The sequence below is a fragment of the Anarhichas minor genome, unplaced genomic scaffold (genome assembly GCF_050575085.1).
Source record: "Anarhichas minor isolate MPS153535 unplaced genomic scaffold, ASM5057508v1 ptg000062l, whole genome shotgun sequence".
NCBI lineage: Eukaryota > Metazoa > Chordata > Actinopteri > Perciformes > Anarhichadidae > Anarhichas > Anarhichas minor.
The window spans coordinates 6,989,282-7,131,874 of record NW_027466508.1 but is presented as its reverse complement, the minus strand read 5'-3'; the positions used below and the strand labels follow the sequence as shown (position 1 = coordinate 7,131,874).

General features: G+C 41.9%; 8 protein-coding genes across 14 annotated transcripts in view; 4 read left to right on the top strand and 4 right to left on the bottom strand.

Moving 5' to 3' along the window:
- Nucleotides 1-17,227, bottom strand: part of scml2 (Scm polycomb group protein like 2) — a 23,965-nt gene extending 6,738 nt beyond the window's left edge. The window contains exons 1-7 of the mRNA XM_076077994.1: nt 17,191-17,227; nt 16,862-16,927; nt 15,124-15,194; nt 14,249-14,483; nt 13,187-13,275; nt 12,264-12,507; nt 1-7 (exon numbers count right to left, since the gene is read on the bottom strand). The exon at nt 1-7 is cut by the window's left edge and continues 313 nt beyond it. Coding sequence (XP_075934109.1) covers nt 1-7; nt 12,264-12,507; nt 13,187-13,275; nt 14,249-14,483; nt 15,124-15,194; nt 16,862-16,927; nt 17,191-17,212 — 734 coding nt within the window. The 5' untranslated portion in view covers nt 17,213-17,227. The remainder of the gene's footprint in view (nt 8-12,263; nt 12,508-13,186; nt 13,276-14,248; nt 14,484-15,123; nt 15,195-16,861; nt 16,928-17,190) is intronic.
- A 9,615-nt stretch (nt 17,228-26,842) lies between these two features.
- cdkl5 (cyclin dependent kinase like 5) lies at nt 26,843-52,815 on the top strand. The gene is made up of 20 exons (XM_076077862.1): nt 26,843-26,885; nt 29,254-29,288; nt 35,887-35,932; nt 36,016-36,152; nt 36,582-36,702; nt 36,813-36,872; nt 37,740-37,830; nt 39,918-40,020; nt 40,935-41,021; nt 41,559-41,639; nt 41,779-41,948; nt 42,945-43,828; nt 44,589-44,929; nt 46,260-46,361; nt 46,691-46,796; nt 47,797-47,932; nt 48,878-48,983; nt 50,170-50,331; nt 51,417-51,677; nt 52,229-52,815. The coding sequence occupies exons 1-20, from the start codon at nt 26,849-26,851 to the stop codon at nt 52,631-52,633; spliced, it is 3,471 nt and encodes a 1,156-aa protein (XP_075933977.1). The 5' UTR covers nt 26,843-26,848; the 3' UTR covers nt 52,634-52,815.
- Nucleotides 52,816-56,815: 4,000 nt separating this feature from the next.
- rs1a (retinoschisin 1a) lies at nt 56,816-62,834 on the bottom strand. Its single transcript, XM_076077995.1, has 6 exons — nt 62,502-62,834; nt 62,075-62,100; nt 61,527-61,653; nt 59,294-59,435; nt 57,553-57,748; nt 56,816-56,968 (listed from the first exon to the last, which is right to left on the bottom strand). The coding sequence occupies exons 1-6, from the start codon at nt 62,551-62,553 to the stop codon at nt 56,816-56,818; spliced, it is 696 nt and encodes a 231-aa protein (XP_075934110.1). The 5' UTR covers nt 62,554-62,834.
- Nucleotides 62,835-65,715: 2,881 nt separating this feature from the next.
- Nucleotides 65,716-80,543, top strand: ppef1 (protein phosphatase, EF-hand calcium binding domain 1). Its single transcript, XM_076077610.1, has 27 exons — nt 65,716-66,724; nt 67,772-67,804; nt 68,108-68,235; nt 68,344-68,404; nt 69,884-70,047; nt 70,135-70,249; nt 70,718-70,764; nt 70,967-71,133; nt 71,223-71,259; nt 71,411-71,560; nt 72,132-72,282; nt 72,356-72,561; nt 72,638-72,823; nt 72,913-73,064; nt 73,270-73,376; nt 73,477-73,640; nt 73,999-74,083; nt 74,170-74,385; nt 75,673-75,735; nt 75,834-76,007; nt 76,191-76,355; nt 77,214-77,366; nt 78,420-78,542; nt 78,635-78,763; nt 79,858-80,073; nt 80,157-80,273; nt 80,389-80,543. The coding sequence occupies exons 1-27, from the start codon at nt 66,595-66,597 to the stop codon at nt 80,541-80,543; spliced, it is 3,594 nt and encodes a 1,197-aa protein (XP_075933725.1). The 5' UTR covers nt 65,716-66,594.
- Nucleotides 80,544-81,964: 1,421 nt separating this feature from the next.
- Nucleotides 81,965-96,805, bottom strand: LOC142933564 (phosphorylase b kinase regulatory subunit alpha, liver isoform). Of its 3 annotated transcripts, XM_076077698.1 has the most exons (32): nt 96,494-96,802; nt 96,290-96,372; nt 94,944-95,102; nt 94,245-94,292; nt 93,271-93,439; nt 92,961-93,043; nt 92,675-92,755; nt 92,469-92,567; nt 92,225-92,371; nt 92,035-92,088; nt 91,769-91,891; nt 91,556-91,651; nt 91,154-91,261; nt 90,882-90,960; nt 90,510-90,644; nt 90,315-90,424; nt 90,053-90,197; nt 89,711-89,789; nt 89,466-89,626; nt 89,203-89,373; nt 88,531-88,652; nt 88,311-88,447; nt 88,025-88,187; nt 86,859-86,938; nt 86,678-86,756; nt 86,470-86,599; nt 86,277-86,378; nt 85,541-85,659; nt 84,840-84,893; nt 83,761-83,994; nt 83,484-83,684; nt 81,965-83,381 (listed from the first exon to the last, which is right to left on the bottom strand). In XM_076077698.1, exons 2-32 carry the CDS (start codon nt 96,365-96,367, stop codon nt 83,208-83,210), a joined length of 3,720 nt encoding a protein of 1,239 aa, XP_075933813.1. In that variant the 5' UTR covers nt 96,368-96,372; nt 96,494-96,802; the 3' UTR covers nt 81,965-83,207. The 3 variants fall into 3 exon arrangements, 2 of the variants coding, with proteins under 2 accessions (XP_075933813.1, XP_075933814.1); XM_076077699.1 differs by lacking the exon at nt 84,840-84,893 and having other exon boundaries at nt 96,494-96,803; XR_012947605.1 differs by lacking the exons at nt 81,965-83,381; nt 83,484-83,684 and having other exon boundaries at nt 83,900-83,994; nt 84,840-84,967; nt 96,494-96,805.
- Nucleotides 96,806-99,839: 3,034 nt separating this feature from the next.
- On the top strand, nt 99,840-101,039 carry ss18l2 (ss18, like 2). Its single transcript, XM_076077700.1, has 4 exons — nt 99,840-100,021; nt 100,342-100,418; nt 100,604-100,682; nt 100,784-101,039. The coding sequence occupies exons 1-4, from the start codon at nt 99,953-99,955 to the stop codon at nt 100,841-100,843; spliced, it is 285 nt and encodes a 94-aa protein (XP_075933815.1). The 5' UTR covers nt 99,840-99,952; the 3' UTR covers nt 100,844-101,039.
- A 498-nt stretch (nt 101,040-101,537) lies between these two features.
- Nucleotides 101,538-129,537, bottom strand: garre1 (granule associated Rac and RHOG effector 1). Of its 5 annotated transcripts, none has more exons than XM_076078054.1 (15): nt 129,474-129,511; nt 120,654-120,760; nt 118,714-120,122; nt 112,055-112,267; nt 111,194-111,334; nt 110,850-110,945; nt 110,487-110,648; nt 110,077-110,235; nt 108,184-108,281; nt 107,377-107,502; nt 106,043-107,136; nt 105,027-105,192; nt 104,187-104,324; nt 103,816-103,891; nt 101,538-103,562 (listed from the first exon to the last, which is right to left on the bottom strand). In XM_076078054.1, the coding sequence occupies exons 3-15, from the start codon at nt 119,215-119,217 to the stop codon at nt 103,239-103,241; spliced, it is 3,297 nt and encodes a 1,098-aa protein (XP_075934169.1). In that variant the 5' UTR covers nt 119,218-120,122; nt 120,654-120,760; nt 129,474-129,511; the 3' UTR covers nt 101,538-103,238. The 5 variants fall into 5 exon arrangements, with proteins under 5 accessions (XP_075934169.1, XP_075934170.1, XP_075934168.1 ...); XM_076078055.1 differs by lacking the exon at nt 129,474-129,511 and adding an exon at nt 125,194-125,292; XM_076078053.1 differs by lacking the exon at nt 120,654-120,760 and having other exon boundaries at nt 129,474-129,537.
- On the top strand, nt 129,280-137,637 carry gpib (glucose-6-phosphate isomerase b). The gene is made up of 18 exons (XM_076078059.1): nt 129,280-131,414; nt 131,740-131,830; nt 132,163-132,231; nt 132,501-132,620; nt 132,713-132,796; nt 132,981-133,127; nt 133,486-133,557; nt 133,647-133,691; nt 133,788-133,841; nt 134,228-134,288; nt 134,492-134,535; nt 134,641-134,793; nt 134,985-135,114; nt 135,296-135,372; nt 135,867-135,995; nt 136,290-136,365; nt 136,682-136,748; nt 137,103-137,637. Exons 1-18 carry the CDS (start codon nt 131,296-131,298, stop codon nt 137,224-137,226), a joined length of 1,662 nt encoding a protein of 553 aa, XP_075934174.1. The 5' UTR covers nt 129,280-131,295; the 3' UTR covers nt 137,227-137,637.
- The last annotated feature ends 4,956 nt before the right edge of the window (nt 137,638-142,593 follow it).

The following is a 142,593-nucleotide window of genomic DNA, read 5'->3' as shown; positions in this document are numbered from 1 at the left end:
AGGGTAACTGGATAAAATGGGATATGAGAGGGAGAAAGATATTGTTATTCTTTGTGTGATGCACATGTTAAATTGCATTGCACTAAAAATGACCTGCAGAGGAGATTTGTTTTGATTTTTCAGAGTCCTCTGAGATTGGCAGGTCCTTTGTATTTAGCCCCTCCTTACAATGAAATCAGAGTCAAAAGTCACAAACCCCCAGAGACCCGCCTGCGGGACGATTCCTCAAGCTGTCTGCTTCCAGCAACACAACAAAAATAGTGATTCGTTTTTAAATCTTTTTAATATAAGGCACTAGATATTAGAGGCCAGTCTATTGGGAGTTCAAAAATCTGATGACAATATATCAGCTAATGCTAGTTTTTTAACACAAACATATCACATTATATCTTCGTAAGAATGTTTTGAATTTGGTTATTAAAGAATTGTGAGCTAGATGATTGGGGGAGATGAGTATAACGGTATAATGCAGCCAATAAAACATACAAAAAACTATGGTAAACTATAGTGGGCTACAATAAACATGAAATGAAGAAGACTATGGTGCGAGTAAATCAGTGCTATGGAGTAGTTAAGCTACTGGTAATGTTGCACCCTTAAAATGAACCGTCCAACAACACGTCCATCTTCGTTTTGCAACTTTTATTTACAAACCCCCCGGTTAAGCACAAGCACATTGTGCCTTCAGCCTGCATACATCACGTTCTCTCAAAACTCTCTTAAAGCGACAGCGCTTTCTTCTAAAGGGTCAGTACACCAACTTTCTTCCCTTTACAGTTAGCAAGCATAACTACTGAAGTCAAACAAATATGAATGAACTTAAACACATATTTAAAGCAAATTATTTTACATAGACACACTGATAGTAAATTAGCAAGAAATATGAATTGACATATTTCAGTGTGCTACAGTAAGCTTTTTGTAATGCGAATCATGTCAACATTTTTCAAATGTTTTTCAAAACATGGCACTGTACTAACTGTACTAACATTTGTTATTACTCATCAGCTGATCTGCACACAGACACTGATACTGGCGTGTATATTAACAGATTTAGAGGGAAAATATTAGAAATGGATTATTAGAAATACCATACTGGCTTATTCATAAATTTAAACAACTAACATACAGTATGTAAGTGTTTTTAAATAGCTGCTTTGGTTGAACCAAACAAGGGTTTGTATATGTGAGCTTTAAAGTCCCTAGAAGTTCTTTGTGCTGACTGTGGCATATTTTTGCATGGAAACTGTCAAATTTTACAAGCTTCCAATGTTGGATAATTACTTTTCTGGGTACTGTATCAGCGATAACCTTCAATTGGCTGATAATATTAAGCCTGGCCGGTATATCAATCAGACTCCACTGCTGTTACAATCCAGCATCCTGGTGGTCTTGGGGTTTTGGTGCGCCAATCATGTCATCATAATGTCCCAGGTTCAAGTCTAGCTTTGCTGCATGCAATCCCTCCTCCTCCTACTGTCCACTATCCAAATAAATGAAAACAAAGCAACCTGCTTGAAGGCGCTTCATGAATCACAGAAACCCTCCAATTTCTCAAGAAAGAAATATTATTACAAAATGCCAATCAGCTTAGGTTTTGAAATAGAAAGAAAGTGACAATAAAGTCAGAAAAGGCAGACTATAGTTAGAAAAGGAAAAAAAGCAGTGGCACCACCACCCCGCGTGACTCTGTGATATGATCACATAATCATCATGTTTGAAAAAAGAAGAGCGCAAATGAGAGAGAGAGAGAGGGAGAAAGATAACCATCTCCTATTTCAATACCAACATATTGCTTGGTTAGAGCAGGGGCCTGAGAGTGCATGTGGAGGCTCTCATGGGGCCGAGGCTTTCATTAGAGCCTGCTTGACTGACGCGATATGGAGAGACTATAGAAGGTTTACAGTAGTCTCTGAGGGGCCGGCCGGGGCACCCTGAAAGCTGCTTAATTGGGAAATGAGAGAAAGTGGGCACAGAATAGAGTAGTGTTTTGTTTCAGAGGGTGAGGTCTCACTCGCTCACCAGGAGTGGTCACACAAAGCGTGCTCAAAGATGAACAGAAACACTAACCTGCAGTGCACGCAGCGGCACACTTATTCACACCGAGCTAGAAGCCATAAGCCCCACAAAGGCAGATCAAAATTTGTTTGCAGGGTACCAATCAGTATCAGCCGGTTTTAATTCACCATGGGAAATCTGAGTTGGGGGGGGGGGGGACTTCCTCTGATCTTTCCCTGTTGTAAAAAGGAAATAATCCATTCACATTATGTGACAGACACCAAAGCAACATGTGCCATTTCCACACTGCCGATTAATGTCACACTCTTCCGTTTAGTTTATTATCACTTTTTTTTGTAAAAGTCTAATCACCTCTGCATTTTTTACTGCAACTTTCAAAGAAAATCGGCTTATAAATGCACTTCATTCCACAGTGGCTGACAGAATCATATATATTCTGTATCCGCTTGTTCAAGCGCCTCAGCGAAGAGGGGAAGTGATATTTACACTGAGAGAAATACTCAAACCTAAGCCTCTGTGTTTTGCATGGCGGCACCATTTCATCAAATGGATATATTCTAAATGTTTTGCATCATTTTATACACTATTTCCCCAAAATACATTGTGACATATCTGTTATCTATGGAAACGTGTTTGGCTGCACAGACTAAATAACTGAGCCAAAACTGGAAGGCTGCTTGTATGAAAAGGGTTAAAGTACAGGTCGATTTAATGTCAGCTCCTTAACTCCTTATTTGACCCACTGTCAAAAAACTGAAATATTCCATTTGAAATTATATAAAACAGAGAAAAGTAGCAAATCTTCACATTTAAGAATGGGACCAGCAAATGTATGTTTTTGTAGAATTAGACAATTATGCAAATCTGTTTTCAATTGACTAATAAATTAATTAACAGCTCAGCTCTATATGCAGGCAACCATTGTTTTCCATTCATATCTGTACTAAATGAAAATCAACAGTTTCTGCCGATGTGGTAGAAAAGACGCATCTGAATTTGTAAAACACAGCAGTATGGTTTGCATAATGGTTAGATGTGATGTCAAATGTGATTTGTAGCATGGCTAAAATATGCAAAACCATTGATGTAAACAAGTGTATTATATTATACAAATCTAAATCTGCTTAAAAATGACAAAAAAGAAAAAAATTATTATTATTCGTCTGAAAAAAAAGTTGAAAAAACAATTTGAGCATGGCATCCCGAGCATGGAAACGGTGCAACAAAACAGACATATGGTACTGATCATGACTATATAATTCCAACTCGACCCGTTGACCCGTGTAAGCTACAGCTCGAGGAAACGTGCGTGTGTGTGAGTGTACGTGCACGCATGAGAACGGGGTCGTTGAGAAGTGTGTCCGCTGTCTGGGGGTGGGGGGAGGGGCTCCACAGAGTTCCCTCTCATCTAATTACAACCACCCCCTACACCCCCGACCAAACAGTCCAGTCAGCCACACACACACACACACACAGTGATTCTGACGCCGCATGAATTTCATGAAGTGCAGATTCAAGTGTGTGTGTGACTGTGTGCAGACTGCAGAGAGAGGGAACTAACTTAAATAGCTTCATGTCAAAAAGTTTTTAAAAAACAATGTTTTCCTGCACAAACTCTTCGGCGTGGCACACAAACAACAATAATATCACTCATGTTCTACCGAGACTTGTATGGATGATGACTTCTGAGCTGCTCGTTTAAGTTCACGTACTAAAAAATAAGAGTGCAAAGAGTTAGTGTACTGAAAACAGATATCCACTAATCCTTGCATGAGCCTTTTGCTAACTAATTCCTGATGCTTTACACACGCACACTACAAAACGTATGATCAAAAACACATGGAGCTCCAAACATAATTGGAGCCAAAAATACTGTTAGGTCTGCAGACTTTGAATCTCTCTGAATAGCAAAAGCCACTAGTCTCTTACAATAAATGTGAGCGAATGCAAGGCATTCTAAAAGGTCTCCGTGCCAAACAAAGAAAACAGTGTCAAACTGTAGCTTTTATCATTAACACCAGGGTAGGAAACTGCTACACATGTGAGATGACGTGCAACTTTTATCTGAACAGCAGATTTAAGCTTTCACTTCCCTTTTTTAATGTTTTACCAAGACACAAGCACAAAGGCAAGTATGAGTTATTTTAAGTAAATACTCTTTTCTATTAGCTATTCGAGGACAGAATTATCAAATCTTAACAAGAAATGATTTCCAACTACAACTTCCTGATTTGACTGAATGACTTTCAATGTGTGCAGTATTCATTGATATTCTAGGGAAGTTTAAGTGGAAATAAAATCATATAATGCATAAAAAGGAACAGAAATACTTCAACACAAAATATTGTCTCATAAAAAAACCATGTTATTGCTACTTAAATGTGCCTGCACATCACTTCAGTATACTGCAACTGGTAGATCTAATCCTAACACATCCTTTAAAACACAATCCAGGGAGAGATAAGTAACGGTAATGTAAACTGTAAGCCTCACAAGAAGTTTCGTTCTTTCATTTTAGTAAAAAAGTAGACAGAAACGAGTTGGTAGACATATCAAACTCACCAGGAAATCCCCTCCAACAATGTAGAACTTCACTGCTACAGTTGTGGCTTTTGTAGTCGCAGCAGCCGCAGTAGTAGTAGTAATAATAGCAGTGGAGGTAGCGGCAGTGATAGTAGTAGTAATGTCCGTAACAATACTACTCCCTCAGTACAGTCGCTTCCTTGTTCTCTCTTAGAAGAAACTCTCTCTCTTTGGCGTTTCCTCTCTCTGACAAATTTTTTCCTCTTCCTAACTTCCTCTAAAATACTCTCCTCATCTGCACTTCATTGTCTATTTTCTGTCTCTCTATCAGTCGCTTTCTCAGGTCTCTCCGTGAGTCTCTCCTCTCTTTTCTCCCGGCAGTAGTCCACAACAAAGCCCACGCTGCTGCTTCTGCTTCTGCTGGTTGAAGCCGCTGCAAAGCTTCCCTCCCAATGAATGAGCAGGAGGAGGGGGGGGGGGGGTATTTAATTTGCATAGGGGCTAGGGAGGGGTAGAGTGAGGGAAAGAAGAGTGGGTGGGTGTGGTGGGTAGCGTGGGAGGAGGAGGGGGGGGGGGGGGGGGAGTTGAGCCCTTTATTCATGTTATCTGTAGGCCATATCGACAGTCTACATCAGTCACCTGCTTCTCAGCAAGCCCCCGGGGGAGGCAGAGATGATGGGGGAGAGGGGTTCACGGTGGGGCTCCAAGAGCGGATGGGGGATGGGGGGTAAAAGGTTAGACTAGATCAAAAGAGTCCTGATTGAAACGGGTGAAAAGGGGCAAACTCCTGGAGTTGGTGCACACATCAGCAAGCTTTCCCTCAACATGCACACACACACACACACACACACACACACGGTCTCTCAGCCCAGAAGGAGTGTAACCCTAGACTATTCAGACATTCCCTGATGAAAGACGGCCAGGTCCAGCTCCAGGAAACAGTTGCCCAGTCGGATATCACCCAGGCTCTGGAACAATGTGGAGCAGAGCAGTCAGAGGAAGCCTGCATGGGAAAAGTCCCTTCAGTCGAAAAGTTCTTAATCTGACAAACTAGCTCTAACGTTTTCAAGAATGAAACTATTTTGCTATCTGTGAGTACAGCATGATGCTTCTTAATTAGATATGGCTTACAGATATATATTTATTTGACTTTGCTTGCATTCGAAATGTATCTTCAAGTCTACTCTTATCAGGACACCAACCGAGAATTGGCTTTGTTAAGTCTATGAGATCCAAATCACACTGATGGTTGATGATTTCAAAAATAAAAGAAGAGCTAGAAAGTTACACTAAAAGAATGCACTGATATTTTTTTTGTTTTTCTATTACTAATACCTGAGTAAATTGTGTAAAAAAAAATCCTCATTTCCCACTTTGTTTCTGTCTACATGAATCAAGTATTTAGTAAATTAAATTGCATGTCTACAAGTTCATTATTGCCCAAATATAGAATATAAAGATAACAAAATATTATTTTGCCTTAAATAGTAAAAACAACTATCATGTGTCTGTATCTGCTAAAATACAGAGATGCTTTGTTATTCTATGCATTATTCAGAAAGCACCATTCTGCATTCTGACCCAGTTTAATATCAACATAGACAAAGGCAAATCACACAAAATGTAAAAAAATGTATTAAAAAAAAACTATTTTTGCATGATGGCCTGAACATAAAAGGGAAAATAATTTACACATCCAATCCTCTGTTACTTCTTAGAAAAACGTGTCGCAGGGTCACATGAGGACAATTTTGATGAAAGCTAATTAGAAATTTATAAATGTAATAGTAATTACAGAGTCTCTCACATGTGCGGCTAATTATCAGCTCATTAACGCCTCAACTAAGCCCTACTTATTCACTTACTCCCATACAAACATAGCTGTCTGGTGATTAACATTATCCTGCTGGCAGTAGTGGGCCGTCAGGGCCAGCAAGGCCTTCTCTGCTGGCCTAGACAGAATCACATTTTCCCATTATCTTATTTTCTCATTGCACAACTGTCTTCCTCAGTTGCTCTGCTTCCAGGGCAGCTTGTTTTAAGTAGAGCTTTTATCCAATCAGATTTCACCTCTGTGTCTCTAGGTAAGAACAGAGACCCAAGCCTGCAGACTCACAAGTGCATCCCTTTGCAGTTTAAGTGAATGGGGACGATATTGTTGATTGTCATAGTCTTCAACCAATCAGATCTTTAGTTTGACATGTTGGGCGTATTATTTGACGTGTCAGAGCCTTCTAGCTGGCCTAGCCATACGTGATTGGTCAGTGGGCTAACGTGACATGTTGGGCGGTGACAATCCCAATATCTGCTGCCTCTGTCGAGCGGACATTTTCAGCCCTCAAACGCATTCAAACTTATTCAAGAAATACAACTGGGGAGGCTCGACTGTCTTCACTGGCATCCATGAATCGAGAAGGACTTCTGTTTATATATTATTATTTGTACAGCTTGTTTTTATGGATTTTTGTTTGATTTTATATGTGATAGGAACCATTGTTATGTCCAATGTTGCACTGGGGACACATTTAGTCGGTGCCAGTGTTGCCAACTTGGCGACTTTCTCGCTAAATCTGGCGACTTTCCGAACCCTCTTGGCAACTTTTTTTGTCAAAAGCTACTAGCGACAAATCTAGCGACTTTTTCTGGTGTTGTTTTGACTCTGACGTGAAAGCACGTATCGTTCTGCACTGTCGTGAACGAGCAGCGGGTGCTGCCGTGAGCCGCCCCAAAGCACTCACAGGCGGCTACTCTCACAGCAGCCTCGCGCAGCAGTCCCAGCTGCAGTCAGAGCAGAGAGGAGACGCACTCTCGGCGTATTCGTGTATCTGCACTCTGCAGTTAGTGTATTTATAGGTGTTGAGCTTCATTTTTACATGAAACAAATAATAACCGTAGCTGTGGCGTCATAATGAGGTGTTTCAGCTGCAGGACAGCAGTGAAGGCCCAGGTATAAAATGCACGGCCCGCCACTGCCTGCTGGGGTTTCTTTCTATTTACCTACAAACTCCACCTACACAAAGAGTAAATCTGTCTACTATAAGTAAGTCTCTCTGTAAGCAAAGAGCAGAGGCTGGCTTCACAAAGATAGACTTTGACTATGTGGCTCAAATCAAACTACTGGTAAAACATTAGATAGACGTATTAATTAATCTGCTGCACAAAGCTCTCTAGTTCTGGACTTAAATACAACTAATTTGCCAAAAATTCTGAGTAAGTCAAGACTTTTTTTTTAAACTAAAAAAACCTGAGAAACCGCATCAAACCGCTCGGCTTCGTTCTCTCCAGCAGAAAAATGTTGTCTTTTTGAAAAATTCAACAGTTACAAGAACTTTTTACTGGGAAAATTCAGCGGAGACTGTAACAGTACTAACACCTTCCAGTCATAGGAACTCTCAGTGCAGCGCAGACCTGCAGCAGAGCTGAGCTGCTGTGGCTTCTTAACGTGACAGGACGCAGCGCTTCTGTTTACTCATCGGTAAGATTCAGGTTAGTTTCTAAAAACAGCCTACTGAGCTCTCTAAATAGTCTTTCTTATAGCTCCCTGCATTTAGGTAGATTTAGTTAGAGATTTAGGTAACCAAGATAAGCTTAGGTTTAAAATAAGTCAGTATTTATTCTCATGAAATAGTCATCTAGACTAATCTGAGAGTAAAATTGAGCCTTGCCTAACACTACAGACTAATCTAAAATATCTTGGTGAAACTGGCCCCTGGTGAGCTCTAGAGGCGGATATGGGGACGTCACATCATGACAGCTCCCTTTACACACATGGATTAGTATTTTGTAGCCAGGCAGTCTTGTATGGACCGACATCGGAAGCAGACATCAATGTCTCTCTGGTGTATCGATACATAAACCTGACTGCCTCACTGCCCCGAGGACTGAGAACACGTAACTGCTGCCATCAATCAACAAAGTGGAGGAAACACAAACAAACACACACACACACACACACACACACAGGAACACACACTTCCCATTAATCAAGAATGGTTGTTGGTCTGGGTTATTCAAAGCCCCATGTTTCCTGACCAGAGGACACCAACAACAGGGTAAAGGGGAGGAAGTTGCTCGATGGGAGCTAATGTAACGTAACAGCAAACATGAGGATGGTTGATGTTGACTGAGACATTTCTCAAAGTGATTTTGATGGATATCAAACATCTAAATATATATATATATATATATATATATATATATATATATATATATATAAAGAGCCAAACTTTGAACATTAAGCCTAAGCATTAGTGCAAATCACATCTTGATATACTCCTGTAACCGCTGAGCGTAATTACCGTATAATTATACCCTGGTTGATAATTAATAGTTCAGTACGGCATTCACACTCATATTATCAACCAAAGCTGTAATTTGCCAGACACATAGAGGGAATGTTTTGCCTGGCGTCTATGGAAAAATTAGGAGCATATAAAAAAAGAAACAGAAGGATTATCTGAAGGGGACAAATGTGCACATTTGATAAATCTTGAAATGGTTATTTAGAGAAGCACTTTAAAATATTTTTAAACCAGATATTTTACAAGCATTTAAAAAGCTGATAGCATATATTTCTTGCAAAATGTCACAGTGAACTGAAACGGCGATAGCAGAGAAAAACACCTGCAAATGTGTTCTAAACAAATATTAATCAAGATAGTATACATGGGAATAAACGGAGAGGTTACAGCCTCACCAGGTCATTTAGGATGACGGCAGCTCCAGCTCGTCTTATGATTGTGTAGCTTTTGTTTTAAAGTGTTTTCATCACCTGTTTGCTAATTTTACTCCAAAATTTTGTATTTCTTCTGTCTATTTTATGTATTTTCAGTATTGTTATCTGTGTTTAGTATTGTTTTTATTATGTTCTCTGCAACCTTTTATCCTGCATCCTGGCCAGGTCTGCCTTGCAAAACAGGTTTCCAACCTAAATGAGCCTTTAAGATATTAAAAAAATATTGATTTTATTCTTTTAATATGATTTTTATAGAATCAGACAAGCATCTGAGCTTTCAAGCTGTTTTTCACTTATAACAATTACAGTTACAACCTGTCTATAAGTTGCAAAAAAGCAAAAAGATGCAACGCCTAAGATTAATAAGAGCTGACATGAAAACATAAATCTATGATTAGATACAATTTTTACATTTTTTTGTTCCTTATCTAGACAGACTGTTTTCCCGACAACCACATAGTTCTACAGAAGGTCACAAAACAGAGGCTGTTTTCAGTTCAATTAAATGACATGTGCAAACACAACTCTATTCAGAGCCTGAAATGTGTTGTTTCTGGACATACATGACTAAATCTGTGCCTCTGTGGGAAAATCAGTGATTGCCGGTTTGCTCCAAATGCCAAGCTGCCTTGCCACATCTTTCAAAATCTTTCAAAAAGGCAAAACGGAGCTAAAAACAGCCCAAACAATCACACGTTTAAAAACTGCCTGTGGTTATGTAAAGGAGTGGAGTAATATACGAGAGACAGGCCAGGAACTGGAATCTATTCCAGCAGACTCGCTGAATCTTCAGAGAACTCTGCAGCCTCAGTGTGGAGGTGGAGGTGAGAGCTGCGGGTCACAACCCCACCAACAAGGACAACCAACTCAAACCAAAACAGACAGAGGAAAACAAAACATACAGAGGAGATTCACAAATGAAAATCTGACCTCAACATTCTACAACTGACTTGGTTCTTCCTTTAAAAACTTGTTTCAGGGGAAACCAGTGCCTACAAGATGTCACACAATGGCAGCATCTTCAAGTATTTATCCTGTTACGATGATAAAGGAACTAACACTTTACTAGACAATTACACCGCCCATTATACACCGTTATTTCATGATACTATATAATTACTTTTAATAATTGCTATCAATTAACGCACCTAAAAATACATCCATGAAATCAACCAAAACATTTTCCTTCTTTGTAAGATTTCAGAAACATGTGACTTTATTGATTACAATGATCGATCTCAATCTCTTAAATCATTTTTAGCAACTTGATTTCACTATTTAATTTTATAGCAATAATTAGCTCCCTATTCTGCTCATCACATTGCCGTTGTCTGCCTAATAACTTTTATGTTTAGCAGACACATCAACTGAATCAGTAATTATAATTCAACAATATGTCGTACACTGAAATAGGTCACTTACTCATGCTTATACTTATTTATGTCAGTGACATTTTGATTGCAGGATTTTTACTTGTATTGAGTATTTTTACACAGGTATTGCTTCCTTGACTTCATTGAAAGATCTGAGTACTTCCTCCACCACTGGTCACAATTTGTCACATATTTAGTCAAATGCTAGCAGGGAAGCAAATTCTGATCGACTGTTTGAGACACATTGTGATGTCAAGTATTAAACTCAACCCATTTTAAGGACAACGACAGACTCAACAAGCTCTGAACAAGGCCTCCCTGTCTTGATATTGGCAGAGAAATATGACACCCAGTACCGGGGATGATGAAGTGAGAGCACCGAACAACTAACAGCTGAAGTCAACGCTACAGGTATGCTGAGCTGTCCGTTACAGCGGCGCTTCTCACATGGGGGTGCATTAACACCTAGGGGTACTTTTGGAGTGCCGCAGGGGGGGGTACGGTAGATTTCATTCTTTTCAAGACTCGATTACTGTAACTCCCTTCTCTCTGGCCAAAAAACAAACCAAAAGTCACTCTCTCGCCTCCAACTAGCTCAGAACACAGCAGCTTCTCACTGGTTTTAACAGACGACATCACATCACCCCAAAACTGGCTGCTTTTCACTGGCTCCCTGTTCGTTTTAGAATTGATTTTAAAATTTGACTGATCACTTTTAAAGCACGTATGGGTCTGGCCCAAAAACATATAGAGGAAGTGTTGACCCCTTATGAGCCAGCTCGCAGCCTTAGATCCTCAGGTGGATCCTCGCTTTACTGTTTTATTTGTTGAATTCACAAAATTATTTTACAAAATTATTTTATTTATTTCTTAGTTTATTTTTATTGTATTGACTGTTTTATTTCCGTTTCATCTATTGTACTGATTTATCCGGGTTCAACTCTTACCTTGGTTGTCATGCTTTGTCGTGCCTCAGTGTTGAGCTTTCTGTTGTTGTTATTATTGCTTATAGTTTCTGTCAAAGCACTTTGTAAACTTTGTTTTTAAAGGTGCTATATAAATAAAGTTAGTATTATTATTAGAATTATTTAAAAAAATGTTGATTAAACAGTTTTTAGTCATGCATAATTCCTGAAATTATAATAAGGATGCTATAATTAATACAATAACAATTTGAATTTAAGTGCGATTCAGTTTTACTTTCTTCAATGCAATCGTTAGCTGACGTAAACTGATAACTGCAGCAACAAACACAAAATGTTTTGCGCTGGTCAGAGGGTACTTCGCTGGTAAAATATTTCAAAGGGGGTACATTGTTGAAAACCACTGCATTAAAGAGTTGGCTCAACTATGTTCTCAGCATGTAATAAGGACGCAGACGCATCTGAATTTATGCTCTGCTGCCCTCTAGTGGTGAGAATTACATAATGTAATTTAAAGATCTCTGATAAAACACCTGTCCACCCTCAAAACAAGACCACCAAATAAGTCATTGTGATAAATTAGCTTACGATTGAGGCATTTGCAACAAAATATATGAAATTCACAATTTCCAGATGGCACATTGTACACACTACACGACAATAAAACATGACAATCAAAGCAGCACTTACAGAAATTTCCAGGCGGCTGCAAGCTGTGTTTTGTTAGGACACACCAGCCGACGGGGAAGATGTCTCTGGAGTCGAAGGGGCACCAATAATCAAAGGCGCCTCGCCAGCCGTCAAACATGACGAAAATCTCCTGACCTCTGACCTCTCCAACTGTGGCGGGACAAATCAGGTAAGGGTTCTTTCTGTCCACCGCTTCCAGCTTCATACCAGGCTGGAAGTAGTTTTTTGCTGGGCTGGCTGGTTCCTGAACATACACACACACACAAACACACACACACACACACACACACACACAAACGTACACATAATCAAGCAAATTAATACTGTACAATCACAGAATTGCTTGTATCTTGCAAGTCTTTGAAGATGCTTACTAATGAATATACACAACTTTAATCATATTTTGTTGAAACAAAACCCTGCTTTCTCCACATTGTGCAGTAATAAAAACTATACTGTATGTATTGACTGGCATGCTGCTGTGTCTGATCCAGTGTAAATGGCATATGAATGGCTCCCCCTTGTGTCTGTGCTGATTACTGCAATAGAAACAGTAGAAAAAGTAGAAAACTACCATTACATGTTGTTAAGTCAAGATTTATAGTTGTATCAATTATGATCCCAAGCGTATAGACAACAATCTGCTTTTATTAGTAGGTTTAAATATTTGAGATTATGTGGGGGGTTTTTTTTGCACTGTTTTAATCATTTAATAGCTGGAGTTCTCAACATTGACTGTGAGAGGATTAGGACACCTGGAAAAACAGGCCCCATTTAATACTGTCTCTGTCACTCTTTTTCTCATGAAACGAGGAGAAACCTGACAACAGATCTGTCAATTCATTCTGACAACTTCAAATGTTGATCAGCTACAGCAAAACGGAAAGTACTGTAATATTACTATTTCGTCCAGTCGTCGTTACCTTTTTAAAAGCAGAGGCAGGGGCCATCTCTGCTCCACTCAGCGTTCTTAGGAGGAACATAGGCCACGACGAAGCATTCATCCTGAAACCTAAACACAAGGCCAGATTTATTAAATTGCAGACAGAGGTTGGTGTTGTCAATGAGCAGGACTTTCCTATGTCAATACTGGATTTACATATGAGTTTTGCATCCGTGTGACTCGATTTGTTTGGTATTTGCTTTGCATTTGTTCTTACAAAGCTAAATGGTCAGCTGTTTCTCCAAACTGGGAAAACAATCAAAGATCTGGACAAGCTCCACTCAGAAATAAGGCCTCACCATCCTGAGAATGACATGATGCCCATTCACTAATTATATGATAACGGTTTAAGTTGTCCCAGCCATGACAGTGCGACAGTGAGCCAACAATACCAGGACGCTGAAATTGAAGCAGCTAAATGGAATTCAGCCATCATTTATTTTAGTTATTCACACCGGTGCTTTACCTACCGTGACATGTCAAAAAGGTCAGTCTCTACACACCCACACAGTCCTGAAAAGAGGTCTCATCAGTGAAAATTGAGTGAGTGGGTTTGAGTGTGTCGGGGGCTTTAAGGTTCAAATGATGTCATCACAATATTATATCTTTAATTCACTGTTGGCTTCCTCAAGTGTTAGTGTATTTGAGAGGAAATATATTTTAATGCAGAACTTGTGCACTTATCTACAAGAGGAGAATGTTCTGTGTCTTAACAGGAAGTTTAGCGCTTGTTTTATTGCACTTCAGTGAGTTTTACTTTTTCTTCTCATTCTGGTCTTTTCCCTGGAAGGCACAGAAAGCTTTTATACAAGAGAGACCTTGTGACTTCTTTGTCTTTCTACAATTGCAGGGAGGTTTGGGTATTACCATGTCTGATGTGTTGCAATAAAATGCTTAAAGACAGTCCCAGAAAGTGTGGTCCTTGTTAACCCACTACATATCTATCACATTATGAATAACAAATTAGTTTGAGACAATTATTTACATATTTCAACTCTCAAACAAATGTCATGTAAAAACAGACAAATATCTGTCAACTCACCCAGCGGTGGCTGCAGCATGTCTCCGTTCCTCTCGCAGGTTCCTATTGGTTGGATGTCTAATGAGTCGACCAGTCTCCAGAAGTCGTTGGTGTTGTCACTTCCATCCAGGCGCAGGCGGAGACGAGTACCCATCATGCCCATCACCGTTGCAATGCACACAGAGTTTGAGTTGCGAGGGTCCCACGCTTCAAGCTTCATACCTGCTTTAAAGTCATTAGAGGGGGGGACTCTGGACTGCAGAGGGAAACACAGGGACATTCAGTCACTATCATGCAATGTGAGGACACTTATGACTGGAAGACCCATAAAAAAATCTTTAAAATGGGTCATAAATATATACTGGCACTTAAAAAAAACGACCAAATCTTTTTTATAATAAAGCTGGGCGCTGACAGGAGCAAATCGACCGTTTGTTTGGGACTATTTTCCGCCGTGGCTTTACAGCACCAGCTTATTTGACGATATATATAAAAATAAGCTTCCATATGTTCATCTTAATGATGAAACATGTCACTCACAACAACGGAACGGCTCATTGATGTGTTTTTAGTCTTTGGACAACAATGTAGCTGTATGGCAGAGAGGAATATCAGGCTTTATCTCCACAGACATTAGTTGGAATGTATGTATTGTTGATTTTGGTTATTATTGACAATAAGAAAAAACTAGAATATCACCAGACTTATCCTTAAAACAACACCTTTGACTAAACAACCACTACTTACGAAACATTAGACATGCTTGTCCTGACTCTGGTTCATGGCAGACTGTATCTATCATTGACAATATTACAAAAATACAAACATTTGAAAAAGAAACAATTTAAAGGGAATGAATGACATGGGACCCTGAAAAGCACCTTAATAATCATTACCTGTTTGAATGAAGTAGGCGATGCTGCAGTGGAGGATGTTTGTCTCAGATAGTCTTCCCACCTGAATGGTTCTAACAACAAAAACAACCAACTGATTAATTAAATAGCGGTGTAAAAACATGTAACAGAAAACAACGTAAAACATTTTAGAGGGAATGTCATTGACCATTTTTGATAAAAGGTCTGATTTTCTATTTTATTAAACCAATAATAACTTTTTTGGCCACTTGAGGGCAGCGGAAACAAACTGAATACAACAGTGACCTGACTTTAAGCTAACGTTAGCTTTGACGTTTATATGGAGAACTTCCTAACATTATTTACGGAGCAGCATTAGCATTCATTTGGACTAAAGTTAAGTCGAATACTCAAGTTTTTAACTCTTTTATGCGTCTCTACTGTGGTCTACTGATGGGAATCCGCTAGACAGATAAACGCTCGATAAAGTTTGACGCTCGCTGCTTCTTCAGTTTCACCGGTGTTGACAGTTGGATCTGTTAGCTCATCTCCATTACCCTGTTTTTTTATAACATATAATTAATCATTAAAAAAACAAAAAAAAACGATGGCAATGTTTTTAATTTCAGTATATTGGGATTTAGTTACTCCATATCAATACCAGGATATATCAATCTACTAACCTGTACCAGCTTACTACACTGAACACCAGTGGTGGAAGAAGTAGCCTAGTAGCAATAGTGGTCTAAAGATGCTTCAGTAAATTACTAAATACTTTAGCAAAAGTCCTAAATTCAAAATGTTACTAAAGTACAAAAGTACTATCTTCAAACTATACTTAATGTATCAAAAATAAAATAACTCATGCGGCAGAATGTCTCCTTTCAAAGTGTTATATTATTATAGAATATTGTATTATTCGTTTTTTAACACTAACAAATACATTTGAAGTTTTAGATACTTTGTATATTACTAAATAAATAAGTGGATACTACTGTATTGTCATATAAGCATAATACATCTTATTTCATAGTAGAGAGTAACTAGAAGGGTCAAATAAATGTAGAGGAGTAAAAGTACAAGTATGTCAAACTTGTATTTAAGTACAGTACTTTAATAGATGTACTTAGTTACATTCAATCACTGCTCGACACATAGTGCACATATCTTAATATTGGATTTTAGTACGTCTTCTATTTTATAACATTGTTTTCATGATTTTTTCTTTTCAATAGCTTCCATGTAATGTGACCCTAACTATAAATCAATATCAAAAACAATTACTACACTGGACACATACAGCATGGAAGCTATTGAAAAATTGCTTAATCAAACAATAAAAACTTTTATTTCTTAACGAGCACATAAATGTATATAGGCCTTGGGCATTAACCAAACTACTGCTACTACTAAAACTACACACAGATGTATTAAAGTAAATCATAAACATAGCAGACCTAATTGTTGGGATGTTCAATGGATTGCAGCGAGAGAGAGAAATGCCCAGTGTATGCTTATTTATACCACAGCTGCTAAATCTGCACAGTTCAGGAAGTTGAGAAGAAATATGCAATTAATAAATGATAATGAGGTGAAGGTAATCTCTGGGGGAACTGCTCATCAAAAAGAGAAAATAGATTGCTGATCACTGTTAATACAAGTACTGACACAGATGTAGCTGGATTCTATTTTTAAAAGGTATTAACTAAAAAGGATTCTGACTCTCAATGAAAGGATCAACAATGAAGAGAGAAAAAAACCAGAGATCAGAGATGCCAACCATCAGATTTGTCGAGGGGAGATCCTGCTGTGATGCTGCTTTGTCTCTCTTTCTCCTCTTTTTGATCTGAAATCCACAGATGATTGAACTGCTCATCAGAATCTGGGAGCTACTGAAATACAGACTGTAATTAATGTGAGAATGAAGTCATAAAACATGTGATTGGAATAGCTCTGAGAAAAAGATGAACACCCAAAAATTCGAATTATGTTTTTTTTTTTTTTTTATCTTTCTGTGTTTGTTTTATGATCAAACCGGCGTTTAGGCCTATTAGTACATGTGAGAATCAGCCTTAAGTACGACAGTGGCAGTACACTGTGGAGGCCTACCTCTGTGTGGTGTTCGGCCCATGATGACCAAAGTGAAACGTGCAGCTGGAGTCAGACAGAACGTTACCTACACAGACACTGGAGAGGAGACAGAAACAGTCCGAAAACGTCAAAATGCACAGACCCACTGTAATGTATGCTGTGGGATGGCGGGTACTGTTGTTTCATGTGATATTTCACAGCATTGCCAGTAAAATGAAGGACAGGGACTTTAGATTCAGAACTCGAACACACATCTTTGACACACATCACCATTAAGATTATAAACCTACATGCAAAAGTATTTCTGTGTTTTCCCCTATAGCTTTGCATCAGCTTCTTGTGTGCCAAATACGTCTTTTTAAAATACTACTGTTGGTTTATAAAGCACTGAATGTTTTGGGGCTAAAATGAATGTATACAATCTGCAATTTCAATATCAGTCAAAGTATAGTCGCTTAATTTTTTATATTTTGGAAGATGTTTTTTTCAAAATTGTTCAGCCCTCGTCTCAACTAAACACAGATACGTTTTTATCCAACACATATGACAAAACTCCCAGAAATTCCAGATCTGCTCAAACTCTGTTCTTACAAATCAAAGCTAAAGACTTTTCAGTTTGCCACAGCATTTCGCTAAAGTAAATTTAGCACCATTTATTCATATCTTGTATTGCACTGTAACTATTGTGTAATTTATATTCTCCTGTTTAGTCGTATTCTAGTTTAGCTTATTCATATCTTCTATTTACTGTACTCTTTTGAAACCTATTCAATAATGTGTTTCTTATCTTGTCTAATCCCATTTTTAAGTCTTAAAGCACTTTGAATTGCCTTGTTGTTGAAAGGTGCTTTACAAATAAACAGGCCTTGCCTTTTTCTCTATGTAGTAATATTAAACAGTGGTAGTTTTGTTTTAAAAGGTCAAGTCTGGTGATATTTTTCTTGCTGTCAACAAATCCAATGAAAAGACCAAGACCAACAATGAATCCATGGCCAAAGCCATCGTTGTTGTTCACAAACGATTAAAGACACAATGAGCCACACTGCTGAATTTACGTGTTCTATCATTAGCATTAACACACACACACACACACACACACACACACACACACACACACACGCACACACTAAATATTCACTAGAGCACCAAATGTGTATCATTCTACAGCTGAAAATAGTCCCCAACAAATGCACCATTTCACAGTGTCCAGCTGTGAAAGTAACTTAAAGCCAATATTCCATCTAAATACATTACCGTCATCCTTCCTGTGATATCTAATCTGATACTCACAACTTGGATATAAACACATGATATTCTATAATTTACAAAAACTTTGCACATCAAAAATAGAACAGCCATGAAGGATGCATTAAATCTCAATAAGAACATCTTATCCTATTAATAAATCATATAGATAAATAATTACCCCATATACACATTTGAATGAAGAGGTTCAACGTCCACGAGTTTGCAGCTTTGCTACACAGCTAACATTTACTCCTGATGTGCTGTACAAATTATTAATCAAATAAAATTGTTACCACACTGTTTACGCTGAAGTTCTGGCCTGAACATTGAGGTTTACAAACCCTCCCAGCATGGTCCCACTCCCTGCCAAGTCCGCACATAGTGATAGCTCAAAACTGAAGCAGAAAAATAATCCACATTACCAGAGCATCAAAGAAAAAATGATGCACTCTAAAGTAAATCCAGAAATTCAAAGGTTAAAATCCATCCAGAAGCCAGACATTGTCTGCTTCGCCATGTGCTTGAAAATCTCAGCATCTGCAAAGCATTGTGGCTGACCCTCCCTCTGAAGACCCCTCTCTGTCTCTGCAGTGAATCCCATTGAGTGGGAAGAAGCCATAAAGATTCCAAGCTGCCATAAAAAGCCATTAAGACGTGTGGATGCGGGACGTCTGCTGGCCGACATGAAAAGGATTCTCTGCTCTCCGCTCGGCTGCAGATTGTTCAGTGTTTGCACTGGTCTGCCTGTCTCGCTCAAGAGGGTCAGACAAAAAAAAAAAAAAATGCCCAGCAGACCAGGAAGCACTTAATTTTTACAACCCCCATTTACCACTAAGGCACTCACTTATCTGGGATCAGTGTAATGTTAAAGGTAACGCTTTCTGTCAAAGTGTTACTGATAGTAGATTTTCTCTATCGTGGGAAAACATTTGGATGAAACTTTATACTTTACTCAAAGATGTTTTGTAATAGTGATGCTAAATTTGAATAACAATAAAGTATTCATACTGCATTATGAAGCATTTTACTTTTTTACAATGTTCATTTATTGTGTTACTTCACCAATTTATACATTTCACCTGAAGTTATGTGAAAGACATAATGTTAGAATGTTAGAATGAGGGCTGTAACTAATGAGTTATTCCATTAAGAAATAAATAACTAATAATGACTTTTACAATCAATTCATTAATTGATTAAGTCTAAATGTCAGAAATCTGTGAAAAACGCCCATCGCAAGTATAGAGCCCAAAGTGACAGATTCCAATTCCGTGTCTTGTACCATCAACAGCCCAAACATATATATATATATATAAATATAAAATTGTTTTTTTTAATAAATGTTCCTTTTTTAGATGTCTCCAAATACCTTGTTTTGTACGATCAACAAGTTCAAAACCTCAACATATTCACAAACAATCACATAAGACAAAGAAAAGCAGTAAATCTGGATCAATCAGATGATTAACTGATTAGTTGAAGGACAGAAAAAGTTAGTTAATTAATAATACCTAAATGGCATATATTTGCTGGTTCAAGCCTCGCACAGTTTTTTGCTGCATTTCTTTTCTTTTTGTGACTGTAAACTAAATATCTTTAGGTTTTGGGAAATTGTTAAGACATTTTATAGACAAAAATATGAATTGATTAATTGAGAAAATAATTGGAAGATTAACTAATAATCTTGGAAGTATGTAATATGACATTATTGCTTTAAAAATGTCTAAAGTAAAAATGTAACTATTACCAAATGTATAATGATATAAAGCAGAGGAAAGCAGCAAATGCTGACAAAGCAGCATTTTTTGCTTGATGATGAATTTAAATGATAATCGGTCGTCAAAATAGTTGCTGATTGATTAACCAGCCAGTTGTTTAAGCTCTACTTGATATTCTATTTACAATTAATTTAAATCATGAAGACTTAAGAGAGTTGACAAAGTGAGTCTATGTGCAGTTTACCCTGTAGCTCATCTTTGAGGTGAAATATATATTTTTTAACTAGACAACAATGAGATCAACCTTCAAAACCAGACTGAAACCCGTCCTCACTGCGTATCCTGGTGTTCTCTCTCTCAGGCGGGTCATTTGGAGACAGGAGGGTACAAGGATCACGTTACTGCCGGGAGGCTGAGGAGTGTGAGCCGCTGCAGGGCGTCACCTCCACGGTGCTAACTTAGATCAAGCCTATCTAAACAAACAAAAAACAAAAAAAACTTTCAATACAGAGTATTTTTCAATAAGACAGCTGTTGATGCAGACATTTAGGTTACACCACACCTCTGTGGCACCAGGTCGCACGTGTGTTTGTTTGATTGATAAATAATGTCTTTCTTTTTTAGCGTGCAGGATTTAGGCTCGGAGGGGGAACCACTGAATCAGCAAAAGATGAAATGAAATCTGAAAAGAAAAGTCCGTGACGCATTTTCATTTGCGTTATGGTCACACAGTCTGTGTGCGGGACAGTGGTCATCGTATAGGGGCTAAACAAACACCGCTAACGTTACATTAAATCAACGGGCGCGATAACACGCGGCTGCAGGATCATAAAGGAGTTGTTATAGCTGCAGTGTAACCCTCTGTAGGAATTCAGTAAACAAAAAGAGAGGAGGAGGGGGGGGAGGTCAATGTAGCTACTGTACGCACCAAGCTCTCCGCCTGCAGAATACTGTATAAACACGCTCTGCAAATCCACCACTGCAGGGACAAACAGCAGGAAGGAGCGCCGCTTTAGATCGCAAACTAGAGAGAAACCCGTCACCGGAAGCACACGAGACTAATAATGAGACACGAGCCGTATACCAACCGTTTGAACCGGGTATTTTGATGGGAGATTCCTCACTTTCTGATGCAAGCCGCCATATTCGCTGCAGCTCCGCGCATGTCCACCACGCAGTGCTGTAATTCATGTTTTTCCACTGGAGGTTGAACAAAAAATAAAATCAGACAGAGGAGTGGGGGATTATTAATTAGTCGTTTTATTGAGACGGATATTGTTTCATGTTGGGTTGTGCTAATAAACTGCATGTGGTGTGGGAACGAAAACAGAAACACTGACTGTGTTGTTTCCTGTTTTTGATGAGAACGACTCAGGAGAGACACAACTGCAGACATTGTCAGATTCATGCCAAGTGGCTGCTAATGAAGAAAACAAATGGTCACTAAATGAAAAAGACACACCATTTCCAAAACATATTGGATTGAGTCTTTGTAATAAGAGGCTACAACGAACCAGCCCAATTAAGGGAAATTAGTGCTGGATTTATTGATTATTAATGCTGAAAGAAGTAATCCTTTTTTATACACTTTTAAAAGTACTAACACCATTGTGTAAAATTACTGTTAGAAAAGTCCTGTATTTTTCCTGTATTGTCAGAAAATGTTACTTAAGTATCAAAAGTATTCAATAATGATTATATTACTTTATAGATTATACATATTGATACATTTACATAGCCTAAGCAGCTGGTGGAAGTTGAGTTACTTTTAACTACTTTATATGTGTATATTTACAATCTCACATTACTTTAAAGTACTTTTAGCCATTTCTTTCATCAGATAAAAACATTAATTTTATGCTAACTCTGGCTCATTTGTAGTTTTGTTTTTCAGTTGATCAGTGAGAACTGCATATCAAATGATACATGATAATAAATAAAATAAGGCTAATTTCCCTGGGACCAACAAAGTTGATCTGATCTATGTTAAACATGCTTGTTTTTAACGTCTTAATCTGTAACCTGTAGTGTGATACAAAAGTAAAGAATGCAGGTTTAAGATTAACAACCTCTTGCAGTATTTTTCATTCCTGAAACTGTCACTGACAAAATGAGAAATACTTTCTTTACAATCTCGAAAATATTCAAATAATTTTCTCTAAAATAAGAAATGTTTCAGGAAGGTTTTCTTCAGTGAGGACTGAGACCAAATGCTCCACATTGTGTGAGCTCATGTGGAGTTAAAAGCAAGATGTCACTTCTGCAATAACACATCACACATAATGATGAGTCACTATCCCATCATATAGGCCACTTGTGAAAACGTAACTGTATTTACTTATGCTACTTGTACCTATTGAATCATGAATGCTATCTATATGTAAGATGTCCTCTTATCTGACCTTTGCAACAAATGCTAATTAGTTTATGATGAATTCTAAAAGCTCTGTCTATAAAGTAAGCTCCATCTCAACCAGCATGAAAAAGCTAATGCCCCATTCATACAATCATTTCATAACAGCATTCAAAGGGTCATTATGTATAAAGAAAAGGCTTTTTGAAAAGAACATTTTCTCATAATTATGTACTTTTATTATAGTTGTTATATGACACATCAATACCTTATATAATGAGGTATTTATGGCTGTTGGGCAGGGGAAACCAATGATAAGGATGGTGCGGACGTCAAACACAGAACACATGGTCATTAGAAAGAAGAAGAAGTAGAAGAAGATAGTGTTTTTGCAGCATCTCGTGTGCAAAATATCCAGAACACCTGCTCATTCGGAAGCCGATAGAACCAGGGTTTGTGAATCCAGTGAAGTCACACTGATCCGCCAATTAGTGCAGTCATGAAGGGGAGGTGTAGGTGGCGGAGAGCGGAGACGAGCTGCAGGGAGATTTTGAATCAGTGACACAACATGCATTGATGCAGCAGCAATGTCAGGAGCCGGCAGTGTGAAATATGTGCTAACAGGGAGAACAACATCAGGCGTGTTTCAGATTTGACAAAATGATGAGCTGGATCGCATTTTTTTCACGCCAAAGTTTTATTTTATCACAGCTCGTGGATGTTAAACGACTGCTGGAACACGCATACGTCCGCGCTTCTATTGGCTGTACGCAGCGTCGCTCAGAGGAATGACGATTTTTTTTTTTTTTTTTTTTTGCTACTGCTATAACCAGCTGATGCTGAGGCTATGAACACGGAGCCTCTGAAGAACTGTTGACGGTACATAGAGACCCCCTCATCGGCGCTATGCCTGCGGATTCGGTCTCGTCTCCATCCAGGGATTGAGTGAGTAGGACATTTGATCGTGTCACGACGCACAGGCCCGGGCTCGTTTTTTTTTTCACCCTCTCTCTGTCGCTCCACATGATGTTTCTTCACCTTCCCACATCATCATTTTCATGGGCATGATGCTGTGTGCTGCACAGATCGCGCAGTCTCATCTCACACAGGCGACACGTCACACCTGCAGGTAAAAAGGGGTTTTATTGATGGACGGGCTGCCGTGGATAGTTTTGGGGTTTTTTATGCTAGTTTATCACGATGTCTAATTACGGGTTTATGGGTAAACGTCGTTTCGCTGGTCTTGTTGTGCAACACTGTCGTGAACATGGTCCGTGAACTACGTTGTGGTGTGTGCTCTGGCCGCTGTGTAGGCTGAGAAACGCGTGGACAGCGACGGAATGGTGGTGCGCTCCGCAACGCAGCGATGAGAGAGACGCAGTTTCGATGCAGAGAGAGCAGCATTACTATCCTCTCTCTCTCTCTCTTTTTCTCTCTCTCGCACCTCATATACACACGCACACACACATTATCGTGCACGGGGACGCATGCACCTGCCTATTAAAAATAATCTTCCAAACTCACACATTCCTGTGCGTTCGCTTTGCATGCGAGACACCAACAGGCGTGTGTTGTAGGAAGATTAATGCTCCAGTCCATTCTCTCAGGGTTCTCTGGACTTCCCTGACGTCTCCACCTTATGTCCGTGCACCAGCTGTCTGTCTGATGGCTGCAAGAAGGAGCAGCATCTTATCTATAAACCTTCTCTGTGCTGAACCCAGTTTTTAGGAACATTTTTCCTCGATGACAGGCAATAATGCATAGGCTGCTCCAGGTGCAGGGTCTATTCAGAGATGATACAATATGGATCTAATCACTCCCCAGTGGCAGCAACATTCCCTTATTAAATGACCATGGCATCAACATCCACCTTATCACTTCCCCTGGAAAGACTTCGCTGTGTGGAGTGCACACTGCATAGGAAAACGCCCACACAGGCACATGAGCCAAATCAACATTAAAGTGTTTTTGCACTGCTGAATAAATCAAGTGTTAAACAAACGAAGTTGGACTGATACTGTGAGAAGCTTTGATGGTTCCAGTCCAGCAGCATTCGCATTACAAAAGAGGCGTTTAATAATCGTGGTCAATTTTTGGATGTGTGACAGGAGGAGATGTAAGCCTTGGGATATAATTGTGTTTTTTTTTGTCTTCCTCAAACAAAATATTTTATCTTTAAGTCTTTATAAATGTAGAACATCCTCTTGGTAAATGGTGGAAATGAAAGTTTAAGGATACATTTTACCCCACAGGCGTTGTGAGAATGTTTAATCATCATCGCACATTTCAACCCATTCAGTTCAACATCTTGAATGTGGCAGCAACAGGGAGCTGTAGGTAATTATACAGTGGGTTGACAAAAACAAAGTGCTGCAACGGCTGATGGAATTGCCCTTAGTTTTGCAGGTATTTGGTCACAAACCACAGTGTTGGAAGAGATGTTGACCTGATGATGGCAACTAAAGGGGATCACCGAAGTGAAAGGAACATGAATTTGTGTAACAAAATTCATGGCAGTCCATCTAATAGTTGTTGCCATGTTAGCAGCTCTGTGAGGCTGTTGCTGCTTTGAGCCAAATGCTAACATCCGCATGCAAACATGCTCTCATGACCATGCTAACATGCGGATGCTGAGCAGATGTATTTTTACCATGTTAACCATTTTAGTTCTGTGTGTTAGCATGCTAACATTTGCTTCCTAAACCAGGAAATGATTTAGCATTTTTTTGCACTTCCTGTTCCCTCGTTTCGAAGTCAGTGGTTTTGGAAATGTATTTTCGGTTTGATGCCTGAAATAAGGTCTGTGGTTAACATGATAAAGAGATATTAAAGTTTTGCTCTATGATATAAAATATGTCAGTTACCCCTCTCGTGAATTTTGAAGTTTTTACGTGTTTTTAAAAAAGGCGGTTGCTAAGAAGTGACTAAATGAGACTACAACAAATCATAACGCAGACTAGTCTGCCTTCACAGCCTGGTGTATACCACCGCTCACGTGACTGTGGTGAAGTTAGTTTATAGCCTAACGTTTTTGTACTTTTGCAAAATGCAGTGACACTTCAACAATCATAAAAGTGGTGTTAATTTGTGAAGATTATCTTGTTTTAACATGTATCATAAAGTTGTGTTTGACACATAGCTTATGTTCTGCAGTAATCTAAAATCCAATGGAAAAAATCCCATTGGCTTTTTGTCGAGGGAACCATTTTCATGCTAACTTTCGGGGTTGGCCTGCAAAAATCTGTCATCCCTGCAGCACTCTGTTAGCACTGAACACAAAGTACAGTTGAGGCTGATGGGGGATTGACATTCATCGTGAGGGAAACATGATTGTCTGTACCAAATGTCATGGCAATCCATCCAGTAGTTGCTGAGACTTGTCTCTAATAACCTCAATCGACAACCTGCTGGTTGGGCAAGAGGACAAAGTAAAGAATCACCAAAACCAGTAGGATTCATCAGAAACAATGAATGTTTGTACCAAACATTTTTGCCAACCCATCTCGTAAATGTTGAGCTATTTTACTGGATAAGTGAAAACTTTGATCGGTTGACGGCACTAGAGGACACATTCGGAGATCACAAAAGTCCTGAGGATTCATCCTCTTGTCACCATGGATATCTGTACAAAATGAAAAATTGTCAAAAAGATGTTGCCGAGATATTTCAGTCTGGACCAAAGTGGTGGTGTAACTGACCGGCAACGAATGACTAAGTTAGACCTGAGCAAAGCATGGCTTAATAGTGCTGCATTATACATCCACCTCAGACTGTCAGCCTTGCAACCTCCTCCAGATTGAATGTGTGGAGTGTGTGGAAGTCATGCTTAAGTCATCCATGATTCAAATGTGTCCTCAAGGAAAAGCTGCCTTTCTGTACATGCACATGCCCTAGTTAGCCACCATCTGTGCCAGGAATACCACCAGCATGCCACTGCCTGTGCAAGGCATGATGGGAAGTTGGACCTTGGAGTGACCCTCTGACAGCCTGTTTGAAAACCTTGCTTCTCCTTTTTTTTTTTTCCTGCAGGTACGAGCGTGTGGAGGTTTGGATATAAGCGCGAGGCGGACCGCCTCAAGACATGGAATAAAGGGAGTTCGGAGACAACTGAACCTACTTGAGTCAGATCCATAAATAAAAGAAAACGGACATAAAAAGCACGTAGGGCTAGAAGAGAGCTGTAGAGTGAGGGAGAGAGAAGATGAAGAGGTTGTGAAGATGGAGTGTGGTCAGACGACATTTCTCCTGGACTCGACAGTTCACTCCGTCAGCCTCCGGTCGAAGCAGGAGTCTCCTCGCTAAAATCCCAGAGCAGCTCATTTCACCTGCTGGAGGAGCCCCCACCCTCGGTGATGTGATGAATAAGTTTGAAGTCCTTGGCATTGTGGGAGAAGGTGGGTGGTTTTTACACAGCGCGCAGGGCTTTACTGCATGTTCGTAGAACGTGAGGCCTACAACTCTGATCCTGTTGATCAGATGAGGTCAAATCTACTGTGTGTTTTTACAGCCTATGGGGCAGTTTGCATTGTGCAGCTGAAACCTGCACATCACAGTTGTCAGGTCTTGTTTCATTTTTGTACACAATACAGAGGGTATTTAAAGGGATTTGTGAGCCTGAGAGCTTGCAGTCGTTTCTCATAGAGAAGCATGTAATCCTTCGAGACTGTCCTCACGAAGAAAACGACAGCATTAGTCATTTGTTTACCATACTATAGTTTCCACGGCCTTTATTTACCCCGACTGCTGAGAGAAACAGACCTTTATCTGAAACAGGCTTATATTAGACAGGTCTTTTCTCCTATATTTCCCTGTTTTATATCTTAAATATCTCAGATTTTGTTAAGAAGCCTCCCTGTTTCCTGATTAATTTGCCGTTGATGCAAACTCCATTGTTACCTGTTGTCTTGGTAGTGTATGTTTCCACTAATTTCATCAGTGCAATAACAGTCACATCATGGTCACCCCTCTGCTGCTCGGAGTGTCTCTGCTCAGAAATACTGTTTTTTATTCCCTAATTATTTCCAGTTGTTTCCATTTTGGTGTTGTTGTATTTTTTTTCAAGCAAGGTTAAGTTACCATCAATGTAGTGTCTCATATCCACAGGGCTGTGTCGGCTCCACACATCAATCTGTTAAAGAGTGCTGAAGGAATATGTCCAAAAACCTGTAAATTAGCATTTTTGCGCTTCCGTGTCCCTCGTCTTGCAGTCAATGTTTTCTTGAATGTGTTTTTGGTTTAAAAACAAAAAGGTGGTCTCTAACAAGTGGCTAAATGAGACTACAAAACGCCATCACGCCAACTAGTCTGCCTTCACAGCCTCGTGCATACTCGCGCTCATGCGACCGTGGTGTAGTTCGTCAAAAATCACAAAGGTGGTGTTCATTTACGTACGTTTGCATTTAAGTATCATAAACGTTTGTTTGCCACAAAGCTTATTTTCTGCACAATCCAATGGAAAAATCGCAAAAAAATAAATAAAAGGTGCCCTCGCAAAATATCAGAAGGGAGTTTCACAGACTGTAACTAAATCACACTGTGAAAGAACAGCAGGGGAGAAACAACTTGAGTTAATTAGTGGATTAAGTGGATTAATAAAGAATAAAAAAACTCAAAGCAGCAGAGTTGCGTTTGACATGACCCTGGATGTACAACATTCGGAGATACACTTTATTTTTTGTTGGCTTATACCAATATTTGATCAGACTCTATGGGTATATTTAGAACACGTTTAAGCCATGGACAAGTTTAAAATATAATAAGGGATTGGATATTTTCTAACCAGAATTAAATTTTTCTCACAGGGAAACCTTTACTTTTTTTTCAGAAAAGATCTCAAATGCCGAGGTTGGTGATGAGCATCAGCCTCGATTGTATCCATCAGTGAGGGCTTCCGTGTGTGTTTACAGGAGAATCAACTCTTGCTCCAGTGACAGCATTGATGGCTGGTCATAAAATAAAATAAATGAGGATATTTTAAGTCTAGCTGCACACACACACACACACACACACACACACAGTCCTTCACACATCAAACCGAGCAGGAATGATTTCTTTCGTAGCTCATTTCAGTGAGCTGGACTGGCATGCATCCCTGACTTCACTCTAATGTGAGAAGACAAAGTAACCGAGTGTTTATTGTTCTGTTGATGATTCTCACTAACATGTGATCCACATTGGTGCTTGTCAGGATACATAAATCAAAGAGTTGTTGTTAATGGAAACCATTTTTCCCATTATTAATTCCCATTTGAATATTTCACTTGACATTGTCAATGTTTCTCAGCTCAACAGACAAAGACTGCAGTCTCCTGGATCATTTAACTCTGCTTCATATTTATGTTACTGCTAGTTTTAGTCATGTGGGGCAATTTGTTTGTTCTTGTGTCGTTCCCCGCTTGAATTAAACATTCAAACTGGACCTTATTAGGTCGATCGTGTGATTTGAATGGCAACCAAAGCAGTTTGTAAAATTAAATAATTAACATCTGAAATATGGATGATCAACAGAGAACATGGTGTGCTTAGCAATGGCTGAAAGCTAAAGGGACACTGTGTGTGTGTGTGTGTGTGTGTGTGTGTGTGTGTGTGTGAGAGAGAGTGTGTGGGAGAGTACGTAAGCCTCCGCCTCACCTATTAACGATTGTTTCTGGTGGTTCTCACCTACTGCACTGGTTTTTTTGAAGTGTATGGAACCAAAACAGTAATTAAGATGTTGAAACAGTATTGATCTTTTGTGTCTTTCTCTCTATTTTTTTTCTCCAGGAGCATATGGAGTGGTGCTTAAGTGCAGGCACAAGGTAAGACAGCATTTCTCCTTTCTGCTCACTTGTAAAAAAAATATATATATATTTATGGTTCGCATCATTATTCTATGATGTCTGTGTTTCAATAATAAAATCAGACGATGATGAAGAATCAAATGTAAACATCAATATCTAATATCTCAGTTATCTTCAGCAAACAGGCTCAGTCAGTTACACTTAGTTAATATTAGCCACAAAGCTGCTCTCTTTTTGACACATTTTGACACAGTCTCAGGCATGTTGTCAATCTTTGAGTGATGTTTAAAAGAGAGTAGGAACCGTTTGTTTGGAAAGCTACACAAAGTATGTGAGTGACTAAACTTAGAAACAATCTCAGAGGCTAAAAACATCTTTAAATCCATCAACAATGTTATGAATGAAACACCAAACTGATGATTTTTGCAGCTCTCTGTCTGAATGTAGAAAGAGAAGACTCATACATTCATTTAAGACTTGGAAATTGTAATTACAAATAATTCAGGTGCTCTTCCAACGGAGGAGTCTAAACAGCTATCAAATGCACTGCTGAAATAAAACCATGACTATCAGCATAACAGCCATTGTCATCTCATCGCATCAATTTCTTAAAACAGACATCAGCTTTTGAAGTTAGTAAGTTAATACTGTCACATTGAGTAACATTCACAATTGTTACAAAAGTTTATTTAGTTCTAAAAAATCAAAACAGAACAGATTTGTTCATGCAGGAAGGGTGTTTGGGCAACACTGCCTCATAAAAGTAAATCAATTTGTATCATACTTTAGTTGCTACCAAGGGCTTAGGTTCAGTTTCAACATTTAAATCAACCGAGCAGATAACAAATTAAAGTTAGTTATTGTGTTTTTTAGAGTAATGATAGTAAAAACAAAAACTAGGAGTGCTATGTATTGTATACTTGAAATAGTTTTAGTTTTCTTTATAGAGTGTCGTTGAATTTGCATCTTTACAAAAAGAAGCATGTAATTCAGTTCTGGTGTCTTTTTAGGATACTATTAACTTTATAGATACATTATTACAGTATTTATATTAAATGTAATTTTGCAGTACTTTTTGAGCCCTGAGTATTGCCTGCAGGCATTCCTCTCACGCTGCATACAGCCAACCTGCTTGAAGGCAGCCAGAGAGGCAAAACAATTATTGCTCTGAGCTCACAGTGATAATTGAAGGCCACTCAGAATGACAGAATCAACATTTTTAATCAACTCAGATGTCAGCCCGTGTGGATTGTGGTGGCTGAATAGTATGAGATCAATTTTCAGAGATACTCGAGTAAAAAATCAACCGGAAACTATCAAGGTGAACGGCTTCTTATTCTACAAATAGACCCGCACTTGACTTCTTTATACATTTTACCAATATACCTCAGACAGATTTCTCACGTGTGGAAATACTTTCACTCCTCTTCGCTGAATCAAACAGACGCACTGAGCTGCATGGATCAAAAACTTTCTGCAGTGAAGGTTCATACATTTATGGACACAATATATTTGTGAAAAACACCTCAGTCCACACGGAGAGAGCGAGAAAAGACTACTGTGGGAGGAGTGACAGTCGCAGCAGAGTCGACGAGAGAAGAGAAAGGCATCTTTCAAATGTTTAATGCCGCTGATATCCTAATGTGTTTCCCAGAGACTATTCAGCAGCAAAGAAAGAGCAAATGTGATTTCATTTTTGGTCATCGTTGTTGTTCCCCGCCCTCAGTTCTAAGTGAAAATGAAGAATCAAGTTCCGAAGACGTGCTTGATAGCAAACACTGCATTGTATGACGGATGAAGGGGAGATGAAACTAAACTGGGCTGATTCATTATGGAGTACTGGGAGTGCTTGGTGTTTGCCCCGTGGTCCCTTATGCCATTTGTGCATGTTTCTCTAATTTTAGGCCCTACACTTGACCAAGTTTTCTTCACGCTACGCCTCATGAAAATTTTAAATGAGCCATAAATTATAGACATTGAGTGAAACTCTAAATATGCAAACGCTTGTGTTCTGGGAACATGAACAAAATGACATGGTAAGCAGAACAAGTTAGAGTTGGAATTGAAACCTCAGCAGAAGCAGATACAAGATAAACTCTAAAAGGACCATCCGCATTATGGGGCGCAATAAAATGCAAGCGACTGTGAATTTATCTGAAATTTGTTGTCACATTCCACTCGTCTTCCGAAGATGTCTGTCTCAGTGTGTGTGCATGGATTAAGGAGTTTGTTTGAAGTAAAAAGCTGCATTTGCAAGACAAATGTTCTCTGCATCAGCACTAGATTAGAGAGGAATGTACTTGACTTGGCTTGCTAAATATTTGTATGCAACAGCTATCTTAGGTTGTTTTTGATGAGAGAGAGAGCGGGAGAGACAGAAGTTTCTAGTTATTGATTATGACTTCTATTCTGTGTCATGAAAGCGCCAGAATATGTGTCATATTGCTCAATGCCGCGTGAAAAATGAAAGCAAAGAGTCTGGGAGAAAGAACCAACAAGTAGGACAACTCAATCATTAAAGAGATGACAAGCCGTGTGAATAATGTGGCTGAACCTCAATATGTTGTCATGCTTGAGCCAAAGCCAATAACGGGAATTCATAATGTTTCCGTCTCAAACTCCTTTTCCTTTTATTGGACCGTGAATTTGGTTGCCGGCGAATCTCCATTTCATAAAAATTTGGATGCAAGCTGTCAAAGTGTGGTAAATCCTTTCTTTTGGCCTAACTTACGAAGAGGTGACATGTTTCCCACTTATATAACAGTTGTAGGGGATTCATTTTCACATGTAGAGACTCAGACCATGGCAATAAAAGCTTTTTAGCTTTGCTGCGAGAGAGCAGTTATTTTTACTTTTCTCAGCTGGAAGCAGGGCAAAAGAGAAAAGGGTGGCAGAGAGAGTGTGTGTGTGTGTGTGTGTGTGTGTGTGTGTGTGTGTGTGTGATGGAGAGGAAGGTATTGAATACGGAGACTATGCCGATGGTAAATGGGTCACCCTGTTAGGAGTCGACAGCAGACCCTTGAGAGGGAATCATAGGCACCGGGCTGAAACCCAACCAGGTGACTCAGAAGAGACTAACTGTACTACCAAGAAAAATAAATGCATTATGAACGTGTGTCCCTGTATAAATGATGTATACTTTACAGTACAGTATGCGTTTGATGGCACATTGAAGTAGCCGAGCCAGCGTGTGCTGGCGTTTGTGCAATGTTCTGCCACTTCATGGAGGTGTTGTATTAGCGTATGTGGGTGTGTGTGTGTGTGTATGTGGAGGCTTATGTGTTATCTTGAATTTGTGTGTTGAGAGTGACAATAGCTCAACCTACACGCTGGCCAGCATTTCCCGGTGCCTATACTTTATCTCTGTGCTGTATTGTAGTGCTGAAATTATGTTATTTAATTACTGGTGGTTGATCATCACTGACTCTTTGGTAATTGACTAATTGTTTGTCAGGTAAAAACATGGGCTTTTGCTTGATTTTCTTTCAAAGTTTTAAAGTTAACATATTTGTTAGCAGAATGCTTTTGGGGTTTTTGGCTGTTGGTGAAACATTTTAAGCAATTTGAGGACATCAACCATGGGCTCTAGTTAATTTTGATTGTCATATGTCATTTGAAAAAGATCTGAACATATTGATGGCATCAGTGATTTAAATGATTTTGCTTCTGTATTAAATTAGGTTTCGTCACAGTTTGAAGCAGTTTCATTTTGAATGCCGCTTTGATGAGCATAAGGTCAGCAGCGTGGTCATTATATATATCACAATATCAATCAGCTTTAAGATATTAATTAATTTATTATATATTATATTTGTTAATGGATAAAATAAGAGATGAAAATGTCTGTTTTCGTCAAATCCAGCGATTTTAATACTTACCATATCCAACAATGTCAAATGCATGTAGTCTCTGCATACATGACACCCATCGTTGACTAGTTGCCAGTATTGTGACTTCCTTGTGTTTACGTGAATTTAACCTAAAGTTGTGAAAGACCTTGTACTTGACAAGGTCTTTTACTGGTTAAAGGGAAACCTCGCTGTACCATGTTTGCAACAAAAAGGTTTCATGAAACGGCTGTACTTTGGATAAAAGTGTCTGCTAAATGACTGTAATGTAATGAATCACTTGTCTGATTGAAGGCCTACACAAAGACAACAGAAAACAAAATGGGTTTTGACGGAGAGAATGACACGAGTATAATACAGGACCACCAGTTAAAGAAAGGCCTTTTGTCCGTTAACGTAGAGGTGCACAAATATATAAGTGCAGTCTATTTAACAATCACAAAAAAAGAGTCAGTCCTATTGGCTCCCCAATGTGGTCCATTAAAGATTCCCACATTTCCCCTTTTAGCATAATAAGTATGAAGACCTCTCTCTATAGACAAGTATTGATATGAAACGATAAGTGCAGCACCGCTTCTAATGGCAGAGTTTTTAGCATTTATCAACCCATGGCATGCCGGAACACATCATGGCTGATGTGAAATGTTCAAGCTCTACTCTTTTGTGACAATCAGGGGGGCTGCTCATGTCATCAGCAGAAAATGAGCAAGCCTGAGGCTATTTATAGGTGTGCTGACTTAACAGTGGCTCAAAAAGGTAAATCAGTTGAGGGCAGAGATGTCACACATGAGCACAAGCATCATCAGCACATTACAAGGTGCTGCCACAGAGCTTGAAATGTCACCAGTTATGAGTTTTTATTTTTATTTTGCTTGGTAAACACAGTAAATCTCCCCATTTGCTATTCAGATGTGTACTTCCCTTCACTGGAAACTAATTTCGGGCTATAAATCCAGGTTTCATTTCATTCACCTCTTGTGTGAAAATCTGTGAATAGACAACTCTAATTAAAGAGTTGTCAGTTGAACAATTGGCTTGTGTGAGCCGGAGTGCTGGGCCGCGGCGTGCAGCTCCTCACCGCGTGACCTCTTTGACACTGAGGCCGACTCTGTTGTCTGACCCTCCGTAAACAAAAGGACAATAGAAGAACATGCAGAGGATGGAGAGAGAGGGTGTAATTATCTCTGGACCGCTGTTGTCACCCACGCCAGCCTCAGCATCCAACGTTAACATTAACCAGACAGGCTCTCCATTTAATCGATGCATGCAGATATTTCCCAGAATTTAGAAATGAACACATTTTGCTGGAAAATAAAATATTCAAACATAAGTACGTTTGCACATGACATCTGACAGCTGTAGTTCAAACACCAGTTTGAAATATTAGCTAGTAACATGTTACGGTTTTGAAGGGCAGGTAGCAAGAGAAGAACCCAAGTGCAGATGCAGATGAGGAGACAGCAGGAAGTAGCTTACAGGCATGGAGTCCAGAAGGCAGGAAGGAAACCGCAGCAAAACTCCAAACAAACGATGCAACAAAGGAAATGGCCCACTATATGTATACAGTAACTAACTAATGGGGGAAGTGGGAACAGGTGAGCAGAGGTCTGTTGTGTGCTGGGCTAAGGAGAGGACAGCTGAAACTAATCAAGGAGGCGGGAAACACCCAAGGGCGGGAAGTGAAACGGCAGGAGGAGTTAGTCTTTCAAAATAAAACAGGAAATACTACGCTAGGACACATAGCAGTAACAGGCTAAAGCAATGATAGGTCCACTCAATGACCCCACTCAGTTTTAGAGGCACGTACGAAATTGCTGCTGTTGTCAGCAAAATATGCCAGACATTAATCAGATGTATTGTGAAAAAAGGTCACACTGTTACATGCCTGCAGTGCAATGTGTGTGATGGATTCTCCATCCAAAGCTATTTGCCTAGGATTATTTATAGCCTCGCAAACTTTTTGCGCTATTCTTTTAGGCCTTCAAAAGCTGTCCATAATCTACATTTTTGTTAATAAGGAGCTCATGGGAAAGCATGATATCTATCTATATATTCTACTTAGAAAAAAGTGGTAAAAGCATGATTTCTTTCAGGTTGCGTTCACTGCATTTTGCCCAATTCCCCGACCCCCGCCACGGACGTAGGCAGCAGAAATCCTGATAAAGAGTATATGAAGACATGTGCTATCATTCTATGAGTATCCTGTTTGCAAACACACATTTGATGTTCTTGACCCGTGAAATGCTGCAACAAAACCTAAAAACCCTTTTATTGTTTTCCAGTTAAACCGTACACTATATACTTGATGTCTAAAGCTGCAGCACAGCCTTTGAAACAAAGCCATGGCAAATCTCTGGATCTGCATCCAAACCAGCTTGTAAAATTCAGCAAGGTCAACCAGAGCAACCTGCAAGAAGCTGAAGGAGATTTATGATGCATATTAACTATGCCAAGGGTTTGGGGTTTTTTTTTGTGTGTGAAAGCCCTGTGGTAAAATAATTAAAATGAGAGCACACAGCACGGCTCTTGTGTTGCCACTGCCGGAAACTTGGGCACACATCTTTTTTTTTTCATGTGGGCAGGAAATTAATTTCTCTCATTTGTCTTTTTCACCTTTCGTTCTACAAAGACTTTCTATCTATTCGGTCAGATTTTTTATGTTTGATGCGTCTTTCTATCATGGCCACCTATCTCGGAAAGTCGCCTTGTTGACCCAACAAATTGATTTATACCTTCTTAACACAACGTACGTCCTCTTATCTTCACAGGAAACCAATGAGCTGGTGGCCATTAAGAAGTTCAAAGACAGCGAAGGTGAGCGAGGGAGGGAGGGAGACGAGGAGGGAGAGAGAAAGAGGAGCTGCGGTATCATCTCTGGCTCTTTCATTTCCGCACAGAAAATGAGGAGGTCAAGGAGACGACGCTTCGGGAGCTGAAGATGCTTCGGACACTGAAGCAGGACAACATCGTGGAGCTGAAGGAGGCTTTTCGCAGGAGGGGGAAACTCTACCTCGTCTTTGAATACGTCGAGAGGGTCAGCTCGTCATCATTATTTCATGCTACATGCACACGTGAATTGTCATCGCCACTCTGCTTTATCCAGGCTCCGAGTTTCAGGATGCTGAGACTGCTCAGTTAAGCATTAAAAAAAGCATCACCATGGCAACATATGAACTGTTGGTGAATAATGGTATTCCCCACTGTGTTGTCAGGGTATCCACTTAAATGTTTACTTCCTGACAGGTTTATTGTCATACCGCACTCCAGTCACTTTAGCATGCTGTCTCCTCTCGCTCTCCTGGTCAGGGTTTAAAAAGGAAAGAAGGAAAGAGGAGAGAAATCCCCCCCACTGGGAGAATTATCTCGGGCAACATTCCTATTTTGAAGCACATTCTCCTGTAATCAACAGTATAAACAGTCAAACCTGCAGCCACGCGTCTTAGCTCTGTCTTGTGGTTTGCAGAACATGCTGGAGCTATTAGAGGAACTGCCCAACGGCGCACCACCTGATAAAGTCCGCAGCTACATCTACCAGCTCATCAAAGCCATCAACTGGTGTCACACGAATGAGATAGTACACAGAGGTGAAGAGTTTATCTTTACTTCTATATTTACGTATCTGCTGCAAAAATATCAGTGTCACTCAGTCGGGTGTTAAGTTTTAAAATGGGCCTTTTGTCTGTCTGTGTTTCAGACATCAAGCCGGAGAACCTCCTCATCAGCTCCGAGGACGTCCTTAAACTCTGTGACTTCGGTGAGTCTTTGGTCTCATCCTTCTGTTCTATACAGCAGCCATATTTGTCACGTTGAGTTGTTGAGATTTACATGTGCAGTGCGGTAAAAAAACAACACATTGCCCATGTCAAATAAAGGGAATTGGTTGTAAAAATCAAGGTATTTGTTTACCAGACTGAATCAGCTTTAACTGGTTTATTAGACAGACATGTGCACATTTGTCGTATTGCTGTCAAATTATCTGTGATTTTTGCAGTTATATCTGTGATTTCAGTTTTGCCAGCTCGGTTCTCTGTGAAACAAATCCCACCATTAATTCGTCACCATGTGAGTTGTGAGGATCAATTCTGCCACTGGGAAGCAGCCACTAAGCTCTATGAAAAGCACTTGCTCTGCCAAAGTTATATGTCAAGAAAGTCAAGTTAATGTTGGGCACCTGTGTCCCCTGTAAAATACTGACAGATTGTATTGATACAGCATTTTCTTTTATTATTATGTTAGTCTCCCAGGTATATTCTACATTTGTTTGCAAAATCCCAAGGTCAGTTAGCTTTGCATAATTCTTTCTAATACAATCCTACTCAGTCAGCTGGGGTGAGATTTGTTTGTTATTCAGTGTTGGAGCTGAAATTCTGTTTATTGTGATTTTCCGTGCTTAAAACGGACTCTCTGTGCACCAGTTATCTGAAGCACAGAGGCCCGCCTGCAGTGGCATAACTAATTAGAGTCTGGTCACATGGGATGATGGCCATGTTGTTACTGTAGCTGTCCAAACGATTTGACTGTTGATTGCACTTTCTTACTAATTAGCCATTTGTATTTATCACAGAGCACTGGATGTCTAAAAAAACAGTAATGTGTTCATTTCCATCTTGCTCTGGCTCAGGTTTTGCTCGTAACCTGTCTGAGGGAACAGATGCCAATTACACTGAGTATGTGGCTACAAGGTGGTACCGCTCGCCTGAGCTGCTGCTGGGGTGAGTCTGCGTGTGTGTGTCTGTGTGTGTGTGTGTGTGTGCGTGTGTAGGACACTACTTGAGAAGGAGAACGAGAAAATGACCTCATTCAGTTGGGCACCAGTTTTTGTACGAGATAGAAGAAGTCATTCGAATCGTTTATGTAAGGAAACATGAGGCCAAGGAGTGCTGTGGAACTAAAAGCTGTAGTCAACTGCCTGCCATGACTGAATGCTGTAACTGATAGAGAAGACACTGAGAATGATACCAAAGAAACGGTAACTAAAGCGCTTATCATCATCATCATCATTACAAACTGAGACCAAAAATCCCAAATGTGTCAGGCTGCAATTTTTGGGCAATTGTGTCTAAAATATGGCCGCAAAGGGCTGGAAAGTGTCCCTGGGGAAATTAAGCTCGGAATTTGGAATTATATCTAAAAATCATACTTTTTTATTGGTGAATTTGTTTTAGAGGTGAGAAAATAATACTAGGTCTTATGACATGTTTTGGTTAAAAGTAAACCCATTTAATTGAATATTAACCGTGCACTGCATTCAGCAGCACTCTCTCATCACACAAACAGATGATGTTCCAGCATGGCATTAAATAAGAATTCAGTCAGTTTCAACCCTCTGCATGCACAGTGCATTCTCCCATCACATGTGCAGCCCACACTACTGCCAACGCTACCGCACTGAGCCAAAGGACTACCTGCTTTCATCTAAGTTTTGGTTACATTACTGTAGTGGATATATTTGATATTTTTTAACGATATTACAGTTAATCAGCAGATATTAGCCTAAAGCGAATTACACACTTTAGAACTTGTTAACACGTTCTGCTAGTTTTTGCCAACTAACTGTTACCACGTGGCAAGTAGCTTGATTGTCCTGCAGCTGATTGAGGATTAAGTAATTAATCAATCGATTTCCATTCATTCCTCGTTGTAAAACATTTATAAATGAGCTGTTCACTTTAAACACAGCCCACATTGTCTGCTCAAATTATCAAAGTGCCTTTCATCATTAGTTAACTTGCTAGTTTGCTAAATCGCCACATGGCACATTTCACATTGTATGTATTTGACAAATGAATGGTTGTATTTGACAAATGAATGGCTTATGTCTGCTTATGATATGTAATATCAGCCAAATATTCCCATCATACCCTATTAATTAATTCCCATAACTTTCAATTCCACCTTTGATATTTGTGGAATTTTGCAGCTCTAGTCCAGAATGCTCTGGCTTTGCAGATTAGTGCATCTCCAGTATGAGACTGAATAAATTGTTGACACACTAAAATATGCTACACATAGATATTAGCAGGAACAACAAGTCACTTCTAACATATTGTCCCCGTCTAGTGAAATCTGGTGTCTCCAAATCAGCTTTCATGATGTTAAGAACAAACATCTCTGTTTTCAGCTCTCCATTTTTTTGATGATCCAGTGTTTAATTGTTTATTTATATTAAGAAAGTAGGGAATTTTTCACAAGGTTAAATTTACGGAAATGAAGTCAATGTAAAAAAAACAAAAAAGTTCTGGTAAGCTCTAAAGTATTGTATTTTAAAATGTTAGTTTTATTTATTATTATTATTATTATGTAAGAGCTATATTATTTTTGTATGTGTTTTTGTGCACAAGGTTCAGTCCCATAAATCATCAGATCACAGGGGATGATGTGACACAAATCACCGTGCACAATCCACACCGTACCCCGAGAGACAATTTCTGTTTCTTGTCTTGTTTTTGAGGCTTTTTGCTGCATTAAATGTCCATTCTAGCTTGGAGACAGCTGAACGTCATCTAGCCTCACTGCTGTAGCCTGATTTAGTAAATGCCCTGGAACATTTATTGAGACAGCATTTGAATGCCGCCCACTCAAATACTCTCTCCCTCCAACACCACCGCTCCTCTGCTTCTCTGCTGCCAGATCTCTCGCCATTTCTCACCAGACTCTTCAGCTCCGTTCCCTCAGAAATGACCATCTTCTTTATGAGCGTCTCCACCAGGAACACGGCGTCCATCCTTTAGTTTTGCCGCCCCACCACCACCAGTAACATCACTCACATCACCGTCTTCTCTGTCTCGCTCCATCTCAGGGCCCCCTATGGAAAGGCGGTGGACATGTGGTCGGTGGGGTGTATCCTCGGGGAGCTGAGTGACGGACAGCCCTTGTTTCCAGGAGAGAGTGAGATAGATCAGGTTGGTAAAGAAACGAGAGGTCCATTAGTCCGACAATGAATCAACGGAAAAGTATTTGTTGGTCCTCTCGTTCTTTTCTCTGCAACTGACGAAGAGCCAATTTGGGCTTGAAATACATATTTTTTCTAATGTAATAAAAAGAGCATTTTAAAGGGAGGGTTTCACAGTGTTGTGATACCGTGTGAGATGGAAATCACAGGTCTTTTGACCAAACACCTGGACAAGAATGACGTATGCATCAGACGAAATAAGCAATCGCAAGACGACTTTACTGTTTTGGTTTGCTTTTTGCAGCTGTTTTCAGCAAGAAGCTCTTAAAAGACAACATTAGCAACTTGTGAAAACAGTGGAGCATTTAGGGAGCATTGGGAAAGCATTTATTTATATTCATAAAGGGACAGTTATACTTCCTTTAGGAGTTGGTGGAGACCAAAGCAGAGCTAAAAGGACTGTGAATATTGGACTTGCATTTATCAATTCACAATCCAAGTGAATGCTACTGTTGCTCTGTAACTGCTGGATGTTTAATTAAGCTTTACTAACATGACAACAGCAATATCCGTATAGCTGACAGACAAACAAAATCACCTCAATGTCAATTCAGTAGATGTCTGATCGTTTCACATGATCTTCATCAACAGGTAGATTTTGCCTTGTTGCCATGGAAATGCACCATGTATTTTGAAATGTCCTTTGTTTGGCAACACTTTGAACACTTGTCCATACTGGCTTGAAAGTTGAGACTGAAAGTTCATTTTTGACCTTGGAAACACCTCTAAATGTGTGCACTAAATCAAGAAATTGTTTTGTCAGCAGTTGTTTCCAGCATTAATATACATACAGTTAAAAATTTTAAAAAAAACTACTGCCACACTATATTAACTGTGACGCTGCATCTTTTTATTTACCTCCAGCTCTTCACCATCCAGAAGGTTTTGGGGGCACTTCCTGCAGAGCAGATGAAACTCTTCTACAACAACCCTCGCTTTCATGGAATCAGGGTAGGAAAGGATCCTCCTCCTCCCTGTTGTTACCCCCTTTCCTTCTCACTCCAGCTCTCTCTCTCTCCCTCTCTCTCTTTCTCTCTTTCTCTCTCTCTCTCTCTCTTTCTCTCTCTCTCTCTCTCTCTCTCTCTCTCTCTCTCTCTCTCTCTCTCTCTCTCTCTCTCTCTCTCATGGCAGTGTTCCCAGCACCATGACTGAGTGGATTGCTATGACTCATGAGATAGGTGGTTGGTGTTCAGTTTAGCAACAAGAGAAAATGTCCCAGAAGGCCAAACAATACTTTGTGTGTGTGTGTGTGATTTGGTAGTTTGTTTAGTGTGATCCAGTGATAGATTTGTGTGTGATTTGAACTGAGAGATGGTTTTTACTGGCAGGAACATCTACTGTATGTTGAAAATCTTAATAGTAATTTCAAATGCTCTGAAAAGTTTAGTTTCAATACAAATTTGATGTGTGTGTGTGTGTGTGTGCGTGTGTGTGTGTGTGTGTGTGTGTGTGTGTGTGTGTGTGTGTGTGTGTGTGTGTGCTTGCCAGTTTCCCTCAGTCGCTCATCCTCAGACTTTGGAGAGAAGGTACCAAGGCATCTTGAGTGGTTTGATGTTGGATCTGATGAAGGTAAAAGATCTCAAACTCAAAATGTGTTAAATTGAATTTACATGGACCTGTTGTGTCGTCCATCATTAATCTATCCTCTTCTGCTCCTGTTAACCTTTGTCAATCATTAACATTGGTATCAATACACATTTCCCATCAGAACCTGTTGCTGCTAAACCCAACTGAGCGCTACCTGACGGAGCAGAGTTTGAACCATCCGGCCTTCCAGCCTCTGAGGCAGGCAGAGAGGCCTCCTCCTGCGTCTCCCAACCTGCCGCGCTCCTCCAAGAGGAAAACACACCATCATGGAGAGAACACAGTCCCCACGAGGTCCGACTCCTTTATTTTCATTCTCTGTCACAGCTTCGACATGGGAGTCTTCTTACAATCCTATTTTTTTAGTTACACTAAGTGAACTCAGGGACTAGGGCTGGATGATATTGAGGGTATAGCAAACTCTTTACCATGTACAGTACAGTATATTGTTTTTACAATACCTTATTAGTCAGTGGGGAAATTTGTTCTCTGCATTTGACCAATCCCTACCCGACCAGGGAGCAGTTAGGGGTTTAGTGTCTTGCTCGGGGACACTTCGGCACAGCACATGTAGTAACCTTGCAGTTACCGGTCTACCCTCTCTACCCCATGAGCCACGGTCGCCCATATGGTTGTATAGGTGTTGTCATGTGAGCTTTGCAACTGTGTTTCTTTCATAAACTATGAACAATGTGACTATATATACCGTCCATGCTTGCCCAAACATATTCTCCATCTGTTTCACAAGGACTCACGATACTGTAGTAAGCTCCCTTTTAAAGATATAATTCTGTACTACATTTACACAGAGTACAACCTTTCAAGCCCCAAGTTGGCTCTTCGTCATCGTCATCTTGAGGCCGTGCATAAACGCAGCGCATGCTTACTAATGTTCAAAAGATGTGCCATCAGGATGTTCTGTAAAAAAATAATTGATATGATGCTTGTGGCACTTGATTCAAAGCACTTTACAGTTTTTGTTCAGACTTTTCTTGAGAATTTTAAGTATAAAGCTGATATTTTTTTTTTCATTTAAAGTGAATAAATCACAGCAATTCGCTATAATGGTTGCAGTGCTTGCTTCTTGACACAAGCATTGTTTCCTGAGAGAAGATGTCACGTCCAAATATAGATTTATTCCAACTTAAGTAAGTTGTTTTTCCCAAGCAGAAGTAGGATTGTTGGAATAAGAGCTGAGGTGAGGCTGAGATGTGAAGTGCAACGTTCACAAAGACTAAGACGTTAAGATGAAGTCTTAAATGTTATCCATCCCCCTCTCTGCCCCTCCAGGAGTCACACTAAGAGCACGAGCCGTCGCTCCAACGCCAAAGAATGTTCCAGCCTCCCCCGCCATGGTGACCTCCATCACCTCGGCAACAAGAGTTTCCTCAACGGTAACAAACCGGCTCCGTCCAGCTTAAGTCCGACGCTCCACCCCAAGGCCCAGTACATGTCCCAGACCCTCAATCGTTCTGCCTCATCCAACAAAGACCTGGCTAACAACAACCTGCCACACCTCCTCAGCCCCAACGAAGCCAAAGGCAAGACAGAGTTTGATTTCAGCTTAGGACCCTCCACAAAGCTGCAAGACCAGGGACACGGGGCCAAGTACGGCCACAGCAAACCCAGCTCTTCTCGCTCGCAGCAGCACCAGCAGCAGCAGCAGCAACAGCAGCAGCAGCAGCAGCAGCAGCAGCAGCAGCAGCAGCAGCAGGTAGGCCGCCACACCTTCCTGGAGGGCAAAACTAACACTCTTCAGTCTGGAGCAGAGAAGCAACATGGCCGACACACCCACAGCATGGCCGACTCTGCCCACGGATCCATGTCCTCCTCTTCAAAGAGTTCAGCTTCTTACCTCAGCCTGTCCAAGAGCCACAGCGCGCTGAGTGATGCCAAATCCGTGGGGAACCTCAGCGACGGTCGACTCCACCCAGATGACCCCAACTCCAACACGACAGCAGGGATGGGCCCCGGGGCCCGCTTCTTCCCTGCCAGCTGTTTAGACCTCAACGCTCCCACAGTTCCCCAGGTGCCGCCCGGCAGCCCTTCTGCTCGGCACAGTGATCGATCGGGGCACAGCCCCGCCTCTCGTAGCAGCGGCAATGTCCGCATGGAGAGCAGCACGCTGGACTCCTCATCCAGACACAAATCCAGACATAAACCTCTAACACCAGGTAGGTGTGAGAGCCTAATTTCAGTCAACTTTATTGTCCTGAATTTAATTTGCCTTTGGCTTCAGGCTTCAACCAGCCTTTTTTATTCAATCTTGTTCAAGGTCTTTAAAAGTATTTATATCCATCAAACAGTAGATCTCGACTGTTTGGTTTGAAAGCTCATGTCTTCATGCAGATCTCTTAAAATGGTCACCATGTCTTGTTAAACTTTTCACCGGAGACAGTTCAGTAGTATAAAGGCAGGCGTGTGGGAAACGTATCACAAGATAAGAGTTTTCTAAAAAGCATCTTCAGGATACAACGAGTTCATGATACACAAGTAAATTTCGTTTTCACAAATAAAATCAAATGTTGTCAGCGTAATGACTGGTTCCCAGTATATTATCTGTATTTGGAACAGTAATTATAACGGCTGACATGGAATAAATGACAACTTTGACATGTGGTGCTGAAATTATTAACTGGTTAATCGACAGTTTTGCTAAATGATTAGTCATTTTAGCAAATTCATCAGACAAAATGTCAAACTGGTTCCAGCTTCTCAAATGTTTAATTTCTTTGTTCTGTTTTATGTCTCTGTAAATTAAATACTATACATTTTTGACTTTAGGTTGAACAAAAGAAGATATTTGAATTTTGCATTTCACACAGTTTATGACACCGTTTGAATGAGGGATCAAACCAAATAACAGAATATTCAATGCAGACAATAATCGTGACATGAAGCTCTAACGACGTTTATCTTTCCGCCCTGCTCCAGAGGAGGCCGGCGCTCCGGAGCTCTTAGACCCGGGAGGAGCAGGGATGCCCTCCACTCACACTCTGCCTTCCCCACATGAGTCTTATCATTATGGCCTGGGCTACACCTCCCCCTTCTCCTCTCAGCAACGGCCTCAACGCCACTCCATGTACGTGAGGAGGGAGCGCCACCGGCCCCACGGGATCGAGGGTGGGATGGCGGGCTTGCCTCCGCCAGGGCAGGCGATACCGACGCGCGCCAGCAGCCTGCAGCTCCTCTCCCCCCAACTGCAGCACCGAACCACCCTGACTGGACACTCAGTGAGCTCTTCCAGAGAAGACTGCACGGATGACATGACGAGGGTTAGTGGCAGACAGTCCTGTGAGTGTGGTGGGCGCTAAAGGAAACATTCACCCTAAAATAATACCGTAAGAAAAGTGATTATTTTCTCAACAAAAAGACAAATGTAGACAATAAATGTTCTACCAGAGCTACCAGCTTAAAGCAGACGGTCAGTATACATAGAGCGCAGGATCCTTTTTGACTTTTATTGATGTTTGAAGTCACATCTTAATGACATCAAGTGTCAGTTATGATGGATTTAGACTAATTACCTTTTTTGGGCATAAAATTGATAGATTTCCACCGGAATTACATATCGTTCATTGTAGAGAGGGTTTAAACAATATTTAGACCTAAATGTACAGGAGATCAATTCAAATTTAAAAATAGTGGTTGAAGCTTTATTGGTAAAAAAAAAGAAAATTCAGTCTATTTCTGCCAAATTATTTCAAAGTAAAAAGAACATTTCCTTGGACTGGTGGGGTATTTGGACTTCATCGTTGCCCATGGCTACAAATAGTTTTTTACTTCTTTCTTTTTTACCGTCTCCATGGTAACAGCAACATCTGTGTGATTGTTGTAATAAAAGACGACGTCTGAAGAGCACTTGATGCAATCTTGTAGCTAACATAAGTTAACCTTGTGCAGGTGAAACATTATAAGTAATAATTGTGTTTCTTATCTTCAAATTAAAATGATTATTTATCTTAAATATATAACTTCATTTTAGTTTAGTCGCACAATAAAAAAAACAGAGACACATGACATATGAAAGACAAACCACTACAATAAACATGCCAAGAGGACACAAAGGTAAAAAGGAAAACTACAGAAATAGAACTGATCAGTTAATGAATGAAGTTAATGAAACAAGATGAGCCAAGAGGCAATACATATGCAGATGGCAGTGTGGCCAACGGGAGGGTGGCGCCAATTATTACGTATTTTCACTGTAACCTCACATTTGAACTACATTTCTCCACAAGCAGCCTCAAGAGACCATAATGTAATGCTGCCACAAGAGGTTTTAGGAAGTATTGGAAAACCTGTTGCTGCTCCACCATCACTGAAGCACTCTACCTGAAGTTAAAGCCCTTTACTTGTTGAAAGTGAATCTGAGAAATGAATGAAACGGGAGGAAAAATTGGTATTTTCTGATGCATTAGTATCTAAGGGTGAATCTTTCCTTTAACACGTCTATTGAAAATGTGTGTATGTCACAAGTTGATGTGTGTGTGTGTGTGTGTGTGTGTGTGTGCAGGGACTGTCACTGTTTCACATTGTCATTGCCACTGCTTCATGCTGCTTTTCCAGTCTGCTTTGACCTGCGCCTGTCCGTCTTCTCAACAGAGTGAGCAGTCCCCTAAAGACATGAGCCACCCTTGTGCCCCCATCAAAGACTCTACGAGGGACAACACTGCTGCTTTTCATACACAGCGCTCTAAAAACGAGGTCCGACCCCCCGACTCCTCCCTTCCTCCAGCCAGTTCACCCAGCACAGACAGTAGCTCTTCTGACCGCTCGTTTCCATAGCTTTTTCTGTTTCTGCTCAGGTCAACAGCTTCACCGCACGTTGTCGCTGGTATAAATGTAACCTCGCTGAAAAAGCTCTAACATTGTCCCGATTGTCTTGTGAATGCGTTAGCTAGCGTTAAATGATCAAGTGAGAATAAATGAGATTATCAATCACAAATATGAAGATGCTGAGCAACTTTGTATGGTCCTGTGTCCATGTGTGTACTTGTGCGTTTGTGTGTCCGCATGACATGTGCGTCTCTTAGGTCGGCATGTATCATGACCCTCATGTGGAGGATGGAGGTTCCTCCAAAGAGAACCGGATGATCTTCACTGAGTCCATGCCTCGGAGAGTAGGCAGCTTCTACCGAGGTAAGGGACAGGACTCACTGAGAGGCAAGCTGTGTGTCTTGTGGCAACAGAAAAATGAAAAATTACTTATTTATTAGTTTAGTTTATTTTAGTTTAGTTGATATGGACATCAAATAGCTTTAGAACTGTAACATGCATCTTTGGACAAGATTAGAACCAGATGCACTTCGTATAGTGTTTGCAGCAAAACACTTATTTGCTACACCTGTACACAGGAGGCTATTTAAAAGGAGAAAGAAAATAATGATTAAATTAAATTAAAAAAGAAAAGAAATGCATCCAAAAATACGCCCACAAATACCACAAATCTATCCACAAAATATACGCAAGATAAAAACTACAGGTGTGTCTGCAGGGGTATTAGTGTAAGAACAATGCTGGTTTTCTTCAAGCCATCATTGTATACCTCTATTAAAAACATTGAAATTGTGTTGCACTTTCAGTTGATTTAGTGGACAGTTCAATTATTTTAGGGAAGGCTCTTAAAAGAATAGAATAAAATCTGGTGCAAAGGAACTTCCTCTACATGTTTGACTCTGGGGACAGTAAGCAAACACACGGAAAAAAAACGAACTTAAATGGACCAAAAGGAAATGTTTAAAGGAAAAGCCCAACTTTAACATACTTCACAGTGTTGACGCTTGCATTTCTGGGCTTATTAATTTTATTTCGTGGTGTTTTTTTTCTATATGAATGACTTGTCGAAAGACATTGAGTCACATTAAGGTTGATACAAAAGTTTGGGGTTTCTGACTGTTCAACACGTTTTAGAATCATAGAATAACAATTATTAAAAACAAATCATAATTAAAAGAGGCGGACATATAAATTTGGGCTAGACAGGGCAGACATGGTGGAGTTTGTCAAACGTAAGCCAGCAAAATAAAACATTGTGGAATAACTCCCAGAACACTTCAACCATAGTAGATTGCTAACATCAGAGACAGCAAGAATCTGCAGAGATACTCACATTTTAAAATCATTTGTCTCTCCTCCTCAGTCCCCTCCCCGAGACCTGACAACTCCTCCTCTTTCCATGACGGTGTCGGTCAGGGTCGAGGGCCGGTCGTACCCGGTCTACCCGGAGACCCTGCGGCCATGGTCAACCACTCCAAACGCCAGACGGCTTTTGACTGGTGAGGATTTATTGTTTTGAGCTGGCGTGGCATGTGACTGTGACTACAATAGAGTAGATGTACATTCAAGGTTGTGTCGAGGAAACTGTGTCGACATTCATTGTTGTGAAAAAGGAACTGAGCTTCTACAATACAGCGCTTTGACCTCAGAGGTAGACATCTAATGATAAATGAAAAAAAAATACCTAATTACCTAAAACCACCTCACATATTTTCCTCACTGTCACATATATTTAAAATATATTTAAAAAAAATAAAGAATAAAAAACAGGGACAACAAAAAACAAAAAGTAGAACAGATGTAAGCATAAACATTTAACGACTATGTACAATATAAATATATATCCAAAAGGGGTATATATATACAGTATATGAACATAACCCTATACAACAACAGTGTCCATGGAAATAGTGCAGAATGGAGGTAGTAGTGCAGTTTGACTGGTTAATTGTTCATGAGAGTGACGGCCAGTGGAAAGAAGCTGTTCCTGTGTCTGGTGGTCTGGTGGTTTTTACAAGGTTATTATCACAGTCTCCAAATGACTGAAATTAAATGAATAAAAACATGTTGTGAAATTGTCATTGAATTGGAAACAATATTTCCACTCTTGTGTTGACAGTTGAACCATAAATTAAGTGAACAAGAAACAAGATAATGTTTTTTTACACTGTCCACGATTTTTTTTAAATAGACAAAAAAAAAAACATTGTGCTTTTTTTAAATTTTCTGTTTGTTCATTTTTCTGTTCTAAGAGTAAATAGTTTCTGGTATTATTTTAGGACCAGTGTCTTTTCATACTGTATATTTATTTTATTACTTACATTATATATTCAGGTTGTGCTGTAGCATTTGAGACATACCTGATAAGAAGTCAACATTTAATCCTGAGCTTGTCATTATAAACATAATACAGCCTGAACAATTTCTCCACATTTGCCACGTAGGACCACCGCAGAAGCAATGGTCATGAATCCTCCAGAGCCCGCCAAAGAGAAGGAAAAACAAGGCTTCTTCAGAGCCATTAAAAAGAAAAAGAAGAAGACACAAATAGTAAGACCATCTAAGTCGTTTATTTTGGTTCAATGTGTTGTTTCCCTTATTTATGAAGTGCATTGTAGTGTGTAGTAAACGCTTATCAGTAGAAAATGATTACCTGTAGCATCAGTGTTTATTTGTGCTTAAAAACTAACTGACGGTGTGAAGGAACACTGATATTAACCACCAAGAGTGTGAAAGAGTTTATTATTTTCACAGTTTCTGCCATCATTCCTGTCGGTAATAATAACATTAGACTCACCGAGTTAACTGCTCAAATCTGGGAACACGGCGGCATCACTACAATGACACGAAGAGCGACGGGCCAAGGAGCACGAGAAGACAGATTGTAAAAAGCCCCAATTAGTCAAAGTTATCTGAGGGAGACAACAAACATGATGTGTAAACTTATTACCAAACTATAATCATTTATCACAGTTTACAGACCGGCCTGCTACCTCAACATTGACCTGCTGCACTCAACAAAGTTGTTCACCTACACAAGTATGCCACTCAAACACAAAACAGTGGAAATGTTGCAGGAATCTATAATCTATTAGTGAGGAAGGATGCAGGCCCCTCATTGGTCCACACAGATCTGATGTTTTTCGTCTCTCCAGTGGAGCAGTGTTCTATGTACCACATGACTGATCCGCTAAGTCGGTTTTTCCTCTGCGCTTCGTTGCGTTTCTTTTGAACGATATTTTTTTGAGATATTTTGCCTTATTTTTAATATTTTTTAGTGTTTCCGCGTTTTTTTTTTTTTTTATGTGCAAACTGAAAATTAGCTGTAAAGAAATTGATGAAAACACACTTTTGATTATTGTCAACATGTCGGGCACACTTTTAGTTTTAGCTCCAAACGTAGTGGTTTAGATAACCTGGCAGAATGTTTACAACCTGTCTGATCATGTCGATAACTTTGGGTAGCACAATGTTATTACAATGGATAGAAATGATGGCTAGCAAAAAAAACAATAAAACTGAATGATCCTTAAATGCTATTCTGACCTTCCACCCTTTATTTCCTTCCCTGTTTATCTTAATCAGATATTCATGCTTATTATTGATTATTCTCTTTGTATCTATTGCTCAGTGGTGTCTTTCTTTAGATGGGTCAGCATTAGGTGCTGCATTGTTTTTCTGTTTGCCACCAGAGATTTGTGTTGAGAGTTGTGGCTGTGCGTCTTCTGCTCCACAGACGGACATGGAGGACGGGAGGAACCCCAGCATCAAGAAAAGCCTTTTCCCGCTCTTTAGCTCTAAGAATAGCTTAAAGCACAACTCAGCTGTCAAAGTCCTACCCGTAGTCGGCTCGCCCATGGCACAACACCAGCCTACCACGCCCTACCCTGCCTCACCAGTAATCTAACCTCAACACTATGGCTGCATGTTAACGCGCACTGCCCTCATCAGAATCTGCTTTGAAATCTTCTCAAGAGCTTCACGATTGATTGACTGGGAAAAATTCCAATTTAAGAAAGGATTTCAAATACATTTTGAGTCTTAATGCCACACGGTGTCTGTGCATCCATCATGTCTTTGCTATAACGTTTATCGAATGCGGTCGCTTTGTATTCACGTTGCATTTGTGAGACAACACTCATCCTTTTCTAATATAACATCGTAAGAGGGTCATGGACATGTTCAACACTCCAGTATGTCCAGTATGCAAACTCATACTGGACACATTGATGGACTCTGCGCTGCGCTGCAGGAAGCAGTAGTTGGACATTTATTGGGATATGTGCTTTTTTCACTTCCTCTGCCGAGAGTTAGATGGGATGGTCAATATAATACTCTCATATCTGTTCATGAAACATGAAGCAACAGACAGCGGCAGGTTAGCTTAGCTTAGCAAAAAGACTGGAAACAGCAAGCCTGACTCTGTCCAAAAGCAACTAAATCTCTTCTTATCATCCAACAGATTGATAACTGAATAGTTGTTTAAGTCAAATATCAAGTCAATAAAATCCAAATATTAAAAAAAAAATTAAACAAATGTTATATATCATATAATAATTTATGAAAATTTGCATTTCTTTGCTGTTTTATATTATTGTAATTTAATCTTTTTTTTAAACTGTTGATCAGACAAAACAAGTACTTTGGTACTCTTTCTGATGTTTTATAGATTAAACAATGAATTTATTAATAAACAAAAATGATAATGAAATAAATCATTAGTTGCAGCCCAAATGTATATTATAGTTTGTGAAAACACACTTAGACACAAAACCTTCTGAGGACTGCATTTGTTTCTGTACGAAGTAATCACTTATCACCATCACATCCTGCTTGGGTTTCGTCTGGTGCTGCCAGAGGTGCATGAAGAACCTCACCGTGATTTGAGTGACACGTGTTGTGTGATGAAGATGATTGGGGTAACCTCGCCTTTAGAGAGAGTAGCATTTACACAAAGTTTTTTTCATGTTTCTGAAATGTCAGGTTCCTGGTAACGGGCAAGAACACCTGTCACTGCAGAGGAGCTCCAAGTCGTCCTCTCACCACGGCAGCCGGAGGAAAAACCGCGAGCGATCCCGAGACAGAGACCGGGAGCGGGAGCAGAGCCGGGACCGAGACAGAGAGAGAGAGAGAGAGCGGGAGAGAGAAAGAGAGAGAGAGAGGGAGAGAGAGAGGGACAGAGGGAGGGAGAGGGAGAGAGTGAATGACTGGCCACCAGACAAACCAGTGGACTCGCACTCTCAGGTGTGTAGCCTAACGTTACATACTGGAGACGCTAAAATGACCTCATTATAATACCAAAACAGACCCTTAGTGTCCGTCATCAATACATACATTATATGTAAATCATGTTATGTAAGTCACATAATTCTGTGCACATGATATATGAAATGTGAAAGACCTTTTTGTATTGGCTTTTGTGGTTTTGTATTGCATGGTAACAGATTTTGTTATTTAAAGAAAACACTTTTAACCGATCAGGTCTTCACCAGACTGATTCAACAGAGTCAAATGAGATAGAATAGCATAACAAGTAAATAGTAATAATAAAGAAGGAGGGTGGGATGTTTAGGCCTGTCTAAGTCCCTTACAGCTGCTCATAGTCCCCAACTGGAATTCAAAAGAGAGAATTGGCCTTGCAGAAACAGGCTTGTTCATTATGTACACTATTCCTGCAACAATTAAACCTACATTTACTTATAAGATTTAGGTCTTAACTAGGAAAGAACACAGACCGGGTGGATGGACTAACACACTAACTCATTTACTCACTTTATCTCTTTCTCTCCTAACAGAGTCAACCCCTCAAGTCCCTCCGCAGGCTCCTTCATCTCTCCCCCTCCTCCTCAAACCAAGGACAGCCTCCTCCTCCTCCTCCAGACCTACGCTTCCAAGCCCCCCTCCCCAACCCCCCTCAGCCCTCCTCCAAAGCGGGCTACTCCGAGGGTCGAGGGCACGCCGAGAGCAGGGGCCACCCGGGGGTGAGCAGCTCCGCCCAGGCCAAGAGCCGCAAGGCCAGCTACCCCCTCCCTGGACAGATCGAGTCCAGCTGGCACGTGTCGGCCTTACAGCGGGCGGAGGGCACTCAGTTCACCCCAGAGCAGCTGGGCATCAAACCGGGGCAGAACGGACCCACCTTTACCCGAGCCTCCCGCACCAGGATGCCGAACCTCAACGACCTGAAGGAGACCGCGCTTTAAGCCCCTCCCTCTCTCCCAAACCACGCCACCTCCAACATGTCTCCATCCTGGAAGCATCTGCCAGACGTCACGGTACTGTAGTAAAAGTTTACACGAAAGCCTGTTTCACTGGATCGAGTCCTCGTTCAGAAACGCAGTTGTGTGCTGATGCTCGTGTCTCTGACTACGACGGGCCAAAGACCAGTAACTCAAAGTGTCATTTAGGGAATCAAAGACAGGAAAGGGGCCCATTCCCTCCGGGGATGCCAGTACTGTATCAGTTGTATGTTATTCTCTCTCTACTTAACACGGTTAGAACATAAGAATAAGCTGGTCTTTCCTGTCAAGGAGACACTGCCCACGTGGCCTCTTTGCTGCCATCTTCTGCTCACAGGACACTACAGCAAAGCAAAACGTCAGACAGCCGCTGTCACACACAGGTGGCCAATGAACTCAAGTGTTTTTCAAGCTCTGATATTTGATAAGAACAATAAAATTGAAAAAAGATTTATATCAACATAATTTATGAAATATTTATTTGTATTAAATTCAAGGATATAAGCTATAAATGACACAGTATGTAGGCTATATGGGAATATTATAAGGTAATAGATTTAAATGTGTAATTGCAAGAGCTTTAGTTTCGACACAAAGAAATGCATAGATATTTATGTGTTGATAATACAATGTGTCAAAAGGAATATTTATTAATGGTGAATGTCCTTTTTTTTGTTCAATTTGATATGTTATTAACAGATTTTCACGTTATATCACGTTATTTTTCACCTTTCTTTCTGTTTGTTTCATCAAAATGTAAAGAAGTGTTGATGAATACTTGTTGCCCAAGGTGGGAAAAAAAAAAAAAATCTTGGACATTACTCACAATTCTGCGCATCGCTCTCATGACATTCGTGTTGAAGTTTTGTGGTGGGCTGATTGTCAGCAGGGTTCGGTAGCAGACCAGCCAGAGTGAGACTGTTAGGCTCTGTGCTCTACACACAGTAACTGTCGGTTCACTTTATGTCCCACTCTCAGTCTCCCCATTTCCCCAGTCCCCCCATTTCTAGTCTCTCAGTTCATTCATCAGCCACAACAGCTTTCCAGCTTCGTGTTGGTTTTGTCTACAGCCTTAACAGCAAGTTACGGACATTAACTTTAGCGGTGAAAAGTTGGCCTCTTAAACAGAGGTTTGGGTAACTCAAATACAACATCTAAGTGTGAAAGATACGAGGAGAGCATACAGCAAAAAAGGCATACCTCACCTGCAACCTTTAAGGTCTGAAATGTTGAGTCCGTGGAACAAGCGTAAACAAATCTCATGAAAAGACCAAAACCAACAATGAATGGTAGATTACTTGTAGTCTGTAACCGTTGTGACGATAAATTAATGAAATCATTACAGCAGTCACAACTTTCCAGTGTTTCAAAATCCCGTCTCAGAGTATTATAAACTATTGTGCAGTGTTTTAGCATCTAATACGCCTTTAAACGCATTAATCTCTTCGTCAAACTGCTTCGTTTTTCAAGTCTCACTGGGACCTGAAACAAAATGCCGCCACTATTGGGCCTCTTGCAATGTTTTGTTGTTGGTTTCGTTTTTTTCATTGGATTTTGTCGACAATAAGAAAGGTATGGAATAACACCAGATGTATCCTTTAGTGTGTGTGTTTACATTTTTCAGTGTGCATTTTAAAAGCTTGTGTTATCAAAGTTTTTGTAAATGCCTTTTGTACATCTGATATTGGTTTTCCTACTGTATTCGCATTACAACTTGTTTTTAATATTAATAGTCATGATCAGGGATGATTTTACTCCGCTAGGTTATTCATTAAAGCATTTACTTGTACTGACCTGTGGATGATGAAAGAATATACAGAACAAAACACTATTAGTGGCCTAGGCAAAAAAATATACTGCATTGTGTTCCTTTTATTCTTACCTTCATCCTTTGTTCCTTCCTCTTCCTCTGTGGTCTTAAAGTGAAGAAGAAAACCTTTTATATGTATCACAGAAGGAGGGAACAAAGGAAAGAAGATTTGTGCACAATTTCAAAACATCTGTGGACTAAAGAGAGAATTTTGGAGGATTTTAATGTTTTGTTTCTAAACGGTCGAATGGATGAAAATACACAAGCAAAAAAAAAAAAGGAATGAACCAATTGACTACATGGCTGATTGAAAGCAATAACATTCAGAAAGAGACTCAGACTGATGCAGATTGTACTGGCCAAATCAGTGGCTAGTTCAATTGGAGCCAAATATAGCGCAGAGAAGGATTTCCATTAGGAGACTGTGATTAGAGTGTCCACATGGAATATCACATACAAATCACTGCAATACATTTTTTTTTGTATTTCCAATTTGTCCTTGAACATGACTCAGGGCAGGAAAAACTGCCCGGTGTTGTGTATTATTGAGAATCTTGATCGCTAATGATTGTAAATGACTGCTGGCGTGGGTTTGTCTATTTCATTAACGGGACAGAGTGATGACAAAGCTTGCCTTGCCAGTGACCCGAAGCCTTATATTAGCTTACTGACTCAACACTTCAGATGGAAATAGAGGCTTCAACCCCCCCAAGTCACATACGCTGACAACCGAGATGAGAAGAATTTCTGTTCACTAATATGAATGTGTTTCCTAAAACATCAGTTCTTTTTTTTCTTTTTTTTTCATTACGCTGTTTCCCACTTCTTACAGGGTGTAAATAGAAATAATAGAGTGCATCTATACTGACCATTCTACTTTAAAAATGATAGGGTCTCATAATAAAAGCCAACTGTACATTTTTGAACTGCTCATAATGTTTGTTTTGTCGCACAGACAGACACATCATGAGAACAGAGTATTGATTAGTATTAATTTAATCAGGGAAATGGTTTGAAGATACACTAAAGAACACATCTTCAGAGTAAATAAGACGCTGCAGTGTATTCCCAACGTATCATGAGAAACCGAATTGAAATGTTACAGACAGAAATCAGGAGTTAACCACAATACAAAACCCACATCAGAACAGTAGTGAATGTTCCATCCCTCGACCTTTATATAGCACTGAAGAGTGATGTCTGTAAAAATGTGAGTTTTTACAAACAGGTAAGAGAAGAAAGGAAGTGAAATCACAGTCATATGTAAAGAAAAAGTCTGGCATTATTCCACATTTTTCTTATTGTCAACAAATCCCATTAATGGACCAAAATGAACGTGTTAGTCCTTTTCTCAAGACTTTCTTGCTTCTTTATTTGGTCGGTGGCACTCAGACGTGAGACCATTCGGTCAAACCAAAGATGGGGTCACAATCATAGATTTCCAAAAACAGCTGGGCACTGTATCGTTTTTAGAAAACTTTAGTCAAACAGGAGTGACCGGTGCATTTGCTGGGGACTATTTTCAGCTGTGGATTACTACACATGTAATACATATTGAACCATTGAGTGATTAGAGCAGCAGGACGGTGTATGTTATTGACTCAAAACAAACTACAGTGCCCATGTTCTTTGTTATGAAGGCACATGTCGCATATATGCAACAATGTGGCTCATCGATGTGTTTCTAATAGCTTTGGGGAATAATAAAAATAAATGTGAAAAATAATAGATATGGCTTTGGTTACACAACCAATACTTGTTGTTAGGATGAACTCATTGTTGGTTTTGGTCTTTTTGTGGGATTTGTTGACAGTAAGAAACATGTAGACTATCACAAGCCTCATCCTTCAGGGGAAAGAAGGAGGAGAGGTCCCTGTTTATTGTTAAATATCAGGAGAAGCAGACAACATTTCACAGGAGGACACAAATGTTTTGGAAGAGCTTGTCTCACACCGTTGGATACAACCTCCATGGCAACGGCGCCTCTCCCTCTCCATGCATAATTATTGCTTTGAATTTATGCCATTTCATTGCAAAATCCATTGGAACAATCTATTGAGAACTCACCAAATAAAAGCCCTCATGTATGAGACTAATTGAACACAGACAATGGAGAGAGGAGTGAATGAAAGCTCATTGAGCACATCGAACAAACATTTAAATTAGATCACATCAGTACAAAACAGTTTTGTGTGTATCTTCACTTTGTGGTTTTATACATGTAGCTGGAGGGGGACAAATCTGTGGATATAATAACAGACCACACAATCGGACGATGGGGCGATTTAGTAATAGATGAAGATTTTGGGGGGAAAGCCTTGGTGGGGAGGAGAGTTTCAGTTGCATTTGCTCATGCAGAGCAACAGCTCCATGCGCAGAGCGATGCGTGTGTGCCATCCGAGGGGGAGGATGCGGATGTAGCGCGTGACGATGGGCGGCCGCAGCAGGTTCTGCACGGACGAGGAGCGGTCAGAATTTCCATAAAACACCTGAGAGAGAGAGAGAGAGAGAGAGAGAGAGAGAGAGGAGAGAAAGGTCAGGATGGTTTCATTTAGACAGACACTAATACAGACTAAATACAGTGCTTTTTACATTAAAGTTACTACAGTTACTATTCATAATTTCAATAATGATTATAATGTAAGGCTGCAGCAAATATTTATTGATTCATCAATGACTTATTAAATCTATAACCCATCAGAAAATAATGAAGAAATCACATATTCAAATTGCTTGTTTTGTCAGAGCAACAGGCCAAAACCAAACGAGTTTTTATTCACAATAATGTAAATAAAAAAGAAGCTGGAACCAGCAAATGTTTGGCCTTTTATGCTTGATTAATGACTTTAACTATTTTTCTGATTGTTGTTCAGTAAAACATATTTAAAACATGTTCAACATTTGAAAAATCTATTATAATAGCAATATATTCATTTCGTAACTGTTCAAGCCATCATTAACGAGATGATAACAGATTTCCATTAGATTTCAGGTCAGTGGTGACCGACATGTCAAGCTTCACATTTTGTTTGTGCCACATATACTCCACAGTTTTTTGACGGGTTCAACTGACCCTGTTGTTTCCAGTTTGGTCTTTGTAATAGATCCAGTTGAGTTTTTCGTCGGTGCGGTACTGAACGCTGTACTTGGTGATCCACTCCTCAGCGTCACAGCGGCCCTGAGTGAGGATCCCCGACACCACCATCACCTCCCTCAGGTCAATCTGCACCCACTGATTGCTGTCCTGGAACTTAGACAGCCAGGCACAGCTGGAGGAGAAACACAAACACTGGACGTAATGCAGCGGTTTGGCTGCTTTACAACACATGCACACATGGTTCAGTTTGACTTGCTGATATTCTCTTAAAGCAGGTAACATAGATGTGTGTAAGGGTGCATAACTAGAGCTGGTTAGATTCCCTTTCTCCCAGCAGACATTTTGACTTGGCATAGAGAAAGCACAGGTGTTACTGATAACATTAACTACGGCTCCCATTCAGGTGTCCCAGTAAGTCATGACAGTGTGATGGAAGTATTGTCGTACATGTGCGTATGTATATATTTCTGATATTCACTCTTTTTATTTGTATTTTGTGGAGGCTTTCATTCTTACCATTATTATCTATTTATTCCCCCCTTTTGTACAAAAATATACAGAGTTAAAGTTTCTCTTCGTGCATTTCTTTTCTTAAAGAGCAACTTAACACCAGGCTAAAACAAACACCTGTGTTTTGCTGCCTTCTCTGGTTGAAAAGTACTCGGTTACACCTGTAACCACGCCCAATAGTGATGTCATGGGGTCTTGAAGTACACCTGTACACCGCTCCAGGCAGGTGAGAAGCCAAGCAGAAGAACCACTGGAGGAGGTCAGCAAACACTTGGTTTCCAGGGATTATTAAAATAGCTAATATGCGCTAACGTGTTCTTATCACTTGTTGCCATGGTAAATATTCACATATTCTGTAGCCTGATGGAGAGCAGTCAGACACCATTGTCGGTAAGTGGAGCCGGACTCTTAACATCAAAATCAGCCATTTATGTGTTTTTCCCACACTGACTGGCATCTAGTAAGTCTCTTGATCGCTGACGACACAGAGATACCTGGTGATAGGTCCTTATACGATTGGCTCACGAGCCTTGTTAGGAGCTGCCACCAAACCTCAGATATCTTTCACAGAGATAAACAAACATTTTGGACCCGTCAGTATTTCTAAAATGAATAATTTACAATCATAATACTTTTTTTTAGGAAAAGCGATAATCTTATTCGCCCACTTTCTAAAATCTGAGCATATATTATTTTTGATTAATGTGTCATATATATATATATATATATATATAAATGTTATCAATAGAACCTTAAATATTCAAGGGGAAAAACAGAAAGCCTTCAACACTTCGCATAACAGCTCCTCAGAGTCAGCAGTTTATTGAGCATATATATTCTTGCACTGCCCACCTTATTTGTATCTTAATGTTTTTAAGCGAGAGCATATTGGCATGTCAACCTTTGATTTTACATCATGAGAGACGGGTTTTAATCTCTCTCTCTTTGACTGCATTTTTTCTGACACTGTTCCTAACAGATGGCTAGTGCCCGACATTTGTTTATTAGGGTTAGAACAGTCGACCATCTCTGCCAAAAATATTTTTGTGAGTTCAAATTCAAACAAATATAGCTTTTGGCAATCTCAGCATTCACTGATGGAGATTAAAAATACATGCAGCTATATAACCGTGCACTTTTTGTTTACGATTTGAAAATAGGACATTTTTTTGTGGAAAGAAAGGTTTACACTTTGGCGTGTACCCACCCGAAGCCCTGAGTGTTGAGCCGGGCCTTGCTCGGGAGCCACGAGGAGAACCAGCCGGTGTACTGGTCTTGGTTGGAGCAGGTGATCTGGTCTGGACTCACCAATCCGGCCTCGAAGCCCAGAGGCTTGTGGTACGGACACTCTGCAGGAGGATCAGAGACAAAGTTATAAAACAGAGGTCTTACTTTAATCTCAAGTAACAGCTAAGCAGTAAAACACGGAGATGTGAGCAGCAAATGATCATCACTATAAGCCTCTCTAGGTGCTTATTTCTCCATCCCTCCATCCTCACCCCTGCCCACTCCCATCCTCACACCCTCCCGCTTCCAGAGCCCCCGTCGTTAGCAGACCCAGTGTGACCCATATCCCATCCTAAAAGCCTGCAATTTAATTCTCCACAGTGAAAGATCAGCGATGTCCATTAGGGCGGCAGGTGGACAGATGGTCATGTTCTACCCTCGACAGCTTTAGCGCCGTGTTGCTCCCATGTTTTGATCTGTCAATCTGCCGTATCACTTCCAAAAACACACCAGAGCAAGTCCTTTGTTGACTTAGTAAATACACATTATAAACGCATGAATGGGAGAGATGAGGGAGCTGCACATGAGTGAGTTTTTTTCTCCCTAAAGTTTCAGAAATAATATCAGCTGTGTGATACATGGAGCAGAAACCTGCTGCGCTTTTGTTTACTACTGGCTTAAGCCTATCTGGCACAGGGTCACATCCTATCTAATCCCCAGTATTACAACGCATACAGCAGCAGCAGCAGCAGCAGCAGCGCCTGTGTGAGTCAGGAGATAAGTGTTTACATAACAGTAATGCGGGTGACTCCATAGTCGGCCCTAATGTATTTCAAGAGTGGAATAAAACATATTCTGATGCCTGAATTAATGGGAAAACCGAGTGGTGCGGCACGATGGATTGAGTTGGAATAAAGTCGGAGGCCGTGCAGGAAAAGTCTGTCTCACTCATCATTTATCATCACCGGGTCCACGTCGTGGTAATTCTGTGATTGTGCGATCGGCAGAGTCTCCTATGAGCACCGTAATCTGATCATCACGATCTGAGATCTACCGTACTTCTTTCTCCTCTCCGTCCCCGGTTGCCATGTGAATTGTGGCTCAGTTGACACACATTGGCGAACTGAGGGAAACACGTTCACTGCACATCAGCTCTGCCTTTCTCTTCTCATCGAGCCTGACATGATTCAAGTCTGATCTTTATATCTCAGGCCTTATGAGGATGCCGTCGGGGCTTTCTGTTTGTGTTTGTTTTTTTGCTTCGCGGGAGATCTCAAAAACAAGTTTGCAGATTTCACAGAGATTTGGTGGAAAGTTAAACCTCAGATTTCCATCTGATGATAAATATGATGTGAACAGCTATATGGATCATTTTGTCAACGGCTGTTTCCAAGCTCAAGAACGAATGAAAAAAACAATCTGCCAAATATTGTGTGTATTTTGATGTAGACCACATTTTCATCATCTTCTCTAATGATGTCCAGCGGAGCATGCCCACCCCTGTGGTGTCAAATCTGGAGTCTAATGCACTCGTGCATGCACACATGCACATATGGAGATTCTCCTACTCTCTGTCTCTATCGCACACATTACATCTCTCCATCCATCTGCATTGTAGATGATTCATGGATTATTGATTACTTGATCTACAGGACTTTAACCAGCAGCTGCATTGATAGTCTATTATTTGCTTAATTTGAATATGTGCAGTTTAACTATTTATATCCTGGTAAATTTACTTTCTTTGGATTTCATAACCCAAACTAAAATATTCGTCGGATTCACAGAAATGAAAGAAAATCGTCAGTTGCAGACCTATTGTATTGTTCACTAGATTTCCAGCAGGATAAAAAGTCAGATGTACAGCGTATGATTCTCGTCCTCGTCCACTCTCTCCGTCGGCTTTGTGAGTTCATTATCTGAATCAAACACTGACATCACAATTAAGTCCTTGTTAGAAGTACTATTATTAGTTTAATGATTCAATTTCATCATCTAATCAACAAAAGTCACTTAATTAGTAGATCAAAGAGTGGCCTCATTAGAAATTAGAAAATTTGTGCTCGGTGTGCAGTAAAGTGCACATGTGATGTGAAATTCATCAGGAATGGTGAAAACAAAATGAACGGGTATATTTCTACGACAGTCACAGGCTACTGGCACAAAAAGAAACAGTGTTTCTTCAGAGAGAGCACGGTATAGATGGTTCTTACCTGGCATGCAGTCCACCCCTCGCACCATGGAAGAGCCGGTCCCGATGGAGGAAAACTCAGTCGGGGACTCACTCCCTTCACAATCACATTTGCAAGACCTGCTGGTCCACGTCTCAGACACTTCCGCCTTGCACAAACACACAGAAACAAAATTTAATAGATGCAATCCAGAGTAGTGTCATCAGAAATGCCAAAAAATATTTGCATAATAAATACCACTATCTTATAATACAGCTGGTTTGCAAAAAAGAATGTAAAAATAATCATTTTAATGGATGAGTGAAAAGACAATGATACAGCAAAGAGACTGAACCTTATAATGTGTCATCTCAGTAGATTTCCAGTGATTTAAAAAAAAAAAAAAATCAATTGACCAAAGTCAACTGTAGAGAGGTTGCTACATTTCAAATTGAGATGTCTCTGGTGTGGCCGATCTAAAAGTGTTTAAAAAACAACAACTCTGAGCTACATATTTTGCAAACACTGCTGATTTTAACACTCTCTACGTGTTCAGTCATCTCTGACATTAATCTGAGTTTTTTTCGTACCTCCTGAGCATGAATGCTGATGAACACTGTTCAGGCAGATGGACAGAAAGAAGAAAAAAAAGACTGTTAGGACACAGTAGTCACCCACTCTAGCAAACAAAATCTGTGCATCAGTCTGTCAATTTAACCACATTAACAATAGGCAAATAAACACAACACAGACACAGAGAATCAAGCATAGTGTCACCAAGGAAAACCTGCATGATAATCTACAGGATTATTGAGGAAATCTGATATATTTTTCAAATTCTCAGTTAGGAAGTAGTTTGTCCTTTGACACCTGAGTTTCAGAGGTTTTCTTCAGCATATTGTCCAGTTTGAGGTGATTTAACTCCTTCAAAGATTTCTGATGTTACAATTCTAAAACACACAGTTCATGGGTTCACAACTCAATAGCAGCACAAGGTGAAAAAGAATGAAGTCGTACCGTTAGCTCCCAGAAGCAGGGCCAGCAGGAAATTATGCACGTAGAGAGCCATCTTCCAACCTGTTCCGAACCAGAGGACACCGACTGTAGACTGAGCAGCCGAGCCACCAGCAGTGATAGAGAGGCTGGATTACAATAATCCACAGGACACTAATGGCCTTACCTAATGCCTTATCTGACAAAGCCCCTCCTACAGCTGTTCAGCCACCACCGTAAACGACCACCATACATTCTGGAAATTACTGCACAGACACAGATGTCAAGTCAAAAATCCTGCAGGAAAAAACAAAAGCCAGTGAGGTCAATGTGACAGATTTGGGTTGTGTGTGCGTGTGCGTGTGCGTGTGCGTGAGAGAGAGTGTGTGTGTGTGTGTGTGTGTGTGTGTGTGTGCTGGAGGGTGGTGATGGCTTATGCTGGGCCTTGTGATCCATATAATTGACCAGAAGGTCGACTTGTATGTAATGCATTTGCATTATCACATTAATTATAATATTTAAGAAAGAAAGAAAGTACAAGAATTGTACATTATTAAATGTATATAATTTAAATGTATTTAAAAATAATGATAAAATTAGAGCCCAACTGATAAGGCAGCTGATATTAGCTTTCACTTATATATTGTTATATGTTGGCCAATACTGTGTATAGTAACAAGAAAGTTCTGCTCCAGAATGTTTGAGATAATTTAGAAACACTGACAAGTTCATTTTTCAACTGTAAGAGTCCCACTCAGAACACATATTGCCAAATTTAAAAAAATTCCAAAATGCTTGTTTATGTTATTTGTTTATGTAAAAACAGATCATATCAGCTGATATTGTTATCAGATTATTTCTTAACTCATTATGAAAATCATTACTGTTGAAAAAGAAAAAAGAAAATAATTGAATTATTGGATAGTCAAATGAATATTAGTCACCATTAAAACAAACAAAAAAGTTGACCTAAGAACAAAATCTGCAAATAATTCAACATCCCAACTTAACTCGAGTAAATATACAAACTTACAGCTGAACGTTTCTAATTATACTGTGAAATGAGAGAAAAGCCGCCAAAAAATTCAAACATAAATGAACAATTTGGCCTCTCTATGAGTTTATTTCTCTGGTCATAAGAATTGTGATGCAATGAGGGAAAAGCCTAAATGTGGAGTTTTTTCCCTTCAGAATAACAAAATAAATGTATTTACAAGATGCAATCACATATCATCTCAACAATAAGACCACACAGCGCATTCAAAAGTTGTAAACAATACTATCTTATATTAAAAAGACTTTTCTATCCTCAGGTAAAGACGTCTCAACTCTCACTGAGGGTTTCACAGCCTGCCAGGTGAACGTAATCAAGCCTAATTAAGCAAAGCTGTCTTCAATTTGTGTTCATCAAAACATCCTTTTCACTCCTCACACACTCTCTGCTGTCATGCCCTCATTCCTGATGGCTTTTTGAAAAAGCTGCTGTAAATCTCATCAGTTGATTTCTTTTTGCAAGTGTTAAGGCTGAGGAGGCAAAATGAAGGCTCGTGTCCGAACCCCGCGCAGGATTCCTCCACAAACAAAGAAACGGAATCGAGGTCACTCGGGTCTCATCTACAGAGCTCATAAAGAGGTAAGAACTGCAGCACGCGCGGTGACTTGCATGGACGTGTGGTGCTTAAAAATTGGCACAACATTCTTGTGTTTCGTGGGATGATTTTAAATATTACAGAAGGTAAAAAAAAAAAAGAAATCATGTCTTTCCAAGTGGACTATGCAGGTTGCAGTAAGTAAGATCATGACAAGAGATAAGTGCATCCCACCTGAAACTTTCATCTCTTCTGCAGGCCAGTCCGGCTGGGATGAGGACTCCAGACTTCTTGGCCAGTCGGCTCAGTTTCCCCAAACCAGTCCTGCTCAGACTGGTGAGCTCAGAGGCTTCCCGGCTGTCCAAAACCAACAGACTAAAAGTGATCACTCTGCGGGAGATCAGTGCTGCTGTCACACTCGTACAACAGAGGATTCATACGAGAGCTGCTGCATGAAGAGTTGGAAAATGTTGATATTTTACTAACTTTTATCATTAAAGAATTTTTATTTTTTAATCTGTTGCCTTCTATGCAAGTATTGCATGCTCATGTCGGTACAATTACATTGAATACTCTCCACAAGCGGTAAGTTACAGGTGATCATTTATGGAAGATTGTTAATGACAAATCGGTTGTTCAATTTAACAAGCTGTAGGGAAACTTAGGGATGGGCTTTGAATGCAAATACCTTATTTATGGAACATGCTGAAATACTGTTCTCCTTGGTTGCATTTTTAGCTCGCAGTTTATTCAGATGAAGATGAACTTTCACCTTCAGTTCAGATCCAGTAAGCTAAATGTCAGCTCTGCATTCAAAACGTACAACTGCAGAATATTTTAACCAAGCAGCTCATGATCATTTCTTAACCAACCAAGTAGGTTTGTTGACTAAACTTTCTAATGGCCATCTGGTTGTATAGAAGTCTCATGAGAAAATGATGCGGATTATGACTTGATTTATTACCTCAATAAACATCAGTTTATGGTCTCAATTGCTAGTTTAAAGTCTTCAATACAGAATGATGTTCATTTAGTAAAGTGTGGTCCCCATTAGAGTAAAATTGGACATAAAGCAGGTTGTGCTTTCACAACTCTAAAAAATAGTTGCGGATATCTTAAACCTCCTGACTAGTCCGTAATGTTGTGCATTGCGTTACTTATGTGCAGCTTCCCATTGGCCCAACAAAGCATTTGAACAGTTTATTCACTCCTCACACACTTCGCCAGAACCTCTTTTACTTTTTCTTCTTCCGTCTCATCCTCCACAATAAAAGCACCAGAAACGTACACAGGAACACCGCTTCATAGAGAGCTCTCAACTTAATAGCTTACAATGGCAACAGTGCTGACACGTGGCTAAACTTACCGGAGGGGTAACCGGAGGGTGGGCAATAGGAAATACTACGGCAAGCCTCCGCGAGGACACCGCAGGTCGGTGTGGCGTTGTTGGCTGTAACCATATGAGAGCAGTGCAGAGCTGCGGTCATTAGCTAGCCAGTAGGGCACGCTCACATTTACAAGCGTGCACTGAAATGTGTGTGGCCGACTCGGCTATGTAAACAAAGCAAGTAGTATCTCGGAGAACAACACACACTGAGCGACATGGGCTTCATTCTCTGCTCGGGTTTACTTGACTCCACTGTATCATTACAAAGAAAATATTGATTTACTGCCTGGATACCTACACGAGGCACAGAAACGATTTATGAAATGAGTCATGTGGTGGAAATGACTTGATGAATATTTGCAGAGGTGGGCTATTTTCAGGAGGAACAGCTGACTGTCTCTCCGTCCTGTGATGTGTCTGTGCTATAAATCCACCTGATGCCTCCGCCTCCTCGGTGCGCTCTCGTCTCCTCCTCCAGCTTCAGCAGCAGCAGCTCCTGCAGCGTCCGCATCTTCTCTGGAAACACTTTCACCGCCAATATTATCCTTCCTTTTGAACTCAAACCTCCTCTCAGCCGTCATTTGGAGGACACGTATAGAGCGAAACATTGTGGTCGCAGCTTCGATGCGAGTATTTTTTTTTTTTTTTTTGTGCATCACATGGATTACGCGTCCCATTCATGATTTCCGGATCGTGTGGATACAAGCGGCAGGTAGGAACAAAAAAACAAACAAACACTGTGATGATTTACTTGCGCCGGATGCGTAAAATGATCACGTCGTTGGAATATGATGCGCAATGAGCAACCTTTCCCGTTTTGATTTGTCCTCATGGCTGCGTTATTGCATCATGCGTTGTGAGGTTTTTATTTCGAAGCATAATGTTGCACATTTGTTGATCATCGGTCAATTGGGACCGATGATCAATGGGTCACATGGGTCAGAGGTGACCCAACGTAAGACACTTTTCCAGAACATTCTCTCTGAAGTGAACCCTGCTGCTGTGATGTGAGACTGGATAAAGTGTTTCTAGGAATTTAGGAAACTTTTAATAAACGAATGAGTGAAACCCAGTTCTCCCATTTAGACAACCACTGAGTGATGATGACATATTACTTTTTAGGTCTCATGGCAGCAGTCGCATGCCACCAGCCAGATGTGACCCAGCTTTGGAAAAACTGATTGATGTGACCCCCAGGACCTCCTTGTTGGACATCATGGGATGCGGCACCTCCGTTGCTACGGAGACACAAGGGAAAATATTGGAGACCGGTAAGGATGCTTTGCAGGTGTAGCTGCCATTAGGGTTCAGGGCTGACACATATTTTCCTTCCCCGTCAGCGGGAACATTTGACACTCGTGTGTGTTGCCCGGGGAGAGGTGTGAAGAAACCACTTTGGCATCACATTAGAGCAGGCATGTTGGTACACCTGGCCTGTGGACAGACCAGCTGAGCACAAATATTCCATACCTGTCGGATACTAATTGGGGTGCAAGCTTAGAAATAACTTCGATGAGGCTTTTATGATAATTGATGGAAGGGGATGAAGTGTAACTTATGTGTTTGTGTCCTTACAGACTTTCAGTGGCTTTTGTTTTTAGATTCTATCACATTTAAAGCCTACATGCAGTCTGACATACACACAGTAGAAATCCTCAGTCCAGATGGAAAACAAACAAAATAGTCGATTTATCGAATGTCAGAAAACTGTTTTGATAGTTGATTTATCATTTCAGTCAATTTCCCTTTTTAGCAAAAATGGGCCAAAAATCTTGCCAATGTTTGTAGTATTCGATGATGAAAATAGTCTTTAGTTGCTGTGCTTTTTGTGCGTTGTTGGCTCGTTGATCCCGTCTGTGAAGCATTATGTAACATTATTTCATTTGTGCTCTTTAAACAGTGTATTATTAGCAGTCGTCATGGCAGTAGTGTTATGGTTCAGTTTTACGCATCTCAATGTCACATCATGCAGAATGAATCTGATGGTAATTAATTTTTGCTGTAGTAAATTTTTCCTCAGACTTGTTGCACACACACGCACACACGCACGCACGCACACACACCAGATGTTTGACAGATGGTGCTTTTCTTTCTTCACAATCTGCTTTCTCTCTTTAATGAGTGCTGTTTCTCTTGAAAGCTCGTTTAATTTGCGTAGCTTTTCCAGTCCCACTGTAGCTCATGACCTCCCCTGTGTCTTGTTATCGCTCTCACTGTGTGTGTGTGTGTGTGTGTGTGTGGGGGTGTGTTTTGTCTTGTGCATGATTTTAGTCAATTACCAGTTTCTTTTGCTGAATTGTATTTTTTTCTTCTCACAGATGACACAGTTAAGAGCCCCAGCCCGGCTCTAAGTAAGACCCTGCTCATCTCTAAAGATCAGTCTGTGACATACGTGACGCGTACATGTGTGTGTGTGTGTGTGTGTGTGTTTGTGTGTGTGTGTGTGTGTGTGTTTGTGTGTGCATATCTGTGAGCATTTTTACATTTACCTCATGATGTTTGTCACTTTGTACGGTAATTAAAATGCTGTGCTCCATAACAATACAAAATAAGAGTCTCACTTGTCATATTCATGTCCTGTATGTATCTGTCTCCAGATGTTTAAACACGTTTCCCCTCTAAATGAAATGTAACAGTTGGTGTTTTTGTCGTAGCTATGAAGGCAGCTGTTTTGATCCAGCGATGGTACCGGCGCTACATGGCCCGTCTGGAGATGAGGCGCAGGTACACCTGGAACATCTTTCAGTCCATTGAATATGCTGGGGAACAGGACCAGCTACAGGTGACGCTCAGAAAAGGCACTCCCTCCTGCTTAAAAGCTCAAGTACACATGTAAGCTCATATTCAGAAGCTCCAGAAAGCTTAAACATGTTTGTTTTTCTTTCTTCAGCTTTCCAGTTTCTTCAGTTTCATGCTCGACAACTTCACTCAGCTGAATGGAAATGGACCAGGTCAGGAGGCAAAACACTCTTTTAACCGCAGAATATTTCGATGAGATAGTATTATTTGTATCGAAATGTCTGACTTCATCCTTGTTTTTTGGTAATATTGGAGATAAAGTTGATTTGATTTTGTAGTAAAACAACATTTTCTAACAGGGTTCATTTGGATATGAAGGCATATACGTTATTATTTTGCACTGTGCATACAAAGCGTTCAGGGCTGCCTGTGTCTCAGATATACTGAAGCTTATATGTGAGTTTGTGCTGGTTCACCTTTTTATTCATGTATTGTTTTTATAGCTTTAAACATTTGTTTTAGGTTCATTTGATGCTGTTGTGCTATTATGTGAGATTGAATCATCAAAGACGGATGGGTCCAGCTAATGCTTTCGGTAAATACAAATAGTGAGAGATGAAATTTGAATATTACAGTATTAGTTTTGTTAGTCACGCCTCTGTATTTTGGTCTACATTAGAGAACCCATTGCGTATACCCTGTTGCTAAGCAACTACTGTGAACGTGGAGGCCAATGTGTTGGTGTGTTGCACTGACACCGCTGTGGCTTAAGTATGTATTGACCATCTCATCCATCTAAAAGGCCCGATGATCCGTTGACAAGTTCATCCTCATGTCATCCCTTATTACCCAACATCTACTCTCCATCCTCCACGTGGGTTTTACGTTGAGTCGACATAAGTGATGCAAAGAGGCCAGACTCTTGTTCTCTGTAGTTGTTATGTACTGCATCCATGTTTGTGTCTGTGTGTGGCAGAATAGAGGACATTTAAAGACTCAAAGGGGGAAATAGACAAAAGAGAAATAGGCCTGGAGGTAGATGCCTGCTCATGCCTTGTTTGTTTGCATACATTAGAGGTTTATTAGCATATTGGAGTGGTCTTTTAATACAGCAGTGAGGTCACACAGAGTGGATGTGGTGTTGTGTCATGCTGTTTAGTACAGGGAACTCCACATTATTATCTCTATAAAGATTTTACTTCATCCGTTAATTGAGAGACACACTCCGATTGCTGTTCAGCAGTGGTGGTGGGGGAAGTACTCTGATCTTTTACTCCTGCATTCAAAATTTGATTGAACAATTTTTGATTGAACAATTCATAAAAATGTATTTGTGAATTCTTTACTGTATCATTAATCTAAATCCGCAGAGTAACTGAAGTTATCAAATAAATGTAATTGAGTAAAAAGTAAAGATTTCCTTCTGAAATGTTGAGTAGTTTCAAAGTTTTTTAATGGCAACATTGGATGGAATCTGTTTTTGGTTAAACCAGCAAACTGTCTATTGCCTATTTTTTATTATTCAGCATTTTCTACAATTATCCAACCTTTAGAGCAGAAAGGATGCTGTACTCCATTCTTGCATTGTGTGTTTGTGGTCCTCTATCTTTGATTTCAGTCAAGTTCCAAAGACATCAGTGAGAATGAGCTCAGTACAGTACGTTCACAGCTGCTCCCTCTGTGTCCTCCAGACTTGATCTCCCAGCTGCTGGACCCGGTGGTGGACCCCTGGTTAGACAGAGAGATCTGTTACAACTTGATCCCCGTTCCAGAGTCGTACACGGGACCCCGCCTCTCATTTCCTCTCTCCGTCTCTGATACGAACGCTCTCCTCAGTGCATTTAAGGAGCAACAGGTACAGTAATTAGGGTCTTTCTCTCTCTCTTGCTTTGGATAGATGTTTTGGCTCTTTTAGGGACCTCATTGCTCTTCTTCCTTGCAGACCCTACATGCCAGATATGTTCTGCAGCTGCTGTACGAGACCAAAAAGCTCCTCAAACAGATGCCCAACATCATCCACTTGTCGACATCCTACACCAATGAGATCACTATATGTGGTGGGTGACGGCGACCTCAGTTTCTTGTTAATTCAAGAATCAAAGTTATTTGTCAAAATGTTTCAGTCTCGTCGTTTGGATTCTGTGATGAATTTGAAACGCGGCACAGTGGGCTGCTGAATACATGAATAACCTGCTTACCAGTTAAGTGATTGCTGATGTCTGTCAATGTGTTGTAAATACATTTGACTGTATCTTAATGGCAGCGATCCAAGAATGGAGGTCTTGTTTATTTGCACACTGATCAGGCACTTGACTCCTCTTTCTCGGCTGCCTCCTCCTGCAGATTCGCATCTCATTAAACTGAAGAATACTTGTGACTGAAACAGAAAACACACACCGGTCGGCGGTTGAGGTGTTTTAACTCCATTGAGGAATATTTCGGACATCCTCTGCAAATCAGGGATCAGATAAACCAGAAATAAGATTCACATTTCTGCATTGCTGTGATTTTCCTTTTTGGTACAGGTGATCTGCACGGGCGGCTTGATGACTTACTTCTCATATTTTATAAGGTACAGTACAACACATTTCTTTAGGATCACTCACTACCTATTTTACAGGAAAACATTTCGTTCAGATTCATCTGATTTTATATAGATACAGATTTAAACAAGCAAACGTGCGCGACAGTTGAAGCCACATCAGACATAGCCGAAAGCATGCACTCAAGATCTGATTTTAATTTTGTTGATTTCCCGACTCGCTTCTGTTCAGAATGGCCTTCCCTCTGCGGAGACACCATATGTGTTCAACGGGGACTTTGTGGACCGCGGGAAAAAGTCGATCGAAGTGGTCAGCCTCCTCTTTGCCTACCTGCTGCTTTACCCCGACTACATGCACCTGAACCGAGGAAACCATGAAGACCACATAATGAACCTCAGGTTGGTTAGACGAGAAATTAACAAAAACATTCATCTGTTCAAACACAAGGGTAGTAAAATTAGGATATGTTTTTACGTTGTTGTTTCAGATATGGGTTTACAAAGGAAGTCATGCAGAAATACAAGGTGCAGTAACGTCCAGCCACATGGCTTTATTCTGCCTTTATTATGTATATGTACAGAGCTCAGTTCACACTCTGCAGATTTTAGCATTGGATTAATGAAATGGCGCAGTGGCCAACGGTTGTTTGATTAATTCCTTTGTCACTGCGTGCAGACTCATGGCCGTGAGATCCTCCAGCTGTTTCAGGACGTTTTCAGCCTTCTGCCCGTCGCGACGGTCATCGACGGAAAGATCCTGATCGTTCACGGTGGGATATCAGACCAGACCGACCTGGACTTCCTCAGCTCCATAGAAAGACACAAGGTCAGTGGAAACAAGAACGCAACCTGCACTCTCTTATCTGCAAAAATCAGCGTTGGGCACTAGAGTTCAGAACAACATTTAAATAAAATGTTGATGATTATCTGGCAGACAAGGTTCATGCTGAATACCTGAGGTGTTTCAAGCAGCATTCAGTGATGTACATCACATACCTTGTTCATGTGATTTCCTTTATTCTTTTAAATGATTGGCCGACAGAAATGATAATTCATCCGTCACACAAATGAAAAATAATCATCTATTTCTTCATTAACAGTCTAGTTGGATCGTAAATATGTATGCACATGTTCTCATATAGTTATGAAAAGTAATTCTGGGAAATAAACCAAATTACTCGAGAAGTAGAGGAAATGGATGCAACAAAATGTACAATCATTTGTGTATCTCTATGTTGGCTTCTTACCTTCTCAAGGTACTTGCTAAGATTAGTATTGTACTCAGAATGTGTATGAACACATCTGTTAAGTCCAGTCAGTTTTTGATCGGTTTGATCTTCAATTTGGAATACCTTTGTCCTCGCTTTATTTCTGTCTTCCCTTCTCTCCTCTTCCAGGTGAAATCTGCCCTGAGGTTTCCCAGACGCAGTTTGGAGCAGCTGGACATCGGTCATTCCTGCAAAAGAATGAGATCGACGGCCGGCTCTCGTCCCAGCAGCCACAGCAAAAACCAACCGAGGTCTGACAGCAGCCCACAGCCGCTTACAGGTGTTTTTTAAAGTGTACAATAAGACTTCTTGCTTAAAGTGACAGACCCTCTCTTCTGTCCCTTACAGCGCAGCCTCCACTTCTTCCTCCTCCTCCTCATCGTGCTCGTCCTCCTCTTCGTTCTGCTCCCCTCGAACTCCATCGTGCCTCTCGGCCCGTCCATGCCCGTCTTCTCCCAGCATGCCTTACACTATAAATGTCCTCCAAGTGCCTTACCTGGACTCTCTGTCCTCCGTTCCCCCTCCTCCACCTCCACAGCACGATCGGGAATGGAGACAGGTCAGAGTGGATCCAGCGCCCCGTATTGTTCTGTGCCTCGTCCAGCACTTTGATCTGCGTTTCCTCTCTCCTGCAGGTTGTGGATATATTGTGGAGTGACCCTAAACCACAAGAAGGCTGCAGTCCGAACACATTCAGAGGAGGAGGCTGCTACTTCGGCCCAGACGTCACCCGCAGACTGCTGCTCCGGCACGGACTCCAGCTGCTAATCAGATCCCATGAGTGCAAACAGGAGGGATACGAGTTCTGTCACGGCGGACAGGTAGACGGGAGGGACGCAGGACGTTAATTCAGATTGTCCAAATAATTGTTTGAGTCTGTAAGGAATGTTTGCGCATGTTTGTCCCACAGGTGATCACCATTTTCTCAGCGTCAAACTATTACGAGGAGGGCAGCAACCGTGGCGCGTACATCAAAGTGGGCCGAGAACTGGTTCCCCGCTTCTACCAGTACCAAGTCAGCCGCACAACACGCAAACTCACCCTGACACAGAGGTACAACAGGTGTCAGCCGTGTTTCTGCTTGTTTAAAAATGAATACCAGCTCTTTACCAGCTGGTTCCAGCGTCCTCCACTGTGAGGATTTTCTACATGTGTCTGTTTTCATCTTTGGGTTTTGGACTGCTGAGCGGTCAAAACAAGCATTTTTTAATTCAAGCATTTACGTAAGAAAGCTCAGCATTGTGTGTGCTTGCGTGTGCGTCTGCAGAGTGAGAGTTGCTGAAGGCTCCGCCCTCAAGGCCCTGAAGGAGAAGCTGTTCACCCATCGCTCTGAGCTGCTGTCGAGCCTCCAGCAGTACGACCAGAACAACACCGGTGCGCTCTTCTCACTCCGTTTGCCTTGCTTATATTTAACTAGGTTGACATGTATAGCTGTTAGATGCAAGCGTATCTTTTTGTGTGTGTGTTTTTTCAGGTTGTGTGTCAGTCAGTGAATGGGCTCAGGCGTTTGAGTCTGTACTGAGACTGGATCTGCCCTGGAGGACCCTTCGCCCGCACTTAGCCCGCCTGGCACCAGATGGCAGTGTGGATTATCAGTCCTGCTTTGAGGACATGGAGCCAGGGATTCCTCTAGCTCAGGTAAGAGAGGCGAGGGGTCATCCTCATCAGAGCAACCAAGTACATTTACTCAAATACTCTAATTAAAGGGTATTTTGAGATCCTCATATTTCATTTTTTACCATTGTGGTGATTTTTTTCAAGCTAGATTTAATCGACTTACTCTGTTGTATCCCGACTCTCCACCTTGTTGATATACTTCTTACATCTTAAACACAGTTCTGAATTCCTAATGCAGGTCTCTCACTTGTAAAGTGAAATCTTTCCCGAGTGGTACTGGTACTTTTAGGATCATAGTAGGTTACTTGTTCTTCCACTGCTGCTATTAAACTCAGCTAAAGGTTATCTACAGTTCTCTTTCTCTCTTGTCTAATTTTAGGTGACTCCAAACATGGCTGAAACTCTGTTCAGATACAGGACAGACATTGAGATAATATTCAACATTATAGACAAAGACCATTCAGGTAAAAAAAAAAGTGTGTCAGTAATTCAAAAAGTATTTCTACCACTTCCGCACATGAGTGTACTGAATGTGTGTTGTCATGTTCAGGTCTGATCTCCATCGAGGAGTTCCGGCACACCTGGCGTCTTTTCAGCGCCCACCTGGGCGTCGACATCGACAACAGAGCCATCGACGACCTGGCCCGAAGCATCGACTTCAACAAGGACGGCAGCATAGACTTCACTGAGTTCCTGGAGGCCTTCAGAGTGGTACACAAACTGGACAACAAGGAACAACTCAACGGGAAGACGGCTGGAGGGAAGTGTTCGTGAAGGGAAGAATCTGAATGCTAAAGTGTGGAAAAGTGCGGAAAAGTTTAAATGATTTAGTATTAAGTTAGCTGCGATTTCACTAGCAGTGATGTGGTTTAAAATGATGGTGCATTTTCGCTATTCGGTGGATCTAGGGAGGGCAATGTCGATTTGTACGTTACTTCCATCCACCACTTTGGTTGAAAACTAAAACTACTGGATGGGTTGTCATGAGACAATGATGCTCCCCAGAGTATACATCCTTAAGACTTTGGTGAGCCTCTCAACTTTCATCTAGCACCACCAGCAGGCAAAAGATTTCAAATATCTTTGCATCAGTTTTGGTGCAGACATTCATGGTTCCCAGATGATAAATCATAATGACTTTGGTGGTTCACTGTTTTTTCATCTAGTGCCACAAACAGGTCGACATTTTTGAGCGTGTCGCGGAAAATGGCTCGACAAGTGTCGATGGATCGTCATGAAATCTGGCAGAAACATTATAGTGTACAACAGATGCAGCAGGAGTACCAGCGCCGATGCCACGCACTGTAGCATTACACGTATTGACGACTGAAGGCTTGAGAAAACAGAGACACACTGCAGCTAATGTTAGAGTTTCAGATAGTGTGTTTTCAGCTGTTTACCAAAAAGGAATAAAATGGCTTTTTGTTAAACTAACTGTTGAATTTTGTGTATGTTTTAAGACTGTGTGTGTGTGTGTGTGTGTGTGTGTGTGTGTGTGTGTGTGTGTGTGTGTGTGTGTGTGTGTGTGTGTGTGTGTGTGTGTGTGTGTGTGTGTGTTCGTGTTCGTTCTCTACTTCACTCTGGCATACCGCCCACTATAATTACCTAAATGTTGAGAGCAGTAAAACAGGCCCAGGCATCCTCTCAGCCTGAGTAAATGATGGGTTCAGATTTTACTGAACACACACACACACACACCGGTTCCAAGAGACAAAAGTGAAGGGTGAGAGACAAATGCGGGGGTGTGGGAACTAATCCTTTTTTTAAGTGAATTTGAACATTTTAGTGCTAGCGTTCTTGGATCTTGCCCTCTTTTCTTGTCAAACTGCTGATGTCTGAGTGTTTGTAAGTACTCACCATAAAGCAGCATCTCCCCTGATACCTCCTTATCCATCTGTCAGTGTGTTGCACCCTCTTACCCCTCCTTCCTCCCATATGCCCATCCCATAGTAATCCCACACCACATCTCCCCTCCCCTCTCCTCAATCTTCAGCTCCTCATATACTTCCCACTTTCACTCTCCAAGTGCTTCTCTTTATCCTCCCATCCCAAGTGCGAGATCGGATGGGGCTCCTGGCGGCACTGGTCGCTCTGCTCTGCATCTATGCTCCTCCAGGTACTTTCTTCAAGTTGATTTTCATACTTGTGCTGTTGTTGAGAGTGAGCAAGTGTTTTCCGACAACCGCTGGCATTCACTGTGAAACTGTCCTGCAGCGAGCGGAGCTGAGGGATGCAGCGGTTTTAGACACCTGGAGAACGGGCAGACGTTTTTCCGTTACGGTGGACTGCTGGTGATCTTCCGCTGTCGCCCTGGCTACAAGCTCCATGGATACAAGACCAACAGCTGCGTGTCCGGACACTGGTCCCGGGACACCCCAGTCTGTGTTGGTGAGGAGCTTCATTCATGAGCATGTACTGTAAACCTTTTTATTTTACTATGTGCATTTAGAGGATAAGTGTTAACTCATTTGCCTCAACTTTTTGTCTCAAGCTTTCTTTTTTGCTTCTATTGCAGTGCAGGGTAGAGATTTGAGAGGAGATGAGAATTATGATATTGTCCTGCTCTTTCAGGCTCCGGCTGCTCCAACCCGGGGCCGCTCAGTCACGGGACAAGCAGCATGAATGGGGACAGCTCCTGGGCAGAGTTCAGCTGCAATAGTGGCTTTCAACTGCATGGGCCGTCAATGTTATACTGTAAGGGCCCCACCTGGAATAGCACGAAGCCTATATGCAAAGGTGAGCATAAAAAACTCTCCGCTATTAAAGCAACATTTTGACATTTTGGAAAATGCGCTTATTTGGGATGTATGTGTTATGAAATAGTTTGTTACAGTCCATATGCAGTTTGCATGTAAAAAAAGATTGATTATTATAACACACAGTATACGCAGTGTGTTTCTAGAGTTTATGATGGAGCTTGTTTGTGAATTATTCACACTCCCGGTGATCATTCATGCTGCACTTTGACTAGACAGGTTAATATTTTTGTTCCTTTGCTGAAAATCTTTATATAATTTTTCTGAAATGAGGGCAGCTTGAGTCTAGGGCAGCGACTAACCACCAGGTTGTGAATTGCAGAATCATTTCTCAATAAATCAGTTCATTGTTTTTGTCGTATAAAATGTAAAAAAAAAATTGAAAATTGCCAACAATTTGCTAAAATCGGAGGAGGCGATATTCAGGCAATTCTTACATTTGAGAAGCTGGAACTGGGTAGTATTTTGCATCTATGCTCGAAAATTACTTCAATAATTCAGTTATTATCAAAATAGTTGCAGATTTTGTTTTCTGTAGATAAATTAAACGACCAATAGTTTCAGTTCTTGACTCACATCCAGTTTCAGTCTGTGTTTCAATCAAGCTGCTTCATGTCGGTTACATGTTTCAAAGAAAAATGCCTGTGAAGATCATCTCAGTCTGAAAGATGATTCTGAACGTTACAAGTGAGTTACAGCCTCTGCTGTACCGATTCAAACTGGGTCGTCTGCAGTCCTTCACCTCTCTCTGATGATGTTCCACCAATGTTCTCATGCTCAAATTAATTTCTGTAATTGTAACTCCCTGTATTGATGCATCCACACTGTTTGTCTCCAGAGTTGACACCTTGTTCAGTTAACCACGGAGGCTGCTACCAGCTGTGCTCTCACTCCGAACATTACAACCAGAGTACCAACCAGACCCAGACCAGAACTCAGTGCCACTGCAGAGCTGGATTCACTCTGCTGGATGATGGGCGAACTTGTCGAGGTGAACATATTAATGTTTTTTCTTTTTCTTGTAACATTCCTGCTGAATCCTCTGTGAACGCCCCGGGGCTCTTCCTAATAAGAACACAACGTACACTGAGGCGTGTTACAGCACAACAGGGAACCTCCTCGTGTTTTATGTTGTTTTTGATGTTTCATGGCGCACAGACAAGTATACGAGTGAGCTGTGAAATTTATGGCAGCACGGTGACCTTGTAGCACTTATAGGGCTGACATTTACTTTATATATCGTCTCAGGTATACGCGTGGCTGCTCACAGACAACCTGTCATTTGTGAGGGCCACCAGCTGAGGGTGTTGATAATATTTTTTCAACAGTGTTATTATCAGTGGGCACTATAAGACAGATAGACCTGTCCAGATGTCTTGGTTTGACTAATTATAGTTTAGTTTCAGCCGGAAAATTCCTGTGCAATGAAATAAGGCTCGTGATCATTCCTGTCTGACAGTTCAAGGTCCTTATTTCAAAAGATGACCTTTTCTCCACATGGGCCTCAATATATAGACATGTTGAACCATTAACAGAAAAGCAGTGGTGGAGACTAACTAAGCACATGCAGTCAAATGCTGTACTTGAGTATTTCACTTGGGAGAAAGTAAGGGGAAACGGTGCTTTCCTAGATGGCAGGAAAACAAGAACGAGAGCTGATATACAAGCTTGCGGAGTCCTTTCTGCACATCCTTGTTTCCTGTCTCTGCAGAACAGAAAGTCAGAAAACATCTGCGTTATGGTTTGCTCATTATAGGTCCAAACAGCAAAACATGGCGACACATCAATGAGGTTTCGGAGGCGGGGGAGATGACCAGCTTTCATCTGCTGCTCTGTTCTTTCATGTGTGTGTGTGTGTGTGTGTGTGTGTGTGTGTGTGTGTGTGTGTGTGTGTGTGTGTGTGTGTGTGTGTGTGTGTGTGTGTGTGTTTTGTCAGGTCGCCTCTAAGCAAGAGTGTTTGCTTTATTAGGTCTGTGTTCATTAAAAACCAGTGCACGATATGTGTTCTTTATCCATGTAATCATTTTTGTCTGCATGTGTGTAGATTTAGACGAGTGTGTGGAGGGGCAGCACCCGTGTCAGCAGAGGTGCGTCAACACATTTGGTTCCTTTAAGTGCAGCTGTGATGCCGGTTATCAGCCAGCTCATGACCAGACCTCCTGCACAGGTGTGTGTGTGTGTGTGTGTATTTATTTGCGTCTGTTCATGGTGTTGACATCTATGAAAAAAGTGTTTCTCCATCGCTCTCCATCTTCCCAGATGTGGATGAGTGCCTGCTGCCTGCAGCTGAAACAGGCTGTGTGTTTGGCTGTGTCAACACTCCCGGGAGGTTCCACTGCAAGTGTCCTGCTGGCTACAGCCTTCAGACCGGAGACAGCCACTGCCAAGGTCAGGGGACACTCGCTAAACATTACTGTGGGAAACCATGCCTTGCTCTTCATGCTAGTAGCTCTATGGATGGCAATGTCGGCCGGTCCACCACTTTGATCCAGACTAAAATGTCTCATCCGCCACATGGATTCCCAGATGGTGAATGCTAATGGTGTGATGCCCTGACTTTTAATTCTTGACCTGATGATGGCACTAGATTCAATTTAGTTTCTTACCAAATACCTGTGAAACCAACCATACTCCCTTCATTCTCAGTTAGTAAATATTATGACCATATTTAGTAATGCTGCACTAAACTAAAAATGTGCTATCATTTGCCAATTAGCATGTAACATACCTGTTTTATACAAGCATGTTAGCATTGTAATGCTAGTAAAAGCACTGCTGTGTCCTGTCCAACCTCAGCAGGCAGCCGGCTGACATGGGAGGGCCATCAGCTTGATTAAGTTCACATGGGCCTCTCCATGTGCTCAGTCTCCTATACTACAGCCAACATCCACCCTGCATCACCTCTTAGTTTTGCACCCTCAACACCTCCACAGCATCTACACACTCCATTGTTCGTTGGAGGTAACCTATAGTTAAATTAAAATTATGTTTGGACTCATTTTTTGTCACACTTCCCTGAGCCAGTTTGAGACACAGAGCTTTTAGCATGGCTGTAGACTCAGTCTTGTTTTATAGTCTCCATGGCACATAACTTACATTTTAAACTCCAGTTACCGACCTAAAACATGTAAATCGTTGTATCCCAAAAACCTTAATGTATTGACTTGAGGCTTCGGGTTAGGTAAACTCTTACGAGGGCATGGAAGATGTCCCAGGGGCAGATGTAACAATTCAGGTTTATTTTATTAGACTTACTATTAAGACATTTTACTTACCTGTCAGAAAAGTGGTCAGCACTTGAATGGCGCAAAATCTACTTCAAAGGAAAGTTACTAAAAAAGCAGCACCAACCATTGCCAACACAAAATAAAGTGTGTTTTCTGTCAGTGCAACTTCGTCCCTTATCCCTTTTAGTTTTGACAATAAAATAAAATGGAAAAGATTGGTTGTCACCTTCTCCTAAAAGTATTTTTCTTATCCAGATATCGATGAGTGTGCTGTAAATCAGGGGCTCGGGACATGTGCGGAGCTGTGCCATAACTCACCAGGATCCTACCGATGCTCCTGCTCGTACGGTTACGTCTTAGCCGGAAACGGGCACAGCTGCATCGCAGAGTGTCCACCTGGGTACAGGAAGCAACCCACAGCAACAACACCTGAGAATGCAACTGCACAAGCTCTTCGGGAGGAGTGTGTAGGTGGGAGATAACGACATAAAAGATGAGAATGTCTCTACATTTCTCCAAAGAAATCATCTATATATCTCTGCGTGTCCACACAGATATAAATGAGTGCCAGGAGGAAACGTGTGAGTGGCAGTGCGTCAACCTCCCAGGCTCTCACCGCTGCATCTGCCCCAAAGGATACACACTGCACAGAGATGGCCGACGCTGCAAAGGTCAGTGGGGTCATGCACGCACTCGTAATGAGTGAAATTTGTATAAAATGAGAAAGTTTATGTGTGAATATGTTCACTACACATGCTCCCCTTTGTTTCTCTCGCTCTCCTCCAGACATCAATGAGTGCAGCCGGAGGAATGGAGGGTGTTCCCACCTGTGTGTGAACCAAAAAGGTGGCCATAAATGTGCCTGCCCAGCCTCCCATCGGCTCTCCCCCTACAGCTGGAAGAAATGTTTACCAAGGACAACAGCGGGCTCTGCTGGCTGAGGTGTGTGACGTGTGCAAAGACACAAGAAATGACACAAAAAAAGCAAGTATCACAAGTGTGCATCATCATCAGACTGTGGTCTCCACAACCCAAAGAACCATTGGACCTATGCAACTGGCTAACGACACATAACAAGAACTTGAATGGTTACATAATAAACATATGAGCTATCTGTCAAACTTGTTCGATGGATTTTGGCTATTTCATTCTTATAACAGTATTTTCCCGATTGATTCAGGAATAGATTCCTTAATAATTGACCCATTTGAATTGTATTTCAAATTGTTGTGTTGCGTATATATATTGTGAATGAATAAACAAATAAGTGTATTAATCACCGTTTTTAGTCATGACATAATTGGTGTGAATGCTTGAATCCTTTTTTGATTCTTAACTCCCATTCTACATTTTTCAATGTAGAAAATGAATTCACACATCACAATGTTCAGCTCAGCTAGTTACATGCCTGCTATTACGTATCCATTCTAACTTCCAAATGTTTCAAATATGTCATACATTCTGCATATTATGAAACTTTAAATTCCCATTCAAACTTTTCAAAATATTTAACCTTCTTTGGTGCATCGTAAAATTGTCCTTTAAAATCTTCTGAAAAAAACCAACTTAAAACTGCTTCCCACAATTTGAACTCTTCAAACATAATTTCATGTGAAAACGTAGGAAAATGTGTTTATTCATACAATGTTGCTGTGGAAGCAGACAGACTTATACACTTGGCCACAAGAGCCTGAAAGTGACAGGAACTTCAATCAATTCTCAGACATTATTGGTATTTCTCAGCTTTTAAAACTAGCAATAGTACTTAACTTTAAATGGTTCACAAAGCTGCAGCTAGAATCTTAACTAAGACTAGAAAATGTGGGCATGTTACAACAGCTTTCCTCCACTGGCTACCTGTCCCATGTGTAAATGGACATGCCTCTTCCTGCCTCATCTCCTTAAACCTTTTACTCCAATCAGGACTCCTGTCTGTCACCAGAGTGAAAAAGTAGTCAGCAGGCCTGTCATACCTCTGTTCTTACCACATTACCTCCACATTGGATGGTCAGATTCCCCCTTTCCCCACCCCTTCAAAATAAAAGCCCTAACAGTAACTTTATTAAAAGGAAGCTCCGACCAAGGATTATTTTTCAAAACAAATCCCCAAACTCTCTGTGTATGTTAACAGGAAACTAGGGATGGACCTCATAGTTCAACTCTTGTCAGGGCTTAGACCTCATGTTGTATCTGTATTCCAACAAAATAAATTAGAGTGAACTTCAGCTCCTTAGTACACTGAAGATCATTCGAATTAAACCCAAAAAGCAACAGCTGGAGCTCTGACCAATCAGAACTCCTCCTACTGCTGGTTATAGAAAATGATATGTGGCAGTAAATAAACAAATGACAGGTTACCATCGTTAGTCAAATCATTTTATCATTGCATGAACATGTATAATGTTCATGATTTTCATGTCAGCATTCAAATATATCAACATTTACTGTTTCCTGCTGTTTTGCTTTCAAAATCAAAGCACTTTGATGGAAGTTATTTAAAACTTATTTTTTTACCTTTCTGTGCTTCTGAGACTTACAAGGACCCAATTCAACATACTCCGGACCTCTCTGGTACTTTATCAATATCTAGCTGCACTGCCACTTCATTCTTTACGTATGCATCATGAAATATATATATATATATATATATATATATATATTTTGAAATACTACTAAGTACCAGTAGGAAAGCAGACTTCTATCCCAGCATACCAATAATAAACTTATCTTCACTGTACACAAATGAACAAACCATCAATATGTTGAGGTACGTGCAAAATTTGACTCGCCATATCAGCCATATATGCAGACAGCAGACATATGGATTTTCAATCATTGCACAAAAGACAACACAAGGACAGAAACCTCTTGGCATTCGAGGTAAACAATGATTCTTGTTCCCATACAGGTTTATATTGATACAAGACTACAGCTAATGCAAGTTTATGTATCATCAACACTGTATTATTAGAAATTGTTATATATAGTTAAATTGTTAAATATATAACTTATATATTTAAGGTCATCCATTACAGTAGAACAATGAATTATTATATGACTAAATAAAATAAAACTAAAAAGTAACAGCGAAAACAGAAAATAAAAAGTACACATTATTGATTTGAGGAAAATAATGTGTGTGAACAAATTACAAGAAATGATAACTCCGATAACTGCCGAGCTCTGTGGAATCATAACCTGTGACATATTTGATTACAAGATAGCTAAATGTTCATATAATATTCTCACACACACACAACACCAAGAGCACAGAGATGTGCTAATATATTTGCACATTTTCATTTACATATAATGCATGTTAATAAGTCCTGTAAACACACATTTGAGCTGCATGTTTTAAGTAATAAATAAGTTCACAGTTTAGACTCGACAAAGAAAAACATAAATTGTTGAATCGTGATTTGAAATCAGCTGCCAACGCCACGATGTTACATCAGTGTATGAGAGCTACAGAGTTTATTGAAGAGTATATACTCACAAGTACCACATGAATGGGATGAGCTGATAATGAGAAGCTTTGCTGCCTTTGGCCAGATGATCCGTTACCTAAAAAACATGTCTCTTCAGGTGTTCGGTCTGCTTTTTCACTGCATCAGGCAGCTGGAGCTCGGCAGGAAGTCCTGGACATAAGTGATTGCCGCCTTGGACAGGTAGGTCATGGTGCCAAAGCTGCCACTGGGGGCGCTGTCGTAGAAAAAGTTGCAGATCCCGGTCGCCGGGTCCTTCTCAAGGAAATAATCACTGGCACTGTGGGATTTCTGGGTAAGCAGAGGCAGAACAGAGTGAACCCCGGTCAACATACTGTACATGAACGTCCCTTCAAACTAAAATGTGCCTCTTGCCATCCGCTATCTCTGTACCTGGTCATTGACGAAGAGGTCATTGGCCAGATGCAGGATGCGGTCCACATGTACAATGCCACCGATGCTGTCCACGTCCACGTCAGCTACCAGGCTCAGAACCATCAGAGTCTCCACGAGCAGCTGCCGGTACTCTGGTTGAGGGACGTGGTTCAGGACGGACTCAACCTGCACCGCAAACTTGATCTCTCCCTCTGTCATCTACAGAGAAAACACTGAGTTAAATACACACACATACAGGAAGTCCTAAATCCAGCTTTAGTCTGTGAGCCGTTACTTCTCTTGTGGTAGACGAGGGCAACACATAGCCATCGATGGACAGGCCGTGGCACTTCTGCAGGATCTTCCAGACCTTCTGGTAGAACCCCACTGGTGCTCTGTTGATGGCTCCATCCAGCCTGCGTCTCCTCAGCCACTGGCCTTGCCTGTCCTCCCAGTGCAGCTGTCCATCTCCTGGACCGGGGCCCACTGGGGACAGGATCCCACTGGGGGTGGAGGGGCTGCTGCAGCGCTGTAGTGAGAGAACAGGAATATACTTTTACACATATTCAATGGAGCATTTTACTGATTTTAAACCTTATCTTCATGTACTTTAAACACACTCCTTATATACACCATTGCACTTGTCAGTAGTGTCCGTTTCACAGACAGGCTGCAGAGGTCTGGCAAGCTTTCTAACTCCACACCAACAGATTTTCTTTCTTTTTCAAACTCGTCTTTAGTCCCAACTGACGCCGACTTAAGTGACATCACTTGAGGACATTGATCCTATTTCACGCAGCTCACTCTGGAGCCAAAAAAGGCTTTAGGCAACTTTTTCCACATTATGCAGTCATACCCCCCCAAGACCTGTGAACAGACTCTGATGTTTGGAATCAGTGGAGTTCCCCGTTAAGAGAATGATTACTATTCATAAGTCTGAAATGAATCGTCCCTCCTGCACCATCAGGTGTGTGGTGGAGAGCCTTTTAAAAATAAGCAGTGTACTGGCAAGCGTAATAGGATATGCAGGTGTGTCACACCATAACAAATACATGTAAATAAGGTTGAAATATACAGTCTCTCTCTCACACACACAAAACATTATACTTTTAGCCCTTATCTATAGTTATACAGGCCATGCAATCATTCATGCATATTAATATCATGCTGTAGCACATTCTGCAAAACACTTCAGCAGACATGTGAAAGGACAAGGCTGGTGTTATTTAAATCAATAATTAATCGAATAAACAAATAACCCTGCCAGCCTTATCCTTGAATGCAGAGAGACACAAAATATGAAATACAAAACTACGGCAACCCTACGGAGGACAAACCAAGCTAATTGGAAGCAGATGAGGTGAAATGGTTTACCGTGGAGCGAGGAGATGTGACATTGCTACTCAAGGAAAGTCCGCCGCTGAAGATCTACACATGGGTATGGATGACGGAGGAGAGTTTGAGATGGTTCACATGGTTCTCATACTGCAGACATGACGATGCTGCAGCCACACGGAGATGTGAAAACTCTAATTCAACTTGTGCAACTAGTGAGAAAGATTCTTGGAGGTAAAATGACTTTACTACTGATCACAAGAAAGACCATTTGACAAAAGATGCCACTCCATGCCAAAATACTATCACAGAGCGTGTGTGGGCTACTTAAAAGCAGCTTAATCAAGGTCTGGATTGGTCCAGGAACTCATGAATTGAATTGAAATGAATGAAAAATACCTTCTTGACAGAAACCATTACTGTGTGATAGGCAAATCATAATCTCCTACTGCTATGTGATGAAGTGAAAGTCGTTCCAGCTATGGAGGGCGCTGTGGCTGACCAAATGTTAAGAGCCGGCGAGGTGTATGACGTAAGGCTGACGTTAGAAACATGCTAAATATGATCAAACCCAACCCACACTGAGAGGCCGAGAGTCATCCAGCTGAAACCCAAAGCAAGAACACTGTTATTCTATTCAGACAGACAGACAGACAGACAGACAGATCAAAGCACATGAAGCACAGCATATTTACAAAGATACACCCCGATTATCACCCTGTTGTTTTTTACTTTCCCACCTGTTTTATCTCACTCTTCAGCTTGTGTATCCCTGTGCGTTCAGTCTTGGTGGCTCCAGTGTGGCCGAGTTCATGGATGGAGATGGCAGGACTCGTGGCTGTTGACTGGATGGGGCGCACTGATGAACAGAGACAGAATCAAAACAAACAAGGCCATTGGACACTTATGCTATAGCCTGGTTCCAGACCTCTGGAGCCATGCAAGTGGCTCTGCGAGGCGCTTTGAGCTAAATGCTCACACCACTAGATACTAAAAGACAATTGCTAGCATTTGCTGACTTGCATCGAAATAGAAATTATAGCTGAAGTTGATGGAAATGTCGTTGGCTCTGCGGGTTTTTGGTCACGTACCAAAGTATTGGACAAAGTGAAATGTTGACCTGCTGGCGGCGCTAGAGTGAAAGTTAAAGGATCACCGAAGTCAGCAGGATTCATCCTCTGGGGAGCATGAATGTCAGTACGCAATGTCATGGCAATGCATTAAAATAGTTGTCAAGATTTCAGTCTGGACTAAAGTGGTGGATTGACAGACAGACCAGCATGCTGCACGGCTAACAACATTGATTAAACTTAACAACAGCTGCTGCAGCTACAGTGTCTTACAATTATTTTGTCAGCTCTACTTGATTTTGGCTCATTCTGACATCTTTCATTGCCTAATTTCTTCTCTAAACCTTCTCACTAAACTAAGGTTCCACCATAAATGATGAGGAAAGAAGAAACCGGAGAAACTCACTGCTCCTCTCCACCCCAAACTCTTTGCCACTGAGGATGTGATGCAGCAGGTTTTTCATGCCAAAAGGACTCAGGCTCATCAAACTCTCAGACGCCTCTTCCCCTACAGAGATGACACAAAGTTTATTTTTATTTTGTTAACCATGCAAGGTTGTTTATGTCCATACACAGTGTTTGGCGCTTGGTTCTCCTACCAGAGCAGTGCAGGCTGCGAGCCAGCTCAGTGGCCATCACTTGCATGATGAGTCCTATCCTGAGGCGCAGCATGTCCCCGAACAGAGCAGGCTGGGAGCGCACGTACATGGCGAGATACACCATGATTTCCTACATGACAAACACACACACACACAGCTGTAGCGTCTGAAAAAAGTCCTGTGGCAGCCCAAAAGTTGATAGAGTTACCTGTGTGAGTACAGCTACACTGATGTCCTGACCACTGGCTTCATAGATGAGAGTGTTCAACTCCTCGGGAGGAAGTGGACTAAAAGGAAAAAGGGAGGAGGAAGAGTTGGTTAACTATTCGGTAATGAATTTAACAAACCCTTAACGTGAGCACAAAATCACTTCGGCCACACCGGCTTACACTGTGATGACTCTTTCCCTGGGTTCAGGAGGTAAGCCCACAGTCAGCTGCTTGTGATGGGAAATCAGATCTGTGCAGGCCTGAGGAGTAGACAAATGCAGGTTTATTCATTTATAAACGATTCAAATGATCTCACAGTTTATTGATTCTGTAGAGGAGCCTCTTTTTGAAGTTATTCAGCAGGTGTTCAAAGTGTTCCTCAGAGTCACTTCATCATTGGCAAGTACTAAAGTCAGTCTTCATCTGGAACACTGTGCAGCTCTTTTCACTTCAAAAACACTTTTTTTCATATTGTGCACTAAACACAAAAGGTAAATTCCTCGTATGTAAAAACCTACTGATTCTGATTCTATGTGTTCTGGTGCTGTTCTTCTAATGGCCAATAGATGGTGTTAGAACCTTTTCTGTATTTTGATAGATGGACAGTAGTTTTCTTTTCCAAGTAATTGATCCAGATGAAAGAACATGGTTTGATAGTGACTCAGCCATGAATTATACATTTATGTTAATTCATACTGTTGATGTTTGGATCAGGGCGGATTCTATAAAGGCGGTTTAGATATGAATGAATGTGTGTCAGTTTTCTGTTTTGTCGAGGAGAGAAGATCTCTTCAGCGGGAGGAAAACTAGACAAAAGGCAAAACATGTTTCTTTGTGGAATGGCTCTTTATGTATTTCAATAATAATAATAAATAACTTTTCAAACTATGATATGTAGTTGAGTTATAGGCGACTTGTTTTGCTACTCTCGGAAACAGTTTGAGAGGCTTTTTATTTTGTATTGAACTCTGTACAACTTTGAATTTACTGAATCTTTACCATCACCATCATCTGTCAACAACTCAGCAAACCCAATGTGCGAAACTTGCTTGGCATCTATAATTAAATAATGTGATTCTGCTGCTACAGAGAGAAGAAAACTTTCAAAAGAAGGCTTCAAAATGTCTCTTTAAGGCCGTCTGGGTGACGTCACAGACAAGCGTGCCAATCAAGGATCTACAAGGCTCCTCTCAAGTCCTGAGTGAGGTCCAAAGGTTTTGTATCAGGCCTAAACTTTTAGGCTTATTCAGGACCAACTGTTTGTTGCTCACAAAGAACTCTTCTCTAACTAACTGCTCAGCCACCTTCCGTCTGCTGAGACAGAAAATGACTGACTTTTCACTGACCTCGGCAAGGACCTCCACTCTCTTTCGTAGTATCCCAGAGATGTATCTGATGAGTCCCCACTCTTTGCAGGCTCCGGCTTGAACATAGAGCTCCTCGAGCAGGGAACGCACGCTGACCCCGCCCTGCCCGGGACCTGACAACTCCACCAGCCAATCAGCACCTCTGGTTATCGGGCAAAAACAAAAAAACACACAGGATGGGTCAATACACAAAAAACGTTTACTTATTAGTGTGACAAAGCTGAAAATGAGCTCTGCGTGTGCGTAGCTGTCTCTATGTCCGTACTTCATCGCGTAAAGGATGTAGAGTATGTCCGCCTGGTCCTGCAGAGTCGGACACTCTCTCAGCTGCCTCACCAACACGGCAAAGTCTGTGTTGCCCTGGGAGTCTCGAGGCAGGTGCAATTCCGCAGCGCTGTGGGACTTGCGAGGGATGCCAGCGTAAGACAAATATACCTCAGAGCAACAGCGACGTCACAAGAGAAACAAGCTTCTGCTGTGCCTACCTTGTGCTGCTTTACATTTGGGCCATGCTGAGGAGGAGGAGGAGGAGGGTGAATTTCAAGCAGGTTGAGAGCTTTGCGGCGTTTGTTCTTGACAGGAGTCACAGGCAGATACATGGAAGACTCTGAAATACACAAATTCAGACAATGTGTAACAGTGAAGTGAAAGAGGAGAGCTTTTGAGGCGCGGCCAATTCATTTTAATTTCTGGTGTATCTAGTTTAATGTGATTTGTATTGTACCACTAAGAGATTTCTTACCCGGTTAACAACCTCAACACAATGGGCTTCTACTTTGTTGCGTTCAGAATCAGATTAGATTTAGAGTTGGCAGGAGTGAAAGAACAAGTTCAGTGAGTGGTTTCAAACAGTCTAATTGTGCCCCTAAAACCACATGTCTTGTGGTTGCATTGAATTATGGGCTATCGAGGCGATTATCAGTCAATATTTACATAAATCTGCAGGAGGAAGAGAATAAAAGTTGCATAGCAAACAGAGTTTGTTCTTTCTTTTTTTCCCCATTGATTTGGCCCAAGCCAAATAATATCAGCAACGCCTGACTTAAGCTTAACGTTCAACCTCAACCAATCCCTAACCATGGACGGCGGCATTACAGGAAACACTATTCAATGAGAAAACAGACTTTGAAGTATTCATCTGATTCCTAATAACTCACTAGGAACGTTCAGGCCCTGGACCTGGGCCATGAAGGACAGGATGTCTCTGGTGGTGTGTTCAGCACTGAACACGTGGTGCTGCCCCCTCTGGATGGGAGGAAGATGGCACTTGGTGGTGGTGCTGTGAAGGAGCTGGGTGAGGTACTGGTCAAACATGTCTTTTGAGCCCTCTGGAGTTAAAAAAAACAACAACATACAATTCATTACTTACAGTTCAATCGGGTATGACTTACACACACACACACACTTCATCAGCAACTACCTGAGGGCCCACAGATGTTATACTCCTGTCCATAGTCTTCATCATCCTCCTCGTCCTCATCCTCATCCTTGAGTAAGCTGTCGTCGTCTTCTTCGTCCAGGAAGCTGAGGTGAGTGTGGAACGAAGTGGTCTGGACACTGGAGAGGTCTGACATCTGCACCCTGCGACAACATCCACACTGTCATGTGACAGACATTTCAAAACACTAACAGTATGACGTGTCTGTGTCACAGATGGAAACAGACCTCGCTCCAGCAAAATAGCCATCCTGTAGCTTCCTGAGGGTTGCTAGGATACACGGATCAAGCGCATCTCCATCTTCAACTGGACATAAAAAGTAAACAAGTGCTGTGAAGCGCAGTGAAGTAAATTGACAAAATAGCAATATGGAATGTAACCGAGACCTTGTTGGCCAGAGTAATCCTAGTTCCACCTTTGTGTTTTCCCCCAAAACATGTTTTGGATGAGATTTCTACAAGCTGCTGGAATGTAAATTAAATGGGAGAAGATTTCATCAAAACTTCCAAAAACACTGAAAACCTAATCTGTGAGACTGGTTTGCTAAAATAAGATAAGAGCCTTATTACCCAGCATGCTGCTGGTGATAGGAAAAGTGAGCGTGGGCCGCCCTGTCATCCTCCAGCAAGAGGAGAGATAGGCCAGCTCCGTTCGCAGCATCTCCACAATCATCTGGTTGTCCAGCGCCAGGTAGAAATGGTGCTGATCCAGAAACTGGAGGACAGGAAAGAGAGAAACAGACAGAAAGAAAGAAACCAGAGTATTAATCAGTCGTATTACCACTTCCATGGTTGTGATTATGACCATTGCAACATCTCAAGCCAGTTTTACCTGGGGGGCGAATATATAAGAGCGGTCTCTGATCTCGTAGAATTTGGACGTTCCCAGAACTCCAATGTGTCTGTAGGGCCTCCCGCTCAAACTCAGCTTCTTGCAGTTCCCTGAGGCAAAGACACGACGTTGCTCTTATTATGACACAAACACGCACCTGCACACTGAAGGAAGGAGCGCTTGGTGCTCGTTTACCCAGTCTGACGTAGACATGGCTGAGGATGCGAGCAGGCATGACCCTGATGGGCAGAACTTCTGACATCGTCTGGACCACGACCCCATGATCGCTTAGCAACTCCTTGATCATCTCTGACTCTGCTACAACACAAACTGAGACACACGTATACAAAGAAACGCATTATAATCTGCCTTCAAGAAGGGAGTCTGTATATAAACCAATGCTAGTACAGCACGTAAAGTGCGAGTCTTCATTCTTCTTTGCACAACTGACACACGATGGAGTGTTGGTTATTTCTTCTTTGTTACTTTCTGTACCTTATTTTTCACTTCCTATGGGATCTAACCTCTGGGCTGACATTTCTTTTGAACTAATGATCAATCACTAACCTTGTACCACAACATCTGGCTTGAAGTTTGTAGAGAATCTCCTGTTGAGGGGATCTACCTCTCCTGGTGCTAAAAAACCCTTAAAACAGAGAAAAAGAGAGAAGTTATTACAGATGGCAGTGTTTTTATGTTTACTAAAGAGATGTAGTTTGTATGGCTCCATTGTCTATTGTAGACATCTTGTAAAAATGCATTTACAATAAAACACAAAAAGAAATATGCATTTTTGTAAGCCAACATCAGTGGTGGTGTTCTTGGGGCCCTGTGAATACCTCGGCCAGAAGACAGCCCAAGATGTAGAGCGACTGTCCCCACATGTGCGGCAGCTGCCCCATGGCCACCCTGTCCACTGAGTGAGGGTTGCTGTACTCCTCCTCCACCTGTTAGAGGCAGAACATACTGGTAATATATGTAAAAACAATCCTTGGACAGACCTAAAACAGAGAGATTAAGTAGACCCAAATAAAGAAAAGACGATTAGACAAAGTAAGATTTTGACCTAATGATGTCACTATCAGGCTGTTATCCGGTAGTCCTGTCATCTTCAGGTTACAGTTAATCTCATATCTTTCATGACTTCAGACTGGTTGGTGGGTTTTTTTTCAGACAATGCAACTAGAATAAGACTGGAATAAATATACATCTGCCATGCTTGTCCGACGGAGGTGGGATACCTTGTCACGAGGCACAGCATAAAGTTCAGGCAACAGTTTGATGCCGTTCTTCCCTCTGATCAAAACGCCCTCCAGCGCCTCACGGTACTCCTGCACCTGTTCAAGGGCCACAGTCATTTGTTCACTATTACATCTGCAGCAGAAGCCATTCAAAGGGACTCCACGACTGTGCGAGTACAGTAGAAACAGGACCAGTGTGTTTGGCTGTATTACCTGCACGTGGTCTCCAGTAAAAACACCGTCCAGGATGAGGTAGGTCCAGAACACGGGCCACTCGCACTCGATATTCTCAAACAGCTTGAGCTCTGCGGGATCGTAGTGCAGTCGAGATGGGTCCTAGTGAGAAAACAGACGGGGAATGCAGTAGACCCTTCCAGCTCAGATTATACACATAATAATACAATTATTCTGTCCCTGCTGCAGGATTTCTACAGCAGTTAAATACATTATAAATCTCAGCATTTAGATGAAAATCGTACCTCTTTAGGACAAAGATATCCATCCCGGATGAAGCGGCAGCAGCCATAGCGACCCTGAAATGACACCAAAGAGTGGAAATGTCAGCATGCTGAATGACTTACATGTACAAGGAGAAAGGAGTAGAGGGTAAGACACTGAACTGTTGTAGCGTTTCTGTGCAGAGTGTGTCGCGTCTTGCTCAGACCGCACCTGCAGTTTGCTTATGATCTCCGACTTAGTTACGGCCACCAGGTCAGCATCCTCGATGGCAAAAGCAGGGAAGGAAATGACAGACAGAAGACCGGCGTCTATCTCCTTCGACGTTGACGCTCTCGGCAGCATGGAGCACAGGATGGACTGAGGGGAAGCACATCAGACATGCTCAGCAGGAGAAAGATGAGCAGAGACGATGCTGAGGGGGGGGGGGGGGGCTGAGAGAACAAGCCAACGGTACCTGGCAACGTTCCACTTCATCAGGCAAAACGTGGATGACTGACTTCGGCCCCCCATGGGCACCAAAAAGATCCAGCTCATCTATGGCCTCCAGGGCTGCCTGCGAACCACCACAATGCATACACACAATACATATTATACAAAACAATTTCCTCTTGTGGTCTTTATGTATTGTACATCATAAATGCTGGCAACAATAACCTGTACCTTAGCAATTCCTACAGAGCTGCCATTGAGCTCGGGGATGCCCTGGTTGGTCTTGTCACCTCGCTCCCACATCCCATAATCCTACAGGGGGGGGGAATGTTCAAAATCATCAGCCCCAACCGACAATGACATCACTCGAGGCGATTTACGCTGGAGGAACGCTGCTGAAGCAATATATCTAAATGAGCTTTTGCTCTGATTGCCTCTCTTCAGTCAACTGTGTGTCAGCTTCTACCTCTTGCTTTCTTTAAACCAAACACCCAAAACCTCTGAAAAGGTTACTCACCGCCACTTTGTAAGCAGCCTCTATGTAGAAGACCAAGTTTTGGATGAAGGCCACTTCATCCAGGTTTGAGATGATGCGAAGACCTGCGTGATAACGTGACACACTCAGGGAACAACTCACGGTTAGGTACGAGGACCTGCAGTGCTAGCTAGAAGGGAAGCTGGCCAAGCAGGGAGGGAGCATCGCTGTTTGCTACGGTGTCTTTTTATAATACTACACAAGAGTCAGAAAATGTTCAAATCCTTATGTCAAAAATGTGTGGCGTCTTTTGAACCAAAAATCCCCTTTAACGGGCAATGGGAAATGGTACCTGAGGCTGTCATCTGTGCAAGCATCAGCAGGTAAATAGAGGTGGCATCCACCTGGAGATGGCCCCACTGGTCGTCTCCGACAACCGTGGCACAGGTGGGAGTATGGTATTTGGCATGCAAGCAGTCCGTTGTACTCTGGGTGTGTTTGAACTTCTCCACCTTGGCCACCTGAAGACACATGAACATGCACATTTGAATACACAAAACACACACAAATATCCATGGTGTTTGTCTCGGCCAGAAGATTCTAAGAAGGGATATTAGCATAAAAAGTCAAGACCCCTAAATGGTTGTATTAGAAGAGAGAGATGGAGGACGAGATAAAACAAAACGGTCCACAACATACAGATTTCTGCATAAACATTCCTTAAAAAATGAAAACTTGAATTGATAAATAATTAACAGTTAGATAAATCCCAAAGAGTGTGTTACATGCACAGTAGAATCCCACTTATGCTCCATATCCTGTTATTGATCATAATGCAGGACAGAGCGCTGACATGAAAAGGAATGACCTTGTTATTCACAGCCCTGTTCACATGATTAGAACATTATAAAGGCTTCTGATCACTGTCTGCTGTTTCCCAGTCAGTCGTGTATTTAGACCTGCTGATGATGATTTCGCTGCAGCAGAGGAGGAAGCCTCTTTGCTTTATGGCTCCGGGAGCACTGCGGCACTTTAACACTCTGCTGTGAATTTGGCGTCTTGGTCTTAATTCCAATAATGCAAGATGAGAGCAACAAACAATACACAGTGTGACTGGAGCTTTTACTTCAATTCACATTGTTAATAATTAGTTTGTTTATCTGTCTGACTAACTGCCGACGTCGTGCCTGTGCAGATAGCAGCCGACTGTGGTCAGAGAGCCGGAGAGGCTGTTTACATAAAACAGATAACATGTTGTGGTTTCTAAGAACCAGGACACACATTTACCCTTATCGGATTTTCCACCACAAGGATATGATGTCTTACCTGTCTCATCATGCACTGAAGAAGTCCCTGCATCAGTTTCACCACACTCTGCCGACAAACAACAACATCCGTAAGCTACGAAAATACAACAAAACCTCCCCACAATCCAAACTATTTTCTGTTTTTTTTAGTAGAAAAGAGACGAAATGTCACAAAACCCTTTGCTGATTCTAATCACTCCGTTCAGTTCGGCTCAAAGTTCGTTCACTTTTGTCTTGGTATTGTATTAAATGTCTTGATTTATTGGTAATCATTAAATCTATAAAAACATGTCAAAAGAGCTAAAAGTGATATTTATAATTTGCTACTTTCTCCGACAAACAGCCAAAAATCCAAATGACGTCATTTGTAACATACTATATATGAATAAAAAGAAAATTTGTGAAGTTGTAACCAGGATTTTTTATTGCTCAATTACTTTAATTTCCGACTCTTTCAATTAAGAATGACGGCTGATTAATAAACTTCTTTTAGCACTGACTTAATTATTTTACCATGTTAGTTATGTAACAATTAGCATACTTTATATTCCCCTACAGTTCAGAGTTTGAAACATCAATTTGAGAATAAGACATCTTGTTTTAGATTAATAGGATGTATTCCTAGAATACACAATTCTAGGAGTTGTTTCTAGGTGTTTCTAGGTGTGACAAACAGACCCCGGTGTGAACATTAACCCTCTCTCTGTCCAAAACACACCTGCTCCAGCTCGTAGGCCTTGGCCTTGTCTTCATCGCGGTCTGCATTCTTGCGGTACGCCATGCCCAGCCCCCACACGGCCAGGACGCTGTACACATTATCCCTCACCCAGGCATCCTTCTTCTGGGCACTGGCAGGGAGAAGTCCTGTCACTGGGTTCTGAAACAAACACACACACACACACACACACACACACACACACACACACACACACACACACACACACACACACACACACACACACACACACACACACACACACACACACACACACACACACACACACACACACACACACACACACACACACACACACACACACACACACACAGTAAGGACATGAAGAAGATTTTCAAAATATTTGACAAGTCATTTTTCATTGTTAATTGATCAGACAATTACTCCACTTGTTTCAACTCTAAATCATTTATTCTGTGATACAATTTACTGTTGAAAGTTGTTTTTTGTTATATTGTCCTAGAAATACTAGCATTGAACATTAATGAAAATATAAGGCAGGAGACATCACGAAAACATAATCAAAGTATCAGTTCTCTATCAATGACAGTAAATGTGACTTTAAGTTGGGTTTGTGCAATTTCTAAAGTTTCAAGTTTTTGATTGAAGAACCTGACACTTCCTAGTGTGCCCCCCCCCCCCCTCCCCCTCCCCCTCATTCCTTCCCTCACTCACTCCCTCCCTCTGAAACCAAACCTACACCCTGGCATATTCATGCTGTGGAAGGAAAGTTGGCACTGTTTTCCATCAGCTGTGAACCCTCTGGGTCACACGTTTAAACTTAGACAGCTGTTGAAGTACAGATAAAGGTGCATAGTGCTCCGGTCCTCAGCCTGTACTCCAGAGGCTGAACTTTGCTCACGTCTTGTTTATTTCTGTGCGGCGATAACAGAGGTAACAGAGGGCTTGATGACAACGCTAAAAAACATCTAACAGAACTCAACAGTTCCCATTAAATAAAATACAGTGGTGGAGAGTAAGTAAGTGCAAAGGCTCCAGTGCAAATTTGAGATACTTGTACGTTAACTTGCTCATTTGATTTGATGCTGCTTTATACTTCAACTCCACTATTTTGGAGGCAAACATTGCACTTTTTACTCATTTACAACATATATTTGACAGCTTTAGTGTAGCGCATTGTGATCTTTCTTTACCAATGATATAACAGATCAATTATTCTGAAATGGGCCATGTTACATAACAAGTACTTTTGAATATTTTGATGCAAACATATGTAGATTTATGCAAGTAAATGCAGGACTTGTACTTGTCTACCCTGTGGTACTGCTGTTTCTCGCCTGTATGCTGCCGTGTATGTCCGGACTCACCTGGTGGCACAGGATAGTCTCTTGGACCAGCCTGGCGTAGCCGTCCAGCCTCACTCCGGAGTTACTGCGGCTCCTCATCCTCACTGCGCACACAACACAACAGGTTATGTCTGAACAAGGAGCTAGCACCGAAGGCTCGTCAGTAATTATGACCGTATGGCCAATACGGCGACTACATGCAGCTCAATCACTGAGGAAACGTACCACGCAGGGTTAGAGATCCATCCTTCCAGTCCTGCGGTTTGATGTGACAGCTTCGCCGCTCTGCAGAGGCTGCTGCTCGGCTACAGCTCGCTAGTCGGAGCTAGTAGCGTCCAGCTGATTTTGACAACACGAACATGACAATTGCCTGTGTTCTCTCTCTCTCTCTCACACACACACACACACACACACACAGCCCGGCGCTCCGTTCAAGACGCTGGGCGTGTAGAGTCAGGCCTTTCAGGTGACACGTGAGGTTTCACAGGAACAGCGCACGTGCAGAGGACGTCTGAGAGCAACTAAACTGTACATCCGCCCTGGAAAAAAAATATGACATGATGTTCTTGTTCTTTGAGTGTCTGCCGACAGGGGGCGCCACATGGCCCCCTATTTCTTTCTTTTCCAATGTTTCAGGGCACAGCGCAGATGGAAACAGGCAGGAACTTTCCCAAAAGGCTTATTTGTATACCAAATGTCATACAAATGAAGTGCTACAGGAAACAATGTCTTTTCGTGGACTCTATTTAAAATGTACCTAAAGTTTAAAAAAAAAAAGTACCTATTATGTTTTTCGATGTAGTAGCTTGCTGTGGTGGAGCTAATTCAACCTATTTGATATAACGTTGGGTGATATATGTGTGGCACTGGCTCCACAGTGGCAAGTCTGTGGCACTCGTTCGGCACCCGTCAAGAAACTGCCAAGCTGAGCGGGCGGAGCCACATTTCCTGGGAACACCCATTGTTGTTACGACAGGTCAGCTGCCGTAAATCAGTTTTATGATCATGGTTAGTTAATACTATGGATTTTAGATGAGACAGCGTTTTTTTCTTTTGTCAATACTTAAGTGTACAGATAGATAGATAGATAGATAAATAGTGTAGGCCTAATGCAGACCTATTTGTAGACTTAATAATTACAATGTGCAACACAAGCAGTGTGTACAGTAAGTCAAAACAACCCTCAGTGCCCTGTCTGTTAGTTAACGTTAACTGCTAATGCATTCTTATCTAATGGCAGCTTCCGCCAGTGGAGTTTGGATGGGGGGGGGGGGGGGGTTAACTCTTTGACGTAAATGTGGCTGGGGATGATTTTACGTCATAACAAAATATATTCATCATTATAGTTTTTCAATAATGTTGCCTATATATCAAGATGACTGGTGCTCGAATTCACTAATGTTACTGAATATCTTTATATGTGGAACATTTCTGTAAATTCTAAATATAACCTTTAGTATGAATACAAAATGTTTTCTATTTTTCAAAGTTGTTCTTGGTGTCAGTTTGTGAAATCATCAGTTCAGAGACCACATTGTGTCTGTGCACATGATGCTCAAACATATGCAAAGTTCACCAGCAGTTTGAATATATAATTCTAAGAGAAAAGTGAATTTGTTTTCAGCCAAAAAACTACAAAAACAGCATTTTGAATTGCGAGTCATTTTTATTCATTTTATGCATTGCTCAAGAGAACAATAAGCAACATAACACAATATGTTGCACTGACAATTGCTGACTTTCCACAAGAGTAAACTCCACAGAAATAGTTGCTGTTCTGTTGTTCAAACTCAGTGCTGCATCTTTCTGCTCACCAGAGTCCAGATTGTATAAAGAGTGAACACGCTAACACATATATATATATATACACAAATAGCTGCGCTTGTGACAAAAACAAAGCACCACCTCTAAAGTGTTAAAGCACATCACAGTAAACGAGGAAAGTTGATTCACCTCACGCTGTTGTGGATTCTGTTCTTCATTGAGCTGAATGAAAGAGACAATACGTTCGATCTCAATTACAATCCTTTCCTCAAACTTTAAAGCAATGTAGTTCTTCATCATACTGACGCACTCTTTATATATATAAACTAAAAATAAGTTTCCTGACTTTAACAGCCAGACTAATGAAATTAACAAGAATAGTCAGATCAGCCAGGATCAAACTCGCCAGCTTTTCTGTTCCATCAAATGCTACAAGAAAAACTGATCAATTAGACTCTGAACATTTAACCTCTATGTGTTTTAGATATTAAATCCACATCATGACTTTCACCAAAATGAAATGTGAAGTTGATAGTTTTCCTCTAAAAGGTCACTTCATCAAAAACAGACAACTTTACAACAATCTTACCTTACCAGACATTGGACATGTGAAGCTAATTCCATAGCAATCCACCTGATAGTTGTTGAGAGCCACGATGCCGCTAGCATGGCTTAAGATATGTGTTATCAACTTGTAAAATATGATATATTATCATAGATATTATAACCCTGCACACCCACGGAGGTGTTTGCAGTTATTGTGGCTGATTAGATCTACTCATGTTGAAGGAGCACAAAGCTCTTCTGGGATTTATGTGAGGTCACCAACCTCCATGTACTAATGTGTAGTGTTGGTTGTATGAATGCTTGAGAAGCTTTGGGGCTTTCTTTCTGTTTGTGCTGAAAAGAAGATTTGAAGCTGCAGGCCTTTAAGGTCAGTAAGCACAGTGACACCTGGGGATTTGAAAAACATACAACATCCAATCATAGTATATAGGATAGTTGTCATAAAGTCATAGTATAGTATGACGGAAAAGGTCATAGTATTCCCTCTTGCAAAAAATCATAAAAAAGTAGTAGTATACTATTTCCCAAAACAATTAAATCGTCATCGTATAATATGTTGAAAAGAGTCATAAAATGTCATACTGTGGTATGCTTAAAAAAGTCATAGAAACAATGTAGTATAGCACTTTGAAAAAAGTCATTAAAAACGTCATAGTATAGTATGTCAAAAAATATATATTAAAAAGTCATTGGATAGAAAAAAAACCTATTTTAACTTAGTAACTATATTGAAAACCAATGCTTTTTGAGGAATACCAGGGGATTGACTGAAAAAGAAGAATGAATCAAGGTAAGGTACACAGTGGGCTAAAGGTGTCAGTTTTACTTCTGCAGAGCTTACAAACCTGCTGTTATGCTCACAAAATCAAATACGACTGACTCCAGTCGTCTATAAAATCATACACAAGCAAATTCACTATCTGTTGTACTGTACACCAGAATGTCATTACAGTTACATTTAAGTTGAAACTTCCCTCGTAGTACTTCAAACCCTCGACTAACTGGTCATAGAAGCTCTGTCGATGAGTGAGGACATGGAAAAGTATTGCACTCTGCACAAATGCATCTTTTTCCCAAATGTATCTTCACGATACGCGATAAATGTGAGCTAAATATTCAAAATATAAATCGGCTTAGCTAGAAAATTGTAACGGATATATTTTGTCACATTGCTAGACTGCAACTCTCCAGAAGATGGCGGTAGTGCAACAACAATGGTACGTGCGTCGATCGAGGAAGAGAACGAAGAAGAAGAAAAACTCGACGAATGAAAGGTAGAAACAAAGAAGAAGAAGAAGCATCGCTCTGTCGCAAACACAAACAAGCGGCAAAACCAACTTTGTCTTCACAAATATGTCGATTGTCTTTGTGCCAAAGAAACTGCGAGGAACGGCGAAAATTAACCAAGAAACAATACAGAGGGTAAGACACCAGTAAAGAACATTTGACGAAGCGGTTAATTAGCTATTAGCCTATTCTCCCGTACATTACACTATGATGGGAGCTTGGGTAGTTAGCCGCTAGCTAGTGTTGGTTACTTCACTTGTTTATCCATCATTCTATCTTTGTTTACTCAGTTTGGCCTCGTGCATGCTGAACACCAGCATCCATTTAGGGCTGTTCTTTGTGGGAATATTTGGTGTTGCACTCAGTGACTTTATTGTTTCCAAAGGTAGTAAACACTTGTTAAAATCAACACATTAGCTAATGCATATTAGTCCATTTGTTTTCGTCTGTCCCAGTTGCTGGATGAAAACGACCAGATAATTCGATGCATCGCTGAATACCAGCAGAAAGGACGAGCAATGGAGTGTGTGCAGTAAGTTAAAACAACCCTCAGTGTCTGTTACCGATGCAGCTAACTGCTAATGCATTCTTATGTAATGAACATCCATTGGTCCGCACACTGTCGTGAGCTGTATTGTGTAACGTTATCTATGCGGATACGCGTCTCTTTTCTAATCATTGCTTTCAGCTGCTGTTTTTCTTTTTTCTCCCCAACAGATATCAACAGATTCTGCACCGCAACATCGTCTATTTGGCAACCATAGCTGATGCCAGCGACATGGATCCCTCCACACATGTGAGGACAAACTGCACAGTTCACGAATAAGTCCTGCAGTAATAACAGAATTGGTATTGTTCCGTTGTTTGATTTGCTTATTTCTATGTTTCTGTTTCCAGCTTACATCTAATGAAAGCTCTGCTTCAACACCAACTGTGAATGGGCCCCGTGAGACATGATGGTTTGGATGGGGGCGTGAACTCTGTGATGGGGAGGATTTTACATCACACAAAATATATTTATCATAACTATTAGTTTTTCAATAATGTTACCCGTACCAGGATTACTGGTGCTCGAATTCACTAATGTTACTGATATCTTTGTAAATTATAAATAACTTTTAGTATGAATTAAAAATGTTTTCTATTTTTCAAAGTTGTTCTTGGTGTCAAGTTTGTGAAATCAGTCAGTTCAGAGACCACATTGTGTCTGTGCACATGATGCTCAAACATGAGAAGTTCACCAGCAGTTTGAATATACACTCACCGGCCACTTTATTAGGCACACCTGTTCAAGTGCTTGTTAGCACAAATAGCTTAGTTCACTGTGCTCCAATGGCCTCCACAGTCGCCACATCTCAATCCAATAGAGCACCTTTGGGATGTGGTGGAACGGGAAGATTCGCATCATGATGTGCAGCCGACAAATCTGCAGCAACTGCGTGATGCTGTCATGTCAATATGGAGCAAAATCTGTGGGGAATGTTTCCAACACCTTGTTGATTCTATGCTACGAAGAATTAAGGCAGTTCTGAAGGCAAAAGGGGGTCCAACCCGGGACTAGCAAGGTGTACCTAATAAAGTGGCAGGTGAGTGTATAATTCAAAGAGAAAAGTGAATTGGTTTTCAGCCAAAAAAAACTACAAAAACAGCATTTTGAATTGCTAGTCATTTTTATTCATTTTTTGCATTGCTGGTACACTTGGAAAGAGTCAGTTGCCAGCTCAAGAGAACAATAAGCAACATAAGCCAAGCAGTCCCCCTTCATATCTTCTATCAGGGCAACATGTTTTTATTATTTTTTATTTTATTTTGTAGAAGCCACTAGTAAACCATTTGACACAGCCGAGAAGCTAACAGTTACAGTCCAAGGTCTGTAATGATGTCTTTAAAAAAGGCTGCAACAGTTAGAGGGAGAACACAGACAAAAAGCAACAAACCCTATATCTTGATTGTGCAAAGCACATTAACTATAAAAAGATATATATTTATATGTATATACAGCAAACAATTCTCTGTAAACATGTTAAGTATGTTAGTTTTCTGAAAACATGGTGTCATTTCATAAATACAGGCAACATTGGCATCCGCAAACATCACAAAAAGATAACATTCTGGGCTTTTAAATACAGCCCATTGCCATAGAAACCGAAGAAACAAGGGCTCGAAAACACCCTCATCACACAATGTTGTAGTGTTTAGCATGGCATATTTGGTAACCTTTAGATGGTGTAGTTCCAACTCTGTAGGAAAAAAAATGTGCTTTTTCACATATTGGGAGGTGGAAAATAATGTGTTATGTAATATGCCTACTAGAATACTAACATACAGTAATGGTATAACATGTAAGAAAATACAAAAATAAGATTAATACTGTCAATAAATGTACAAGAAAAATATTGTATTATTAAGCAGAAGAAAAAGTTAGGTTTACGGGAGTTAGTGTCAATCTGGAGCAAAACAACTGCCAATCAGAGAGGAGGAAATGATTGCGCTTCTGGATGTGAAGATGTTCCCCGAAAGCTTTCATTCAACAGGGTGTGAAACGTCACCGTTTATCGATAATCTCAGACCACCTCTCATCTCCTCAGCACCATTCATCTTCTGAACAATGCTTCGGTTGGGAATATTCTGCAAGTGCTATCGATACCAACATGGCACATTAGTTACTGCTATAATTCTTAACTCTGGTCAGTTGTTGAAAAAGTAGTGTATTTCTCTCAAATTACACCTCTGCAGTGACTTACTATATTTATGCTGAGCCTGCTCAAAGCCTCTTAATAAAAAGAACTAAATATTTATATTTCAACTTCAGTATTTTACAAGCTATGAAACAGTAGATGGTAGCTGTATTCTGAGTCATCTTGGGTGAGATTTGGCAGTCACAGCTATGTCGACACAGTATATTTATTATGGGCAAAATGAGAGCATTTCAAGCCCCTGCACCCTTGTAATCGGCTCACTTACGCACACGTTCAGCTGCAGAAGCGAGTGGGTGATGGCCGTGCACGTCTCCAGCTCTCGTCTGAGGAGACGTCAGCTCGACAGATCGAGAGACGACCACTAGACTAACTGCTGCCGGCATGACACATGCACTTGTCGTAGTTAAAACATGGCAGTTCGAAAAAACTTCAAAATACGTCTCCTTTTCAAATGGGGATGTTTGACATGGAAAAATATAGATACAAAAATGTTGAGCCAGTGTGTATACTTAACTTTGCCTTTTAAGGCTTTGAAATCTTCCAATTCAGTGGGCGTGGACTGTAATGGCTGCAGCTTGGCCCACTCAGTGGCTGATCTAACAGAGCTACAGGCCCTCGGTGGCACTTCACCGTGGACTCGTTAGACAGACAGATCAGTACTGGTGAAGGTAGGAGGGCCTGTGCTCATGTTTGAGGGGGAAAGATTTAAAGCCCTTGGTCATGGGTTTGTGTTGCTGCTGCTGCTGTTGCTGTTGTTGTTGCTGGGTGAAGGGAAAACCAGAGGAGATGCCGGCGGAGGGGGAGCAGTCGCTGGCAGTGGACCACACGGGAGACTGCAGCATCTGCATGGAGTCGCTCCACTGGGAGGAAGGAGGGATGTTCATCTGGTACAAGGAAGAGCTGGGATTGGGCATGGTGTTGTTATGGGTAGAGTGCTGCCATGGCGCTTTGGGAGGCCAGGTTTTAGTCTTGCTGTCCTGTTGAACACAGCATACGGCAATCAGCAGAGTCGAAAAGGTCCACTACTAATCAAAAGGTCACAACAAGGTCTTATCAACCCTTTCAAGTTAGGCCAAAAAATGATGCCGTCGAATGTACAACTATTTCTGATGTTTTCTTGACAGCAAAGAAAAGCGAATATATAATCGTGTTTTTCCAACGAGTAGTTTGCATAGTAACACTGGTGCTCCACGCACAGCGCTCTCAATGCTGGGGGGGCTCATACTTTACCTGGTTATCATCAGCCATGTGATGGAGTGGTGGTGAGGGCAGGGTGCACACCTCCGGCTCACCACAGCTGTGTTTTCTAAGAACAGAGAAGTTGAACCTTATTAGCACTCACATACTGTACCGCGAGGACTATTTCTCACACACTCGAGCCTGCGCATCAACTTCTATGTTACGGTCAACAAGTGCGTAGTAAAAAAAGATCAGTTTTTTTTTTACAGTAGTTCAGTGTTTGAGTGTAGAATATCAACCAAAGAAAATGCAGTTAATCACATTGAATGATAATTATCAGTGCAGTTTGAATGTTGTTGAAAGCTGGCTGAATGAAGATGACGAGACAAATCTAAGCCGGGGGAATGAGTTTGGGGACTTACCTCCTTTGTTTAACCGCCGCTACAAGATCCGGACCAGAAAACATGGAGAACAGACTGTCGCCATTGGCTGAAGACGTCTCATCGCTAGAGCTGGCCGAGTCCCCCTGATTGGCTGACCAGCTGCTGTTTACGGCCTCTCTGAGGACACAACCAGACGAGGTGTTAGCCCCGTTACCTTTATACTCTCAGCAATGTGGCATTTGAAGGCATATCACAGGTTCAGATTCATTTGTTGATGATGTCTTAACACCTTGATGACAGAATTAAAGAAAAATCTGTAATGTATATTTGCATGTTGGTAATTTGTCAGGTTAAAAGACATTGATTACATAAATTGTTGATTCAGTGGCATTTGATGACTACATATCAACATATTAGGTTCTACAGCATCTCTTGGTCCTATTTAATGGCAAGCACTGTATTAAATTGGTTAAAAAGGAAACTTATTTTCATAACTACGACACTATTGCACAGGGTTTACAAGTATGATGCCACTGCAGTAATGGCTCCCTGATTACATCTTGCTACTTTCTGAGATTCATATCTAAGCAGGACGGTGTTGTCTCACACATTAACGTGGTATATGCCTCACATATTGATGCCGTCTGCCACATCAATAATTGAATCAGGACATTGCTCCAACACTTTAGTGCACTTGATGAAACTACGCTTTAAATAACCCTCCTACAGTTCAGCAACGGTGGCGGTCCAGTTAAGACATTTTTATTGGCGTCTTTGTGTAAATGACATTTCCCGTCAGTTTGACTAAAAAAGGTCTTTTTTTTTGCCCTGTACAGCATTGAATCAGTGATAAGGGAAACCTGGTGTACAGATACCTACCCCTCACTGTAGTACTCGGGGTGGGACCAGGTCCTGTGTTGCTCTTCAGGCATTGGCCAGTTGCTGCGCGTGTTGCTGGGCCGACGGATGTGCTGCACCTGCCGTTTCTGCTGCATGGCCTGGCTGACGCCGGCAACGTAACGGGCAAACTCCGGGTCAGAGCCAACTGCATATATGGAAAGGATAAACACAGCTATGAGTTTCTGACACCCTCAGCTTTTCTCTTTCGCTCCCTGGAGCTCATTCCGTTGAGCCAGACTGTCTACTGTAGCAGAAAAATCACAATGGCCGTAAGTCAACTCTGCACAATAGGCCTCGACTGCAATCAAAAGAGTCTGCTGCACTGTAAAAATAGCCACTGACACAGGCTAAGTTCAGCATTAATCGCCAACTTGTAGTGGAAAACAGCTGCTCACACTATCTGACCAACATTGATCGTGTTACTCAGATCAGGGTCCAATGTCTGAAATCTGCTTGAATGGTTACAAGATAGTTTATAAATAGAATCAAACACATTATTTCTCTTTACACTGATTTGCAACACGACACCTGTGTCGATACTTAACATACTGTTTACAAGATATCTGCCATACTTATTAATGTGCTGAATGAAGCCAAATAAACAAACATTATTTCTATATGGTCCGGACTTGACAAACTTGTGAACATCCTGATTATTTCCTCGCAATTTGCTCTCTCAACAAAGTGCTTTAGCTGTAGAATAAGCAGGAACCTTATGTATATGTATCCTTATGTATCCCGCCATTACACTTCTGTCCTTTAATATAATGATGTTGTGATGATTGTGCTTGGCTATGGTTAAGTTTTCAGCCCCTTTCACTGAAAAATACACACATTTGTTGAAAAGCAACATATTGATTTAAACCAATTTTCCTGTCTGATTTTTGTCTCTTATTTATTTCTTGATCCCACAGTCGAAATAAACAAATAAGTTCTCTGATTTTGGGCTGGAAAAAGAACATTTCGTGGGCATATAAAAGGGAGGTGGATCTCACCTGCTGGGTCAAAGGGCAGCGTGTCTCCCAGGACTCCAAACACTCCTTCACTCTGGTCCCTGTTGGGCCACGTGTTGTTGCGGGGCCCCTGTGGCTTCTGACCCAGCATCTCTGACATGACACTGTCCATGTAGGTGCTGACTAGGCCCAGACTGTACAGATCTGAGCTCAGATCTGGCAGTCCAGGAGAGCCCCACTGCCCGATTGGACCCAGGGGTGACAGCCCTGCTGGGGGGCCTTGCGGTGGAGGCGGTTGCCCAGAGGTGACGAGCCACTTGCTTGCCACTCTTTGCTGTGACAAGACCTGGGGTGGGGTCTGCTGAGGGGGAAGCTGAGGAGGAAGCTGAGGAGGAGGTGGCTGCTGCTGACTGATGGGCTGCAGGAGGTGCTGGTAGTACTGCAGGGCCTGGGGGGAGGGCTGTTGAGGTGGAAGAGGGGGCTGCTGCTGCTGCTGTTGTTGTTGCTGTGGAGGAGGTGGCTGAGGCTGCTGTTTCTGCACTGATGGTGGAGGCTGGGGCTGAGGCTGAGCTTGAGGCGGTAGGCCACCGTGAGAGATAGATTGGGAAGTTGGCGGAGGTCCACTCGGCGGCTTCAGCTCAGCGGGGTTTGCAGACGCCACGGAGTTCCTCCTTTTGACCAGGGGCGAAGCCTGCTGGGATTTCCCCATGTTGAATCCTGAGAGAAAGTCGATGACATCCTGCATCTCTTGGTCCGTTGGCAGGTTCATCCCCTGGTCATCGGACACTAAACCGTTGGCCAGCAGGCTTTGCTGGGAAGAGTCAGGGGTGCAGGACAGGCTGCTCATCTGCAGGATGCTCCGTAGCCTCCCGTCACTGTGGCCCAGGCTCTTGGTCTTATCCTCTGAGCTACTGGTTGTCAGCATGCTGCGAGACGGGGTGCTAGGGATGGAGTAACTGCCCCCGCTATTAGAGCTGGATGAGGCCTTCTTTGTGAACTTGGAGGTCAGCTTGGATATTGTTTTGGGCAATCCACTGGAGGTCTTGGAGCCGGTGCCTGGAGGCAGGTCTGCCTGGCCGCCATAATCCGGGCTCTCCCGCTGCAGCTGCATTTGAATAGTGGGCAAAGGTTGCTCTCTTTTGGAGGGAAGAGAAAGACAAGTACTTCATTATTTAGTATTAAAAGCACTACAGCAATCTGAAAAATGATAACCAGGCACCAGGGTTCCTTTTAACCAAGAGGGAAATCCCCTTAAATCTAAACAGACAGTATACACATCACCTGTCCGTACTATCTGTATAGAAAACTACATGGTAAAGCTACTTGTTGGTAAATTAAGGGGTTATTCATAATTACAGTATCCAACGTTCACTCACTTTCTCTCCTTCCACCTGTTGATGTCAAACACTGCCGTGTAGAGCACGTCGACTAGACCAAGTGTCTTCTCCGGATCCAAGCTCCGCTGGAGCAAGGACATAGTTGCTGGGTCCTCCTTCAGACACCTGAACATGTACACACACACACCACATGACGAGACAGGAACCGCAAAGCTACACTATGTCTTGCATACAAAAGCCCAGGTGCATTTGCTGAAAAGATTAATACTTGACATTCATAAACAAGACAAGAAGAGCCAAAGTAATCCGACAGGCAGCTCCTTCAGCTTACAGACAGGTTTAGTGTATTTATCGTGGCCCACTGAACCTAGAAGTTTACACTTCTGTTGCAGCTAGAAGACAGTCTTGAGCACCGACTGTAAAAATTCATCGCAGCGCATATGGCACAATGCTCCCACGACGCAAAACATTTCCGTTTTAGGATGTGATGATGCCAGAGTACCTCGGCTTAATAATATACCACTGAAGTAGGGTTAATGCAAATGTGTTAACGCTATATTAAAAGGTGTGTACTCAGTATATTGAATCCAGCGTATTAACCAGATTCTCCATTCCTCTTCATGGTGTTGAGAACGTTAGATCTTGGCAGTGTCTGCTCTCTCTCACCTCCCTTATCTGTCTGCATGCATATGTTTTACATATGGAACTTGTCTATCTGCTGATGCAACTGCACCTACATAACAATACAATTTGTGTTCACACATTTCCCATTAAGAATTAACTGTGATTATTTGGAAGAAAGGTCCACACAAAGACGTTTCACAGTAAGTGTTTTGATGAACTTACCATGTAGAGGGAACCTGCACCACCACTTTGGAACCCTCAAGAGTGATCTGGGGAGCATAGGCCTCCTTGTTCTCAATCTGAGCAGTATCAACAACCACCTGTTGGTACACACAAACACACCTGCATCAGCATCTCCTGACAGAAAAGCTTTATTCACCAGCATCTATATCCGTATTGTGAATCCTGCTTGTGCAAGCGATCTGCGAACATTTGAAGCACACCGTCTGCTGACTAATTTACACAACTAAAACAATTGGAGGATCATCAATTTTCCACCAAGTGGAGAGAGACGGTCTTTAGTCAGCCAGTAACAACAAACAGGCTAGCCTTCCTGTGTGCTGCGAGTCAAATGTATTTGAAAGTTCTTTGAATGTGGCCTTGGCTCCTCGAGACCCACTCAGCTGGGTCACAAAGAGGGCGGGAAGACGGGAGGAGTCCATTTCCTGTATTGCAGGAAGTCACCCTATTGTTGTGAAAAAAGCAGGTGTATCCTCGGAAACCCCGGGCTTCCCAAGTGAGAGAGCCACGCATACACACGAACAGACCGTCAGCCATGCTGAAAACAAAACGACGAGGTCACTGGGGGCCGGAGGGAGGAGGAAACATGCAGAAAAACAGAGGAGGTCAGCTTCTGCGCTTGACTCGATGACTAGTAGGAAAAAGGGAGTCGCTAGTGAATAATGCTGCCAGAAACAACAGCAGACAGATATCGCGAGTATTACTGTGAATGTAAAAGAAAGAAAACAGGGAGGAATGACTAAAGTGAGAATGTGTATGGAAATATTTTAAAAAAGTGTGGGGAAGACACTTAAGCCCCTTTCACAGAAAAGAAGACCTGCCATGAAGCCGGCTTTGCTTTTTCACACTGAACAGCATGACGTTTATCACTTTTCCTACAGAACGGCGAGGAGTAATAACGTACAACAGTCCGGCTTGAACAGGCTGTGTGAAAGGGGCTTATGTGTGTGCTTATGTGTGTGTGTCCATTCACGCTGCTGTGTGATCTATTTTGGGTTTAGTGCCTATAGGATCAGATAAGGGGCTAATGCAAAGCGCTCGTCCATCATCCGGGGACTGTTTTACAGCTAGCACGGGGCTGGCAGGGCTGGATGGGGACACTCCCTCAGCCTGACACAAAAAACAAGGTTACTCTGTGGGGAGTCCCGCTACCGACCGACCGACCCTCCCTCCCCGTGATTCTCATTTTCAACAGGAGGGGGGGGGGAAGGATTCTGTTTGCAAACCCCACCCAGGCGATCCCATCCTTCAACCAGATGCTGCTGGAATGTTTCTTCCCTTTTGTGTGTCTCTCTGGTGTTTGTTTACACCTCGCTACTGCCTCAAAGCAAGCAGACGGATCTCCTCATCTCCATTAGAAATATGACAAACAATGGGATGCAAGTTGCCAAAACCCAAAGACGCACAAAGGGAGAGGATTCGGTAACTCAAGCAGAAGTGTCAGTGAAGTACAACGGGCCTGTTGACGCCAGCATGTCACCTCCTATCCGCCGCTCTGTAGTATAAACTACACTGTGGTGATGGATGTTAACGAGAGTAAAATACTGAGATCCAGTAGAGATCTTTCAACACAACCGGGTATCCAATTACGCCTTACACAAACACAAAACTAGTGTTTGTAGCTTACGTCACCGTCATGCTCACTTGAAGTTGTTCTGGTTAAGAGCATTAGTCAAATGCTTAAAATGTCATTCAAAAATAAAAAAAATCATCCATTTATCTCCCGTTAGTATAAAGGTGTTGTGATCTATTTAAGATAAATTAATTTCTATGTGAACAGAGATCACAAGATTACAGGTTTTATCTCCTGAGGGTCCATATTCTCAGGAATAATTAAGGAATCCAGCTTTACTGTAGCGTCACATCTCTACTCACCAGACCAGCCTGGGCAAACAGCAGCTGGACGGCTGTCTTGCAGGCTCCTCTCCAACTGGATGGGCAGACTTGGTTGAGGACCTCAGTGACGGGAGAGTCATCCCTGGGGGTCACTCCGTTCTGGCCCAGCGCCTCCTTAATGAGCTGCAGCATCGTGTGCTGAGGAGACAAAACACACCATCAACAATGCAGTAAGCCTTCACCGTCTAATGATGCTACACTACAGACGCTACACTACTTTTTTTTCTTTGCTCAAATCACAGGGGTGACTTTGATAGCAGAGCAGAATCATGGTGGACACTTGACTCGTTTTTTTTAACCAATAAGGAAACCTCGACTTCTTGGGAGAACACAAGGTGAGTAACCAATAGAAATAGTATGAAGCTGGCCGGTCGAGTCAAGGACCATACCGTTTTCAGTTTGAGGTTTTCAGCCGCTGACTCGTTGAAGGACACTCCTTTGAGGAAGTGTGAGCCAATCTGCACAGGGATGGTGGGCAGCTCGCACTGGATGGGCTGAGAGGTGGTCTGCATCCTGCCCGCCTGCTGGGCCTCCGCCTCACTGCAGCAGCTCTACACACACACACACACACACACACACACACACACATGATGGAGACACACAATGAAAGAACAATTGTTGTTTTCTATAGAGTAAATGTATAGAATGTTTAAGAATCAATAAACGTAACATCTAATTGCATCAGTTAAGAGTATCCCTCCCTATTTATTATTCCATCAAGATGTTTACTGACTCTTTGAGAGTGAACCCACCTGTAAGGCCGCCTCCACAGCTTTGGGGTTAAGATGAAAGCCGGCCTTCAGTGCATACTCACTATGGCCCAGGCTCTCTAGTGCTGCTTTGTAGGCCTGGAGATGGAGAGAAAACATGACCGGCTATCAGTCCAATATATGATGTTACATCGTTACAATGTTACTGCACTTTGTATTGATGAATCCATGTAGTTTCACCCTGTTTATGAAAATAAAAAGTATACTTTTACCCGATACTTAGAAAAGCATAAGTGAATGTCTATTTGATCCTTAAAACATGTGTCAAACCACTGTTATAACAGTGACTGCAGTTCCCTGCCCTGCTCTTTGGGCTGATCCTGTACCTGTAAAGCATTGTCAATCTTCATGTTGAGCTCCTTCAGCTGGTGCTCAGGGATGGTGGTGTTGTTGGAGCAGAAGAGCTGCTGAACCTGGATGCCTGCCAGGCAGCCGTCGCGGCCCCTCTCTCTCAGCCTCGCCATGGCCTGAGGGCACAGTAGAGAGCTGAGTGACAGCAGGGACATCTACACTACCGCAGCAAAGTCTCAGACAAATGCAAGACACACTTGAGAATGATTGCACTGCAAAATCCGGTGACCAGCATTAAAAAAAAAAAAAATGTTTTAAAAGGATCGTGGTTGGTTTTAAAAAGCTAATTTTCTCTGAATATCTTGCAAAAATAATTGAGCACTGGGAGCTAGACATTTTTGGCTGATAAAAAGCTTGTGTGCAGCTTCTGAAAAAGAGTCCTGGCCGCCTCCCTCTGCCTAAATGCCTAACCAGCACATTCTACCAGGGTCTATCCAGGCCGAGCCCCCTCTAGGGCTTACACTCTACATGCCAGGGCTTAACAGATCAATCAACCCGCTATTCTCCTCTCTGCCTCACGTCATACAACAAAGCTCAAAATGGGCTAGGGGGACTGATTAGCCTGGGGATTAGTTAGGTCCTCTTACAAAATTGCCTCTCTTACATGGGTTGGGGTGTAAACGGGTGCAGAACATAACATAACATAGCAGGTTCACAGACAAACTGCAGCCCAAAAAAAAAAAAAAAAAAAAGAGGAAATAGGAAATTGAGACTGGAAATCATGACCGGCTGGCATTTTCTCAGGAATGTTTCACAAGTCAGCTTTTCACCTCACACAGACAAACCCACAGACAAACAAGGCCCAGACCAGGAAGAGGCGCCCTGTGGCTGCATACCTGAGCTGCACCTTTCCATGAGCGGGAGGCGTCCTCCAGCTCCGTGAGGGACCCGAGGTCAGAGCTTTGGGAGCGGGTGTTGGCGCAGCGCTCTTGGGCCTGGGCAAGAGCCTCCGCCAGGCAGGACTGAGCCACGGGCTGCACCTTCTGCAAAGCCTGCGATAGAAACTGGAAATGGACCTGCATCACCGTGAGGAAGCACCGACCCAGCACCTGGAAACAGACGACAGAGATTACTGTTACAACATCCATCGTTGACATGCTGGAGTACCTAAGTCAGAATGTTTGAGACTCATACAACAATAAGGATGCCTGCAGGCTAAGAAACTAACATGCATGTCCACATACCTGAGCGGTTAGTTAACACTCCGAAATAACCAACAAGACACTGTTTCCTAATCCCTCAACAAGTTATCCCCAGCTCTGATATATTTTGTACATTTTCAGGCCCACCAAAAAGACCCAGCGACTAAGAAACTAAAAAGAAAACACAAAACTCATGAACTCCAAAACTAGCTTGAGCTTGTTATTGTTTCCACACCTTAAGAACAGAGGACATTGGGCTTGGCAGGAAAAGTGCAGTCGTTATGGTATATGCCTAGTTCTGTAAATGTGTAAGAAGAAACATTAAAAGACGGCGTTATTGTAAGCTACGCTATGTGGTTTAAGTATGATGTGTCCCTTGGAATGAGGTGCAGCATATTAATACTTTTTTACAACACAGTACATTTTCATAAAATAATGTCACAGCCATTAAAAAGGTCGACTCAGAGCACATTTGTTTTTGCCACCAGATCACATGAACTATATCAGCAGATTGTCTTCATGCTGATAAAATGAATCATTAAAAACACATATTAAACAAATGCTCAATACACAATGTGGTTCATCCAACAGCCCCGAAATATAATCATCTCCTCTATAAACATTTGTCCACCATACTCTTCACCACAGAAAATACCGGAATAGGAACGCTGAGAGCCAAAGTCAAGTCATGAAGCAGAAATCAGAGAATTCCAACACCTTTCAAAATAAAACTTCTTGCCAGGCCAGATGTCAGCTAACTATGTGTTTGCATTCGTGGTAAATCATGTACTATAAACAGATATCAAACATCTGAGAAGGAGTACAATGTGTATTTGCTTTTGCAAAAGTCAGATGCAGATTGCAGCTTTCCTTTTCTATCTACTCCTGTTATGTAGTTAAAACACTTTTTCATCAACAGTTTACCTACATAGCACAATGGCTCTGATGATTTTCTTAACTTTACTTAAATTAACATATTTCAGGGCGGCATACATCGCATGCTTTTGTTTGGAGAGAGAATGGTCCCAGCTTAGAGGTTGTTTGTTGTTCAGTTCGCAAAATAAGAGAAACAGGACACCACACGGCCCTCCGTGGTCACAGGGTTTTCTTTTTCAGGTACCGGCTGAAAATATCTTCAGGGGGAGGCTGAGTTGTAAAGACAGAAATATGCTGCTAGCAGACGGGATGAACAGGACGCAGCGACTTCCATTCTTCAGCATAGAAACCAAAACTTAACCGTTTAAATGCCTAAAAAAAAGGTAGAAAACCTTCACTTGTTGGAAAGATCATCGCTTTCATATCGACTATAAAACAGAATGTGATGACGAATATTTTGGAATATGTGAGCCAGGACTTGGAGCTTTGACAGCTGGCTTATTCCATCCAGTGAACTTATTATAGGAGGTTATACTGTTTTCACAACATGCCCAATTTGATGCCGGTAACGTTTGTTGCAAGTCATTCTCTCTCTCCCTGTATTTCCTGTCACCTCTCTTCGGCTCAATGTAAATTAAAAAAGGTAAAATGGCTAAAAAATATTTAAAAATGAAATGGAAATCCCCGATATACCAAATAAACTAATACAAAAGCAAAGTGTTGAGTTTGTTGCCTGCTTAACTTACTGCAGGTTTAAACATTTGTGTTTAGTTAATTTGTCATTGTGTCAGCACAACGATGCACTCTGAGGGGTCCCAAAACACAAAAACTATTGGACTCAGAAGATGAAATACCATTTACAGCCTCAAACTGGTCCAGTATTGTCCACTTTGTTGTGTATTATCACTTTCAACATTTCTGTACTTTTGGTATTATGTAACAAGGTGTGTGTGTGTGTGTTTGGTAAAACAAAGTACAACTGAAATGCAACTTGAGACAGGGGAGTTTAGCGTGTTATGCTAACATTAGCTAATTGACACTAAACACAAAGTACAGCTGAGGCTGATGTTAATGTCCTCAGTTTTGCAGGTATTAGGTAACAAACCACACATTGGACAAACAGAAATGTTGACCTGAAGATGGGGCTCGATGAAAGGCCAAGAAGTTACATTTTCACAGATCCTCTGGGGACCACGAATGTCTGTACCAAATGACACTCCAACCCATCCAATAATAGGCAAGATAAAAAACTAAAAAAGGAAACATCCGAGGATCACATTGTCAGTAGGATTCGTCATCTAGAGACCATGAATGTCTGTACACAATTTCATGGCAAACCATATAATAGTTGTGGAGACATTTCAGTCTGGACCACAGAGGTGGACCGACAAACCAACCCAATGACGGACAAACCCCACATTGCCGTCACTAGTGATGTGCCACTACGCTAGCATGGCCAAGTCTGTGACCTTAAACTCAGACCCATCGTAGCGCGTATGAAATAGGACGATGTACTGCTTAGCCCTCTGCCGACACCGAGTTGATAAACACAGGCCCAGATCCAGCGTGCACAAGATGGGAAATTCCTGCTCCTGCTGTCGACGCAACTCATCAAAACTCAACGGGGATTTAGTGTGTACGCAAAATAGACGTATAATAGCCGACACATATAGCCTGGTAATGAAGCTGGGACACAAGACATACAGCCAAATAAAGCAAACTGACATAATCTGCAGTGTATCCTAATGAAGATCGCGATAGCCTGAACACAAGCTTACAATAAGATCAAAAGCAACTCTGAGTGTTACAAAGTCGCCAACAACAAGCAAGCGAGGAAGAAAATAAGGCCATGGCTCCAGCACAAGATAATGGATAACACATGTGATTGGCTACACAGTATCCCACACAGTCATGGAAAATATGAGAAGTAACAGTACAGCCGAGCCAAGCAGACGTTGGGCCCCTTTCAGGCCCAAACAAGGCGAATCATGAAATCAATCAACATTTACACTTCTATCTTCTGAGAAGAACGTCACTATAAACGCACTGAATCTAGGAGAGCGGTGTTCCTGAGGTCTAGACCTCTGCTAGGGAAAGGCAGTGCGAGGCTGTTATAATGACCAGATAAGTTGTTCCAGAAAAAGAGAATCATTGAGAGGAAACAGGAAGTCTCAATTGTCTTGACCTCTGAACATCACTTCCATATAACGGTTCTCTACAAACTGAAACTGATTTGGCACTTTTAAGTCATTCTAGATATGATCTCAGCTAAATGAGCAAACCATTGGCAAACAGTGCTCCACAACACAACTCGTTGGTAGGAGCTCCAGGGGGTTCCTTTAAACCTGTTTTCGTCTGAACCAGAAATACTGTTGAACCCGACCTGTGAGCAGCAGGCTGCGCTACATTTCATTTAAAAATCACACGTGCTTCGCCGCTTCAAATAGCATTCTGTGGCGTCTTTGGTACGGACATTTTTTGTGGTAACGTTATCCTGGCTGCCATACAAACGCTCATGAAGTTAGTCAACAGCAGACAGGTAGAGACGTAATAAGTTGAAATACAACTCCTCGTGTTGGCTGAGGCTTTTCTCTCTGTAGCTTTGTATTTCGACAATACACAAGACATGCACAACTCCAATATGTGTGATGTGTAAAAAGTGTTTAAACAGCTGAAGGCTAAAGGGTTGTTTTTCCAGTGTTCACTGTAAAGCTGGAAGAGCTTCTGCAGCCATGAAGGCCTCTCTGGTTGTTGGGACGTCTCTGTGGTTTGAATTTACAAGCACGGCAAACGGCCTCTAAACAAACCGGGACATTTGCGCTCGGAGCCGAGCTCTGATTTGGAAAAAAGCGGTTCGTTTTGCTGTCTGCACTGACCTGAACGTTTGGGGGCTTTTTGTATATAAAAAAAAGGGGGGAGGGGGGAGGAAAGAAAGGGGAGAAGGAGATATGAGCTAGGGAAGACAGGGGGGGGGGGAAAGCTTCACATACCACAACTCCCCAAACTCCGAAATGCATTTGGCCCTTTTTGAAGACCTCATAATACATCCAGCTGCCAAACAGCATTCCTCGACTCATGCAGACAAAGGAAAATCCCTTTTACAGCCACAAATACATCACGTTGTAAAGAACAGGCGGAGAGTTAGCAGCAATTATTATTACAAGCTGGGTCTAAACAAGTTGAATTTGTAGATGCACAGAACACAGTAGTGCAGATATTTAGTCATAAGCAATGCTCTACATGAGTGAAAACAAACCATGGCCATAAATAACTCAAGCCTGTTGCAGATTCAGTTTTAGGTGCAACCAAAGTTTTGATCACCATCAGCTTTAACCGTTTAACAGTTTTCAATTACTATTGTTGATACACTTCCTCTCTCCATTTATTTTACAACTCTTTACTTGCCAAACACTGGCCTAAAACTGTAAAAATAAAAAAAATAAACAGCAATTTCACCTCATTATTTCTGTTCACATGTAGGTCAACACAACCAACAAACTGGAATAAGCCCACTGTAAAGTAAAGTTTTAATACGTTTCCTTCTCTGCTCTGACAAACGTACCCTTTATGCCCGGTGGGCCAGACAGCAAGTGTGAGGGCCAAACTTTCACAGACTTGGGCTTCCTCCAATATTCATTTGTGCATAACCAAGACCACAGAGAGTCAGATTTATTGACTGTGTTTCCTGTTTTGGGCTCAGCCACATCCACCGAAATCCTGCAGCCCCTCTGTTGTCTATCATGTACCCACCTCCTGCTACATGCTAGTAAGTAATATAGAAACACAGGTAACATAACATGTGGCCTTGGTTCAGACAACATTTACATGTAAATGGTAATGCTTAAGGTATTTGTGGTTTGTATAGTGTCCTGTAGTATTTGACGTACAGACTAAGGAGGAGTGTCTGTTTTATGTCTAAATATGCAACAAATAGGCCGACTTGTCATTTGTCAATTTTTGTCTGTGCTTTTGTGACTCTTAATTCAAAAGTTGTCATTACTGAATTAAATGATCCCAGAAACTACTTAACTAAAGTCACATTGTGATTATACTCAATAAAACAGTAAAGGGGGGGGGGGGCTGAGCGGTCACACAGGCTCACACCTGTGTATTAAATGGAAGATAAATAAGCAGATGTAGTAATCATAAGGACGGAGGGGGTTTAGGCTGGGGGCTGATCGGGTGTGTCTCTACAGCTGAAAATACAGCTACTAGATGCTGATGGAGCCACATGAGAGACCGTCTCTTCGGGCAACACAATAAAAGCCAAATTGCCAATCGGAATTAGTCTGATAAAAACTGTAAATGGGATTTTCCATCACAATGATCAATTCACGAGTATTACTTCTCACAAGCAAGCGGCAAGTCTCCTCATTTTTCAATTTATTGTGTCCAGATCTTTTGCAGGTGCCCACTTCAGACTGATGCTGTGACCTGAAATGAGCCCATGTTTGAGGTCTGACAGCGTCGACGTGCACCGTCCAGCCTGGCCTCATGAGCCTGGGTTTAAAGTGGGTTTGACACGGCCTAGATTTAGTAACAAACGGTGAGCACGAACAACTATAGGATTACTACACCGCTATTACTGCCATAAAGGTCCGCTCTTCTCAATAATGTTCAGGTTCAACTCTGTGGATCAAATGTATTTATGCAAGATGTAACATAGTGCAGATCCAGATCTTGTGTAAATGGCAACAACTACAGATTACCAGTCTGTAATTAATGGTGAGACACAAGCGCGTGTGTGTGTGTGACTTTTAGGGAAAGCTAAAACTCTCGATTAAACAGCTTTGACACAAGGCAAATTAAACAAAATCAACAGTGTAAAGGAGAGAGAGAGCGACATACAAACGGAATTTGAGGCAGGGAAAGAAACCGATTCCCATATCACATCTGAGCCTTTTGGTTATTCAGTGCATCTCCAAATCCTCACACGAAAAAAAAAAACACCTCAGCTACAATGTTTCACTTTTTCCACATCAGCAGATTCAGTGCTGTGGAAAGACGGTGTGGTATTCACAGTGACAAAAGATGACTTTCCTTCTCACGTCCTCAGTGTTTTTCACACTCCACCCTCAGACCCCGACTGAACACTGGGCGTGAGAATCCTATTTGAGCCAGGAAACACTGATACGTGGGGCTGACAGAGGGCAGCCAAGCATCTTAGCACTACTGCTAGAGGAAATTAATACGGAAAAGTATGTGATGCTACTGCTGTGCCTTAGGTTGTGAGCTTAACTAATTCATTCCAGGAGAGCAAACAATAGACTTGAATGTCAATCATTTTCTGTGTCACTTTACTTACAAAGTGTGTCTCTCTCTCACACACACACACACACACACACACACACACACACACACACACACACACACACACACACACACACACACACACACACACACACACACACACACACACACACACACACACACACACACACACACACACACACACACATCTCCGTGTGATCACCTACCTCAACATCCTGCAGGCTGAAGTCGTTCTGGTCTTTGAAGTTGGCGGCCCCGGCGCTCAGCTCCATCAACATCTTGGCGATTTCAGGCTTTATTGCTGCAGTCAGCCTGCTGGCCGCCTCCATGACGTGTTCCTGCACGTCCTTCAGTTGCATAGCTGCTTTGGAATAGTGAGAGTTCCTGAACACACTGCTGAACAGGTCTGTGAGGAAGGCGCTGGCCCGGCAGAACACGTTGAGGGCGTCCAAATATTTGGAGATGCCTTGCTGGATGTCTGCAACCGCGGTGGTGGCGCCAGAAGGAGGTGGGTGGCAGCTGCCGGGCATGCCCACCCCGGTGCCCATCGGCGTAGAGGCGGAGCAAGAGGAGGCCAGGGAGGCGCTCAGGGTCCGGCTCAGCTCAGGCATCTGGTACTGCTGGTGCTGCTGCACTTTCTGCTTGGACCCGCCGAGCAAAAAGCGACGCTTGTAGTCCATTTTACTTTCCTGCGCACTACAACAATACATAAGTGGTGCAACAGCACCGGAAGCTGCTGTTTTAAAGTTTGTTTTTCCCCCGCAAAGTGTCCTCTTTACAAAAACACCAAACCCGGTCCCACAGACCTGAAACTGTTCAAATTACGTAAAAAGAAAGCAGAAGGACTCCACCTGCCAGAGGCTCATGTCAGGGTGCCTTGTAGAGAGGCAGCACAGAGTTGGGTGGGGTCGGAGGGGGGGTCAAAAAGACTGGCAGGCTATAAGTGAAGTGCCGACATGCAGCACTGCTGCAGAGACGTCAGGCCCAGCTTACACACAGCACAGACACACCTTCAGTCTGTTTCCAGCTTCAAACTAAATGATCATAATAGGGGAGGGAAAGTCTAAAGCACCGCTTAACTTACACTGCAGTCAATTTTTAAAGTGCATTAACTTTCCTTCAGAATGGGAAAAGCAAATCCTTCATACAGTATATAGAGTATATACACATATATAAACGTATATCACCCTGCACTCATAAAAGTAGAAAATCCTTTTAAAAGCTGAAAAAAGAAAATCGTGAAAAATGAATCCAAAGGAAAATCAGACACTGGTCAACAGCATGGAGGGAAAAGGACTAATAATAAAAAAACAAGTACGTGAATGCTGAAATCAGAGGATGTGGTTTCTTGTACACTGGCTGGTAGAGGAGCTATGGGAGGCGAAGGGCAGACAGATCCAGTCCGTCTCTAATCCTCTTCACAAAGCAGGACTCTGCAGGCGGTGAGCGAGTGGCCAGCTGACAGCAGCTTCCTGGTTTCTCCCCCCGTACGCTGGCTGAGGTAGATATTACTCACCGCTGGAAACAAGTGTGCTTTCAGATCTCGCTGCTCTCCGCGGATGCAGATTAGAGCGACAAAAGCACAAATGTATCTGTAAGGCCTCTAGGTCATTTCCTAAAGGGAGGAAAGGGGCAGAGACACAGAACATCACATCAAAGAGGAAGGACGAGCTTCATTTGAACTGTTTTACTGTTACACCCCCAAAATAGGTGGGACTGCCCTTTACTACTCAAAAACTTGACCGATAGATACGCAGCTACTCTACTGGTAGGTAGTCGGTCTAAAGATAATTCATATTCTAGTATAAAAATCTCATTAGCTGATCAAACTGAAAGCAGAAGTGAGAAAGTTCACAATAATTATTTCACATTGGTCGGGCAGTTGAGCACACATTCTCCGTGGTTATGATACACAATGATAGTTTGTAGTAGTTGTGTTCAGTTTACGATACATCCATACAGTGATCATATCAAACACCAGAGTATAAATTGTGACATCCATAATATTTTGAGATGTATCAAGTCATGTAGTGACGGATAAAAGCCGGTTGGAAAAAGGATGACATTTAGCCACATTTCTCGAAACTGTTTTGTAAAGAGCTGTGATTTAAAGTTGGACATTTCTAGACGATTACTAACACCATACCTCAGAGAGCGTCTCTGAAAAGAATCCGTGGCAGTGTCTGGCTTAGCAGAACACAGCTGCAGAGAGAAATTCCTGCAAGAAGCCATTGTTGGAGGACACTGCAGGGTCTGTTGAGCAACGCATAGCAGGAGTCACAATACTCGCATTCAATCACGGGACTTGTACTTCTCCATTTGGCTTGATTCTAATATTTTGACATTGTCGAGATCGAGGGGGACTTGGCCTCACATCTCTGACTACAAGTGAGCTCTGTCACAGGCAGCCAGAGGTCAGCTGGTGACTGTAGATCTCACCAGGACACGTTCAAGACTGAACACACCTCGTGGTATTTCTGACAAGAATAAAACACTACTGTGTCAATAAAGCTGATAGGATTTTTTTTTTTTTTTTTCTTTTTTAAACTTTAAAACTTCATAAAGATATTTGTTTGTCCTTTTTCAATTTCAATCCAGCAAAAATAAGTATACATTAAAAAAAAGAAGATCTGTAATAACTTGTTATTGTTGTTGCTGGTTGACAGACACACTCCTGATATTACACCCAATGGGACAGCAAACATCAACATGACTAATCTGTTAGCTACAAAGCTCCCTACGCAGCAGGGCTGTCAAACATTCACACTGTTATCTCGTAGCACCATGCCGCACCAGCTTCTGTGTTTTTGGAATGAGTCGGGGAAATTCGCCATCCCCAGCTAGATAACACCACGTAGCCGTCTGTATGCTAAGCGGACGCGTAGTGGCCTTACATGCGTATCTTCCATCAGGCATCGCCGACAACATTCTCCTGACCGTCAAACCTCACTTCCTTCCACACACAGAGGGGTACGCCCGGCACTAAACAGCCCCCCCCCCCCCCCCCTCTCGACTGTCCCTGGCTGTGAAGCGTAGAGACAGCGCCAATGGAAACTAGCGACCTCACTTTTGTTTTTTTAACCCTTACATTGCAGGCAAGTTGTTAATGTAATATAGAAGTCGCACAGAGGCTCATCTACTTACTCAAGCACATGCATGCACACTTACACTAGAACCAATGGGATTTGATCTTGCTCATGGGCACTGCAACAACACTTTTTCTGCCAATGTAACATGTTGACACCTTCCGGAGCTTTAAGTGTTTTTCTAAACAGGAGCTGTGCGTTAACCAGTTCAATTCTTAAATCCTATTAGAGGTCGGTTGTCGGCTAATAGTGGTTAACACATTTTCAAGATCTTTGCCAAGAATGCAGTGATCCGATATACCGGATCAGACCAGATCTATTCTGCTCCGAGAGCTGCACGTTTGGCATTCTTACAGGTTGCCGACAGTTGAACAATATTCAACTTTGTGTGTAGTGCTGCGCTCGTCCCCGTCACCTTTTACCCAGTGGTCTGCTGCTGTTTTATTGTGGACTCAATGTGCTTAAAATGTCTACTGGGTACTCTGTGGCAGCTAACTAGTGCGCCAGTGCAGTCCTCTAAATCCCAGGGATTACGGCCACAGAGAGAACCTGCCAGGTGCCCCACACTGTCTGCTAGTTGACGCAGTTAATAGGATATTCTCTTCTGCGAGGTAAACAGGAAACCTGAGCTTAGCTAGCCCGGGGATAGCCACTCCACTTCTCACACTTTCATACTGTTGGGCCAAATAACAGGGAAGAGTACAGAAACACAGTGAATCAAGGTGTGAAGAAGACTAACCGGTCAGCAAGGCTACCGTAGGGATCAAAACTGGACAACTTTCATTCAATGTGTACATCATTTATTTCATATTTATTGAACTGCCTATTGTAGAATTTATTCGAAACACTATTGCATGTATTAAATAGTGGACATGCTCACAGCTGGAAATAATTAAAACTAATTGACAGTAGTAAGACCAAAAGTTGAATAATTCATCTTGGAGAAAACATGTAGCTTTCTTTGTTAGGTTTAACTAGCTGTGATATTACACCGCCACAGTTTGACATCCGTTGACTCGCACCCTTTTCTCATGGCTTCAACTGCTTCTTTGGATTTGGACTTCTCCGAGAGGGAAAACCTCATTTTGGTTTGATGTAGTTTTTCTCCACACTCCTCTGAGTGAAAAACAAAAGTGGGAAGTGATATTAGGTGCAGTGAGTCATGTTCCACTCAGCCTGAACAACAGAGGCAGATTTTTCGTGGGGGAAAATGTTGGGCCATTTGCTTTGTTCCAGGCAGATATATGTAATGTTAGGAGAGCGTGCTAGTGGTCGGCAATTTCCTTCCTGGCTGTAAAATTCTGCAAGTAGAGGTTATCCCAAGAGGAGCAGCAGAAACGGCATCAATATTAATGAGGCCTGCTGGCCCTGTTGGCTGCCAGCCTCCTGTTGCAGGGCACACTGTATTAAAGTTGCACCCAAACAAACATGTGATAAGAGAGCCCCGCTGGATGTTCTGGAGCGGTGCCAGCCCACTTTAATGTCCTTCCTCCAGCAGAGGCTGCTTGGGGCTAATGTTAGCTCTACTTCCCAACTCGCCGTACGTGTCAGCTGCTCTGCTTCAACAGGAAGGGGGGGGTTAAGGTTTCCTGGAGCGAGCGCCTTGTCGCCAGCAACAAAAAAAAAAAGTCAGATTAAATGTGCCACTGGGTAGGGGTGTGTAGTAAATCACAGTACCAAGCGTGATTTAACCGTTTGTGCAAACAAATGCAGCTTCCAAGTGGAACAAGTGGAAGCATTCTAGCGACAAGCTTCAAAATGTTTTATGTTGTTTTCACTTAAGGAAATCTAAAAACCCCACCACAAAACTAGCTGTGAATGTCGGCTCTTTTCTACAACAACTTACCGTCATTATGTGAAACATATTACACCTGGGTTGGTGCCCAAGTACATCTGCACCCTTCTACTACTGGCCAGCTCCACACGAGCATGAAATTGCCAGTGCTCAAAGGCACCTTCACACAAGTTGTTGAGAAGCATTGGCCTTTAAATTTTGTTCACTTTCCGCAAACAGATTTCCCAACAAATTTGACTAACTACACCCGCCGGTCACGAGCCCACTTCTGTAACCGTCGGGACGCTGCCACTCGATATTTCCAATTACTTTTGTATCTGCGGCCATATTTCTGCGACGGTCACATCAAAGCTAGGTAGTTTAATCGCCGTGGATGGGGCAGCTGTTACCCATGCTGACAGCTCCTTATCCATCTGCCACCGGGAGGCAAACACGGGCCCTCTGACGCTCCGGCCACAGGCCCGACATTAACTCTCTCATGAAGTCTATTTCAGCCTCCACGGGCAAAACAGCTGCCCTACGGTGCACACCGCACTGTTTTTAGACACTCTAAAAGGTTCGGCTCAGAGAAAGAAAAAATAAGAAATTGCTCTCCCCTACATCTGTTGCCAATGAAGCAAAGGAATGCATTTCCCCGAGAACTCTCTCAATGTGGGTTCAAACGAGCACAAATAAGCAGGTCAGGAAAAATGAACACACATTGCAAAGCAACTCAAAATATTGTGTTCAGTGAGTGCAAAAAAACATTTTTTTTTTTTTAAATAACTAATTGAGTTTGGAGAGCAAGGCTGTTGATTTGAAAGGAAAGCTTGACTGAGGACATTCCACGGAGCAGATAAGCTACAGTAACGTCTGAGGATCAGCAGACGGGTCGAGGAGGTCAGTCCAAGTGACGGGACAAGTGCCGTGAGCAACTGTGTGACAGGAGCTGAGCCAGGCCCGCAGAAACACAAGGAGAGTATTGTGGCAGGCCCTGGTCTCCTCATACCAGCACACAGAAAAACACACACACACTCTTGCACATGCAGCTGCACTACTTTGTTAGAGGAAGAGAAAAATAAAAGGCCTCGGCTATGGCTTGATATTAACAGCAGGAATAGATCTTCTGCCATCAGTATGGTGTTTCTCCTGGAACTATTTTGGAGGCAGCTGCAGGTTTCTGTGGTTTGAGGGTAATGTTTGGTGTTGCACGACCAATCCCCTTTTGGTCCCAATTTTGATCTGAGGGTTTGGAACTAAAAATACATTTACTTTGATACTTCGCATATACACTTTTCTGTGAAATCGCAGCCAGTTCTGCTAGATTGCATTTTTTTTTGGCAGATTCTACACTTTCTAAAGCAGTAGTGAAACCTTTCCTGAGGCAAACCACTGTTGAGTAATTTAGGACAAAACCTGATGCTCATATCAGTCAGGAGGCTGATGCAGTTAGATAGTATAAGGCTCACCTGTACCCTTCATTACAGACATTGTCAGTAGCTTACGGCTCCAATAAAAATAGCAGACTCGCCAAATTAACAAAGAACATACTTGAGGGCCCCACAGGTCTGTGTCGCATATGCAAGCATACGTCTCAACATGTGCCTTTGCCTTAATTAAATAATAACACCCTAAGATTGAAAAACATAAACAAATCTATTTAATTTAAGTGTCACCAGGTGAATAAAGATGATAATGAACTCCTTAATGGGCACATGAATGCCAATAAATAAGAAGTCCCATCTGGTTTGACCTAATCAGAGCTTTTACACAAAGAACTCATGCCTTTCACTGTTTGACGGATGGCAAAAAGAATGCACTCAGACCTCCTTTGTGTTCAGTGTGCCCAACGGTGGGCTTCAACAAGTGAGAGCTGCGCTGAAAGGCTCCGACGTCAGTTCCATTCATGAGAGGCTGGTGGCAACCTGTGGGGATGAAAATGCTTTCCTCAGCCTATATTGAGCATGCGACATATTGAGCTTGCAGGTTGTGCAGCATGCCAGCCACCAGGGTGCTGTATTTTTAGCCAGGACAAGAGTGAGAATTCATTCGTCCAATTTAGGCACAATGAGACAGGATATGGAGGTGCCATAGAAGTCTGAAACTCAGGCTTGGTCACACAAACAAACTGTTTCTGTATTTCAACGCCGGGAAATCGAGCCAAATAAAAAGTGCAAAAACCTGAAGTAATTGTAAGTCACAGAAGAGAAAGAAAGGTCTCCCTGACCACACAGAGTATTGATAGATGAGGTCGACAGGTACGATAACAACTGGACGCAGTAACTTGGTGGAGAAAGGAATCATACCTTTAAACAGTGGACCTTGGTTCAAGCCACTGCCGAGGTGCCCTTGAGCAACATATCAAATCTCTATCGGTTCCACTCTTCACCGTTAGGTAGCTGACCCTGACCTCCAACACTCATCGTGGAAAACCACAAGCAAAATATTTCCAGCAGGGATTAATAAAGATATGCATCAGGTTACACGAGAGCCTTGATTCTTGTTTTATTTGATCATCACCTCATGCATCTCACTGGGAACGTTTGACTGAGGGGGCAAATAGCTGACCACAAACTAAGCCCAAACTGGTTTCCCAGGGGGACGAGGGTGAGATGTGTGTGTCCACCTCATCTATAAATCCACGAGCTGCTTCCCTTTGCTTGAGGACTAACATCATCTTCAATTCTGCCAAGAAAATATCCAATTTGGTTCAAAATAAGCTGCGCTAACCGAGCAGTGGACGAAAGAGCAGTGGACCAGAATAGATCCCGTGTGTCAGAGGAAACAGACCTCCGCCCCGCTGCCACACACCAGTGCAAATAGCCTTGTTAGCTTTGTGCGTCCAAATGAAAATCCTGTCACACAATACAAACTCAAACAAGCACGCATCTCTGTGCTGCACGGGCCGGCTCAACTTGTTGGAGGTGGAGATGATGAAACACGAGGACGGAACTTTAACTCTTAGGCCAGAAGTGGACAACGTGGCGTCACGATCACCGAGTGTTATTATTCTTGTTGAGGTATGGATTTTCCAGTAAAGATTACCGCTGACATGTCTAATTTGACGTCCATTTTGCACAACAAAACAATATTTGTACAGGGTTGCTGTGATATGTTTCTTCACCCAATCTTCTTTACCATTTTTACCAAGGATTTCGGTGCAGTTAATTGTTAACAGCAAGATCCTACATGTTTAAACACATTTTTTATGACAAAGTGCTATACAAACTGCCCCTTCAAAGCATCACATTTAAGTATCACACGTTTAGGACTTGTTCTCCAAGCCAATGAGACATTACTGTTTACGATCAACAGCTCACTTGATTGAACCGATTTGATTCAGTTACTACTAAGCTGTATGTTTGAGCTGCGCCATGGAAGTTTGTGGGTCACTAAAGTGAACCAAGATGTTGAGATATTCCTGACATACGCTTATGTAAGAATAACCAAGCCATAAATAACTACGAATATGTCTGTATGGTGGTGCTTAGTGGAAGCTATCCACCGGAGGTAACATTAAGCTTCCTTCTCTTTACACCTGTTGTTCCTCCGATACCATCTTGAGGGAGGCGGCTTTGTCAAAATCTCAAAATGCAGAGATGAAACAACCAGTGCCCACATACACACACCTAAAAGAATAATTTGTAATTATTCTGTCTGGTTCAATCTAAGAGAAGAAAGTAAATTTCCAGCTTCTAATAATACCACGGCCTGCCTGCCTTATCTCCCCCCTTTGCCCCAGCAGAGACTTCTCTGTAACGCTGGTCTGTATAAATCTAAAACTGAGCAGCAAGAGAGACATTAGAAAGCTCCTTTGTTGAAGGAAATAGCATTCCGGTCTGTGGAGACAGTGTCAGTGAAGCACAGGACTGTGCTCCACCCGAGGCCAGCGCAAACAGTAATCTTGTGACTGTATGTTGACTTCCTCACACATGCATCCGGATTAGAAGACAGAAAAGTGTCTCTACTTTACATATCACACGTTGACAAATAACCGGAGCTTTAGAACTTGTCCACCAACTTTGATGACTGTTGACGTACATGGCTGAATAAGCTATTGAAAAGAGTTTAAGCACAGACACAGGAATGTTGCAGAGCAAAGCACGGTTTTTCTACAGTGACACAGCTGTGTTAGATGTCAACACGTTGATTCGGGGCTGTTTCTATGAAAGCTGTGCAAGCCTGCAAAACTCAACAAAAGGAAGGAAATGACACGTATGCCTCCTTCTAAGTCTGAAATGAAACTTTATTGAGATGTTCATGTCAGTGAAAGGGATATCGGGCCCCCATTCAACATCATCGACATTCATACAATCGTATATATCTGAAAACAAACATATATACGATTTCAAGTTGAAACGGTCATAATTTAAGCGTCAACAACCATTTGCTTTATATAGGGTGGAAAAACACATACGTCGCTTCAACCATATTAGCAAATAAGTATTACGGTCAACAAGGCGATTTGCAAAATGTAATTACCCAATATAACAATGTAAACTGTTAAAATATGGTTGATGTAATGACAATGGAAGCGGGCTTTCAGATTCCAATAGCAAACAGACTGGCTGCTACTCACAGACCCTGCAAACCTGGATCATCTTTCCTTCAGACATCCAATGCACAGACACTCTCGTTAAATACTGACTGTGATCAGGAGCGATCCATTTGTTCTGCATTAACAAATCCTATGAGCAAATAAATGGTTCTTTCTACTTTAATTTTCTACACGCCCAACAACCAAATCAGGGAAAGCTCACCACTGGATGTCAAAACACAGACCCCTTTATAGACTATAGAGTCCTTCAGTCCTCGAGAGAAGTGGGGCGACGTTACATATTAATGCAATCCCAGATACCTCCTCTGTACTATAGAGACTTTATAAATCCACGTTACCAACACCACTGTGGTTGTGGAGGTAAGAGTACGGCTACCGTTACTTAACACCGCAACGAGGCAGAAGACAAACTAGTTGTTAGTTTGGTACTTGCTCGGGGAATATTTTAAACCCAGATCACTATTTAGCAGGAAGGTGTAACAGAATCCCCGCAAGCGCAGTTTGCCGGTTTCATCGAAACTCTGTGGGACTACACGGCCGAAGTCATGGGAACACTATGTCGCAGCTGTAAATACGGCCTTTTAACGCCCTAAATACCTGGTCGCCGGACAGGCTTCCGCGGCATCGGTGCATCGACACACCAAACGTTAGAGAAGCGAGTGACACGAACACGTCATACCGCACAAAGACGGTAGATCCCCGGTATCGTCAGCCTGGTTCCGCTGCACCCCCCGACTTTGACACTCGCCCCACAGTCGTGTGTTAGCTAAAGCTAGTGCACCTTGAATATAGTCAGCTTAACGTCCACCACGGACATACGTTACACACGAGCTGCGAATCACGCCCTATTCATCCGCTTGTCTCACGGTAACCTACATTCCTATTTGTGCGGTATGCGGTTACGACCAAGAACGCCCAAGTCCGTTATCGGGCATGCAGTTAAACCAGGTCGCTGCTAACGCTAAATACTATTATATTATACTATACTATTGTATATTGACTCACTCTTGTGCAAAACGTGAATCAAATCTGGAGCATCGCCCACGGATACAAACCAGTGGCAATGAAAACAGAAAATAATACCGCCAACCGCTCCTCCTTCGCTAGCCTAGGCGGATGCGCTTCATCAGCAGACATCAAATTAGGTTTGTATACCAAAATATGTGTATAGATGCAAAGAAAAACGTCACATGCATTTGCAGCCCTCGCTCAAACCATCTGTCGGACTGTTTATGGGGGCCTAAGATTTAAATTATGAAGGAAAAAAATGAAAATATGTATGTCAGAGTGAGGTAAGTCCGATAAAGGACGCATCGGTTTCCTCGGTTCTAAGCAGGCTAAGCTACATAGCTAACGTTAGCTACGCTGCTAGCTCTCTGCGACACGATTGTAAGCGCTGGTGGACGGTTGACAAACGTAAGAGGCCCAACGGTACTCCGATACAGGTCAACAAGAGTCAGCACCGCGTCACCAAAAGAAAACCAAAAAGCTTCAACAAAACACGAGAACAATGTTAATACACGTTAAGTTAATGACCACATCGCTCACCATCTCTAGGCATCCACCCTCTTGACAGCGAATCCCCTGTCTGTGTGAACACCGTTAAGACCACGTCAATAAAAACTAACACTTCCGGTGAAAGCTTCACAATAAAACCGACAAACATGTCTCGTAAACAAAACGTTTTTTAGTAAAATCCCCAGCCTAAATTTGTTGGGTTTATAAACCTGGTTTTAATTAACTTGTATTTGTATTTTAAATTGTGTCATTTTATTTTAAATATTATTTTCCATATTATTATATATACTTACCAATTTAACTGGCTTACATACAATAAATGGCACGATTGCTGGGTGTTTGTCCCTCTAATTGTAAATTCATTGATCATCCAAACGATCCGTGTACTAATCGACCCCTGATCATTTTCTTTTCATCGTTTTTCGTTTGATATTGTCTTCCACTTTATTTTGAAATTAAAACGGTTATAGCTGCAGCAACACACACAAATCCAAACAATATAAAATGATTTTCAGAATTATTCACACTTTTTATCCCCAAAGGAACAAAAGCTACTCTCCAAAAATGACAAAGACTCTGAAATAGAAAATGGGTCACCAAATATTATTACGAGTCATTAAAAGTCTTCCACTTTTCATATTTCAGTGATGTAGTCCACTATGCAATATGCATCAGACACTATCTGCTGGATTTTGCTCGTCATGCTGGTGATGTGGAATTATAATTTTATTTCTAATTCTACTTTTCTCTCATTGTAAATCTTTCTGAAATATATTAGTCGCCTCCATTAGCAACATTGATTTAAATATATATTTTGACATAATGCCATTCAAGGGATTTCTTTACAATTTGAGGAAATTACTTAAACCATTGTCTTTTCTTGTTTTGATTAACCACTCTGACTATGCCTAAAAAAGAATGATTGGTTCTCGTGAGATACTAAGCCTTTCTCACCCTCTAACGTTTGATGAAGAGCATTACACCCTGCACTCCGTGCTTTTATAAAACGGTCGCTTGGGGGCGTTGAGGTCCACAAATTGCTGCTGCATTTAAGAATTATTTTTGTCTGGGTTTCATTTGTATGGTTTAAAAGCTTATTTAGGCTAACGTAGATGTCTAATGCATATGTTTCTTCTTCCCTTTTGTGTGTTCGACCACTATGACAGTCACTAAATGGTTTATCATTGCAAAGACATTAAAAAAGGGCTCATTCATATTGAAATAAATGAATGAATAGCTTCAATTTGAAGATAGAAAATGAGGGAGGGTTTCAATCTTCTGTTCCTTAAATCATGAATACGTAAATATATAAATGAATTACTTTAAATGTGCCCATGTATGTTTTTTTTTAAATAAGTGATGATTTATTAGTTTGTTAACTATTGTGCCTCATTGGGGTCTTTAGGGTTGACTTTTATTCAAATTCATGTTTCTGTATATACCATTCATTCGTTAGCAACTTTGAGACACTGTCATCTGTAATGCAGTGATAATGTTCTGTGCAATTACTACAATTACTATTTTAATATATACAGCTACTGTGTGTATTTGTGTGGGATTTACAATGAGTGCATTAGTAGAATGAACAGTAGTACTGTCAGTGCCGTCTGATGAACTACGTGCCACTGAGTTGCTGCACCGATAACGCTCCCCTATCAACATGCCCTGTAAACGTGCAGGCCAGTGCGGAGGTGTGACATGCACAAGCCCTGCATATAGTGTTTCTCTTGTAGGAGGGGCATGAGTGGATCGGGCCTGGACGCCCTTCAAAAAGCTCTCCCTGTGACCTGCTCGGTCCCACTCAGCCAGGTTTGTTGAACACAGCGGAGCACAGGAAGCCTCTCTGGACATCATGGGACTCACACAGGACCCCAACTTCCAAAAGCTGCAGGACTGGTACACAGCCCACGCCCTGAACCTCAACATCAGGCATATGTTTGAGGCTGACAAGGAGAGATTCAACAAGCTCAAGTATGCATCCTATCCAGAGTATTTTATTGTGTAAAAATGCAGTATGCACAGCATCACTGAACCGGATGTAGATATTTATCTTTGTATGTCAATGAGCTATATTATTAGTGTGTCTGTTGGCCGTCATGTTCACATAATACTGCTCTGATGCACTCCTGCTGCTATGCAACCGTGCAGCTTCATGAAATAATGCTGAAACCCGGACGTCAAACCACCACTCGACCACGGAATCACACCTTTTGTCTGGATATTATATTTGTGTTCAGTCAGGAAATGTCACAATCTTTGTTGTTTCGGTGGCTGATGTCTCTTCGTGTTTGGACAGCCTACAAATGAAAACTGAGGATGGAGACATTCTTCTGGATTACTCCAAGAATCTCGTCACTGATGACGTCATGAAGATGTTGGTTGATCTGGTAAATTAATCTCTATCTCAATCATCTGCTGCTTTTTAAATGCCAAGGTAGATTTGCGTAATAGCTTCGTCTCAAGAGCTGATACGGGCAGCTGTGAGGAGTCAAATCCCATCAGTCTTTGCAGCAAGCTGCGTGTGGGGGTCCATTCATCTGATATCGGCTTCCTCTAAATGTTATACCAAAATATGTCTTTTTATGTGCACATGTTGAATGTATTGACTGGAGGGACTGGTCATCAATTTGAATCATACCCACAATAAAGGCGACCATTTCATCACATTTTGGACACCTGGCTGCTTCTGTGAAGAACTAACATTTATTGTCTATTTCAGGCCAAGTCGAGAGGCATTGAAGCTGCCAGAGAGAAGATGTTCGCTGGGGAGAAGATCAACTTCACTGAGGTGCTCATTGCTGTCATTCATGTCTAGCTGTGACTTGGCTCAAGGCAGTGTTCACCTCTTGACATTTATCCCGAGGAAGTGAAACAGCCACTGCCGCAGCATTTACACCATGTGAAACAATAACTCCTGAACTATGTTTTTTGCTCGTTTAAAGATGAACATTGAATATTCTTTAACTACTTGAGCACCAACAGTACAAGCAGCCAACAGTACTGAGTGTTATGTGTGTGTCTGTGTGTGTCTTTTGCCCTGGTGCTGTGGATATGAAGGGCCGCGCTGTGCTCCATGTGGCTCTGAGGAACCGCTCCAACACTCCCATCATGGTCGACGGCAAGGACGTGATGCCAGACGTCAACAAAGTTCTCGAGAAGATGAAGGGCTTCTGTCACGTGAGTGAAATGCACCAACGGAGAGATGCAATGTCACAGAGCTTTGTTGCACTGGAGTTTACAGATTTCACAGTGTGAGTTTTCCGTTGCAGAGAGTTCGCAGCGGTGAGTGGAAGGGCTTCAGCGGAAAGGCCATCACCGATGTCGTCAATGTCGGCATCGGAGGATCTGACCTCGTGAGTGAAATTTCTGGAGAGATTTTGATGCATATTATTGCAAAATATCAATGAGCCATCTCATGATTAAAAGCTTTTACTGCTCAATCCTTTTCCAGTCACATGCCTCACCTCCTGTGAGCTTCCCAGTACAGCCGCAGTCTTACCTGATCTGAATCTGTACTTGAATTGGTTTGGCTTGCAGGGACCCCTGATGGTGACCGAGGCCCTGAAACCTTACTCGAAGGGTGGACCGCGTGTGTGGTTTGTGTCAAATATTGATGGAACGCACATCACCAAAACGCTGGCACAGCTGAATGCTGAGACAACTCTCTTCATCATCGCATCCAAGGTATCCGGTTTACACCGATTTTTTTTTTTGCACTCAAATCAGAAGAAAAATGCCTTCTAATTCATATTCATGTTTACACAATCATTTTGTACAATAATCTTATGAGGACTGACCAGTTTTACCTTTTCCACCCAGGCACAGCTAGAAGTTACTTCAAAAAACATCCAATCAGGGAAAATGTTTTACTTCACATTTGGTTGTAAATATCTTAAACGCAGACAATAAGAAACCTTCATTTTCTGGTATGATTTTGTACAAAAACTCTTGAGTTCCTCAAGCAGATCTATACCATTAGGTTAGTTGCATCATATATTAATCCATGGTTATCCATTTTGTCGATCTAATTCTACATTTATAGACATTCACCACCCAAGAGACCATAACCAATGCTGAGTCAGCGAAAGCGTGGTTCCTTGAACAAGCCAAAGATGTGAGTACGCAGCGGCCTCAGACTGCAGCAGCATTTTGTTAGTTGGCCAACTGATATCCCTCAATCACATCCTCTCTGTGTTTTGACAGAAAACTGCCGTTGCCAAGCACTTTGTGGCCCTTTCCACAAACGGAGTGAGTCACAAAACATAAATGTACAGATACAGCCTTCTCTCTCTGTCCAGACATCTGGTCCTAACGGTCCTGCTTTTTTCTGTGTCTCCCCCTCAGCCTAAAGTGAAGGACTTCGGCATCGACACAGAGAACATGTTTGAGTTCTGGGATGTGAGTGCTCTTTTATCCACAGACTGGGACGGGGGCCGTAGCTATAAATAGGCTTTTGACCTGTGAAGTAGGTGTGACAGACGCTCTGTTCAGCAGCTGCTGGGTAATCAGAAGCGTCTCTCTTCAGACTCAGTTATTATTGGTAGTGACCTTCTCTCTTGCAGAGGTCACTGTAAAGGCTGGGTTGCGTCAAAGGTCAGAGAGCTGAATTTAGTTGTCAGCTACAATACGCCCTTTATAACACAGAAAAAATGTCTGCCAGTGTTTTGCACTTTACTGAGTATACAGTATGATCTGTCCCGAGGAGAGAGACAGAAAACTTGACCAACGGGTCAGTTCAGTCAGTTTTTTTTATAAGAAATTCAGTATTTTCTTTTTTCTTTCAGTGGGTTGGCGGTCGTTTCTCCTTGTGGTCAGCAATTGGAATGGCCATTGCCCTGCACATTGGTATGAACAGTGAAACATTTCCATTCCAAGAACAACATTGCTAGCATGGCTAAATCTTTACACAGCGGCTTTAGTATATAACAGGACGTTGCATGCTACTATTGGTGGAGAGACACACTGAAAATACAAGAATCAGAACAACAGTTGAATCAATAGTTTATTCAGTCAGTAAACAATTGTGGCACATCTCCTCTCCTCCTCAGGCTACGACAACTATGAAAAGCTTCTCTCAGGAGCTCATTGGATGGTAGGTACTTCTCCTCCACCTAGAAAAACTATTCATACGGGCCTTCCTGGAGTAGAAAGATAAAGAACACACGGATGTACATTCGCCTCCCTTCCTCTCCTGCAGGACAACCACTTCCGCACCGCTCCTCTGGAGAAGAACGCTCCCGTCCTGCTGGCTCTGCTGGGCATCTGGTACATCAACTTCTTCCACGCAGAGACCCACGCCATGCTGCCCTACGACCAGTACATGCACCGCTTCACTGCCTACTTCCAACAGGTCTGCCCCCACAATGCCGCAGGACGCTCAAGTACTATTTCATATTGTTGAATAAGTTATCTAAAAGGAGATTTTGCATGCTGATATGAGCACAGTCCGACAGAACAACACTATGTCTGTGTCAATAGTCTGCACCCATCAGAGAGAATTTAATGCATGTGACAGTTTTGATGAATATCTGTTATCTGTAGGGTGACATGGAGTCAAATGGAAAGTACATCACTAAACATGGAGAGCGTGTAAACTACCATACTGGGCCAATAGTGTGGGGAGAGCCAGGAACCAATGGACAGCATGCCTTCTACCAGCTCATCCATCAAGGTAACATCCCCAAAGATTGCCATTCAACCGCAGCAACATTTAGAGGATTCAGTCACTCAAAGGATCGAGATTTCACCGATCAAGTATTCTGTCGTCCTTATCCCTTTACTGGTAGTATTGCTAGTTGGTTAGCCTCATGCCGTGCTGTGTCACTAATGCAGGCCAACTGTGTCCAACTCAGGAACACGCATGGTGCCTTGTGACTTCCTGATCCCAGCTCAGTCTCAACATCCCATCAGAGACAACCTGCACCACAAGGTATCACTTGTGTGAGAAGAATTGTTCATCCAAAGCAACCCGTTGAAAGGGTAGAGACCAGTAGTTTGGTCAAGCGTATGTATGCTGATATGTTGAAGTTCCTTACCTTCTTTGATAAAGTGAAATGAGGATTTTTGTTTCCTTGTTGGAGGGAAGTGTGTGTAATCATGCATTTGTTGATGCTAAGATGCTGCAAGCGTTTCATTTGACAGCTTTGTTTATTCACAGTATGAATTTAAGATGTAGTTTTTCACATTCCTTAGATAATCACACTTATGTCTTTGGTATTTTGAGGTCAACACTGTGAAAGAGCTACCTCTGCAGTGGTGTGCAGTTGTGTTAATTACCTGGATTCTAGCAATCAATTTGATACAGCTATGAAAGGCACTATGTCAACATATACTGGCTAGCAGTACTGACTGTATATCCCTCGCTGTAAAGCATACACTGAGTGTACTTTACTGTAACTGAAGGTGTGTTATGTGTGGCTGTAGATCCTGCTGGCCAACTTCCTGGCCCAGACAGAAGCTCTGATGAAGGGTAAGACCACAGAGGAGGCCAAGAAGGAGCTGGAGGCCAGCGGCCTGAGTGAAGAGGCTCTGGAGAAAATCCTGCCACACAAAGTGAGTCAAATCAAGAAAAAAACTGACTGACTACAGAGAATGAACTCTCACAACAATGGCAACAAACTGAAGCCAAAATTTGACAAGAGGCAGTCATCTCATGTTACTCACACAAAAAGGAATCACGATTGACGTGATGAAGTGCTACTAGGATAGAGTGAGGAAGCATAAGAGGCAGTGCCCCCCAGTGACCATGAGTGAACATGGCTATCAAAAACTTAATTGAGAGCATTTGTAGTTATGGCATGCATGTTGTGGTCTGTATTATGAAATGTTTCTCCATGTTTAATGCAGGTATTCCAAGGAAACAGGCCAACCAGCTCAATCATCTTCAAGAAACTGAGCCCGTACACACTTGGAGCACTTATAGGTGAGAGCAAACAATGTTTCTCGTGACCTACAGCCAATGATGATACTGTAAGGAAGCCTTGAGTGAAGGTCGTTTTTTGGATCTCTTTTAGCTCAAGGCTCATATCTAATATAATGCACACACACTGATAATAATGACAAAATGTATGTTGACAGCCACTGTTAGGCTTACTATTTATTTTACTGTAGTTTATTATATTATGTCATGTACAACTCCGTTGTGTCTCCTCTGTAATACCTTTGAATTAAAAACACAGCCACTAATCTGTAGTCATTTTTTGTTGATGTGGTTATGATTATTCTGTCTTGTTTTACAGCAATGTATGAGCACAAGATCTTCATTCAGGGTGTCATGTGGGAGATCAACAGCTTTGACCAGTGGGGGTGAGACACTTTTTACAACATACTGCACACATAAAAACATGGAGTATTGGGTTTGAATATTTCACTCAGCACGCGCATCATGTTGCTTCAATGAAGAGTTAAAACAAATGAATACAGAATAGATATGAGACACTGTCAGAAAATGTGCACTATGATCATTTTAAAGAAGTTCGTTAGAAGTTAATGATTTTGACTGTGTATGCCTTCAGATTGTTGGTGTTCAAGAAATTGGGATATATGATAACAAAGGGATTCAAGACCTCACAGTGTTAACGGGCTGTCTGTTTGTGATTGATCCCTGAACCCATCGTCTCTCTCTTCTGTTTGTGTCCTCCTTCCCCGCCGCATTATTAGAGTCGAACTGGGCAAACAGCTCTGCAAGAAGATCGAGGCCGAGCTCAAGGACACTGCAGAGGTCCACTCCCACGACTCCTCCACCAACGGACTCATCAACTTCCTCAAGAACAACTTTGCCTGAGTTGAGACCCCACATCATTATCCATCCAACTAGCTCATGAGGCAGCTGGTCACTCCCACGCAGAGTTGAGCTGCAGCGTTCTGTATGTTTTTACTCTCATTATGAATATGGTCACTGTCTACAGTCCTGTCTTTTCTATGTTAGGTTGTTCACCACTGTGAGGGGAAAAAGCTTTTTTGTATTGGAGTTGTGAAGTGTGCTCTCACTGTCTCTCCACTGTCACAAGAAATGTAGTTTCTGGAATAAATATCTTTACACAATGTTAGTTTCAGTGTCAGTGACACCTGGTCTAATGTAGATATCACATGTACACAAACACAGCAGCTGTTTGTCGTGTTCCTGTGTGCAGAACACAGTGATAATGTGCTGCAATAAAAAAAGAAAAATCAAGCGTTCCCTCAACCCCATGAGTCTGTGTATGCAACACGTCACTAGATGGCATCAGAGTGCCAGATTATATTACTGAGAGCAAATCAACCACCCAGTAATCTACCATTTATTTAGTGGAACAAAGGGTCAAATGTCAATCCATCTGCACTGTTCCTCCCTTAAATCCCCAGGCACCACAGCATCCATCTAGAGAGAAAAACAAACAGCTGGACTAAACAGCATACGGACTGTAAGACAGTCCTCACTGGCACTACATTCAAAATAGGTGAACTTAATTTGCTCGCTGGGGAATTTCTCCAAGAAACATCAAACCACATATAATAAATGTATGAGTCACAAAACATTGTGTGATGCTATTAACCACAAGGCACTACACAAAGTATACTTCACTATGTTGTGTTCTCCTCATACTCACAGTGCTGTATGAGGACAAACAGAAAGTATAAAAATCCTAGACCGTCAGACACTGCTGGGTTTTCAATGCTGTTGCCAGGCAACAATACTTTACTTCAAATCTCTTTTTTTTTAAATCTCTGGCTCTGAAACAGGATACAGAAGAAAGGGAGTTTGACTGAGGATAGAGAGCCCTCCTCCGTGTCATTTTTAGGTTGCTGCAAATTATTAGTTGACACAAAACAAACTTCTTCTTTTTGATTATTCCAGAGAAGTTGTTTTGCAAATATTGCCACATTTCTTAGTGAAACTCATCCACAGAGGACTGTCATCTGAGGCATGGATACACACGTACAGCTACTGATATTAACTTCAACCCACTGCTGGGTCTCTTCCACTTTAATTAAGGCAGGTGCAGTAGGTTGAAACAAGCAAGTCAAAATGAGGAAATCAGTGCTCAGGCCCAAGCTTAGTTCATCAGAGAGCAGAGAATCAAACAGCAGCAGGAAAGCGTGAAAAAGGTTGTGTGTGCGTTCCTGAGATGTTTGCTCAACAATGGCGCTGCATACCCTCACATTCCACTTCATGCTTTATTGGTTGGCCCTGTCAGTCATTTTTTTTTCTCTCTCCGGCCTGTTAAAGCGCTGCCCCCCCCGGCAGGGTCCCAACATGCCCCAGTGCGGTGGTTGCCATGGCGACGTCACCCCCTGCCACTTTCGACTGTGCTGTCCCAAGTTCATGGCGTTGCCAGACGAATGGCTGGAGCAGAGTTTGGTATTCTTCTGAACATCGTCCGAGAGGCAATTGTATCATTTGTATTCATCACGAGCTGCAGCGCTGGAAGCAGTCAGAGGGTCAGCATCCCTGCATGTAAACAAGCTCGGAAGCTCGGCCTCAGTGGAGAAGAGCAGCCTGCAGGTCCGCAGCCAGATTTAATGCTCGCATGAACTTCACTGGAATGCTTTTAATGTGCATGACCATCCGCCCCACCCAGGAACCTTGAGGGGACACATATTCCTTAGGGCCAACCATTATGCCCCCCCCACCCAACAAAGAACACAATCACACTACATGTCCTGATATCAAACCCAGTGCATGGTGGATGTTCCCTGTCTGTAGCCTGAGGCTACCATTGACAGCAGTGACATAGAAACTGCAAAAAACCTAAAAACGAAATATCCATCGAGTCAAGCCCAGCTTCATTTTTCCCACGACTACTGGAGTTATATTAAGATTAACTTAAGTACGTGGGCAGAGCTCATCATGCTGCAGCATAAGAAGACAGCAGCAGTCCCATGTGGCTGCAGGGTCTCCAGCTGACCCCTTGTTGCTCTGGCTCCATGCCCCCAATACGTTTTTTTCCAGATCCCCATTAGCTGCATCCATCTTCAAATGCATTGTTGTTTGGGTCCACATGGAAAACATAACATGCCAAACCCCCTTACAATTACAAATACAACAAAGATATAATCTATTATCATAGTTCCCATGTTATTGCAAGTCTATGTGACCATCTGGTGAAGAGAAAAATGAAGCAGTGCATCTCTCACCCCCTCTGCCAAACAATTTTTTTAATATTCTTATGCAACATAATAAAAAATTTCACAAGGAAACATTTGCATGCTCTATATCTGAATAATTTCATTGAGATGACTCTGACCTCAAAGAGCAGTCAGAGGTTTCTTTCATGTTTCATCTCTGCCAAACTACCGGACAGCTGGACGTGTTTTATCCTCAAGGGACGCCTCTAGGTCAGTTATCTGGTTATCTGTGTCGGCTTACTGGAATACTGTGCACCCGTTGTAAGATTTCTTGTCTTCACTGCCTCTCCTGAATCCTCAAAAATACTTATATACACACCAACATCTGGCTCTTATTCAGCATCACAATGTGAGAGATTTCAGAAAAAAAGAAATACTCCCATGCTGATTTCTGCCTCTGTTGGTCTGATGTTCACAGTGACAGTCGGTATCTCGCATTTTTTAGACCAAAGCTGTTTTTGGTTGAAATGACACATTTTGTGCCAAGCGAGCGCGGCTGTTTTTGTCGGTAACAATTATTTTAACCTTCCCAGTGTTTTGCGGTTGTTTCATGGAAGTGACTCAGCACATCATAAATGAAAGTTATTCAGGCTTCTGAATCACCAATGCACTGTTGCTTTTGACAAAAAATGGACCATTTGTGTCGTCTATATAAGGCCTTTCTCACAGCAGACCTTATGACCTTATGACCAATAACAATAATGAGCTCTATTCAAGTGTTCAAGTGAGAGTGACAGTGAGCCGGCATGTACAATACGATCACAATGTATTCTGTAAAAAAGGGTCTCTGGGGTCAAGTTTAAAAAAATGATTGATCCTACATTTCCCACATTGCAACTCAATAGCATAATTCATTAGACCCTCTATGGCTGATAAATGACTTTCAAACTTCACACCTCCAGTTTGTAATGCAGACCTTCTGATAAATAAATCTCAAAGGACCCCAAGATAACCCTGATGACAGCATTGGGAATACACTGATTACCTCAAGTGTGTTTGAAATATCTAAAATAAGTGATTTGTGAAGTGACGTTTTATTCTCTGTTAGGGACTCTGAATATTCTCAGGCTACACTTCTGTAGACACATAAAACACATATTTCAGGCGTTTTACAGGAGAGGGCTGACAGAACGGGTTCAGAGCATCAAGTGTGACAGCTTTCATTAACTGAAACTCAGAATCACTCTTATGATGTATCTTTCTGTGATTGAGAGCAAACTTTGAATTGAAGACATGCTGGAATACTATAACAACTCTGCTGTTTAACGAGTGAAGAAACAGACAAGAGTAGAAAAAAGGAGGCTGAATTTTTCTTTGTTACAGGAATTGCACAAAATGTCAGTAACCAAAGATTGCGGAGTGTATGAGGTAATCCTGCGGCGAGCATATTTTCCCTCCATTTCCTGGCAGCGGAGGGACCCGTGTGCTCCGGAGGGAAGGTGTTCTTTTGTGCGGTGGTAACAGAGCTCACCTCACAGCGGCCCCCCTGGGGCTCTGCTACCTCTGCACACACACACACACACACACACACACGCGCACACACGCACACACGCACACACACACACACACACACAGCTCCCTGAGTAACAGGGTGGAACCCTCGCACACATAAAGGGCGCTTTGTGCCCCAACTCATAGAGCTGACAACCAACACCAGAGAGCTCCTCACACTGAACACCACTGTTTAGCTAACAGGAGAGCCTAGTCAGAGGACAGACCGCTTTTATGTACACCCACACGAAATGTAGCTGCATCTCCAACTATCTGTGTATCGGTGGCTTCTAAACTGTAATGGAAATGTGAAACTCATAGGGTGAAGGGGGTGTGCATTTTTGGATTTTTTCCTTGTCAAGTTTTCTCCTCAGTGCAGGTGCAGGAACGGTGAAGGTCCTCTTCCATCATCTTCCCCTTTCCTTTCCCTTTGAAAGACATAGTCATCTGTGAGCCTGTCTCTAAGTATTTCCCATAACTGAAAAGAGAGGATGAGAGGATCTTGGAGGTTGAGCCAGGCAGCAGTAGTTTGGCAAGCCAGCAGTAAAAGCAGGGCTTCCACTTCTTCTGAAATTCATCCACTCACCTGCAGGATTTCCAGTGAGATGACAGCAGCGCAACCAGTGCCATTGTTCCTGTATCTTTACAACCCATCACCTCACATATGGGCATTGTTTAGAACTTTAAGAGATGCTATCATTAACATGTCTTACATCAACAGTGCTTCAAATGACTAGTGTAAACCATCAGAGTGCCCGGCAGCGTCCCCGGAGGGAGAGTCCACCCCATGTAATGCTACATGGACGTAAACGCACAGCAGTATTTTACTGACTGTGGACAACACCGGCCCCCGGGCACATATTTGACACGGCTACATGTAAAGATGTTTTGTGGGAGTTAGTGGAGACTTAAAGCAAAGCTAAAGAGAGAGTTATTTTTGGACTTACAATCTTCAAGAAAACAGAAACCCAACTACAAATGAATGCTTATGTGTCTCTGTATCTGCTGAGAGTGAAAATAAGGCAGAGTAGGGCAGGGCAGCCCTAAAATACCACAGACAGGTCTATTGATGGTCTAAATCCAACACCAACATGGACATGTTGGCAGGAGTTAATAGATTAAATGTTTTCTTCGCTGCTCCTCAGTCCTCCTCATTGTTGACCGACTGAAGAATCTACCTGAGGCTTTAAGCCACTGCAGGTCATGACCATGCCCACAAACCGCCAGGACGGTCTGAAGCTGCTTTCGTTTTATTCTGTTGAGATTGTTTCTTTTCCTCCTGTCTTAGTCACACAAGGACCAAAGGATGTGATCTAGTGAGTTTGAGGGTTCACACCGTCACATTAGGAGGACAATTCCTGTAATCAACCTACTTTATGCTACAATTAGCCCGAATGTTGTACAATACAGCACAACAGAGGTTCAGTCTCCTCATTCATCTCAACAGATTTATTCAAGTTATAAGACCTAAAGGGCAGTTTAAAGAAGACAACTTTAATACTGCGAGGTAAGTTACAGTTGCACAAATCTGAAGGTTTCTCCAAAAATATTC

Excerpts from the sequence above, each read along its gene's own strand:
- cdkl5 (XM_076077862.1), top strand. The coding sequence starts at position 26,849 with ATGAATAAGTTTGAAGTCCTTGGCATTGTGGGAGAAG. Across the intron at positions 41,022-41,558 it reads CTCGCTTTCATGGAATCAGG|TTTCCCTCAGTCGCTCATCC; the intron begins GTAGGAAAGGAT and ends TGTGCTTGCCAG. Across the intron at positions 48,984-50,169 it reads AAAAGAAGAAGACACAAATA|ACGGACATGGAGGACGGGAG; the intron begins GTAAGACCATCT and ends TCTGCTCCACAG.
- rs1a (XM_076077995.1), bottom strand. The coding sequence starts at position 62,553 with ATGGCTCTCTACGTGCATAATTTCCTGCTGGCCCTGCTTCTGGGAGCT. Across the intron at positions 62,101-62,501 it reads CCTGCTTCTGGGAGCTAACG|TGTTCATCAGCATTCATGCT; the intron begins GTACGACTTCAT and ends CTGCCTGAACAG. Across the intron at positions 59,436-61,526 it reads AGGGGTGGACTGCATGCCAG|AGTGTCCGTACCACAAGCCT; the intron begins GTAAGAACCATC and ends ATCCTCCTGCAG.
- ppef1 (XM_076077610.1), top strand. The coding sequence starts at position 66,595 with ATGCCACCAGCCAGATGTGACCCAGCTTTGGAAAAACTGATTGATGTG. Across the intron at positions 72,562-72,637 it reads ACGATCGGGAATGGAGACAG|GTTGTGGATATATTGTGGAG; the intron begins GTCAGAGTGGAT and ends TCTCTCCTGCAG. Across the intron at positions 73,065-73,269 it reads CTGACACAGAGGTACAACAG|AGTGAGAGTTGCTGAAGGCT; the intron begins GTGTCAGCCGTG and ends GTGCGTCTGCAG.
- ss18l2 (XM_076077700.1), top strand. The coding sequence starts at position 99,953 with ATGTCGATTGTCTTTGTGCCAAAGAAACTGCGAGGAACGGCGAAAATT. Across the intron at positions 100,022-100,341 it reads ACCAAGAAACAATACAGAGG|TTGCTGGATGAAAACGACCA; the intron begins GTAAGACACCAG and ends CGTCTGTCCCAG. Across the intron at positions 100,419-100,603 it reads CGAGCAATGGAGTGTGTGCA|ATATCAACAGATTCTGCACC; the intron begins GTAAGTTAAAAC and ends TCTCCCCAACAG.
- LOC142933564 (XM_076077698.1), bottom strand. The coding sequence starts at position 96,367 with ATGAGGAGCCGCAGTAACTCCGGAGTGAGGCTGGACGGCTACGCCAGG. Across the intron at positions 92,372-92,468 it reads ATGAAGTGGAACGTTGCCAG|TCCATCCTGTGCTCCATGCT; the intron begins GTACCGTTGGCT and ends GCTTCCCCTCAG. Across the intron at positions 91,652-91,768 it reads TTACTGGAGACCACGTGCAG|GTGCAGGAGTACCGTGAGGC; the intron begins GTAATACAGCCA and ends GCCCTTGAACAG.
- gpib (XM_076078059.1), top strand. The coding sequence starts at position 131,296 with ATGGGACTCACACAGGACCCCAACTTCCAAAAGCTGCAGGACTGGTAC. Across the intron at positions 134,794-134,984 it reads TCACTGCCTACTTCCAACAG|GGTGACATGGAGTCAAATGG; the intron begins GTCTGCCCCCAC and ends TGTTATCTGTAG. Across the intron at positions 135,996-136,289 it reads AGAAAATCCTGCCACACAAA|GTATTCCAAGGAAACAGGCC; the intron begins GTGAGTCAAATC and ends TGTTTAATGCAG.
- garre1 (XM_076078053.1), bottom strand. The coding sequence starts at position 119,217 with ATGTATTGTTGTAGTGCGCAGGAAAGTAAAATGGACTACAAGCGTCGC. Across the intron at positions 110,649-110,849 it reads CTGTGGAGGCGGCCTTACAG|AGCTGCTGCAGTGAGGCGGA; the intron begins GTGGGTTCACTC and ends GTGTGTGTGTAG. Across the intron at positions 103,892-104,186 it reads GCGGCGGTTAAACAAAGGAG|AAAACACAGCTGTGGTGAGC; the intron begins GTAAGTCCCCAA and ends CTCTGTTCTTAG.